Source organism: Thermobia domestica, chromosome 9 (assembly GCF_964235325.1).
Source record: "Thermobia domestica chromosome 9, izTheDome1.hap1.1, whole genome shotgun sequence".
NCBI lineage: Eukaryota > Metazoa > Arthropoda > Insecta > Zygentoma > Lepismatidae > Thermobia > Thermobia domestica.
Genome location: NC_137462.1, coordinates 20,970,744 through 21,088,167, shown reverse-complemented (window position 1 = coordinate 21,088,167; position 117,424 = coordinate 20,970,744). Strand labels below are relative to the sequence as shown.

Sequence of the window (117,424 nt, the reverse complement as noted above, 5' to 3'; positions counted from 1 at the left end):
AATTTAATTTCGCTGTAGTGAAGACTTTTAAGGCTTCTATATTGATCTTCAAAGAGTTAAAAGATAGCGACCAAAGTTTTCTGGAATAGATTTGGTGTTCTAAGAATAGGCTTATCCCATCCTTCAACTCTTTATCCAAACCGGAAGTGGTAGAAATTAACAAACAGCGGTATCAACACTGATCTCATAGAACAAAGTAAAAAAGTAATACATATAGCAACAAGTGGTTGCTTGAAATTGACACAATGTTTGAAGAACAGATATATATTGAACGACACAGGTAAACATTTATTAGTACTTCCGGTTAAAAAATTAACCACTTCCGCTCTCAACGTTGATCGCGTTAAATCTAAAACGGTAGTAGATAGTAGGAAGAAGTAATTTTTTTGAATCTCTTCAGTGTCTCATGAATAGTTTTGCCGACAAGAAATATAATATTTTATATATAATATTCGAGAGAATGCAACAAATAGGGTCTATGACAACTTTCGTCTTGTTTTCGAGACTAAAATCAAGAGAAGCGAGACATTTCTCGAGTCTCGTGAACATCATTAGCTCACTTAAGTTTCAGCTCTCAAAAACTGTTTTATTCCTACACGATTTAGTATAAAAACTAAATTGACAAAGAATTGTATAAACGTAACCAAGTAAGTTCTGTCACTTTATCACCCATCCCCTTCGAACATCGACATACCACCTAAGACGTACTTGGAAGATCAAAATAGTCCCCCCAGCATCGACAACCTTCTGCCAACATTCTAGAATACAATGGATTCCATCACGGTAGAACAGCGTTTCCCAACCGGTGTGCCGCGGCACACTGGTGTGCCGTGAATGGGCCGCTGGTGTGCCGCGAGGAATCGGAACAAAATTATTAATTTTATAGCAATCAAATTGCAAAACGTAGGGAAAAATGTATATTTGTATTTCACATTACTATGAACCTCTACTATGAATCTACAAATTTAAGGTTCATACCGGATACTGTTCTGTACATTCCTAATGCTGAAAAAAGTATGTGTTATCATTGTTATAACCATTATTGCTTCTTTATCGTTGCAGACTATTTCGTAACTTGAAAATTTATAATATCATTCAATCCTTCCGACAAATTACCTACATTTGTGTTTTAAAAGTAAAAGAGATTTGTTTGTTCGTTCGCTATTTAGTGATCTTCTTTCTTTTGTAAAAGGTTGGACACAGTTTTCAAAAAGAAAGCGTATTAAAAAAAAACTGAATCCAGTATTTTATTGTAATTGTTTTCTATTTTTGAATTAGAATGAAAGATAAGCATAATGATTTACCACGGGAAAAACCCAGTGATATAGCTTTCTTCTCTGTTACAAGGAGATCAATAATCACAGAAAAAATACCACTGTGTTTTATATTTACAAATAATAATATCTATAAGTGTGCCGCGAGATCCAAGTAACAACCGTAGTGTGCCGCAAGTTGAAAAAGGTTGGGAAACGCTGCGGTAGAACATGGGGGCCGTGAAGCGAAGAACGTATCAAGTGCATTTTGCAATTCTACTAGGAATTTGAACTGGTGTCCTCTAAACTGACTACGGTGCAATGTCCGGGGACTATGGCGGATGCAATAGTGTTTTTCATCCAAGGCGTATAATGGTGTCCCGGACTATCCTAGCGTGTGGCTTAGCGTTGTCCTGTAACAGGAGGACCCCTTTGCGATTCAAAATTGCTGGCTCCAGATTTTGAGTTTTTCTTGAACACGGCTCAACTACCCACAGTACACAGTTGCATTGATGCTACGACCAACTGGTAGCAGTTTTCGATGCACGATGCATCGAGCAGTCCACCAAACACACAGGAGGACCTTCTTCTGGTGCAATGCTAGTTTCGGATGTTTTGGAACCGGTTCATAGGATGCTAACCAATGATGACGGCGCCGTGGAGCTTCGTAAAGGACCCACTTCTCATCACATGTCAACACCCTGTCTAGAAATAGCTCCTTTCTCAGACGAGACAACAAAGGAACACTGGTGTCAACTCGCGTTGCTTTCTGGCCTTAAGTCAAATCATGTGTCATCCATCGACCCAACTTGTAGTCTTTCTCCAGTTGATGGAGGTGCTACCGAATGGTTTCTCCACCAACACTGAATTTTAGTCCCAGTTCCTCACACATATGGCAACTGTTCGCCTACGGCACGTGGTTCGTCTTCGAGTGTTTCGTCACCGTTATTAAACTTGTTGAACCACCGCCGTACTGTCCGAGTAGTCACGATATCCTCGCCAAAGGCCTCGCATATCTTCCGCCCCGCTGCACCGTGGTTTGACTCCAGTTTGAACTCGTACAACATATACGCCCTTTTGACGTTCTGTTGAGGTCCCGTGTTCACTGTGTTCTTATGCAAGTTCACGGTGTAACTGAACTGCCACAACCAGGTAGTATGTTGAATATACCGACAACAACAACTGACCTTCTCCTTATCTCTATTTCATTAAACTAAGGGTGTGAAGGTCAATTGAAGACAGATCTCCTCAAAAAGCGAAAGAACTTTCTTGGTTACTTTTATACGGAGTGCGGCACCTACCAGTCAAGAACGAAGATAGAAAATAAAAATAATCGAGACGAGACCCGAGAGTGTATATGGTGTGTGTCTCGCCTCGATACCTCCCTAAACATAGTATTCTTGGAACGTGTGGTCCAGAGTTCGATTCCCGGTGGGGAGTCTGATTGTCCGTTATTGACCTACCTGCTCAGTTAATGAATTTTAATTTTCTAGCTATTGCATTATGTCTCTAATATATCTACTGTTGAATTGTTTTTGTTCAATTTTTAGTCGCGAGAATGACTTCCTATCTTAGGTTAGTTATATTAAATGTCTTCAGTAAGTACATTATCTAAAACAATATTGGATATACTGTAAGCAGAATTGTTACGCTTTTACATCAAAATTCAAAATTGTATATGAACTCTCTTACGTTTTTGCGAAAGCCTTACTCAATGACAACATGGCCACTCATAAACAAAGGCAAATCGGGAAGTAAGCTTCAGCAAAGCACATATGCATAACACAGATAGGCTGAGTGAGGGATTCATTATTTCTATTCAGGTTTTCTCAGCTTGATTTCTTCCCCCTGATTAGCGCATGAGCAGAAGACCGAACAAATTACCCGAGCAATACACTCAATTATTGTCATTGCGCTCGATTATCAAGATCGTTCGATTATGCTCATTTGTAGACTGAGCGTCCAAGCGAGGTGGCGCACATACTTGTTAGAAAGTGGGAAAACAACGACTACAACAGTGTTGCCAACAGTCGCACAAACAGTCTCCAAGCTTCCCCAGAGCTTTGGAGACTACTTTTGAGATGGACCTCATAAACGAGAGTCAATCATTTATTACATTAAGAACTGAATAATCGTCTGACCTAAATCAAGTTGGATTAATGTCACGCCACTACAAAATATTGTTTCTTGTATATTATTTTTCTTAGTCTTGTACTTTTATTTAATATAGAACTTTTATTTAATGTAGAAATCATCAACTCCAAAACACAATAGCAAGTAATAGAGTTCCAAAATAAAATCATGGTCTTACTCCAACGATTACTTCTATTTCATTTTCTCTCAAAAGTTCTTTTGAAAGTATAGAATTACTTAAAAGTTTAGGGAATTAGGAATTAGATTTCTGGGCTGTCGGCATCTAAGGCCGTTTAGCCCGCCACGTATAATAAGGGTGACGTCCCTCGGGGAGCACACTTTCTGATGAAAGTGAATGAGAAAGAATCGGGAAGAAAAGAAGTGGCCTGGGACCTATAAGTTAGGTACATACCATCCCATCATTTGCCTGGTGTGAATGAGGGAAACCCAGGAAAAATCTCACTAAGATGGGTAGCCTGAAAAAGCTGTTACACTTTTTCGGCCGAGTGTCCCCACCTGGAATCGAACCCGGGACCGCTCGCACTTAGAGAGTTTGTTATATTATACTTTAACTTTTGTTTGTATACACAATTCCTTTTCAATATATTTCATGATATCCTTTCTAGTTTCTCTATATTCTTACAAAGAATTCAGAAATCAGTTACAAAAATAATTTCATATCAGGTTTTTGCAACTTATTTTCAGTAAATTAGAAATACTTTTAATTATTCAATTGTATCAACCTGAATAAAAGTGTCTCTTTCTTGTAGGATATTTTGGATGCTGTGTTTATGCCTCAGTTTTATTGCATCTGTTTTACTTGCTTTGAATTTGTGGGAGAAACTTGATACATCAAGGGTAATACTAGTGGATACAAACATGTCTACCGAAAATATTCCATTCCCTGCACTTACGTATTGCAGTGATTACAAACTCGACAGATGGAAAAGAAATATTACATTTAAGCATGGCAAATACTATATCATGGACAGAAATGGTACAGAAGGTGCTAACACTGATGAAGAGTAAGTACATGCGCTTTTATTTTATGTATATATATTGATATTGTTAATTGTTTAAAAATAATGTAACTTTTGGCAAAATATGTTTTATGTTGTATTATGCAAATTACGTAGGCTGATCAATATATACTGATAATTAGTGTTTATGAGGTGAATGCAAAAGAAGGCACAGAAAACGAAACGCGCCTGCATAGTGAAAGCAGTGACGAATATATAGATTAAGTTTGAAGGCCATGACGTCAGGAATGGCAACCGTTCAAGCACACGTAGTTTCAGTTTTGCATACGGCAACACGGAAGTGACACGCGAAGAAGAATACAGAAATTCTGTTGACTATCTTGCAAAGATCAACGTTCCGTGTGTACCCCGTCCTCCATACAGCCCTGATTTAGAACCTTGTGATTTTTTTCCAACTTTGAAGAAACTCCTCTGGGGACGGCGTTTCACATCTTCAGGGGCAATGGTGAAAGCTGCGGAAGCGATTTTGAAGGATCTGTCGAAAAATGGCTTCCAGCATGTTCTTTATGACTGGTAAATACATTGGGACAAGCGCATTGCATGTAATGGGGACTATTTTGAAAAAAGACCATCAACATTTGGGGGATTAGTACAGGTAATTATGTTTTATTTATTTGTGATCGTTCTTTTTTGATCAACCCTAGTATGTTCTATAATAAATTTATTTTTTAACAAATAACAGAACGAAATATTAATCTAAATACCTTATTTTCTCTATAGTTATCTTTCATGCTAATAAACTGAAATTAAAAAAAAGTAGTTAACATAAATTGAACTTTCTTTGACAATAGGTTAATACTACAAAAGTGTAATGTTTCACAATCACACACTGTAACAGTGTTGCCAATTTAGGGGAAAAGTCGCCAAATCTAGGGGATTCAACTTCCAGAATAGCGACCAAAAATAATATTTCCGATTAGCGACTTTTTTTTGTGATTTTTAAATCACAGTTTGGCGACTTATTTACAAATCTAGCGAATTTTGTGTTGTGAACAAATCAAGCACCTCTAGTTGCAAGCAGTCTTTATATGTTTTTCCCCCCTACTTAATTGAATCAGCCCAAGGATCAGTGAGTTCAGCAAATATACAGCCTATATAGCATATGAAATCTCCAAAATCCCGCTTTAATTTCTGATAAGCTGTATCTTGCCTTCTCCCGGAGAACAATTTTAACCCTCATTCAGTTTGTAGAGCTTCCCTTCAGATGCACAAAAAGTACAGATTTATCAATTATCTCTAAAATCTTGCTTAAATGGTGAAGTGGGTGTAAGATTTTTCTTTGTAAACTTTTAACTTTCATGCGATTTTTCTAAACATTATTGATTTCATTGAAGTAAAATACATATATAAAAGGAAATTACTGTCAAGGTAATTGATCTACATCATAGAAGATATACAGTTGTGTATTTACGATTTTGTTTCGGGAGGGGCTTTGCTAACTTTCGGGGGAGGTTTGCCTGAAAATGTGAAAATTCTACAAGATATTTCATATACTTTACTATAGTAAGATTTCGGGGGGATTAAGCCCGGAAGCCCCCCTAAATACGCAACTGAACATACATATATACATATATATGACAGAGAGAAATACGGAACATTATGAATAACTTTTAACCCCGAATTGGAGTCATTTCACCACACATTTAGCGACTTTTTGTGTGCATTTTTGGCAACACTGCACTGTAATAATAATAAAGAAACTTAAGAATAACAATCTAATCATCTGTGCTACTCTCAGTCTCTTCATCTGCACTGCCCTGAATATGTAGTTAATTGTATGTTTTAGCTGAGCCTCAAGGTTTTATTCTGTCACACACAAACTTTTAGAATTCAAAGTGTATTTAAAAGCACAAATCTCTTAACTGAAGGCATTATATATTAATCAGGCTTGACCTTAGCCATAAGTGCTAAATACACAGTTCTGATTGATTGGAGTTATCCGTTTCTCGCCACGTAGCATACATATAGCACAAATCAAACACCAGTGAGTGTCGGTCCTCGTAGCCAAGCGTACGAGCGAGTGGGCTGTAAATGAAAATCGATGTTTGCGTAGCTTCAAACCTGGCCGAAGGAAAGTTCTTTATTTAAAAAAAAAAAAAAATCATAACACTTTTAACATTAAAACAAGATGACATTAAAACTAAGTTGCCTTTGTACGTAATATTGCATAAATTGATAATGCATAGCAATAATGCATAAATTGTGCTTTTCCCACCATTTACCTAGAGATTTCTGATAACCCTTATTAACAATGATGTTATAAACCAACAGAAGAGTAAGAAATGGGGCTCTCGCGAAGCCAGGGTTTGTAGGGGGAATGGGGAGTTATAGATGTGGGATGTGCTGCAGGCACCAGGTGCGGGAAAGGTAGGCATACGCCTACTTGCCTTTCCTTGGGGGTATAGTTAAATTCACATTGAAGTTGCACCTTCCGGTCATGACGTAACGTCACGTGGTAATTAGTCGTCCACTTTGCACACATAACTTTATTGATAAAAGACCTGATTTACGTACGTCACGAAACATAGTTGTGCGAGCGTTAGCGAGCGAAGGGGGTTACAAGCCTTGCAAGGGTCGGTTTATTCCACTGGACATTTATATAGAGTGTTTAATAAGTAATGGTCATAAATTAAACCGTAGATAGTACACGCCAAAACTAACAAAAAAGTCTTAGTAAACATGGGTCCGCAAACGCTTCGTAACGGAGATAGGGGCTGTTGAAAGTGTGGGAAAATGAAGTTTAGAGATGAATATCTCAAAAAGTATGAATCGGACAGGGGGGGGGGGTCTAATGAATGACTATCGAAGTCAGACATGCGCTATGCAGAAATGCATGGTTGATAACTTGTCTTAGCAATGTACTCTGAAGTAGTTCACAACATGCACCACCACCTTTCTTCGATTGCCTGTCTCATTTCCTGCTGGTTATGCAACCACACAAGGCACGTAACCGTTGTCCGCCATTTTGTATCTTTTCAAGCTTTCGACCTGGTACCACGACTTATGAATTACTGGTGGATAGACTCGCCCTCGATGTTCATCTCGAGCCCCCTTTCCTTGAACAATTTTCCGGGAATCCCTCCGTTTCTTTGAGGAATCCCTTGCGCGCGGATTGCAGAGTTATCAACCATGCATTTCTGCATAGCACAGGAGGTCTGACTGAGATAATCATTCATTCGACCGCCCTCTGTCCGATTCATACTTTTTGAGATATTCGTCTCTAAACTTCATTTTCCCACACTTTCGACAGCCCCTATCTCCGTTACGAAGCGTCTGCGGACACATGTTTACTAAGACTTTTTCGTTAGTTTTGGCGTGTACTATCTACGGTTTAATTTATGACCATTACTTATTAAACACTCTGTATATAAAATAAATAAAACTTTTGAACCACCCAATCAATCTCGACCGACGTTTGGGCCTGTGATAATTTTTGTCATTTAACCTTGACGGTAAACGTAGGGGAGAGGGAAGTATATGTAAAAAAAAAAGTGAAAGTGTCTGTCCTTGTGACTTCATTGCTCTTGAGCCACCCGACCGATCTCAATCATCAAATTTTCAACATAGATGAGATTCGGGCCTGGGATGGTATTTTATCTATTCAATTTGACGATATAACTTAGGGGAGGGGGATAGGATGGGGAGATATATAAAAATAAATAAAAGTTGATAACTCCTGAACCACCGGACGAAACTCGATCAAATTTACAACCTAGATTATGTTTAAACCTGAGATTTTCTCATATCACTGTGACAGTGTATCGTAAAAGTGGGGGAAGGGTGAGACATTCGAAAATGATCGAAAGTAACCGATATTAGTGTCGAATCCATTGTTTTCCGGGTCGCTGATATGAACCGTGATACTTCTGATGCTGTTTAAATCCAAATTCAGCCCCGCAACTAGGGGGTGGGGAGGAGGGAGACATATAAAAATGATTGAAATGACCAATATCAGTGTTGAATTCATAGTTTTCAGGATCGCTGAGATGAACAATGACACTTCCGATTCCGTGCTCCGCAACATAGGGATGGAAGGAAGATATATATAAAATTAATCGAAAATTACCGATATCAAAAAGCGCTTTAGTATACTAATAGCGACTGACTAACGAAACATACTACTATTTTCTTTTATTTAACCCAGCAAAGCGGGTAGCTCTAATTTATGCTAGTTATAGTTAAATTAGGAGGTAATTTCACAAGAATTATGGTTAATTTTCCATATTGTGATTTATTGTAATTATACAAATGAAATACGCATAACGGTAAGACATTATCTCTCATCTGATTTTTTATTTCTGTCCAAGATTGACCTTTCATTGCTATTTAAACAGAAATTATTACATTTTATTTGATTGTGTATAACGTAGGCACAAACAGCATACACACCATAATGTTTTACACTTATATAATAGATAAAGGTGTAAAACCGATCCCGATCAAATGAGTTCCATTGGAATTAATTTTCGAAAATACAGGGTGTCCCATTTAAAACGCAAGTTGGGATCAGGTATAGCCTAACTTTTAAACGAAATGAGGTACACGTATAAACGATACACCATTTTTTAGCTTGATCCATGTAGATATTTTTAAACATAAAAGTAGCTAATGAAGGCCACGTGTGTACATGCAGTGTTGCCAAATGTAAGTGAAAGTGTAGAAAAATATTTACAAAACATGGTAAATCGCATGCCACTCGCGTGTCTGGACATGCAGCCCACAAATTTCAGCGCGAATTTGTGGGTTGGATTGGTAGTTATCGTAGTCGAAGAAGAACGGTTCATTTTCACATGAGTTTGTCCAGAATTCTGCCATTAATGGCGTAATCGCGAAAACGTGATTTTTGAAGTTAACGCTACGCACTGGCAACACAGCCTGTGTTTAAGTGCAACAGCATATCTGTTGAGGTACTGTTTATCACATAGAATCAATGAAAACATTAAATAATGTTTGCATGCTTAGAAATATCTACATGGATCAAGCTAAAAATTGGTCTATCATTCATACGTGTACCTCATTCCGTTCAAACGTTAGCCTATACCTGATTCCAACTTGCGTTTTAAATGGGACACCCTGTATATCTCATTTGATCACCCAAAAGTCGCAAGTCAAAACCTGCACAATATAATATTTCACGCCCTTAAGAGTATATAAGATCTTAAGGTCTACCACACAACATTATGCAGTACATATTATCTCACACACATATTGATGGGGTCAATGTTTACCATCAAGCCATATTTAATCGCTATCAGATTTCCGAAAATGTGACTCAAAATTTCACCCTTCATCCATAACTCAAAACCTAACGTTCGCTCTGAATATTATTTCACACCTATTTAACGGATCAAGATCTATCATCATGTCGAGTTTGATCTAGATCTTTTGAATTGTTCTTTTTGAAAATTTGACACAAAATTTGATCACACATAACTCAGGGGCAGAAAACCTGTACAACATAATATTTGTAATAAGTCAACTTTTACCATCATGACAAAGTTTGATACCGATCGGTTAACTTGGGTTGAACTCGTATGCTATATCGATACTTGTACGATTCTTCAAGAAAACAAAATTGATTGAATTTGATTTTGAGTTTAGCGTCCCTTTCTGCAACGAGGCTTATGAGACGTCGACCTACAGCTGACGTGGAATCCAAACCACATGAGATCCAACTGAGAATCGAACTGAGGTCTCTTCAGTTCCTACGCTTCTTATGTTTTTTCGATTGCTTTATCAATAATTATTATACAGAGTGATTCTTTATAAGGTTTACAACTTCAATCAGTTATAATTCTTTATTGGAACTACATACAGACTTGGTTTATATATCATTATATTGTAAAACAGTTCAAGTATTTTTTTTTGTAACAAATCCATTATGGCTCAATGTGTGTACCTGTAGTCATCAGGGACACATCCCAACGAACGTCGATTTCCTGCCAAACAGTAGCCAGCATTTACGACCAAGAAGGCCTCTTACGTCTATCAGGTAGTTTGGCGGGGCACCATCTTGTTGCCACCCTAAAGCAGCCATCGTTGTCATCTTGATCTAACTGTGGAACAAGAAAGTTCTGAAGCATATTAGAATAGGCGATGCCGGTGATGGTGCTCTCAGCAAAGAAGAATGGTTCATTCACTTTTGCTCTGGAAACAGCGCAAAACGTTTTCTTTGTTGCTGTCACGAACCAGCTCCACGTGCGCATGTGGATTTTCTGTGCCCCATATACGACAATTGTGTGTGTTGACTCGGCCGGAAATGTGAAAAGTTAATTTGTGACTGAATACTACATTGTTCAAGAATGACTCATCAGCATGGTAACACAGAATTTATGTCGGGTATGTTCAGGGTGCGAATTACCGGGGGGATAAGAGAGATTTTAACTCTCAATCACATTTTGTTCCCTCCCCCAAAGAAATCAACTGAAGTATCCCTATCGGGGATGCTCGCTTTCCCTCCAAACTATGCTTAGTATAATGCCAAATTTCACACATTTTTGTCATTCCTTGTAAGTTGAATCTCCTAGCTGTATTTCGAAATGAGTGATTTAAACTATTCAGTTTTGGTCATTTCTAATTGCCCCACTCTTTTCATTGTTGTTCAATTAAACGAATTCCTTGACGAATTATCCGACGTTAGTTTTCTTTGGATCTTCTTGTGGATGTCATTTGTCAAAGTGTTTTTCCATGAGTTCTGTTATTCGTAACAGATCATTATCGAATGAACAGTGATTGTCCCTCAACATTGTTTCACTAATCTGTTAGAGTAAGATTTGGACTCGAAGACAACCATGATAAATCTCTCTGAATAACGTCTCAGTTTTATCCATGTTCCAGCCAGTTCAATTTAGACCCTGCTGGAGAAAAGGATACACAAATAAGGAACATACAAACTCACTGTACCTCACGTTTGAATTTGCGGTAGTAAATCAAACATATTCGCATGTTTCGAGAAATATTTTTTAAAATTTATTCGTTGATTAGATTGCGATTTTTGTTTCAGACTTTCTGAGTTTGCAGAATTTTCTTGATATGAAATACTACTTGTTGTTTTTTTTTATTTCCAGTTTTGCATTCTTAGCTACTATGCGCTTAGTTTGTCAGGAATACAGTCTTTCATATGATTTGCCAGAAGACATTAATATTCGAGAAGGCTTAGAAAAGGTAGGTTAATATTTTTAAATCCTTAATATTTTTAGAAAGATATAATGGTTAAGGAATATCCGTTGATTATTCTGTTCAATAATTTTATGCTTTACATATTTATTTCTTGTGGTCATATTTACTGTGTGAGTTACAGATGGTGATCAGAAAAATGGAAACACCTGAACGAAATTGCAACTTACCAGATTAATATGGTGTCGGACCACCTTTCGCCTTCAGAACAGCCTTGATGCGACGTGAGATGGAGGCATAGAGGTCGTGAATGGTAGCAAGTGGAATTTTACACCATTCCTCGTGCAGGGCATCGGCCAGTTCTGTGAGAGAGGATGGAGGTGGAAATCATCGCCGGAGTCGTGTTTCCAAGACGGACCACACATGTTCAATTATGTTGAGATCTGGGAATTGGCCGGGCCAGGGGAGGTGTTGAACTTAATCCCGATGTTCCTCAAACCACGCTGCAACAACGCCAGCTGTGTGAATGGGTGCATCATCATCCTGGAAGATGGCGTCGTTGTCCGGGAACGACATCCGGACCATAGGATGCAATTGGTCTCCTAAAATTGCGACATAATCGTTGGCAGTGATTCGTCCGCTAAGTGTGACCACAGGACCCAATGAAAACCATGATATGGCGGCCCACAGCATCAACGAGCCGCCGCCATGTTTCACAGTTGGGCGGAGACACTGCAGATCATGAGCTTCTTTGGGTGTTCTCCACACATAAACACGGCCCGTGGTTGGGAATAGGGTGAAGGATGACTCATTCGACCATATCACATGTTTCCAGTCCTCAACGGTCCAAGTTGCATGGTCGCGGCACCATTTGCGGCGTGCGAAAGCGTTATGGTCCCTGATGAGCGGTTTGGCCCGTGCAACACGACCCCGTAAGTTCATGTCATGTAATTGTCGAAACGGATGGGCGGATTGTGATTGTCGAAACAGGGTGGGGGAGGTGCTGATTGAGTTCCTCCGTCACTTGCTCCGCAGTGGCACGACGGTTCTGCGTGACAATGCGCTTTAATACCCAGCGTGACCTGTCATTCATGATTTTCTTCCGCCCACTGTTCCGCTTCCGCGATGTGGTTTTCCCGTGTGTTGTGTAGGCCGTCATCACCTTCGACACTGTCCCACGTGACACATCTAACACAGTAGCCACTGCCGTCACACTCACTCCACATAACCGCGCATCAACAATTTGCCCTCTTTGAAAATCTGAAAGGTCTCCCATTTTACACTACCTCCGTCTGCTGCAGCCACTGGACACTGCTGTTCCACTGCGCTCCGGCGCTGCGGGCGCCACGACACCACTGCCAACCCATACATCTGACGTGTTGCCAACTACAGGTGTTTCCATTTTTCTGATCACCATCTGTACTTATCTTTATCTTTTTGGTGTTATTGGCTAATCAGTTTTGTATAATTAATCCAGTTTAAAATAGTGACATCTGAGATGTTACAAGTAAGTTTATAGCAAGACATATTCCTAATATCACACTTTGTTGTTAGAACAGAATTAACTCTGCTACAAACAGTAAAGATGATCTTGCTATCCTTTTAACATCTGATTGATCACAAGACTAGCTAGTCATCGAACCTGTTAGTTCAATAGTTTGCTCAAAGAGAGCACCACTAGAGCAGTGTGCCATTATGTAAGAGGAAAATGAGCTTTGAGCATAGATTAACTCTTGAATAAATATTATGCGTAAGAAAGTCCTTGAATAATTGCGTTAAAGGCATGGTATGAAATTTCAGGATCCTTGGTCGACAAAATGAATGAATAAATCTGTTTGTTTACAAATGTATTTATTTATTTACAGTCAGGGGTACAAGTGCGGGGGAATGCAGGGGCATGTCGTCCCCTCACCTCCAAAACAGTATGTACAGCATCCCCGCAGTTTATACAAAATTACAATGGGCAACTGTAGGCAGGGGACGGGGTGACGGCATGCCGCTACGCTTCCTACCGTCCCCCTACCTTTTCAGATCCACTTTTACCCCTGTTTACAGTAGGTTATAGGGCACAGTAGGCCGAAAAAGCTTCGACATAACAATCAGCATCTACAAGCTGCGTTTCTCGTTTCACTCTATACATTTTGTTTATTTATTGATTACGTCAATGATGATAATTCCAGCTTTGGAAATACGCAAAACTTAATGAGTTATAAAATCTCACCAATCATTATCATCATCATAGATATTCTGCCTTTATTGGCAGGTCACTTGCCGCAGCTGAGAAGCTTCCATGCTCCACGGTCCTCCGCTATCTTCTTCGTCTTCGCGTATGATCTTTCTGTTTTTATATCATTCATTAATTGTAGTCTCCTTCGCCCCCTCCCTCTCTTTCCCGCCACCATACCCTCTAGCACGTCTCTCATGATACAATCTCTTCTTAGGCAATGTCCCAACCAGTTTCTTTTCCTCTTCCTAATAATATCTAAAAGTGTTCTTTTCTCACCCACCATTTCTAACACTCCCTCATTCGTTTTCCGCTCGACCCAACTGATTCTTTCCATTCTTCTCCACACCCACATTTCGAAGGCTTCTAATCGATTTTCGTCACCTTTACGTAATGTCCACGTTTCCGCCCCATACAGTACAACACTCCACACGAAGCATTTTATAAGTCTTTTTCTCAACTTTTTATTCAAGGTCCCACACAAAACACACACACACACACACACACACACACACACACACACACACACACACACACACACACACACACACACACAAATCTCACCAAAGCAAACACTTATTTTGTCTGTGCGAAGGCAATGATATATTTAGCCGATGTGTGTGTGTCTCATAAAAGCAAGGACATATTTTGTCCATGTCTCTGTGTCTGATAAAGGCAATGATATACAGTGGCGTAGGGAAGGGGAGCCCAGGGCCGCCCCCCGAAAGAGGTCCGACAATGTACTTTGGTACTTTGATATTTGCAGTTTTTTAAATATATTTTTATGTTTATATATTTTTTGTTTGTAATTTTTCTATATGTACCTATAACAGCACTTGGCTCCCCAAACACACATCCTGGCTACGATACATATTAGCCGATGTGTCTGTGTTTAATAAAGGCAATGACATATTTTGCCCACGTCTCTGTGTTTGATAAAGGCAATGATATATTTTGCCGATGTTTTTGTGTCTGATAAAGGCAATGACATATTTTGCCCACGTCTCTGTGTTTGATAAAGGCAATGATATATTTTGCCGATGCTTTTATGTCTGATAAAGGCAATGACATATTTTACCCACGTCTCTGTGTCTGATAAAGGCAATGATATATTTTGCCGATGTTTTTGTGTCTGATAAAGGCAATGACATATGTTGCCCATGTCTCTGTGTTTGATAACGGCAATGATATGTTTAGCCGAGTGTCTGTGTCTAATAAAGGCAATGACATATTTTGCCAATGTCTCTGTGTCTGATAAAAAATGAAATGAAATCTTTTAGTTCTACGTCCCACGTTTATGGCAGTTAGGCTAAAGGAGACGATGATTATGAGAAATGAATGAAATTGTGGAATGAAGAAAGTGGGAGGAAACGGGAGAACCCCGAGAAAACCCACGCACACGGTGTTTGTCCATCACAAAGTTTACTTGGTGGGAGCAGGGTTTAAACCCGGGACCCCATGTACTAGAGGTGAACGCTCTACCACTGAGCCACCGCGGCCCTCTGTGTCTGATAAAGGCAATGATATATTTAGCCGATGTGTCTGTGTCTAATAAAAGCAATGATATATTTTGCCAATGTATTTATGTCTTATAAAGGCAATGATATATTTTGATCAAATTGTAAACACAGACTATCAACAATAAATGTTTGACTTTGTCCGATTTTATTTCTATTTAAGCTGGTTATTTCACATGATTTATTTGTATTACTTATTCTTATTACTTATAACTAAATTGGGAGGTAGCTAAATACTCTATCCGCTAGCGAATTATGTTTTGATATATGTATGTGATTGAGATGAGTCTTGATACTTACATTTGCAATCTCTGCAAACAGCAAAACTTATCCCATAGAAGAATACTGTTATTTCTTCTCTAGCTTTTATGCCATTCCCTTATTGTTTAATACGAATGCGGAATTATGTACTTTAAGCAATAACCTGAAACGTAGGAAGAAGCTAGTTCAGCCGTTGGTCATCTCGTATCATGAGTTCTCGTACATGTGAGTCACTAAAGGTTGTATCCACTGCTGTAACCTTTATATTGCAATACTTTGTTCGGTTGAATCAAATAAGCTTTAGAGGCGTCTACAACAATAGCACCGTTGAGATGAATAGATCAATGTAGTTCAAAGTATCTTGTTAGTATTAACTGTAGTATTATGATCGAGATGTGACAGATTTGCCATAAAAGAAAAGAAAATTGCAAAGAATTAAAATTGAAGACCTGAATTCCATAATATCCCAAGTCCACTCTTTTTTTTTCGTATTTCGCGTTTTTTTTTTTTTGTTTGTTTTTCATGTTACCATCTATGTTTTAAGGCATATTCACTTGCATAATACGCACATCAAAATCACAAACCTTTTAATGGAAAATACAAAATAATTTCAGCTAAACAGAATAGGATACCAAATATAATCTTCTTGTCTTTCTTCTAAAATCACAAAAGTACTCCGGCGGAATTGGGATGTTCTGCAATTCAGGTCTTCAATTTTAACTTTTTAGTAATGTCTTTCCTTTGAAAAACTGCTCAGATAAATATGACATCCATTCATATTGATACTTTTAATTACGCATAAAGATCATAATGTCGTTTACTGCAATTTGATATCTCATGCTCTCCAGAGATACACAAAAGTAGTACACAGATTGCTACACTACTTAAAATGAAGTAGACTACTTTTGAGAAATTATTAAAATGATTGCTACCATCATCTCTTTCTATAACATTACATCAATTATTTTCTGTAGTTGTAATTACAATAAGTTTTCACAATTACTTTTTATAGTTATATTACATGCAATAAGTTCTTGTATGTAAGTTCTTCTATAAGTTTATATTATAGTAAGTTCTTGTAATTATATAAGTTTAAGCACTGTTGCAGACTCTGCCAGTGTTTATCACATCTGCAGAGTGGTTTGGTATATCAAAAATAGTGTAAATGATATAATGATTTTTTTCTATTCCTATTTATGAGAAATTTGTCGTTACCTTTGTCCTAGGGGAGGACAATAAGGTATTTTCGAGGGACATATTAACGTTAGTGTCACTTGCGATATTACAGCTGTAGAGGTCTTTATAATTTGGCTGTTGGTGATGTTTGTGATACTGTAATAGTGTAAAACATGGTTAAATACATCATAGTTTTCCAAATTACTGATTATTTAGAGGTAAGATGGATGACGACATCTATCTAAGTCATATATTAACTATGTAATAAACTAATTAAATTGAATATTAGATAAAATACACTTAGTTTTCATGTCAGATGATTTATATAATAAAGGCATCAATATTTTGGCGAATAATTAATACAAACCTAAATAGCAACGCATGGATACATGGCCCCCTTCCAGTTGATTTTGGAGGTCTTGGTATTAGTCGGGCTGTCGATTTGGCGTATCCTTCACTTTTAGCGTCGTTCTATGGCTCCCGGCATACCATTGAGATACTCCTCAACCAACTGAATGAGCCTCACATAGAATCTGATGTCCAAGACTGCGTATCTGACTGGTCTACCCTAGTTGGTTTAAGCCCTCCTGAAATAACGGGCAGAAGTTCTAAATCAATTTGGGACAAGCCAATCATCAAATTATATCAATCAGTGTTATTACAAGAAGCAGACAGTCAAGAGGATAAGGATAGACTTCTCGCCTCCTCATCACCAATTTCAGGTGCTTGGCTACAGGCATTTCCTTCACACACCATAGGACTGCACCTTCCAAACGAAAGTTTTCGTATTGCAGTTGCACTTCGCCTAGGAGTAGACATCTGTGAATCAAACAACTGCTCTAAATGTGGTGCATCAGTCAAGCAGAATGGTCTACACAGTCTGTCTTGTATAAGTAGCTCCGGAAGACATGTGAGGCATTCGAACGTGAATGACATTATCTGGAGAGCACTCACATCGGCGGAAGTTCCATCTGTTGGTGAACCTGCAGGATGTAACAGATCTGATGGCAAAAGACCAGATGGCATGACGCTGGTACCATGGAAAAGGGGAAGGATTCTTCTCTGGGATTTCATCTGCTCTGACACTTTCGCGTCATCTAATCTCACTCTTTCTTCATCTCGAGAAGGAGCTATTGCAGCTCGCAGAGAATGCGAGAAAAGAAGAAAATATAAAGATCTGCTCGATAGATACATGTTCGTGCCCGTAGCCATTGAATCGAGCGGCATTTGGGGCCTCGGAGGACTCAATTTCATCAAAGAAGTAGGCCAACGTATTGCACACCTTACTGGTGACAAGCGGGCTACTACTTTTCTGATACAACGTATCAGCATAGCAATTCAGCGAGGAAATATGGCTTCCATTTTAGGTACATTACCTCCTGGAAAATTATTAGAAGTTTTTCTTTTATAACTAACTGTTAAGAATTTGCTGTTTATCTTTCTGTAAAAAAAATGTCAAATATAAAAAAAGTGAAATATAAGACATATTGGAAGTGTGAAAAAAGCCAAAACAAAACATTAATTACATAAAACAAATCAAAGCTTTATAAAAGACATTCAGCAGGGAAAAAAGTAAGTTATCAAAGAGAATGTTAGGTGAGAAGGTATTTACAGAGGAATGTAGCTCCATCAATTCTGCAAGCTTAACAGGCTGAGCTTGTGACACTGAATAATAAATCTGAGTGTTTTGATATTTATTAGTTTAAATGTTACAGGTCGTTTCAAGATAAATGGTCCATTTTGTAAGCACCGATTGACTGATTGATTAACGAGTAGAGCAAGATACTTAAGCTAGAAACTTGTGCGGTACAAAGCTTTCCATACATAATATATCACCAAGGAATGAAGTTACAAGATTTTGAGTGCAATAGGAAGGGGACTCTAATAAGGTGTCCACATCTTGGAATCCCTTACAATTATGGATATAAAATTTCACATTTTGACTTTTCATTTAAAATGGTTATACAATATGTTTTTTTTTTTCACATTTGTCGTAGAAGGAAGGATAAATAAATCTTTACGAATGAAATCTTTAAGTATTACGTCCCACGTTTGTGCCGGCGAGGCTAAAGAAAACGGTGGTGATGAGAAATAATTGAAATGGTAGAATGATGAAAGTGTGAGGAAACGGGAGAACTCCTAGAAAACCCACGCACGCTGTGTTTGTCCACCACAAAGCGTACTCGGCGCGAGATCAGAAGATAAAGAAGTAGTGTTTGAAATTATAATAAAACCTCAATATCTCTCAATTCCTGCAGTTTAGAGACATAACATTTTATGTTTATACTTCGTTATTTAAAATAGTTAGACATATGTGTCTATGTTTCTTTGTATGTGGCCAAGAAAAGGAAAGAAAGAAGCGGATAAAGATTAGGATTTAGATTTCTGGGCTTTCGGCATCTAAGGCCATTTAGCCTTTCACGTTTTGAGGGATGATGTCTCTCGGCGAGCACACAATCCGGGGAAAGGGAAGGAAGGAAGCGGCCTGGGATCTTATATGTTAGGTACTATCCGGCATTTGTCTGGTGTGAATGAGGAAAACCCAGGAAAAACCTTACTCAAGATGGCTGTTACACTTTTTCGACCGTGTCCCCACCGGGAATTAAACTCTGAACCGCTAGCACCAAAGGCGAGAGTGTTAGCGACTACACCACATAAGTGGATAAAGAGTCAGGTTATTACCCCTACGCCATCTGCAATCATTTGGCCCGGCTGAATTTGGCCAATAATGGAGAATGTGTGCCACGACCAATCACATATGTAATTGTACCTGAACAGCACAATTACATAGCAGGCATATGCCTATAACGTTCCCTCAGGCCTTATGTACCTCTGAGAGAGAAATCACATGGATGGCTAGTGATATTCACAGTCTATGTCCCCCCTTCCCCCCAGGCACATGCTGATACATACCTAGTATGTTGTAGGTGTGTTTTCCCCATAACGTAAGCAAAAATTACTCCTCCAAAATATGTTAAATCGCCTTTATGCGTAATTTGTTTACATTAAGGTGAGTCTAAAAACACTCAAAAAAGTAATTAATAAATATATTAAAAAAACAGTGTTGTGGGGTGAGCGGAAACCACTAACCCTTTGATTACTAGGCACGTGCTCTTCCGACTTGGCCACAGAAACGATGAAGAAAACGTGGCTTGTAGAGGGATAAATCCTTGGGGTCTTTTTAATTTGGCTAATCAGAATGCTCTTGTAACCCTGTATATTCGACGATAACATTTTGGGATCAGATAAAATCCACTCGCCATGTCATTTTATAACAAAATGACTCGCGTCTCTTTATTTTATTTCATGGTTCTTCCATATTTACTTTCAAATGATTGACGACAGTTGGCATCTAAAAATACAATTCTTTATCCCTAACTACGTAAATAATTAACTATTCAAATATGTATGAAAGAGTCATCTTAGTTTTTATTCATCAGTTATGTCATTTCTTTCTTCTAAATTCATCTCCCAAATTTGATGCATTTGTTGCTTCTTTTTTCTAAGCGATTGTGTACAAGAATTACAGAAAGTGGAGCAGAAAGAGCGAGAAACCGTTGAATGTAACTGCGCATGAGCAAACGCAAACAGCTAACTGTCGTTCGTGCGTCGCTGCAAATATGAATTATGTGTCTTAAGTATCTGAAAAGGTATGCACCTGAAGGAAGTACCTCGAACATGAAAGATATATGTCCCAAGTGACGACATAAAAACAAATGATTATCACAGTGCGAAACTGAGACAGTATATAAACGCTACATTTGTGGTACATAGTCGCAAATATTAATTGGGTATAACAAGCACCTGAATACCATACGTACTGAATATTTAGCACATGAATACCATACGTACCAAGTGTCGGGTACCTAAAAAGTAGCTGGGATACCTAAAAGGCACATGAGCTCCCTAGTGGCTAGGTGGTTAGCGTACGCGCCTTTGGCGTGGGAGACCCGGGTCCGATTCCCGGCGGGAGCTCATGTGGTTCGGATTCCACGTTAATCAGTAGGTCCACGTCTCATATAGCCTCGTTACTGAAAGGGACGCTAAACTAAAAAATCAATCAATCAAACCTAAAAGGCACGTGCCCAGCACATCTTGTACTAGTACCGTATTGGTGTAGTGTTCAGAAAAGTTTTTTCTTCTCACGAGGAATAGGAACTTCTGCTAGTTAATTTATAGGTAATTATTTCGTGAAATATACATTTAATTAAATGTGTTTTTTTAAGATTTTGATAAAATGAAATGAAATGAAATTGTTGAGTTTTACGTCCCACGATTATGCCGGTTAGGCTAAAGGAGACGGTGATGATGAGAGATGAATGAAATTGTGGAATGACGAAAGTGGGAGGAAACGGGAGAACCCCGAGAAAATCCACCCACACGGTGTTTGTCCACCACAAAAAGATTTTGATGACCATAAATTATAAGATAAAGATGGAATGGTAAAATGTATCTGATATATAAGTAATAAATCAATCGGTTGATTAAACTCTTTGCGTTTCATAAATGTAATTAATTATTATGTGGAATATTAAATTTATGTTTTTCAAATGCGCTATAAGTCTAGAAATATTTTGGCAAATAGCGTATACGTTTAGAATCATTTTCGTATTCTCAAAATATTATGGTTTTAATCAGAAGGCAATATAATTTGATCCTATTATTATTTTACCTACTTTTTAAAATTAAAACTGTCTTCTTCCAGCTGTTTTTGTATAAATCAGTTGATGAAACTGATTTTTTTAAAGTCGTCCTAACACCGCTTGGATATTGCACTACATTTAACATGTTAGCACCTGAGGATATGTTTACCAACAATACGTAAGTATATTATTTTTAACTATACTAGCTGAACCTGCGCTCTCTACACAACGCATCATTCACATTTGAGGATGAATCTCCTTATTATTTTTCACAGCGTCTGTACATATCCTTTTACAGATGAAAGTGAAGAACCTCTTGATTAAATTCGGCAGGGAGTGTCATAAAGGGGAGATTTTTTGATTATTTTCTTCAATATCTCGCACCGATATGAGACTACTTCCGGTTGGAGTTTCTAATGCATGCACGATCAGTGTTTTCTTTCTTCTAGCATGCAGTATGTAATAAGCAAATACACTAGATACAGAACTAATTATAATGTCAGTGATATATGGTGTTCATTGGGCAAAACACTCCAAACAATATTAATTCATCTTAAACTGGAGAAATGTTATCCTTCGTTTTTCATTAACAATGAAACAAACGCCTGAGGGATATGCGACCCTGTATACAACCACGTGGTGTTGGGATATATAACTCGTAGGATATGATGTTTTTTTTTTAAATCAGCACTTCCAGTGTACTCCTAAAAATGTAGTAAAGAAAGAACGGCCATGTTTTTAAAATATTCAATTAGAAGTCAACCATCTACAGAAAATTTGGAATCGACCAGTGAAAACGGCACGTTTGTAGCACTTGCGGGTTTTGAGATCTCATTGTCGAAAGGTTTGGAGACAAACATATAAACTTTTCTTTGGAGACAAACACATAAACCTTACCTTTTAATGTATAGATTATTGATGTGGAGTTACTTCAAAGTTAACAATATTAAGATTAATGAGACATATTGTCAAGCAAAGTAGATTTCTGGTTCATAAGTAACTTGTATTGTGACTAATATGAGATTACTGAGTGGGCTGATAGTCCACTTTGAATCACAGGAGATACGATTTAGAAGATTAAGATTAAAATAATTTCAATGAGAGCCAGCTCATTCCAAGGAATTTTACTTATACTGTCCAATATTTCATTTTCTTGAGAGTCAATTCATTTCACTTCGTTATTTTCTAATGTGTTATTTGAAGTAGCTGTATTTTGAGTATTTTTTGTAAGAGTATTATGAAAATACGATATTACATGTAAATTCGACTACTTATAGTTATTATTATTATTACTGCTACTACTGTTACTTCTACTATAACAACAACTGATAGTAATAATAATAATAGTGTATGTATTAGAAGTAAGATTTTAGGTATCTACTACAAACATAGTACATATTTGACTGTAAATTAAAGAAAACGAAAAACTGTCATATTCTAATAATTGATAATTTATATGAAATAAACTTTTAAAAAACATATTCAGATAAAAAATGTTACTTGTATTTCCGGCCTTAATAACTCATCAGTACATGTACACTTAAGAGCTTACTTCATTTTAGAACTCCAAACTATGCTATGCATAAGTGTCGTGGGACTTATAAAATGGCTTAGTTCATTAGTCCACCAATCTGTCGACAAGTATCGGAACTAAAACGCAAAGAAATATCGAGTTGCCGTTTTTTTGCGAACGATTCACTGTCCCAAGAACAGGTTGTAATTACCAAGGATGTTATAGAGGATCTGCCCATATGTATTTTCATCCTATTAAATCGATGAAGCCAAAAAGCAACCGAGCATTGGCACGTCTGATTGGCTACTCTCGTTTCTGTCATCGTCTGATTGGCTACTTTCGTTTCCGCCATGATTGTTGGCTCAAAACATTGCGATCCTATTGGGCGGACTGGGCAGAGTAGAGGTGGCGAAACTGTGACGTATGGCTTCAAGATTTTGTTGTAAGGGCAGATCCTCTATTTTATAAGATCCTTGGTAATTACAATACATTTGTTGTCATATAGGTCATTTAACAATGTGTGACAGCGGTTTTGCTATCTATTTCTAAAGAATCCTTTCTCGTCAGTTTCCATAAGCTTTTCAAATGTCGCCCAAAGTGTGTTGTGGAGGATGACAACTATTTTAAAGGTCAATAGAGGCAATTGGTCCGTATCTTCTGTTTTCAGATGATATCATTATTATTTATTCTATATTTTAATTAAATTGAGTCAAACATTAATTTTCAGGCTAACATATGCACCGAATCATCGAATGCCCAGAGTAGCTAATTGGACCTTAGAAGAAGGATATACAAATGCTGATGATTGGGTAGATGAATGCAATGGTGAAGAATGTTTTCAGCATACTTATCCAATGAGCATCTCATCTATGGATCATAAGTTTAAGGTGAAAAATGTAGAAGGAGAGTTGGCTTGTCCACGATCCAACGGAAAACATCAGGTATATAAAAAAAATGTTCTATATACAGAGCGTTTCTAAAGTCCCCATTCTCTGACTAAAATTTCATTTCTAAGCAACAATGTAATGTATTCAGAAACTTTTGCTTGTAATTATTTGTTTGTGCTGTAATAAATGGAAATCAACACTACACGACAATGAACTACGACGAATGCTCACTAGACAGCAAGAATAATGGCTAGATGTGTAGTTGAAAACGCGCCCGATGGATGCTCGAGAATTTATATCGCAAACCGTGTGGTAGCTTCACTCGCCAAACTTAACCCCTACAGACTTTTATTTGTGGGTCTATCTTAATAACGTAATGCACAAAATAATCCAGAGACAATCCATGACGTGGAGGAGAATATAGCAAGAGTAATGAATATTCCGGTCAAAACACTGGACAAAGTGGCCTTCAACATGTGCTGTAGTATTAACTTGCGTCTAGCAGTGGATGGCAAACACTTCCAACATCTTTTCTGAATGTTTCACTTTGTCATATTTTATTCTAAGAACAAGCGATAGTCACGTGTATTTTCATATTTAAGTAATTTCAATATGAAGTATTCATAGACGTAATTGTCTATATTTAAAAAAAATATAGTTCACGGACTTTACAAATGCACCCTTAAATATACATATAAATTTTAATTCAGCACCGTAAAGAGGACTATTATACACCTGACTGGGTAACAATATTGCGAACGATTTTTAATTTTAGATGTTTCAGTAAAACAACGTTTCGCTGTATGCATGCAACCCTTTAAAAGTTAGAGATTTTCGTCCAGATCAATGATATTGAACATATTGTATGCGTAGCCTTAGGGCATGCGGTGTCTTCTGAGTGGTAAGCAAAAGTTTGTACCATTGTTATATTAAATGTAGGGTATGAACTTCCTGTTTATCGTAAACCTGAGTTATTTAATTACATAGTAAGTAGTACATTCTATATTTTTTGTTATAATTTATCTTTGAATTAAGCATAGTTAAATGGAAAGGCGTCGATGGGGATACACGGAAAATAAAGATGGAATATTACTGCTCTAGATTGCTCAGAGTATTTAACTGCATATTACGATCCGCAAAACCATTTACTGCTAATGAAATTTTTCATATCTTACCAAGCGGTTGATTTTCCTATGGGATCTGAAGTAAATTGACAAAAAATCTAACACAGAGTATTACTTTTGACTAGTAATGCAATTCAGATAATTGGTTGTTCTTTAATAATTTAACTAAGCCAGTTAAGAATTTGATTCTCTCTACCACATTGTTCTCCAATTACATGTTAGTACAAAGGAGAATACATAATGTTATTAGGCTAAATATGAAACATATTTTACAAAGTCCTTTGAAATACACATTAAATAGATGGTGTATATGTAATATATATAATATATATTACATAGATATATAATATATATCTATGTAATATATATAGATGATGTAATATATATAATATCTGCCTGTAAAGCTAATACGATTAACAAAATAAAGTGTATTGAGAAAGTTTGTGAAAGGTGGTTTTAGGTGCTTTTGTGAAAGTGTCTTATAGACTACATGTGCTATATGTGAAAGGAAAGGGTCCATAGAGCTTCTTTGTAGTTATATGCAAGCATACACCCGTTCCGTGCGGGAGGCCTAGCTTTGGTTCTCGCTAGCAGTTCATGTGATTCGGATCCCATATTAAGCTAAAGATCTCTTTTCATATTGTAACATTGTAGAATCGTCAAATGTTCCCATATCACGATGTATGATTGTTATTGGGATAAAAGTGCAGTCCTTCTAGATAGTGAAACTTTCCATTCACAGCTATTCATTTCGACTACTCCAGATATAATTTCTCTCTTTCGTTTTCAAGCAGCTGAGTGCAATAACATTATTTTAAAATGTGGCTCATTGCTAATACTCCAACTCGCAAAAACAGCCAAAAATGTGACGAGAAAATTCTGTGGGAAATTTACTCTTTTATCAGCGATTCTAGAAAATAAAATAAATAATTATTAGTATATTTTAAACAGCGAAATGTCAATTCTAGCTACTCAATAAAAGTCAGTAGCACTATTTTACCTTCGTGAATCATGGAAATCGTTAATATTAACTTTTCTGGGAATATCTACAAGATTTTTTCTTTCCCTTCACCGAATATAGTTTTACACCACTTTCTTCTTACCTCCATTGTGATATATGTGTTTCAATAAGACATTTTGGGTAAATATGATCTCAGGGGGACACTGTTGTTCTTTTTCTTCATACCTGTGAAGCAAGTGTTTCTTCCAACTCGAGTCAGCTCCGCCCCCTTTCGCGAGCAGCATCTCTGATCTTATCTGATCTTGCTCCAGGTAGTAAGACTAATACGTTCGATTCTAAGGGGACACGATAATCAACACATGAAATTCAGTAAGATCATAATATGAAACTTAAAGCTGTATTAAGAAAGTATAATAACTTTTGCATGATACAGAAAAAATGATCCCGAAACAAAATGGGGCTATGATTGTACCAAGGGACACGGACCTTCATCTTGTGATGACGTACTCACTTGTACTCTTTTATTTAGTGCTGTAGATTTTGTTTCTTGGTTTAAAAATGGAACCTTATAACGCAACAATTACAATTCTAATGACAGAGAGGAAGGAGACTGTGATTTCTCTATAGTAATCGATACATATATTTTTGTCAGTATGTAAAATGATCTCTGTTCCTTGGTATGAAACAGTGTTCGAATCAACAGAGTGCGAGAGGGATTTCTCCCTCTCAACAATAACATCCGCGTGTCACCAAAGAAACACTTTCTCCTCACCAGGAAAATATATTCACCTTCCTTGTTTCGAACCCTGGTACACGTGGCTTCGCGTGGCGTAGTCGCTAACGCTCTCGCCTTCTGAGCGAGTGGTCCCGGCTTCGGTTCACGGAGGAATCACTAGGTCGGAAAGGTGTAACAGCGTTTTCAGACCAGTCATCTTATGTGAGGTTTTCCTGGGTATTCGTCATTCATACGAGGAAAATGCCGAGATGATACCTAACTTATAGATCCCAGGCCGCTTTCTTCCTCCCCATTCCTTTCTTTCTTTCAATTTTCCCGAATAGCGAGCTTGCCGAGGGACATCATCGTTCATATAAGACGGGATTAACGCCGTAGATGCCAGTAATGTCCATAAATGTGTATACAAAATCGAACACTGGTACGAAATGACCTGCTGGTTAAAACAAAATAAATGCTTTGTCTATACAATATGAATCTGAATAATATATTTTACCTTAGTCTCGTGCAAATGCAAGTATTTCGGTAAAACAAAATACACATAAAAACTATTCCTTGGTTGTGCGGCTTTCCTACCATTTTTCTGTCACTGTTCAGAGCAAGGATTCACTTTTCCAGAATCGGTATTTTTTCTTACATTCCAGTTTAGTAGAAATGCGCACGAGACAAAATTTGTCGCTGTCTGGTCTCGAAAGTGTGCTGTAAAAGTGATGTCTCGACTCGAAAAATGTATATTTCTCTATTGGAAGAACCGTGTCTCGACTCGAATTTTGTCAGGAAAATCCTCTCTCGACTCGTCTCGTGCGCATCCCTACAGTTTAGCTTAGGACTAGTGACACCATAATTAGCACATGAAATTCTGCAAGATCATAATATGAAACTTTAAAAATATACATAAGGGAATAAATGCATTAAAAATCTTTTCGCAGCTTTTCTTCACAATTTATTCAGGCGTATAGGACTGATAGTGTAGTAATTATTTCTAGATTGACATATTTAAAAGCTGTGGAGCAGTTTTGAGTCTCCTTGTCATATGACTTTATATGAACTGTATATACAAAAGTTGCGCATCAGTTGAGTCTACTTGTCAAAGACTTTTACAGAAATAAATAAAATATGTAAAATATTCTAGCTGGATAGTTTTCATTGTCATAATTTAGGCAGTCTAGCTATAGCAGCAGTCAAATTATTGAGGGTAGAAATACTCAATAGCTGGAAGAAATTCCTCAAAGGTTCTTGGTTTGTACAAAACCCGCTATGCCATACGTACATGCATAAGAACGAGGCTCATTTTCCTAATTCGCTGTCGCATGCCAAGCTTTACTCGAGCCCAATATCCTCCTATATATTGGGTGTGTATTGCCGTGTCATTAGAGTTTACAAAATATAAACTGTGATTAACAGTATCGTGCTGGAATCCTAAACGTGCCAACTTGCTATATTTTTCCAGGAACCAGTTTTTATTGTAATTCCGGGCACGACATTGTCGTCAATTACATACTCCAAAGTTGCAGCATCGCTTCTTTCAACTAATACCGTAAACGTTAGCCACATGCCTCTGTCAGTGCTTTCAACTACCCATCAGGTCTATGTTATTCGACCTCTTGTATTTCTGCTTTCCAAAAACACTCTTGTCAATTTCAACAGTGTGTCTTCTGCCTCCAAATTTGACTAGTTTTTAACAGCCATATTGAAAGAAGCTGTCTGATCTCATTCAGCAGTTTAGAGACAGAATTTTTGTCCAATTCTAACTTATAATCACTGTGGCAGGGTAACGCAAAATCCACGCAAGAATATGTGATTTTTTACCCGTCTTGTTGCGAAGAAAGTATCATGGTGAATACACTGAGAAAAAAAAATGTAGGTGGCATACTTAAAAACGTAGGTTACATTCGTAATTCCTGTAGTTTCTGGACTTAACGTACAACCGTATATAACATCCTGCAACAAACGTATAGCTGAAAAAGTATGTATTATACGTACTGTCTGCATAAGTGCAATGACGTCATTCGTGTGACGTCATCTACAGTAACAAGTATATACGGAGGTGGTATCTAGCTTTGTGACGTCAGGACCATATACAGCATATTAGTTAACAATGATGACACACACTGACTCTCAGGACGAAGCATAATTTCAAGAAGTATGTATTATACGCTGTGTACCTATGTTTCTTGCGTTCAACCCCGAGACAGCATCTATATTGTACTTATGCCCCATACGTACGACTAGATACAGTATACGTATTGTACGTATGTATTATACAGATTTTCCTTATGTCGCACACAACTTGTCCAGATACAGCATACAGAATATCCGTATGCACCATACAGAGTGCACATATGTAGCTTACAGACTGTCTGCATGCAGCATATAAATGATACGTACGTCGCGTACAGGTTGGCCATATGTAATGTATGGATTGGGTGTATGTAGCTTATAGGTTGTTTGTATGAAGTATATGGATTTTACGTATGTCGCATACGTATTGCCTTTTTGTAATATACGGATTGGACGTATGCAGTATATAGATTATACGTATGTTTCTTGCGTTCAACCCCGAGACAGCATCTATATTGTACTTATGCCCCGTACGCATGACTAGATACAGTATACGTATTGTACGTATGTATTATACAGATTTTCCTTATGTCGCACACAGCTTATCCGTATGCACCATACAGAGTGCACATATGTAGCTTACAGACTGTTTGCATGCAGCATATAGATTATACTTATGTCGCGTACAGGTTGGCCATATGTTATGTATGGATTGGATGTATGTAGCTAATTGGTTGTCTATATGAAATATACGGATTTTACCTGTATCGCATACGTATTGCCTTCTTGTAATATATGGATTGGACATTTTTAGGATCTAGATTGTGCGTATAGTGCACCATTATTAAAGAGCTGCAACATACTGCAAAATGCATGATACATTCTTACTGTAATGTTGTCAAATATTGTTTTACACTGCATGAAAACAAAAATAGCTTAAAATATGGTTGATCTCCTTTGTGCCAATAATAATAAAATTAACAATACTACACTTTTCAAATTTTAGTTTGGAGCAGTGAAACTGTCCAAGGAAATGTATTTGCCTGCAGGGTGTCCTATAAGTATGGACTTCCTGCTAATTCGTTGGAAAGCTACTGCGAAGCCAAGTGTTGAAAAGTGACGAGCGTTAATTTTAGAAATATTCGCAGAAAGGCGGTTAACCATGTTAAACTATTTTAGTTTTCATACAGAGTAAATCAATATGTGACAATATTAGACCTACTGTAAAAATTTATCATACGTTTTGCAGTAAGTTAGTTGCACCACTTCAATAATAATGCAAAATTCACAACAATGTATAATTCTATATTCAAACTCAAACAAGATTTACGTACAATCATTTATTAAGCTGCTGTTATCCATTGCTTGTACTATATAGAGACGACTTCCATATCTTCTTTTCCATAATAGTATCTTCCAAAATACAGAAGTTATTGCCACAAGAGGCCTGAATAGAATTTTTCAGAAAACTTCTCTGTACATTTTAACAGATAAGTTATTTTTTTAAATATAGATATAATTAAAAATATGAGAGCCTAAAACTTATTCGCTCACATGATTCCTACACAGTGCTCGCCATTAAAAATGCAACACCAAGAAGGATACAGGGTAGCTGCGCCAAAGTTCCCATTCCGATACCTAATAGTAAGTGTAGAATATGCTTAAATTTACCGCTGTATTCGCTGTGTGGCAACGTGGTGACAGCGGAGCAGAACTGGAGTCCAACATTGATAGCCAGAACGGCTGCAACACGGCAAGGCATCGAGAATAGTTTCTCTTGTGGTATGGTAAGCCATGCATCTTCGATCCGATGCCACAACTCCTCAACTGTAGCTCGAGAAGTTTGCAGGTATGAGAAACATTATGGAATCACCGATCTGACATGTTTAAGCGGCGAGAGGTGGGAGGATCGCGCTGAAAAGAAAGCAGAGCAAGTGTAGTATATCCAGTGAGGTAGTGTAGGGAGTTTCCTGCAGAAATGAAATATCCGGCAGGACCTGAAATAAAGGGACTACAATAGAATCCAACACCTTGTTAATGTACCGTTGACTTGTCCAATGTCCGACAATGCGTAGGAGCCATAAACAGGCACATAACGACATCCCACACCTTAACACTGTGCGCCTGTTCAACGTGGCGAAGCAAAATACAGGCGTCATCCAGCTTAGTGCCACGGGCGAGAGAAGTGAATGCGGGCATTGTGATACTGCATACAGAAGCAGGATTCTTTTGGAAAGAAAATATCCAATCTCTTTATAATCAACTCTATTCTAGTATCCCATACCTACGCTCTGTAATCACTCACGCCACACCACCTTTCGCTTACCATTTAAATATGACTGACTGGTTTTCACTTGCTGTCACTATATGACATAACTGGTACTTCTTCGTGGCACTTATACTAATGAACTGTAACCTTCCATGCTCCACGCACTGTAAATTTGGACTTCCAACGATGTCGTCTTAGTGTTGCACTTTTAATGGAGAACAGTAACTTTCTCATACATCCTTAAAGAGTGATGATTCTTAAAGTTACGTGTAAGATACAAGTGTACAGCATATATACGCAAGAATTTAAAACTTACATCAAACTGCATCTTCAAAGTACGAAATAAAGTACAGATTTCAGCAGTAAATGCAACATTGAATTCAGCCAAATGATAAATAGAAAACTCATGCACACTCAGCATTGTTCGTTGTGGATACTGCCTATGACTCAGACAATTGTATCTCATTTCGTGTCGTTTTTCTCACTTGTTTAATGCCAAGTACCATGCATAACAGAACGCACGTTAGTCATCAGGCTGCATGAGTGAAATCCTTAAACGCTCCTACTGACCTGCGATGATGGCAGCACTAGAAAAGTTACAAAGTTATGAAACGAACATGGAACACCTGATACAAAGTATAGCGATGTGCAAAGTACCCCATTCTCATGACTTGGATAAAGGATAATTCTGGATGTTGATTTGTTCAGAAAGTAAACGATAATTCTTTATTATTTATTTATATTGTATTATACATTTTGTTACAAATCTTTCAAGTTTACACAACTTTACCGTTAAGATTATTACCAATTTTACAAAGAATCTAACAAAATCTCGTTTCCTTGGGACATTTACATTACTTCAAAAATTAGATCTGAACACATTGCCCCTACCTGGAATTCGAAAATAATTCACATCTGGTGCCAACAAAACAAAAATAACTTAGACATTGACAAACTACACAAGCCAAAATACATTTTCAAATATCCTTGTCCTAAAATTCAAGTATTATACCTGCAAAAGAGTTTCCAAAAAAGATAACCAGGTAAAGAACAAATTAAAGAAATTGTTTATTTCCACAATAATCAGTACTGTGAACAAAGTTTTTTTTTAATAGGCAGCAAATACAGGGACAATGATTAAAAGGAATCAAAAAACTAAATTAAATCACTGAATAATTTCCAGCAATTGTTCTCCAAATAATGCAAAACTTAATAGATGTTAAAGTAAGAATTCGGTAACCGTAATAAAAATGGTGCTGACTACATATCTAGAGGAAGAATATATTTAACTAAAGTAATATGCAGACACAAGGTAAGCCACTTTTCTTACATATGTGCCCTATAACTTCTACAAGTAGATATGTTTCACTACCTTGTTATTTCTTTTTTCAATAGTTTACCTAATATCGTGTGTTTTGGATTCCTTCTTAAGTGCGGTCTATTCCAAGTACCATCGTTCCTATTAGTTACTTAAAAATGAACGGTAACTTTATTCGTTTTGTTCATTATGGTATGTAAACTAGTTTATAGGTGATCTAACAGTTACATAGAGACTATGATCGGACATAACTAAATGTGTTTGGTATGTACGTCATCAGATCACTATAACGAAGCCAAACAGATTCATTCTTTTTTGAAACTTTATATGCAAAGAAGTGTAGGTCAAAATCATTAGTTTCGAACAAAGAACATAATAAAAATATTCTTTCATCGTCAGTAACCCATATATCCGTTATTTGGGCAAATATAGGTAAACAGTTTTCAGTGCACAGATCAACAGTAACAACAGAAGAAACATCTAATTTAACACCTTTAATTCTTACCCAGGCTACAGAATATATCACAGGATTCGATGTCAGAAAAAACTTTTGTTTCAGCAAACTAGTGATGATAGTTTCCACTTTTCGCTTTTTTCCAGAAATGAAAGAGCACACAGGTTTATTTTTTAAAATCATGTCGTTCAATATTAGTTGGTTTTTCATTGCAATTGTTTTGCATATGTTCACACGGCTCGAAGACGCCCTGGCAGCAATTTTAGAAATTTTATGTTTGGCCTCAAACCTCATTGTCCACACTTGGGTCAAAGGTCCAAACTTAAGAAGCATACTAGGATAGTGTAAAAGAAAATGGAATTTTGGTTTTAGCGAACTTTTAGTAAGGTTGCAATATGTCTCATTAAGATCTGCTATTAAATATGTCAGTTGCTCAGACGTATCATTATAAACCCTCTTATTTAACAATCTATCCAAAATTCTACGTAACGCTGTATACAAATTCCACACTTCATTTTTTCTTGGAACATAATAGCCAAAAAGTAAACCAAAATACCTAACTAATGTAACCATTTCAGAAGCAGACGTTCTAAGTTTCAAGTTGGATCCTTCCACTGTTAATGCATTCACAGGTTTGGACGAAGAATCCGGACCGTAATCAAAATTAAACAATCGAGCTTGTACAATATTCAATGGAACTAGTTTCGTCTCTTGAACTAAATAAGTAATAACAAAATTCATTACGTAACGACAACAACCTTCTAAGCAGTCATGTAAAATATCTACTCCTACATTATCAAAAAGTTTAAATCCATTTAAATTAAGGAAAACACATTTCTCCTTGATACCTGTTCTCGACGTATCATTTAAGAGTAAATGTTGCTCATAATTTTCTATGCTCCTCAATGACGTTTTATCTTCATACAACATACTTTGCATCTGCTGTTTGCTACAAGTACAGATTCTACAGTAATAATTTGCCACAAAGTTCTCCACAAAACCCAATATGCCATTTAAGGCTAAATTATCGCCACATAAACACACAACATGAAACTTAATAGCTCCGCTGAAAACATCGGTGGCCACTGATACACCCGTATGGTTTAATTCATTGAGTATTTCAATTATTTTTTGGAAAACTATGTTGTTTCCAAATTTGTTCCTGTCAGATGAATGGAACAATGCGAGAAGGAAAATGTGATTCAAAAGGGAAGCGTAGTGAGTGGGGAGACAGGGCAACGACAAGTAAATTGCACCTAATTTATGAATAGTAGCATGACTACCAAGAGGATTCCCAATCTCAAAATCGTCGAAATACAGTATCATGGGAAGGTGAAGGTAATTTTCTTCACTTGTGTTCAGTACATCTTTCCAAATTTTCGCCTGCACAATGTTTTCTAAACAGATTGCATCATTTTCTAAATACTTTAAATATTGTAAGGTTTCAAATAAGACTTTATTAATTGAAAAAAAATTTTGAAGAACAACATTGATAGGTATAAGCTGCATTGTACAAGGTATAGATACAAAACCGACACCATCTCCTGAACGTTTGGACTCCATACGTTGCCCAATTGTAATTTCTATGGGAGCAATGTACGTTTCCAAACGTTCAAAGAATTGAAGACGTTTATATTCTGAACGAAGATCCGTTACACATGCAGCATGTGATGACAACACTTTTTCGAAGCATTCTTGAATGTATCTTGGAACATTATCTCTACCAACCATATTATAAAATTCGGTTTCAAGAATATTTTTTGAGGCATGTAAAAAATTATTCAAGTTTTCCACAATGAACTGAATTGTAGAACGAGGAATAAGTGGCATTGCATGCAGTGATGATACAAATTGTGCTATAGCGTTTTCTTTGGTTATTTCATGAACAAAATCTTGCGTGGGTGTAGAAGGGGTATCAGAAAGGTTTAGGTTTGATTGGGAATCAATGACTGATGGGGACGAAGTACATGTTGAATGGACTCTAACTAAGTGTCTTTTAAGAGTAACTCCCGATGAAAAGAGGCGAAAGCACCTTCTTTCACCGCAACGGAAATCCCTCGTACCAGTAGTTAACTTCCTGCAGTAAATTCTCATGTGCTTTATTAAGTTAGATACTACAGGGAATTTCTTCGCACATCCGTAACACGTATACATTTTATGTAATAGTTAAGAGGCAAAGATCCGCTAGTAAGTTCCTCACTGCTTGATTTATACGATCGAATTTTGTTTCTATGTTGTAAAATCCTCTCTGTATGACGAGCCAAATATCTGATGCTTCTTCTGGGTATTGAGCACCAACGGACTGAAAAATTTTGAAAGCAACATCTACAGCTTGGATTACACTGTGCATGGAATATGTGTTATCCACTACAACATACACTCCCTTCACTTCCGTAAGATTGTCACCAACAAATAACACAAGGGGCTGGAAAGACAGTCCAAGACGTTGGAGTTTGTTCCTTCGGGATTCAACGCACACCTGTACGTCATCTCCTGATGCAACTTGAGTTATGAATCCATCTCTTATTTCTGAGCGCGATGGTTTCCATGTTGTAAATCCTCTCTTCCGTCTGCAGGGCGGAATTCCAATTATGTAAGGAATTAACAAAAGGGCCACTAGACTCCTTGAGTCAGGATCTTGATCTGAAAAGAACAACAGTAGTTATAATCGGGTCGTTCAGTGTGAAAGTAAACTAGAGCTAAATTATAATCGACACTTCTGAGTATTTCAGTTACCGGTAACTGACAAACATTGGTGATAACTAAGAGGGAACTAATTGAAAGAATTAAATAAAATCACTATTGAATGATGCGAAGAATAATTTCAGAAATACGAAGATAAGCGACCAGCTGATATTTACTGATAACACCAGTCATAGTAAAGAAAAATTACACGCTATTATGGTTGGATGTCGAAACATTTTCTCATTCTATTTTTTACCTACTATGACTAATATGGTTTTATTATTCAATGATTTCAAGCCAAGAGTTCCAATGAGTTACCTTAACACTTAATTAACAACTAGCTTCAAAATATATACCAGTGTATTGTTTAGGTCGAACTAAATCCTAGTATTATTTGACAATATTCCTTAGTCTATGAACATGTATGTGAAACTAAGCTATTTTATTGTAAAAGTGAAGGTTCACTAGTTTTCTGTTTAATTTCAGTTCTCAGTCTCTTGATTGCATTACGAATTCAGCACATGCTAAATAGCTCATTATGAACATATGTCATCCCTAGTTTTAGCTTCTAAAATCCATTCAATATCCAAGTTAGTACTTTCTAAATATATATAATTGTCCTTATTTTCTACTCTGCTGATCATGATCGTAAGTTTTCATATATGTTTTATTTACATTTTTGTTCAATGTTACACGGTAATGTTCATTAGGGTAAAAGACAGAACGACGGTAAACTAAAGTGAATGTTAAACTAAACTTTTTTGTGTGCTCTCACTGGGAATTGAACTCGAGACCACGTGCATCAAAGACGCACACACTAGTCACTAGATCAACGGAGAGGCTCTCGCCAAATGGCTTTGTGGTGAACAGTGTGCGTGGGTTTTCTCGACTTAAACAATTTTACCATTTTGTTCACCACCATTAGCACAGTCTCCTTTAGCCTTGCTGCATAACGTCGAAGCCAATATCAACAGTACTGCTTCAATCAACGAAATTTCATCTGGCATCCAAAGCCTTCCTTAGAATAGAAATAATGTGACAACGAATTTAATATAAGTTCCGTAATACAACAGAACGATTAAACAAATGCCATACAAATATGGAGCAGAAACATAAGTGTACATGATAAGGAATAATAACTTTCGCATTTTGTTTTAATTTAAGATGAAACTTCATTCCTTTTCAAAGAATGATAGTTACTGGTCTAGTTGGAAAACTAGTTTATACCGCTGTGGGCCTACCAGTACCTTACCCACTCTGTCTAAGAGAGGAATAATTTTTAAACTCTTGTAAAGTACCCAGAAACAAATATATTTCGTGCTTAGGGAGCCTTTCATGGAAGCCTTTGAACAAAAATAAATAAATAAATAAATAAATAAATAAAAATAAAAAATACAAAATACTACCTACTTGTGATATGACCCACTTAAGCTGTATTAGAAATATGTAGTGTTAGGACAGAGTGGGTCCAGGTAACATGATTGTCTATGCTCGAAACGCAACTTTCAGAGATACTTCAAAATTCAAAGTAAAATTGAATTTGCATTACCTCTAATTTGTCCTATGTAATTTGAAATTTGATGCTTTAATTCTGGATCCCTGGAAGTCTTTATGCGTTCTTCAGCGATATTGATTATTCTATCTCGTACTGCCACTATAGTACTGAAGAAACAGTTGTCCTTCTCTGGATAGAGGTACGAAAAATCGTGTAACAGCTGAAAAGAAAATTGTAAACATTAAAACACCAATGGAGCAAAAAAAAAAAGTACATATGTTCAACCAACAGCGATACATACACGTACCAGTTGAACAGTCTTACGATTAATTTTTGCAGCTATTTCACAAATATTTTTGTTTATTATTGTTAATCAATATGAGATTGAAGGTAATATTTTGCAAGAAATTAATACTGTAAGAAATCCACCCACAGGTGCAATGTTGTAAACCACAAACTTACCCGGGGATCAAACTAAGAACCCATGCACGAGAGTTAAGTCCTACTGAGCCACCTAACCTAGCAACAAAACAAGTTTTAGTCTCAAGACCTGTAAAGTATTACAATCATTGAACATCTTAAAACTATTTTATTTACCTTGATTTGCAATGACTTAATGCACTGACTATGGTTTAATTCACTTATTTCATATGTAATTAGCATAATATTTTCTATCGTTTTATGGTTTTATTGTATTCTATAGGTTTATATTCATATCATTGAATTACACGACCAAGAGTTGTATTATTGATTTTAGTTCTAAGCACGTTATTAAAGATTATTATTATTAAACAAATTGAGTCACACATTTATAAATTATTTATGTCAATTAAAATGTATTAAAATATATTATGGCACAAGTACATGGATTTTAGTTCTGTGTGTATGAAGTTATACTTCAGAACACATAAAATAAATATACTTTTGTTATAATAAGTTAATAAATAATTCTAGTTATACCTCCAATGTGACATTTGTGTCTGTTTCACTGGTTCGTGGAGGAATAGTTGTTAATGCAAGTCATTTCTTCATTGAATGGTTGAAGTCTCCTTTTTTGACGCTTTAATTTCAGGCTACGTCTAAAACTACAACTCTCACAAATACAATGGAATTGGAAATGAACTCTAAGTAATTTCAGTAGAGAAGAATGTTTCAAATTTCACTAATAGCTGAGAGAGGTTATTTTCATAATATCCTTGCAGGAAGCATTAGCAACGTTACGGATATTGTAAATGGGTTCTTGGCCTCTGTGATAATTTGACTACCTTATCACTAAATTCCGGAACACTTTGCGAAAGACATAGTATTACAGTCATGCAAGTTGTTTTAATCCAACAACTTTCGAAAAAAAATTACAGGAAATTAAATACTGTACAAGTATATGAGGAAGCATCAACAAGTTCGTACAATCACCTAGAATGACGAACAACAACCCCCCTTGGACATGCATTTTATAGTTAGGTCCACGTATGTGAACCATGAACATGGACTAGTTACAACTTTTTCCAGATAAACCTCTGAATGTGCGATGATTGGCAAGCTTGAAGCATGAAGCGTCATTAAATTCCTCCATCTGCAGGGGAAATCACGAAAGTAGATTCATGAAGAGAAGTCTGAGGATGAAACCCCATCCTATGAAAGGATCCAAGTGGAAACCAATTCCAAACTTACAAATGACCACCGCGGACGTCTGTAGATCTGGAAGAATCTTTCATGAATGATGTCGCCTTGATAGAGAAAGTTGAGATAATGGAAGACAGGAGGATTACCATTGAAAATGTTCTGTGTGCATAGATATGGATATGGGTCTACCTGAAATAATACTCACAACCAGCTGCATTTTCAGGAAGTGTCAATACGATGAGTGCCACGACTGCTCATTCCAGAAGGGATCGCGACGACGCTGCAAAGAAATGTTGCATCGCTGTGAGATGAAGAGGACCTTCTAGGCAGACTAATGACAACTGACGAACGCTAGGTTTATTTTTATGATCCATAAGCAAAGGAAATGAGCAAACAATGGAAACACCCCTCCTTCCAACCCTTAAAAAGACAACACAGAAGTCGGCCGCCAAAGTGATGCTTTTAGTTTTCTGAGACTGAAGGGGTCATCACGAAGATTACCTACGACAGGAACTAACTATTACCTATTATTCCCATCTCCTGACTAAGTCACGAGAGGAATTGAAGAAACGTCGTGGAGTGGCCACACAAGGGGTTCTACTGTTGGCAGACAATGTACCAGCTCGTGTCCATGAAGGCAGTGGAATTAGGATATGAAAGATTGACCCACCAAAGTGACCTTTCTCTTCTCACAAATGAAGCATCCACTCAGAGAATGTTATTTTGACAGTAGGAAAGACGTTATTTCTGAGGAACTATGGTTTCAAAGCCAAACTGCAGACTTTTACAAAACAGGCTTACGGAAAGTGCAGAACCGCTGGCAAAAATGTGTCGCTAGGCACAGTGACTATGTAGAAAGGTACTAATACCATCCTTGTTGCAGTTCTCCTAAGTGGATTTCTTTTAGGTGATTAGGTGATTGCAGTTCTCCTGAGAACTTTGACACCCCCTGGGCACGCAGAAACAGGGATAAAGAGTTCAATAATGTCTTACAATAGGTAAACGTTTACGTGACAGTTTTCACCTTGACAAGGCACATTGGTGTGCCGCGACACACTAGTTGCTGAACACTGCTCTAGAAGAATTTAGAATCGTATAATCATCGTATTTTGATAAACATCTTAAATGCTGAGAGTTGGGGACACCCAATATTGATTAATTTCTCATATATAAACGTACAACACTTACTAATTGAAATCCTTGAGGTTGTTTTAGAGCAGGATATTTGTTAAAATAGTCCACGACAGTTCCTGCACCATCTTCGACTTCCCGCATGCGATTGAGGACTGTGTCGTTCCAATTTATTTCAACTAGTGCCCATGGATCGATACTGTTCTGAAGCCACTGAACTTTTTCATCCACAATTGGCTCATCTAGAAAAGAAAATACACAGTATAAATGACTAAAATATAAAGATAAGGAACTGTACGGTCTACTGGAGTTGACTTTGGTATTTCAAATATTTCCAGTATTCTGACCGAAAAATGTTTAGAAAACTATGGTGAACCAAAACAACGTGAGTGCCACATACGACTGTATGCTATGGTATTGAATGGCCTGTAAAATGTTACACAAGCAGTCTTCTGTATGCTAATAGAAAAATCAAACTAGTGGACTAAAACAACAACCAGAAGAGTTTTCTGGACCTTTTTTTCCACTCAGAATGCCTTTCAATCCACTTTTTTGGTGTGTTGGTCCTCCACTCCTCACAGCAAACTTTTCTCAGCTAGTTCACCGTATTACATATTTTTACAGTCTCATTACATTTGTACAGAAACAGTCAAGACCAACTAATTACAAATATCAGAGTAACGTGTTTAATGTTCACATTTAGGTGTGCTACTGTCTTGATACTGCAAAAATATTACATGAACGTAACTATATATAAAATATATATTTGCTTTCTCGAACTAGCTAGGTTTCTGATTAGGTTACCAGTTATCTCTATCACTACCTACACCCAGATGAAGGGGCTGCCATCTTGAAGCGTCTCAAAAGGAATTTTCAAATATTACACAATTTTCAATTTATTTTCAGTATTTTCGTTATCGATATAAATTTCCAGTTGCTTTCCAGTATTGCAAGTATCAGTTAACACCCTGTATACTGTAGCTCGAAAACTGAAGAGGCCGCAGTGGCTCAGGGGTAGAGCATTCATCTTCTGTGCGTGAGTCCCAAGTTCAACCAAGCTCGCGCCTAGTGGGCTTTGTGTTGAACAAACACTGACGAGTTCTCCAGCTTCCTGCCACTTTCTTCACTTCATTTCATTCATTCTTATTAGTGCAGTCTCTCTTAGCCTATGACAACTGTGGAACGTAAAAAAAAGATTTCTGTTTTGAAGATTGCAGCCAAAAACTGAGCTGAACAACGAATTCTCTCAACCATCCGAAAAGCCTCATTAAACATCTTAGTACTACTAATTAAGCAGACGTTTATATCAGTTATGTCAAGTTTACAGAAAAGTACTGAAGTTAACATGTTTTCTATCAGGTATGCCGCAAAGCCCAGCGGCATATTATGTTGTACCTCTAAACAATGAACAGGGAAAAACCTATAGCACAAGTGAAGAACTAATCGATACTACTAACTACGTTCTAAATCCTGCCATTTAAATTATAAAAATGATTTTAGTCATTAACACAATGTTTATTTTGTGTGCTGTTATGCTAAAAAACACCATTTCTTACTTTCGAAAAATATTGTTTTTCCTGTAATTGATTAGTAGTGATTAGTTAAAAGTGTAAAGCGAAATCCAGTAACTATTTATTGATCGAGTGATCCATATCTAGTCATATTTTCAGGTAGAATGACATGCAAAGTTAGATGCCAAATCCGCCTGACATTGCTATTACAAGTTTATCAATCACTGATTAGAGCTGAATTTTAATAAAGCATATTTCCCTACACCTGTAGATAATACGAAGTTTTAAAACTAATTTTATCGCACATCATTAGTTTAGATACGCCAGTAAAAGTAGTTTATGCAATAATTCACCTGAGTAGGCTTCACGGTATAAAAACCAGTAATACTGTACAGTACCCGTGGGTAAGAAGTTTGCGTACGTGCCTCTGGCGTGGGAAATCCGGGTTCGATTTCTGGCGGAAGTTCGGATCCTACTTTAAACTGTAGGTCCAAGTCTCATATAGCCCCGCTGCTGAACGGTACGCTAAACTAAAATAAAACCAAAAAGCTCCAACTATACCTGGTTTGCACGTTCTATGATTTATCATAGAAGTCATTTATTCTTTAATATTTTAATGATTGGTGTAATATCATTAAGTACTCACTGCATGCAATTTAATAACATTTAGAATAAGTTCGCGTTTCTAATATCTTGTTACCATGGGAAGATAATAGCTTAGTCATTTCGTTCAGTATGTATTCGTTGACAGAAAATAAGAGTATGTAAATCTAGTACCCAAAACCCATGCCCTTTTAAACTACAAGCTCTGTATGAGCCCTTTCCAGGACTAATTATTATTTGTCATTATATACTTGCTTTCATGTAACAAATTACTTTACATACTATCTAAACTACATACTAGCATGAAACGAAAGCTAGTAAATGTAAGATCTATATACCTTCATTTTCTTCCTCTACTGTTAGTACTGAAGATAAATTCGAAGACGTAGAACGCCTTGATGAACAACTCTGAGGTGAGGTGGGATCTTTTAACTCCCGAAGTTTCCTTCTCCGTGTAATGTAAGCTTCGTATAATATTCCGCTAGCATTTCTCTTCGTCTGATATCGTGTTGCAGGTAGCGACGCTGTATAATAAAGAGATGCAGCTTCCTTAGGAAATAGGTCTACAATTTGCTTTGCCAAGGTTGTGAAGTCAAACATCTGGATTTTTCTGTATGGGTTTTCAAAAAGGATGTGCTTAATCAAAAGCCGTCCTACTTCTTTTCGTTGACTTCCGCGCAACAATCCATTGTTTTGTGTTGATGAATTTATTATTGCCTTTCCATCAAGTGTTTCGTTCAGAACATTAAAGACCTGAAACAAAAGATCCGAAAACATTTTCAGTGTGCACTCAGTGGATGTGCTTAAGGAAACAAAGTATTTGAGATTAAATAGACAATATGTTCATTTCTTCATATATAGTATGAGAACAGGAAGGTCGTCCTGTTCTTTCCTAATCTCAAGACCACAGACCTTTCTAGCACTTATTATTATTATTATTATTATTATTATTATTATTATTATTATTTTGTTTTTAGCAATGTATCGTCTTTTTCCCTTCAAATGGTGAAGCAACATTTGCACAGAAGGAATGTCTTGACATCCTTCCTCTTTTTTCTGTATTTTAAGACGACAGAACATGGCAAGATGGTGCACTGCTAAGTTACATGGTTGCTACTCTAAATTTTTCTACTGATCGTGGTCATATGTGGCACCAATTGAGTGATGCCATTGGGGAGAAGTATGAATGAAATGAACTATGAGTCGTAACATTCACTTGTAAACTCATTACGTTACCTGAAACAAACCCCAGATATCAAGAATATGTATATGAAGGGAGGAAGCAAGTCTCAGAAAATGTCCTAGATATGAAAGCTGTACATTTAAAAAATAAATAAAAGAAGTTAAATGCTCGGCATTGGTAAGTGTAATTTATAAGTGTAGAGTGAGGGTAAATAATAGTATACAAAGACAAACCTTTGATAGGATAATGTAACTAAAGTGAACATAATATGAGTGAAGAATGTGGAGGGACACACCATAAACTTACATAATATAAATGAAAAGCATAAAGAATTTAATTACCATTAGTAAAAGTATGAATTAAAATGTGTATCCCAATATCCATTTACTTTTGAAACTTGTAACAGATTTTTTGTTTATCCAATCCTATTTACTATGATAAATATAGCAACAATAAGCAAAATAGTAAGGGAAATATCGATGGTATTGATACTTACATATAAAGGGTCAAAAGGCTTCCAACAATTTCCATATATCTGGGATTGACTTCCATCTAAATTGGAGGGGGCTTTATTTACACCCTCGTTATGTCCTTCTGCTTCGTAAGTATCTTCAATTTGTCGTCTTTCTACAAGGTCGTTGTCTGTTGCACTTTTAGCTCCTGTAGCTCTTAGAACAGCATCAGATATATCCACTAAGCAGTCTCCATCATTATAGGAATGAACAGAAACCTTAAGGAAATTAAACATTTCCATGTTCAATAACAGATCTACGTTAATGAAAAGATTTCATTTATTATTGATTATACTTCAGGTACACACAACTTCAACTCTGATCTTAACATCATACAAGCAACCTAACATTACCTATACAAAACCCTTAGATGTGGGCCTCAGTTCACAATACGCTGCCTGAAGCTGCTGTGACCAGTAACCAGACGAGAAACCTCGGTGTCGTCTGGAATTCAAGTTTCCCTTTATTTCCGAAAATGAACTGAAATCTAAGTTTTACGTCCCACGATTATGCCGGCTAGACTAAAGGAGACTGTGATGAGAGATGAGTGAAATGGTGGAATGAAGAAGTTGGGAGGAAACTATAGAACCCCGAGAAAACACACGAGCACGATGTTTGTCCACGACAAAGTCCACACGGCGCGAGCTGGGATCGAACCAGGGTCCTCAAGCACCGGAGGTGAACGCTCTACCACTGAGCCACCGCGCCCCCTTTATTTCTGAGATCCGGGAAGCTGCTGTGACTGCCCCAGTTACCTATCGCCTCTGATTACTTATCCATTAATTTGTATGGTTTAGTTTAATTTGATTTTGTTTCCAGTTTAGCGTCTCTTTCAGCAGCGAGGTTATATGAGATGTGGACCTACATCTTAACATGGAATCTGAACCACATGCGCTCCTGTCGTTACATCGTCAGTGTGCACAGAAAAACAGAACAAAACTATTTCCTACGGCTTTCATTGATGAAAATAGCAGTCAAATGACTATCTTTATTTTTCTTTTATTGTCTTGTATGGCGGTGTGGACAATCTTACTGATGGTGGATAATAGGAATATTAATAACTGTCCACCCAGAGCGAAGTGTAAATGACGTATATGAAAAATCTAGATTCCGTTTAAGGAAATTATACAAATGTAAGGCATGTTGCAAAATTATGCAGAAGATGCAAACATGTTATGTAACTTTAGAAAACTTATGTCATAGATGGAATACATGATATGTAGAGATGGACAAGGAGAATATATATACAGATAGTTCACTCATTTCACGGCTAGGCAAACTTAAAAAAACAGCCAAAATACGATAATGACTATAGCAAAATGAAACGAACGCAATACAAATGCCAGTTCTATGAGCAATTGCGTAACACCATCTTGAACACCCGATCAAACATGCTGTCTAGCAGCGTTTACTGCAGCGTTACATCAATTTGATTTCATGCAGCGATGATGGCATCCTGCAATTCGCAAACACTGTTGTACTGGGTACCGTTGGCGTATACTGAGCGACACATTTCCCATAGGTTATCCATCGCTTTTATGTCTGTGGAATTGGAAGGCCAAGCAAGGACAATCACGTCTTTCTCACGAAACCAATCCCTGGTGGTTCCAGCAACGTGGGCAGTAGCATTGTCCTGTTGGAAGATCCACTCGGGACCAGCAATTCGCGCGACAAATGGCAACAAATTGTCTGCAAGTACTGTTTGGTACGTGGTTGATGTCAGAATTTTAGAATATGCGAAGTTTGTAGTACCATAATAACCAAAGTCCTCCCATATTACAGACTCATCCGTACTGTCGCTTAGAGAACATTTGTTCCCCCTTCCGCAGTAGTACAGTCAGCCATCGGAACAACCCAAATTACATTTATTTTTGTCACTGAAGATGACACGACGCCAATTCTGCTTCCAGGTCACATGTGTTTTGGTCCAGACCAGCAGTCGCTCCTTGTGATGCACCGTGGGTCGTGGCTGACGCTTGTGTTTCTTATATCAGAGATGATTGCAGCATTTCACAGCTCTTGATAGGGCAGATTTATGTACATGAATGTTAGGGTCTCTTGCCAACTGTGTAAGAGATATTCCACCACAACTTAGCTTTCAAACAACTTGTCTTTCCTGTTGTGGAGTTAGTGTATGCGGCCTTCCTGATGAGTTCCTTACTCCATACCGCATCCCAAGTTTAAGAAAATTGTTCACGACACAAGCAGTCCGTCCACTTCGACATGCAATTCCATTAACATACCTTCTTTATATGCCACTATTTGCCCCTTTTCGCACTCAGACAATACTTTGTTACGGACCATTACGCTTCTTACTCGCCACCTCAGACAAGCGTCCTCGTCGTAGCACTCACTACCTTAACTTCTATCACTCGTTTGCTAAACATCTCGCATTCTCGTGCAACGCCCTCTATGTTCCGTAGCAGCGACCAAACTACGTGATATGCTAAACATGTCTGCGTTCATATCATTTTACAACATTTCTCTTGGGCTATTATTCATTTTCGTTTCGCCCTGTCGTCTATACGTATCTATTCCTGCAATACCTGTTTTCGTGTAACAAATACAACAGTGTCACTTATTATACCTCTCATTTTCAGTTTCCTTTATGATCATATAATATGACTATATCTTGTACGGATCGTGTCATTTTGCAACGCACCTTACAATATACAAAATATAAATCTAAAGATGGTATAAGATTTAATCCTAATTACTATTGTTAGTATCATTGAAATTATAATTATATAGTACTAATATTACGTCAACTTAGTATACTGACCATAGATCCGGTTGTTAAACTATTTGAATGGCTCCACTGTGCAAAAGTTTGAGAAAGCTTAAACTAAGTCTAAATGGCTGTTAAGAAATTATGTTATTTAAAGTGTTAGGTCCTCTTTTCAAGTAAAATTGCTAACGTTTTTCAATCACTTATTCAAAATACATACACTTCCAACCGAAGAGTTATCAGTAGCATTCGATGGGTTAACCCACGCCTTCCACTTCTCCCGAAACTTAGCTCTCAATCCAACAAGGGGTATCAACTGATTCAAATCACTTTCTGTTAACAGCCGCAAAGCGGGTACATCGACGAGATTTTCTATTTAAAAAAATGAAATTAAATTTACATTTAGTCATACATACAATCAAAACAAACTAAAGTACACACACACACACATCTATTTATATTTTATATTATATATATATATATATATATATATATATATATATATATATATATATATATATATATATATATATATCGGGTGTTCTAAAAATAGAACCCACGGAACACAGAGCATTACTCTACAAGTCAAAATAAAGCACAAAATATATATATTTGTATACTTTTGGAGTTATCGTCTGGAGTCACACATTGCACTATGTGCCAACGTCGCAAATAAAAAAAAACTAATTAGATCTATCCAGGGGCGGATCCAGGGGGCGATCGCCCCCCCCCAAAAAAAGGAAAATTTCTTATTTTATATATATAAATAAAAATCATCCCAAAGTTTGGAGCCCTTAAAAGTAGCAGTATGACAATCCACCGCCCTCCTCAGAAGTCGGTCCTGGATCCGCCCCTGGATCTATCAATCTATCAAATAGTTATATCGATTCTTTCCAGATGGCAGCTAAAGTCGATATTGACACTAGTATCACTTATTAGTGTAGTAATCGATTCAACTGCTTGTATTCATAGTGTAATGCTAATGGCTCCAAGTTAATCTGCGACGTTGCCACATTGTGAAATTTTGATCCCCATAGCGGCTGAAGGAGGCCCCGCAGGGCATTTCATCATACAACATTTTCGCTTTATTTTGATCTGTAGGAGAGTGATCATTACTGTACTACTGCGGAAGGGGGAACAAATGTTCTCTAAGCGACAGTACGGATGAGTCTGTAATATGGGAGGACTTTGGTTATTATGGTACTACAAACTTCGCATATTCTAAAATTCTGACATCAACCACGTACCAAACAGTACTTGCAGACAATTTGTTGCCATTTGTCGCGCGAATTGCTGGTCCCGAGTGGATCTTCCAACAGGACAATGCTACTGCCCACGTTGCTGGAACCACCAGGGATTGGTTTCGTGAGAAAGACGTGATTGTCCTTGCTTGGCCTTCCAATTCCACAGACATAAAAGCGATGGATAACCTATGGGAAATGTGTCGCTCAGTATACGCCAACGGTACCCAGTACAACAGTGTTTGCGAATTGCAGGATGCCATCATCGCTGCATGAAATCAAATTGATGTAACGCTGCAGTAAACGCTGCTAGACAGCATGTTTGATCGGGTGTTCAAGATGGTGTTACGCAATTGCTCATAGAACTGGCATTTGTATTGCGTTCGTTTCATTTTGCTATAGTCATTATCGTATTTTGGCTGTTTTTTTAAGTTTGCCTAGCCGTGAAATGAGTGAACTATCTGTATATATATTCTCCTTGTCCATCTCTACATATCATGTATTCCATCTATGACATAAGTTTTCTAAAGTTACATAACATGTTTGCATCTTCTGCATAATTTTGCAACATGCCTTACATTTGTATAATTTCCTTAAACGGAATCTAGATTTTTCATATACGTCATTTACACTTCGCTCTGGGTGGACAGTTATTAATATCCCTATTATCCACCATCAGTAAGATTGTCCACACCGCCATACAAGACAATAAAAGAAAAATAAAGATAGTCATTTGACTGCTATTTTCATCAATGAAAGCCGTAGGAAATAGTTTTGTTCTGTTTTTCTGTGCACACTGACGATGTAACGACAGGAGCGCATGTGGTTCAGATTCCATGTTAAGATGTAGGTCCACATCTCATATAACCTCGCTGCTGAAAGAGACGCTAAACTGGAAACAAAATCAAATTAAACTAAACCATACAAATTAATGGATAAGTAATCAGAGGCGATAGGTAACTGGGGCAGTCACAGCAGCTTCCCGGATCTCAGAAATAAAGGGGGCGCGGTGGCTCAGTGGTAGAGCGTTCACCTCCGGTGCTTGAGGACCCTGGTTCGATCCCAGCTCGCGCCGTGTGGACTTTGTCGTGGACAAACATCGTGCTCGTGTGTTTTCTCGGGGTTCTATAGTTTCCTCCCAACTTCTTCATTCCACCATTTCACTCATCTCTCATCACAGTCTCCTTTAGTCTAGCCGGCATAATCGTGGGACGTAAAACTTAGATTTCAGTTCATTTTCGGAAATAAAGGGAAACTTGAATTCCAGACGACACCGAGGTTTCTCGTCTGGTTACTGGTCACAGCAGCTTCAGGCAGCGTATTGTGAACTGAGGCCCACATCTAAGGGTTTTGTATAGGTAATGTTAGGTTGCTTGTATGATGTTAAGATCAGAGTTGAAGTTGTGTGTACCTGAAGTATAATCAATAATAAATGAAATCTTTTCATTAACGTAGATCTGTTATTGAACATGGAAATGTTTAATTTCCTTAAGGTTTCTGTTCATTCCTATAATGATGGAGACTGCTTAGTGGATATATCTGATGCTGTTCTAAGAGCTACAGGAGCTAAAAGTGCAACAGACAACGACCTTGTAGAAAGACGACAAATTGAAGATACTTACGAAGCAGAAGGACATAACGAGGGTGTAAATAAAGCCCCCTCCAATTTAGATGGAAGTCAATCCCAGATATATGGAAATTGTTGGAAGCCTTTTGACCCTTTATATGTAAGTATCAATACCATCGATATTTCCCTTACTATTTTGCTTATTGTTGCTATATTTATCATAGTAAATAGGATTGGATAAACAAAAAATCTGTTACAAGTTTCAAAAGTAAATGGATATTGGGATACACATTTTAATTCATACTTTTACTAATGGTTATTAAATTCTTTATGCTTTTCATTTATATTATGTAAGTATACTAGAGTGACCCAGATTGACACCAAGACAGCAAAGAGATTGGTGGGGAAATGGCTATGGTGTGATGTGGAATCTGGGGGACGCATTATTGGACCGTACTTCATCCACGACACCCTGACTAGTGAGAAATATCGTGATCTGCTCGAGAATGAGGTTTTCCCTGCTCTCTTGAAGGAGGATTGATTTCCCCTTCTTTTCCCAGCAAGACGGGGCTACACCTCGCTATGCGTTATGTTCACGCCAATTGTTCGATAGACATTTTTCGGGACATTGGATAGGGCGACGGGAACCGATAGAGCGGCCACCACGATCTCCAGATCTTGCGCCGCTAGACTTCTTCCTTTGGGACCATCTGAAGAACCTGGTTTACCAAGAACCCATCCGTGATATCCACTATGTGATGCAGCGCCTTCTGTAATGTTGTGAAACCGTCGATCCGGACATGCTGTTGCGAGTCAATTAGGATTGGCAGATGCGTCTTGCAGTACCTTGCTCAAGAAGGACAGCACATAGAGCACATGTTGTAATGCCAAATTTTCCCCCTTTGTGACGCAATAACTTCAAGACCGATAGGTGAAAATAAACTACACCACTGTTTTCCTGAGATCGAGCTCGTATCAAATGATACCCCACATGCCCCCTTCCCATTTAAAAATCCAAAATTGGATCCAAGATGGCCGCCAGGGCAACAATGTCATGCAATATGATCAATTACCCACCCGAACAACGTATACCATGAACCAAGTGTGAACGCCAACCGTTCGTGTGCTACAGCGGTGTTACCGCCTTATGTCTCGCCCTGTATATCATGCAGACGATCGCCATCTTGGATTCGCTACTTGAATTCCCTAGAACATGAATTGATCAACGTAGGCCAGTTGAATGGCCTGCCCAATTATCAGACCTAACGCCACTTCATTTCTACCTTTGGGGATATGTTAAGTCTTTGGTTTGTGCTGTAGACATTTGCAATCTTTGTCATCTGGAACAACGTATCGCACATTTTACTCGATATTCTGCTTCGTGTCCCAGCAATTGCTCAGCGTGGACATGTGGAACAGGTAAACATATCTTTCAGTTGTCAATAACTTTTCACCAAATTAAGTTATATGAAATTTGATTGCATACTTGACAATCCATACACAATTCTAACTCATGGTCATTTACAGTATCACATTATCCACCTATTGTTAATAATAACACTTTTGAAATCTGGATAGCGGAACAAGATAGCGGCCGCGGCCGTCCGCATGACATACTTCTAAAAGTGTTCCCCTGGACTTAATGTGTATCGCCCATTCCACATTCAATGAAATTATATCCTTATAGATTTTAAAAAGGATGGTAAACTTTTAATACATCCTGTATATTATACAAAATAGTTCTATCAATAGTAAAGTCAAAAACACGTCATATGGTTCGATGTTTCGAAGTAAACCTAATTAGTCCTTCTGAGAAGGACACTTCACTTTTTAAAGTTTAGTATCTTCTTCAGTAGCAAGGGTATATGAGACATGAACCTAGGAATGATAGAACCCGAATCACAATTTTATGTATACTCTACCAGCGAGAATCAAAGCTGTCACCAAGTGTACATACGCGGGCGCAATAGCCGTTAAACCAGTAGATAGTGCTATGTGAGGTACCAAAGCCTCAGATGCATATCCGCAGTGATTTACAGTTCATTTTGAATAACGGAAATGGTCTATTAAACGCCATCTTTACACGAGGCTGGATCGAGCCATAGATGGAGTGGGTCAGTGAGTCGTCGGTCAAGTGGGTGAAGATTTGTGAGTAGATTAGTAGGTCGTGGGTCATCAGGACGTGACCCACTGTGACCCACCACCCACCGTGACCCACCATTATCTTCCTTTTTCATTAGTTTCTATTTATTACCTGAGGTAAGTATATCTAAGTGAAAATGAACTTCAGCCACGTTTGGATATTGATATTTGTAATTGTAATAATAGCAATAGGACTTACTACTTGACATTCGAGACTAGCTGTGCGATTTTAGAAGAGCTGACTATTGGAATAAATATATTTTTAATCACCTGTAATATATGAATTATATACAAATTGAACATCTCAGGAGCCGTTGAACTTACTGAGAGCTGAAATTCAGTATATTAACTATTAAACAGAGCGTGTCCTAGCATCTATTGAAATTCTCTTTTAATGGGGATCGGCTACTATAGGTAGGAAATTCGTAGTGGGTTGATATGTAAAAATAATCGAAAACGATCGATATTAGTTGAGAAATAAATTGAGAAACTATTGAAAAACAAAAACTGCAGCGCTCCGCAATCGATATCCATTGCTTTCTATTATACTAATTGCTGAAGCTTATGTTTATTATATTGAGCGTTCAGAGCACTAGGCAATCGAACCATAAAATTGAGAAAACTAGACAATTTTTTTACTTTAAGCTTAATTACATGGAAATTTTAAATTTGTACGGCATGCTTAATTATATGGAAAATTTTACTCTGTTTCGTATTTTCCTTTACGTTGGTTTACTTTACCTTGATTTAAGATAACTTTCATTCTATTTTTCACTGAAAAGTATCTAATTCAACAAAGAAATAATTGTATATGATAAATTGAAATTCACCGTATGACTAACACTTCACAATTTTATATCATAAAGGTCTGGTCCATCGGTATTGTAACAGAGCGATACTTCAACGATTGACCAAACAAACTCGTAGAAATTCAAACTTCGATTAGTGAATTTCAAAGGCTTATTTTATTACAAGTGTAATCTTAGTAAAGTCTATGGAAACGAGACTGTGGATTATGAGGCAGAGTTGATGACAATGGGTTTTGGTGAGTGGTTGATCAGAGTGGGTCACGATGGGTGGTGGGTCAACTTTTCATTGACGCACACAATCTCTGGATCGAGCCACTCTTACCACGCACCAACGAGTTCTGTCAGTTTTCGAACGCCTTAATACTCGTATAAGAAAATTTCTATTTTCAAACAGGGTATTGGTAAACTTGACAGGCGAATAGCCTGGCTAACTATAAATTAGATAGCTATGTTGGAATGAATTTGAGCGTGAATTAAAACATGTGTATTTTCACTTTAGGGCGCAACAATGGGCAAGTTAAGCAAGAAGCATGGTATTGTATTTTCTTCCTTTTTACATACATTTAGCACTGTATTCTAATGCATCTGAAGTGGACAGATCTTTATATATAGGCTAAACATAAAAGTAAAAGAAATAGCAATAATGTAAATTACACACACAAGGTTAAATTTAGTTACATTTTGCATATTATATCTTAAATTTTGTATGATACCGTCATTAAAATAGTTAAGAGTAATTTTTTATTACTTTGCAGTGTACGTAGAAACCATTTTATTTTATATATATATATATACACACAGATGGTGATCAGAAAAATGGAAACACCTGTAGTTGGCAACACGTCAGGCGCAGTGGAACAGCAGTGTCCAGTGGCTGCAGCAGACGGAGGTAGTGTAAAATGGGAGACCTCTCAGATTTTCAAAGAAGGCAAATTGTTGGTGCGCGGTTATGTGGAGTGAGAGTGACGGCAGTGGCTACTGTGTTAGGTGTGTCGCGTGGGACAGTGTCGAAGGTGATAACGGCCTACACAACACGGAAAAATCACATCGGGGAAGCGGAACAGTGGGCGGAAGAAAATCATGAGTGACAGGTCACGCCGGGTATTAAAGCGCATTGTCACGCAGAACTGTCTTGTGACTGCGGAGCAAGTGACGGAGGAACTCAATCAGCACCTCCCCCACCCTGTTTCGACAATCCCAGTCCGCGGCGAATTACATGACATGAACTTACGGGGTCGTGTTGCACGGGCCAAACCGCTCATCAGGGACCATAACGCTTTCGCACGCCGCAAATGGTGCAGTGACCATGCAACTTGGACCGTTGAGGACTGCAAACGTGTGATATAGTCGGATGAGTCATCCTTCACCCTATTCCCAACCATGGGCCGTGTTTGTGTGTGGAGAACGCCCAAAGAAGCTTATGATCTGCAGTGTCTCCACCCAACTGTGAAACATGGCGGCGGCTCGGTGATACTGTGGGCCGCCATATCATGGTTTTCATTGGGCCACTGGTCACACTTAGCGGACGAATCACTGCCAACTATCATGTCGCAATTTTAGGAGACCACTTGCATCCTATGGTCCGGATGTTGTTCCCGGACAATGACGCCATCTTCCAGGATGATAATGCACCCATTCACACAGCTGGCGTTGTTGCAGCGTGGTTTGAGGAACATCGGGATGAAGTTCAACGCCTCCCCTGGCCCGCCCAATCCCCAGATCTCAACATAATTGAACATCTGTGGTCCGTCTTGGAAACACGACTCCGGCGACGATTTCCACCTCCATCTCCTCTCACAGAACTGGCCGACGCCCTGCACGAGGAATGGTGTAAAATTCCACTTGCTATCATTCACGACCTCTGCCTCCATCCCACGTCGCATCAAGGCTGTTCTGAAGGTGAAAGGTGGCCCGACACCATATTAATCTGGTAAGTTGCAATTTCGTTCAGGTGTTTCCATTTTTCTGATCACCATCTGTATATTGTAGTGCTAAAAAAAAGTAATGGCACTGATTTACTGTAGATCATGTACAATCTTAATGTAATTAGCAATTCATATTCCCTTACCGACCCACCAATATTCGCTGTTCATTTGTTTTCCCTGGTTTTCGAAGTCGTGAGCTGATATAGGACTTACAAATAGGTGTATTTCATTTGATTTATAAATATTATAATCAGAAAGGATCGGAATATATGATTAAGTTGTTGAAAAGGGAAACTCAAAGAGCAAATAAAGGTAAGTGAGAATCTTAGTTACATGAAAAGTGAAACATACACCGACCTATGCTTTATCTAGCGTAGGTATTGTTCGGAACCAAAAATGTGGATTTCATATCCATGCAATTAGGTTGAGAGTGGAAGCGATGAAATTACTTGACGCATTCATTAAGATTTCGGAAAGTGCACACTCCTGCGCCGTAGGCGCAAACTCCACGAGCTAATTTTCTGCCTTCGCTCTCTACAATGACCGAAGAGTAACTAAGCTAATCCTCATCCCAACATACCTACTATTTAGTGAGAGGTTACTAATTAGTAAGATTTAAGACATTAAGTGGTGATTTATGCTGAGAAAATTTTATAGTCATATCTTGCATGCCTCCCCTCAGCTTCATCTACACACATATTGCAAACGGAATACAGTAGACTCAAGAATATCCGGGCTAATGTGGCGGAAGGGCAGGCCGGATAACAAAAAAAGCCGGATAGGCCGGAGTACAGTCTACATGAAGCATACCCCAAGAACAATTGACGTATACAGTACCGTACAGTTATAAGCAGGTATAACTGAAGCGTACTGTATTGAGGTCCGTTACATATTGACGAAACAATGAACAAGGAGCAGAACGCTGCTCTTTTCCTGTCACAACTTGTATTTTGCACATGACACGTAGGAGGATCGTAGCAAACGCCTGCTTCCAATGCCTTGGCAATGTTGCCAATGCAACGCCTTGCCTTCCTCAATTACGATACAAGAAAACTAGGCTGGATAGTACGGAAGTCGAATAGTCGTGAGCCGGATACTTATGAGTCTACTGCACATGTGAACTTTCTTAATTGGCATAGTTCGTTAAGTCAGTGGTTTTAACCAGTGTATCCCGAAACTTTAGACATCACGAAGCATTTAGTTAAAATCTATTTGGAGACATTACCAGTTAACGCCTCCAGAAGCATCAACACTTAAGATTTTAGTACTACATAGTCGGTACTTTATAGAAACTTATAGGCTTACACTAATATAGTCTATATTATTAATACAAAATATGCATTTATTCCGTTAACTCCGTGCCGTGTTTCTGACAATGAATTACGGATAGGTTAGGTTAGTTCAAGTTTGGTTTGGTTTAGTTTACTTAGTATGCCTACCTTGGTTTGATGAGACTGGGCTTATCGGAAATTAACCTAAAAACAAATATATCGTGATGTCGTTGGAGTTTAGTCAAGAAGGTTGCGAACCATTACCTTAAGTAAGCAAAACTTGTAATCGGTTGTGGGAATAGGACACGGTGACGAATTAATTAGATTTCGGAACGAAAATAATCAAAATTAAAAACTGAAAGAAAAAAAATCTCAAAGTCGCGAAGTAAATACACAAGATTGTTGCATCTTGATGATGTAATCCCTCACATTCAGGGACGTAATGAATCTCACACTCAGGGTGGAGTGTATATACCTACTAAAAATTTTTTAGCATTGCGTCACTGATTACTATTTCATTTCAACGATTTCCTACAAAACATACTTTATACTCTATTATCTCAATATTCAAAAAAAAAAAAAAAAATAATAATAATAATCTGCCTTTTAAAACTAAAATACGTAAATATTAAAAACTCAATTCTGTAAATATATAAGGTAAGTTGGCGAGGGAGATCGGGGTTCGCTTTCTGGTGGGAACAAATTTGATTCAGATTTCATGTTAAAACTGTAGGTCCATATTTCGTATAGCCTCGCTGCTAGAACGGACGCTAAACTAAATAAATTCAGAAAATTCTTCTACTTTGTGGCATAAAAAAGAGAAAACTATGCTCGTAACATAACCTTAAATGAAATATAAGGGAATGATTTATACTAGCGTCATCACAGAGAAAACGCAACCTTCCCAGATGACCTAATGGGTAGCACATGTGACGTTGCACGTGATCCCTGCTTCGATCACTTTCACAATCACTCACTTTCATTAATCATCCGTCACCTTTCGTCTAAAGTGCATAATCCTGGGACATTAAGATAAAAATGATTTAATACATACATATAGTGTACATTATAATTACATTACATTACCAATCTTTCGCAATTAATAAACCACAAGTCATTACACAAGCGTTGTTAGTAGTAAGTTTAGCGTCCAATTCAGGTCCGAGGCTATCTGAGACTTGGTTCTAGAGCTTTAACGTGGAATACGCATCACATGAGCTTCCACAAGATCCGAATGAACGGAGAGGGATGAGGAAGATTTCCCCTCTCCAAGTAATTTAATATTGTTCACTCTAAAGATAAACCGTATATAACTCTCAATCTTTGCCGTTACAGGGTACTAGTTTGAAGTGAGGTGATCCTGAACAAAAATTGACCTGATAGAGCATTTTCGTATTATGATTTATTACGATATTCGGCAAGGGTAAACACAGCAACAATGTGTTCGTCAGATAACTGCTACTTTTCCTGATGAAACCCCATCTCAGACAATTTACAGGTGGTTTCAGGAATTCACGTGTGGCCAGCTCAGCCTGACTGATCGGGATTGTGCAGGTCATTGTGCCAAAAAACGTTGCTGCTGTTCGTGAAATTATGAACACTGATCGGCATGTGACTTATCGCGAAATTCAGGAAATCTTAGGCATTGTTATGAGCCAAATACAAATAATATTGCACTATTATTTACGTGTGAAAAAACTTTGCACTCGTTGGATTCCACACAATTTAAGTCGCGCACAAAAGACGCCCGTGTGAAGTGGTGCAAAGTTATAACGAAACGGTTCAAGTCTGGATCATCTCGGTGTTTAACATTGGAGCAGGTGATGAAACTTGGATTTATACGTAAGAACCGGAAACAAAGCTGTGTGGGTGTTCCGCGAGAACCTAAACCAATCAAACTTGTTCAAGCACACTGTGCCTCCAAACAAACGATTGCATAAATTTCTGATAAATCAGGGCATATCGCAACTGTCCCACTGGAGAATCGCAGAACAGTCAATGCAGAATGGTACACAACCATATGCCTATCAGAAGTACTGAATGTGAGCAAACAGTTCAACCGCCGTATCATTCTGCATCACAACTATACCAGCTCGCACACAGCAGCTACCACAAGTGATTTTCTGGACCAGGAAAGCGAAGTCATGACATCCGGCTTATTTCCCTGATTTAGTTCCCAGTGATTTCTTTTTGTTCCCAACAATAAAGAACATGTTGCGTGAGAAGCGCTTTTGCACCTCCAGAAGAAGCCATCGAGGCATACAAACTGCAGGTTTCACAGATACCAACCTCGGAGTGGCATACCTGTTTCAAGATTTGGTTTTATTGCATAAAAATGCACTGCTACTCAGGGGGAATACTTTCATAAACAAAAAAAAAAAAAAAAAAAAAATTGCACTTTGATGTTCTTGCGTTCTATCATTTTCCCGAAACTTTCAGTGCAACCCTCGTATTGCATCACAGATATAAATAGCTTTGATTGTATATCTAGAAAAGTCACTCTCTCGTAAGAAGCTTCATTTGAACCCTTCGAGTTACTGCACCTCCCACCTGGATACAGCAGGGTAAATGTACAGTCTCAAGCAGGCCCGAAACCAGCCAAATATGTTTGGAGGGACCATGAATATATGGGGGGGGGGTAAGTCATCAAAACTTACCTTACAAATATCTAAATTGTGTTTTCCGTATTGAGGTCTGGAGGGGCCACGAAAAGTTTAGGGGGCCAGTTGCCCGCTAGCCCCCCTCTAGTTGCGGGCCTGCTCTAAAAACAAAACACTAGAATGTGCGCAACTGGGGATCAAAACACATTAAACGGAATAGGAGAAATAATTCAAGTGAATCAACGCTTAGCATAGCGAGTTTTTGCATATTAGTTGCTTTGTTAATACCTAATTCCTTCTAGAAATAGTGAAACAAAACTATGAAGAAAAAATAACCGAATGAATCTCAAGGAACCGGAATAATTTTCGACTGATTAAACTAGTTATAAATTCTATAACTTACTGTTCCGATGAAGTTCTCAACTCCAGCAAGTAGCCCTACACAAAAGCCAAACTAGGGAATTAAAAATTAGTTTTCTTTTTTCATGTCGCACAGCTACGACTTTAGGCCAAAAGAGACTGATGATTGATAGAAGTAAACGCGTTTGTGGAAGTAACTTAATTTGTTTCCACCCTCCCACCGAGAATTGAACGAGGGGCCACGTTCCCCAAGGCCACACGGAAATCACTAGACCAGCGGGGAAGACTACTAAAATACAATGTAACAATATATTTAATGTAAAGTAGAAATCAAATTAGTGTAAAGAATTGAGAAGGAATATTATTCTAAATGCCAACAGGGTATATAATTAGTATGCTATTTAACGCAGTTCATCTGAAATGGTGAGCTGTACACACCAATATCACGGAACGATTTTTATGACAGTGCCCTTAAACTATACCAACTAGAGAATTAGACCCAATTATCTTCGTGACATTAGGGAATGCAGGCAGGCGCATTAGCCCAGGTTGGGCACAGCTATAAAGAAAACACATGGAAACAAAGTAAAACATCTTTCAGTTTTACGTCCCGCTTGTAACCAGAGTGTTCTAGAAGGTAAAAACTGGGGGGATGCCCCGGGCTAGATCCGCCACTGCTTGTAACGTAATAAAATGTAATAATACAAGTAGTTGATTGATCAGATCTGGTTATACCGTGAACCACCACTCGTAAAACAACGAAAATACAGTTACCAACTGCAACTATGTGGTCTTCACGTTGCTGTTAGTAACCACATTATATCTTTACTATTACTTATCGATAATAACTGAATGTAACATGCTCTGTCTCATAACATCTATAGCATCTGTCCAAGTTAAAATTCAGTTGTTTTAAGTTTTTACCAGCCACAGAATATGAACCCAGTCCAATCCTACAAATGAAATCTTTAAGTTTTACGTCCCACGGTTATGCCGGTTAGGCTAAAGGAGACGGTGATAATGAGAGATGAGTGAAATGGTGGAATGAAGAAAGTGGGAGGAAACGGGAGAACCCCGAGAAAATCCACGAGCACGGTGTTTGTCCACCACAAGGTTCACTTGGCGGGGGGTGGGATCGAACCCGGGACCCCAAGCACCAGAGGTGAACGCTCTACCACTGAGCCACCGCGCCCCCTCCAATCCTACGAGTCTCACTGAAAGGTGAAATTAAAACTGCCTGGCATTCGAACCCACGTCAGGCATTTGTTTTAATGTCCGTTGCAGACTCTCGTGGCGGCTTGCGTGCATACCCATGGCTTTCAACTATGGTTTAATAATCAAATCAAGTGCGAAGACAAATACAAATCGCAAACACGCCAACTCTCCATATCAAGTTAACGCAGATGGGAAGGGAGGAATGTATACCTAAATTCCAAATTTCTGTATCCAAAATGATGAAAACATGTTTTAATTTTGAAAATTACGTTTTCTAGACCAAATATGAACTAACCAGAGATTTCAAGGAACCAGTTCGTCATAAGCTAGAACCATCGCACATCACTAACTATTCAAAATTATATTACTAATTTCTAGTATTTCAAACTACTAAGGCAAGGGAATGAGTTAATTTTTGTGGAAGCTAATTTGAGCTCACTTTACTTTTATATATACATACCAATAAGCTAAAAGTTTCAAGAAGGCCTGAAGATGGTCGAAAAGGGTTCTCAAGCCCTCCCCCCTGGCCTACATCTTAGCTACGGACATGACCGTGTTATACTACTCTATGTGAAGATACGTTCCTCTAACATAGGACATTTTTTTCGATTACTTACGTAAAGAAAAAATATTTTATGCAACCTATATACACCTTTGAGTAATTTCAAAATGCTCCAAGATTTCAAATGACTTAATCCAAGAGGTTATGAAATGAGAGCTCGGACCACGGTGACTCAGTGGTAGAGTGGTCACTTCTGACGTCAGGGATTCCTCCCTGTTCAATCCTTGTTCCAAGGTTAAGTTCCATAAACTCCGTCGGTCCAGACCTACTATGTAAGTGAACGGGCAAAAATGCACTTTAAACAGAACATACATTGGAACCAATACTAAACAAAGCCCTGCGGGGTGTGTAACCCCGTTCGCTTGCTGTCACTCGCTTAGTTATATTTTGCTTAGTAACACTGGAGATCTTATATTTGCAGGATTGGGGTAGAAACTAAAAGATACCCAAAATCACTTGTTCTGCTCAAAGTGCACTCTTACCAGTGAACGAAAATTAAGCAAACCTAACCAAAATATATTTATACGTAATTATGCCAGTTTTTTTTTTTTTTCATTTTTAATAGAACCACTGAATCGTAATAAAATAATCACCCTGGCTACTACTAACTAATCTTGACTCGCTATCGCTCACTTGGCATTACTATGTGAATTCGAATATTGAGCTTTGATAAAGAAAGTAACCATCCTGGGTACCAACTCTCGTTACTTATATGTGCGGACCAGCATTCTAGAACCTTCCCCGTAATTACTGTCAAAGTTGAAAAGCTGTTGGGGCTTAACGGAATAAATACACTATTCCCAAGTGCTTTGTGATGAACAAACACCATGCCCCTTTTTTCCTCAGAGTTCTCTCGTTTCCTCCCACTTTCGTTATTCCATCATAATCATTCATTTCATAATCAGTCTCCCTCAGCCCCAGTGCATAATCGTGGGACATTAAACGGATATAGTATACATGAAGCTGCATCAGTTCCCGAAGGAGCAGGACGCTCATACTTTTAGGGATTATTCATTATGTACGAACTCACAAAGGGGGTAACAAAGCGACTTTTATTTACTTATCGACTGATACGAAAATAAAAATGAACGTACCTGTACTTTATATCTGCATGTGTAGTGCCCTTATACTTTATCTATGACTATGTGTGTGGGGGGGAGGGGGGCGTTTAACGCACATCGTATGTCTTGCGCACATGGACACTTCTCACTATTGCACTACGAAGAAAATTTATGATATTTCATGTAGAAGTGGTAATAGAACACAGAAGAAACGCAGATAAGGGGGTTCTCATGTATACTATTACCCATTAAACTTTTTTTTTTTTTTTTTTTAATGAAAGATTAACATAGTCTACACAAACTGCTACTTCTACAAACATACCTTCATACATTTACGTAAATAAAAAAACAAACGAGCTTACGGAATCTCGCAGCACTGAGGTGAAAGTAAAACAAAACTAATTGAAATGTAAAATAGTAGATCTTCTAGTGCAGGAAAACCAACCTACTTGAAATCCTAGGTGAGTGACCACGATCAAAAACGCTTCCACTCTCCTTCTTATACTAATTTTGCACATCAAATGTCAAGCCAAGACGAAGCTAAGTCACTTCTATGCTACTGAATTCTGGGTAATACAAACATAATGACAACCCGCCCGCTAATGCTACCAATGAAAAAGATCCACCAGTTAGTAACCCCTACGGGCAATTTTACTATTGGGCAATGGAAATAAAAAAAAATGCTTTTTACGTCAAGCAACTGATAGCAGACACTGATATATTATTTGTTTTTTCTGTTGTTTTTTTTAAACCTTTCAATACCCACGTATTTTTTCTGTAGTGGGACTGGGTTGTCAGTACACAAGATATACATGGAAAGATATAACACCGAGGCTACATTAGACGTAGATCCGAGGCTTTAATTCAAACCACATTAGAGAGCACGGTGGCTTAGTGGTAGATCGCTTGTCTCTGTGGCGTGAGGTCCCTTGTTCGATCCTCGACCAAGTAAGTTTGTGGTGGGCAACATCGTGTGCGTGGGTTTTCTCGGGGTACTCCTTTTCCTCCAACATTCTCATTCCATCAATTCTTCCCATCCATCATTCACTTGCTTTGTTCATCGTCTCCCTTACCTTAGCGGACATAAGTACGGGACGTTAAACTGAAAGATTTCATTTCAATTCATTTCATTTCATTTTTCAAACCACAGTACCTACCATCGAGAATCAAACCTGGTCCTCTGCATAGGCAGCGAAGTTCTAACTACTTGGCCACGAGGAATCCCATCGATGTATGTTTGGTTTGGTCAACAACATATTTTCCTCTTTTACTTCTTTCTTTAGTGGTTGAATAATAATAATAATAATAATAATAATAATAATAATAATAATAATAATAATAATAATAATAATAATAATAATAATGAGTTCCTTCGTGGTTAAGCGGTTAGCGTACGCGCCTTTGGCGTGAGAAACCCGGATTCGATTCCTGCCGGGAGCTCATGTGGTTCGGATTCCACGATAATCAGTAGGTCCCGTCTCATATAGTCTCGCTGCTGAAAGGGACGTTAAACTCAAAATCAACTCAACTCAATAATAGTAATAACATACATCCAGAAATGCTTTAACGGTGGCTGCAAATCGGATGATTAATATGTATGCTTCATGTGCATAAAACAAAACCTAATAGATGACTAGTTAGCTTCCATGGGCACGTTGTGCGTTACAGAAGGATCAATATTATAAACGTAATTTGGAAGATGGTATAAATATAAAGAAGAAGGCAACAATGTAAGCCTGGTATCTTATGCGTTCATCACAGGGATGATACTGCATTGTAATATACATGGAATATAGGAATAGTCTATAGTTGTTTTGAGACATCGGAGAACACCAGTATGTGACGTAAAATAAAGTGATAAACAATTCCGCTTTTTTCGCCTGTGATCAGTACTCCAACTAAGATTTTTTTAAAGAAAAAAAGATACATTGGTACGATGGCGTCAACTGCCGTGTCCCCGTACGAATCCTTCCATTTAACACAATGCTTCTTCACGAGTGCCGGGTACTAAGAGTTGTTCGAGACAGTTGTTCCAAAGCTAACGGTGGCGGCGACTGTTTTAGAGGAAGCAACTACAGTTGCCCCGTACAAAAGCTCCAATTTAAGCAATACTTCACAAGCAGTGACATAGCTCGGTGGTTGCGTGTTAAAAGGACATTAGAAGAACTAAAACGCTAAAATGACGTAATCGAATTTTCCGAAGAAATAAAATAAATTTCGATGATTTTTTCCAAACCAAACTTTGACTTTCCGCTGAATAAAATGAAATCTTTAAGTTTAACGCCCCACGGATATGCCGGTTAGGCTAAAGGAGACGGTAATAATGAGAAATGAGTGAAATGGTGAAATGAAGAAAGTGGGAGGAAACGGGAGAACAACGAGAAAACCCAAGAGCACGGTGTTTGTCCACCACAAAGTCCACACGGCGCGAGCTGAGATCGAACCAGGGTCCCCAAGCACCGGAGGTGAACACTCTACCACTGATCCCTCCTCCCCGCTGAATAAAGTCGAAGTCACTACTCCAAAAATGAAATTAAATGAAATCTCTAAGTTTTACATCCCACGGTTATGCTGGCTAGGCTAAAGGAGACAGTGATGATGAGAGATGAGTGAAATGGTGGAATGAAGAAAGTGGGTGGAAACGGGAGAACCCCGAGAAAAAACATGAACACATTTGTCCACCACAAAGCTCACTTGGCGCGAGTTGGGATCGAACCAAAGACCCCATGCACCAGAGGTAAACGCCCTACCACTAACCCATCATGGCCTCTATTAATAAAATTGCAAACCTTTATTCATGTTATAAGTGTACAGCATACAGTACATATATACATTGTATTATTTATACCTTTTATAAACCATGAGTTGTGAATAATGCCACGGACCTTCTAACGTCGTAAATATATTTCACGTGAATTACTTTTCTATATTGAAAGTATTTATGACGAAAACCTATCAACATAATATTTTCAGATTTGAAACGTCCAAAACTGGAATGTTACGCGCTTAAAAGTAGGTCAGATAAGCTAGCAAATTTGCATGCATAGTAAAACTAAGTAAAGTTGACTGATAATAATTTCCGCTTCATCACATTTGGTGCTTTAACTCTCTGTGCTACTTGCCTGTTTTCACAAATTGATTCCCTTTCTTCACAGTGTTTCACGAAACAAATCTTGGACTCGGTAGAATTCTCACCTCTGACGCGTTGGGTCCATGGGTCGATTCCAGCTACTGTCAAGTGAGCTTATGGTGGGCAAACACTGTGTGCGTGATTACTCTTTAAGATTCTCCCGTTCCATCCCACTTTCTTTTTGCAACCAATATCACCTATCTCATCATCACCTTGGTGGATAATCGCAGGATGTTAAAAAAAAGCTTTTGTGAAAATATTCTAGCAAAAATGGCTAACAGTCTTTTAGACTACACGAAGTCGCTATTCGCGCTGAAAGCGGTTTCTAAGCAAACATGTTATGAAGTTATGAGATTTACTGTGTTATGTTATAGCAAATCTCCTCCGAGGAAGGGACCGTCTAAAAAGAAATAAATAAACACAACATTTACTTTGTGCACCTTGAAATGTAGAAAAAGTTTATACGCGCCAATGTTCAAAGAATTCTCAAAATTCAGATTCGCCCATTCCTTTCTTCTTAACTAACGGGTTACAATAGGAAGATTTGCAACCAGAAGTCACGTTAACATGTTAGTAATTTATTAAGCTTAAAGCGAGTTATACTAAAGTAATCGGTAATTAAAGTAATATTTAAGTAATGTTATACTTAACTATTGTACTTACTCAGGCTCTTGTTTCCTTCCTTTGTTCTTTTTACCTGTAAACAAATCTCGTTCAGTAAATGACTCTTCTTCTTCTTGTTGTTCTTCTTCACCAATTTAATGCCCGAGGCAACAAATATCGTTGGATAGTTAGTAAATATATGAAGCGTATAATAAATTAATAAGATCGTGTTACGTAGTAAAGTATTAAAAGTATAAGGTAGAAGATATAAAATGAGGGGTGTTACAACCTCCACACCGTGACACGATATGCATAAACCGACTCGCAAGAAAACGACAGTTGTTCTTTGTTCAATGACGTCACTCATGATGAAAGAAAGAACTGTCCATGGGCGGTCAGAATCTCACATACAGATGGATGGATGAAATATATAGCTGACGTATATAATATACGTATACACATGTAATATACGGAAGTTTGTTCGATGTCAGACATCCTGCAGCGACATGTTGTAATATCTAAGTGAGAAAAAGGCAGTAGTTATGTAGTATATGGATAACGTATGCTCCACACAGATTTCCGTACTAAACGTAAGGATTCCATATATTTGTACAACATACCGCTGTCCGGATAACGGATTTTTCTCAGTGTAGATGCTTTTTTCTGTAAGTTTTCGTTCCGCATTTGTACATTGGCTCCCAACTTACAAAGTAAAGAAACTTTTGATCATCATTGTAACCAAATACGTATTCCTTTCTTTTTTTTAAAAAAAAAAATCCACTTTAAACATTGAAATAATGATAAAGTTTCAAACTACGGATCTCAGACGTCCCGGTTTTTCCGGGGCAATCCTGGATTTAATAAGATCCCCTCAAAATTTTTCAATATTCGAATTGTTCCGATTTTCTTCCAAAACAGAAGTTAATACCTTTTGTGAGAATTTTAAATATCTCGCTTTTATTAGTCATCAATATTTAACTATTAAGAATGGTCTATTTTCTGTTACTTTGGTGACTGCTGATCTTTTATTCAATTATATTTGAACAATAAAAAAGTGCATAACTGTGAATATACAGTAAATATTCAAAAATGTCCTGTTATTTTAGTCTTGAAACTTGTGGGGCCTATTAAAAGTAATACCAAAATAGTTCTATATTTTTTATGTTCTGAAACTCTGCTATTTGCATCTTGAAAAATTCTAATGACTACTTTTCCGTTGTGAATATTTAGTTTCCAAAGAGCACTAGAGGCTAACTCGCTAGCTCCATAGACCCATTATCACGAATGTCATAGCATAAAACACACACATGGTTTTTGCTACAAAAGTTATGTTCGTTTAGGTTCAATAAAATCATACTATTGCTGTATTTACGAATTCTTTGAACTTTATGTGTAACAGAAGTCGAGCGCAATTGATACATTCCTAAACATCACAACAGATATAAGTTTCATGTTCTTCTGTTTCCTGTTCTGGAACACTTTGCTATTTTAAAGACCTAATCTTCATTTTAACAAAATTACTAGCTCTATAATGAATGTGATATGCAGGCTACGAACGTAAACGATACTGTATTTAAGCACATTTCACAAAAATTTAAAGTTCTATATTACTAATTATTTGTAAGTTTTTCGAATTGGCTTGAACGTTGACGCAATCAAACAATCACAGAGTTTAGGACAACTCAGGAAAACCAAATCTGAAGTTTGTTATGTATTAGATCGGTAATTAGATTACCTAACGATGATGTAGACTTTTAATTGTATTTTTACCAACAGATGGATAATGTCACGGCATTCTTTCGCCGGTACTATCAAAATGTACTTATACAAATGCCGATTTTGCAAAATTAAGATTGAAAAACTTTATAGGTAATTATTACAATTCCATGGACCCCTAAATTTGTTCCACCAGCCCCTAGATATCCGTGAACCACCTAATAGAAAACACTGTGCTGAAACATTCAATAAAATAAGAAAAATAATTTCAGGTTCTCAATCTTACAACAGTTCATACCAATGTTCTAAATATAATGTTCTTTTCCAGGTAATGATTCATAGTCCATGGGAGTTTCCTACAATGGAAAATGCAATATCTCTGGACAATGACGATAAATTAACATTTATAGCTGTCAATCCATTAGTGACTTTTAGTGATGAAAAGGTCAGTAAGTACTCGCAAGACAGGCGTAACTGTTTCAAACAAAGTGAACGAAAGTTAAGATTCTTTCAAATATATAGCAAGAAAAATTGTGAATACGAATGTATGGTGAATGCAACCAAGGACGAATGTGGATGTGTAATGTTCTATATGCCACGTAAGTTCAATATATTAAACATATTTGTACAACAAAACATGTATAATCTTAAATAAGCGCAATTAATAGCCATATTACATGTGTAAGCTGAAAGGGAAATTTGCCTGATTGTATTAAACTGTAGTCATTTTATTCGATAAGAAACGTGAAGTGTGGAAAAAAGTTTTTTTTTTTTTTTTTTTTTTTTTTACTAGAATTAATAATGTTACCCGACACAAATATAGGAATAGACAGCGTGATATTGATGTCAGAAGAAGAATATTGCATAAGCAGTGATATGATGATTGAAAATGCTATCATCTTCCTCTGAGCTCTTTTCAGTATCAACGTGTATACAACAATCATAATATAATACAATTGGTCCAGCTTTGATAGAGACATACAGGTCATCATCCGGGAGAATTGGTTGGTTAATTGACTCGAGTCTATCATGAACAAAATATCATACCACTTTATAATTCTAAATCTTGATAAAAAGGCCCTATGTCATATAGTAATGGACTAAATTGCAAGAATAACATGTTAACTTGATTGATTGATACAATTTTAAGATCACTTTTTAATACTAAGCTTACATGATAATGGATTGAAACTCATGATCTAGGAGGTCGCTATGAAACGTGTATGTTTCCCAGAGGGCCACCAGATAGGCATTCACCAAAGTAGGACAAAGTTAAGGGGTTTACTGAGGAGGTTGAAATTTACACGTACGATCGTCAGAAACATATTGTATGGTCACCAATCTGTTAACAGTTTCGAAAAGAATAACGTTGATTGCTTTGAAGAATAAACTAGACTTGATTGTAAGTCGGAACACCATGAACAGTTGCATTGTACTGCTCGTTGCAAAGATCCAATTCATATTAGGGAACATCTTTGAGGATAAGTTAAGTCACTTCCTTTCCCATGATGGAATAGGCGATCGCCTGCCGTAAGGGCCGGTGCCTAACTCTTTAACCCGAATTATAGCTGCATGCGTTACGCTCATTCAAACAAATATCCATACAACATAACGAATCTTTCCGAAGATAGGAATGGAATACTCCCAATAGCGCAATTAACCGCAGTCCATCTCCCTATTACTCATTCTCTCTTAACGAATAGTAATCTACCGAGATCTCCACTATAGGCGCCGGAGTGTTTAGGTGCCTTAAAGGCCTGAACCTAACTCTTTAACCTGAACGTAAACTCAGAATATCTTAATTTTACATGCTGAGGTTCCAACTTGTACATTACCAGATAGAAAGGCACGTCATGGTCGCTCATATAGAACATGTGATAAGCCTCTCTTATCCAGACTATGGAACAACACAAAATTCAAGTTTTAGTAGAGTATTCATTATCACTCCATAACCAATTATTTACTTATAGCCCGCCGATGTGACTCTAGATTCTCCAATTACATTTATACCAGCTCTAAGATACATAAGGCAGAGCATTCAGCGTAATGAAAACTCGAATGTATACTATAATTATGATTCAACAGCCTTTGATAAGCACTGATACATTAAATAATCCTTGATAGTCACAGTCATCAGAACCATGGATCAGATACTGTCAGAATTCATCTGTAATATTACTCTACAAACTAAGCATCCATCGTTTGCATAGATTATTTGTTTATTTAATTCTCGGTATGATGTTGTGAAAACATAAAGACGATTTATCGTATATCCATGCTTATTTATATATGAGTATTAATTCGAATCATTGATTTGCGCATTCCAAGTAACATTTGAGTGATCAACAAACTTTAATTGTCCTTTAAGATTATTCGTTTCCTAAATGTTTAAAAATGTTACGTAAATATATGAATGAGGAGTTATTCCGAATTGTAAAGTTCGGTAGGTCTCTTATTTCTCTTTCATATTAATTTTAGTGCGAGGGTCGCAAACAAACAGTAATTCGAAATTGTACTATGGATTTTTTTTGTCTTTAACTATTTTTTTTGTGCATATGCGAGAAGCGGAACAAATCTAAATCACTCTGCTCCGGTTCAGTGGGTCAGCGCAGCCACAGAGCTCCGGCTCCGCCGTATTTCCTCTTCTTCCGTGGTCCCGTCTGCCGATTGATATGGACTTTTTCTCGTCATCAAAACGTGTGATTACATTGTACGTAAGAGCATACGTTTAAAGAGTTGCTCTGTGAGGAAGGCGATTGCTTGAAAGATTCAAGCCAGAACACATGAACAGAGGGTAAGCTTAAGTATCGTGACTTATATTATGTTGCCAAATCTTTCATAGACATCAACCAGGGCTGCCAACTTCGTATTAAAATAACTAATAGTTTTGGTCGTTCCTCATTCGTGTACGGGAATAAATGTCGATTTTATAAATATTATTTTTCTTCGTATTAATTGCAAAGGCAAAGGAGTTGACTTTTTAACTCCGTTAAAAGCTACCCCTAGAGCAACACCTTGTTTTTACATTATGTCCTTATGACAAACAGGGTGTTAACTGAAAGAACTATATATATTTATTTGCGCAGAATATCGTTGCCAAGATGGTCCGGTTGCTCAGTCCGAATAACTGCAGTGAAGCTCTCTAAAGTACATAATTTGCACAGTTCATTGTTCAATTACATCACTCAGGATAAGCTGCAGAGTAAAATTGAAAATATACAGACACCTTTGGTTTGAACATTTGTTCAAGAAAGACCGAAAACCTCAAATTGAAGCAAATTTCGTTTCACACGCAATAGCTGAAAATCAGAAAGAATTTGAAAATACCAAATCGAAATTCTTACTTTGTGTCCGAGGATTAACATTTTACGGAATGTAGTACCTACTTTATGAATTATTTTTGATAGCATTTAATCATTGAAAGGAACTATTTGTGGTTTTTCTATTGATATCAGTACAAAAGCAATTAGATTTTAAGTAATACTACTTCACAACTATAAGTATACTTGTATCAACATACACTCAAAAAGTTTTAAAAAGTAAATGAAAAATGTTTTCGAAAAGGTGGTCTTTAAAACATGCTGATCTGCACTAGAATAAAAGTTAGAGAAACGTTGTACTAATTTATTCTGTATTCTGCGTAACAGAACAAATTGATCCATTTAATGTTCCTTATAAATAGAGTGATAGAGACTAAGAAGAGAAATCGGATTATCTCAAGACATATATTGGTACTGCTACTTTTAACGCACAATTCTAATTATTATATAAACATGATAGGGACTGACACTTTAGTAATATTAGTTTAAAATGTTCTTTTTCCTTATAGTTTAATAATACTACAATAGATGGTAAGATTTTGATATTAAAGATTGAACATAAACGCATTTTGTTTCAGATGAGGAGAATACTTCGTACTGTATGGATGTGCAGTGCTATGCTTTTAAAGTTAAAGGTAAGTATAAAATATATGTGTGGTTAGGACATTATTTGAATAGATGAAAACCGTAACTAGGTATAAGTAATATCTTATTCAATAATAAGAAAGATTGCAAAATAAGAACTGCACACGAGAACAATCACGTAGTAAAGTCATTTAAGCGGAATTATACAACGTATCCACAAAAATGTCCATCATAATTTAAAGTGGTCTTATGTCGCTTTGGATAATCGTATTTAAATGAAATTTGTCACATTTGACGAAAAGCTCAAATATTTTTGTGCATGTCAACAATGGACGGAACCAAACAGAAAAAGTAAATTCATTTATTTTAGTTTGTGATTAGTTGATATGGGCTCATTGTTGGATATTTAGCAGGGAGTTGCTGTTTATGGTAGAGGTCACTTGGGAAGCTTTTATGTTTCTGTTCTGTTATGCCGTAATGTGCTAACGTAAATTTCTTTTCGTTCTGTTGTATTGTTATTAAAGAATAAGTTTTAATGAGTAATGGTGACACCACAAGAACGAAGTTGATATGTATTGGAATATCATAGCTTGACTTGACGGTCTGTGACTTCTTTTTATGGGGTCACTAAAAGGATTGTGTCTATGTACCTCCATTGCCTGAAAACCTGCAAGAAATGCAAGTTCGTATCAGTGCTGTCATCCAGTCCATTTTACCAGCTATATTGGAGCGTGTGTGGCGTGTCGGCATCGCCACTCATGGGACCCGCATTCAATGTCTATGAAGTATAGTTAAAAATATTTGAGTTTTCATTCAAATGTGACCAATTTGATTTAAACACGATTATCCAAAGCGAGGTAATACCAATTTAAAATATGAAAGTATTTTTGTGGAAACGCTATATTATTTGCCAGAAATATAGTTGTATATAATCGCTGTTTTCTTATATATTATATAGTACAACGTGTAATATTAATTTGAGTAGTAATGTTTATTATATTTTACTAAATGTTTATTCAATGCAAGTTAGTTAATTAAAACTCAATAATCTTAGAATCCGAAAATGTACGTACTATCATTTATTTCGCATAGTGGATTAATGTTCCATGAAACACAAAGTATGATCAAGATGTTTAATGGATTTGAAAGGGAGTAAATGTTAAGTAAATAATATATAACGTTTCCTATATCAAAACAATATCCTTTATATTTATTAACATACCATAAACATAGCAAAGTTATAGAAACCTAAAATAAATAATGTTATTGAAATAATCTCTGAACGTGCATAGTTGTCAATAATGTTGAGAATAAACCCAACAAGCTATGGTCTGAGCATTTTACAAGTCACAAAGAGGTAATTTGATTGATTGGAGAATTTGGTAAACAAGATTCTAACACTTGTGCGTTTAACAAACTTCGAAGCAGAATCATTCTCGCAACTACTAAAGCAACCTTTTCGAACAAAAAGCGATTACCAATCTGAATCTGCTACTTCTGATATAAAGAATAGTGAGAACAAAAATGACTGATGCCGTTACGTGAATCTCTGTTTATATACTATTGTAACTGACTCTTAATAGTGGTTCATACCCAACTATAAGCTCGTTTCTGTCGGAAATATGATTTACGTACTTCCACTGTTATGGCTTCCACTTATTTCTTTTAAACTTTCAGTGTCAAAGTTATTCTTTACATTTAGATTATCTAATGCGTTCTAACAGCAGTGATGGAGTAGTAGAATCATCTACAATGTATTTATCTACCAACCGTGGAGCCCTGAATATACTTTGATACAAGCTGGATTTTTTCTCGTTTCAATGTGATTCAAATACCTCTCTAAAATACGTATCTGGGGCAACATAAGGGGTAAAGGCGACCAATGGGTGGTCAAGATAGGTTAAACGTTTTAGACGTACAACTTACCTTCTCAACACAGGTTCTTGAGCCTTTCTGTTTGGTCCCAAATCTGCAATGTTCTTTGTTTCTTTTCTGAATATATTTATGATGATTAAACGAACATTTTCTACCAATAATTCATTGAATAAAAATTTCACGACAATTATATCTAAGTATTTGTACATAGCTACGCGTAGCAAACTATAGTAATGGTTTCACTTTTGTTGATGTTCTTTAAAAATATACAATATTTGGAGAAGTAATCGAATTTAGGTTCCTCATGGCACTTTAATCTTGTCCCAGTTTCGTGAAACTCTATACTGATGAATTTTGTCTAAGAATTAAAGGTAACTGCTACATTCTTAAAAGGAAAATTTTACATTAGGGATATGATAGTGTGGAATACGTTTGAAATTTGGTGAAAGCACACACGAATTAAATATTTTGTACATATTCAATTTATATGTTTATGAAGCAGTAAGAATTCTAATGTTGTATATATTTAATTTTGATTTGTAGTCAAACCAGGTTGATATTATTTTAAACGTTTCATGAAATTTTGTAAATACATAGATTTGAAGGCGTATATTTAAGTGTATCTCTGTTAATTCAAATCTAAAGTAATCATAGAATTAAGAAAACATTCGGGTAGCGAGAAACAAAGAACTAAAACGTTCAGAAACAGTGGAATATCTCCCCCACTCAAAGCTTCTATACAAAAATGAAGTAACACACATGTAAGTATTATTTGGTAAATTGATAAGCTTCTCGTTGCTGTACTTACGCTGCACACCGCAATACATTTTAGATATCTTGTTTATCATTCCTTCTTTTAACACTATTTCAGAGCAAGTTGGTGTTCTGCGGAAATTTCACCTTCCCATAATTAATTTCAATGAGAATTTTGAGTGTAAGAGATTTATTCCATGTTTAGCTGTACCTCTAAGTCTCATATAGTCTCGTTGCTGAAAAGTACATTTAATTATACATGTTGCCAACATTCAGCACAAATTAGGGACTAATAAAATGCCTCAAAATATTTGTAATACCTCGTCAATATTGTAAGCAAAGCGTGTTGTGAATATTTTAATTACGAGTTAAAGATGGAAATATTTGTTTTGAGAGACAATATTAAAACAACGGAAGAGCAAAACTGTGATATATTTTTCTTGCTTTATTGTTGAATTTTGTTAGCTACAAATTTACGTCTTCAGATGAGTTTAGCTAGACTTTTTACGCCATTGGCTATATTTTAGTCACCTCTTGGCAACACTGATCGAAATAAACAGATGCTGGAAGTGTTCCGAAAGAGTATGTTGCATGTTACTTTATGCAAGTCCATAAAGCATTTAAGCTGTCTGTCTGGAGGATCGTGACGAACAAAGTGTCAAATAACCAAATCTTGCACATGATAGATTGGTACATGTCAGGCGACAATGCACCAAGGAAAGTTTCGTCCTTTGTAGAAGAAGGCACGTACACATAGAAGTGCATGATGTTGATCATCATTCTGCTCACATCTGACGACGTATGGAGTTGTCCAAACGTAGGATATGATTTCGACTTCTAGAAGTTTTCTAATGTAACCATCACTGGTAAAATTGCCATTGCAGCAGATATCTTCCGTTATATCTAATTACAGACGATGATGCTTCCAGAAAAAGTTGCAAAACATTCGTGGTTAACAAAATTTTTAAGTACACTCACTAGGAATTTTGGAAGTGATTATATTAAATCATGTGAACTATTATTTGAAATACATATTTGCATTTATTTTTTTCATTATAGTGTGGCTGAGTTTTCAATCTTGGATTGCTAGATAAAGCTAGGAGAGTTACCTACAATACGTTTCAGTTCTAGAAATAATTTTTAATACTTTGTAACCAAGGGTAAAAGTAAGGTGACGCGGGGGAACGTCGTTACCCCACTTCCAAAAATATATATGGCGTCTCCCCACTTCCTAAAAATGAAATGGGCAAAGGTGGGCATGGGATACGGCGTGACATCATGCGTCCCAGTACCTTTTCAGATCCACTTTTACTCCTGTTTGTAACATTACTTTCAATGGTCTTACGGCTTTATTAAAAATTTTAATCTATACGATAAGATTCCATGGAATCGTGGGATTTGGAAATTAAATATAATCTTCAGTTATTGTATCATTAGAAACTGCTCTAAATATCTCTAAATAAAACATTTTTATCTCTAAATATATGGCTATGTAAGAACCATAAAGCTATAGATGGGTGCAATTGAAATACTCGATTCACTTCTGAATTTTTCACAATCGTTCGTGTATTGCAATAATATCTGCTCAGCGAATATATTATTTCCTCGTATGATATGTAGTGTATACCCTCTGTACAAACATTCTCACAATTACAGTCTACATGTTGGACGGGAATGATCAATAATTTCCTATTAGAAACTGATTGTAACTCTTTCAATTTTTGAACGAAATTCAACGAGAAAAATCGTTTTAAACTTTATAATAGTAAATCTTATTATTTATTAATATTACCCCAGTTATCGGTAACGGAGTGTAGTGTAACTTTTTCCCTTAATACTTACACCAGACTAAACTTATACTAGACATCCCTGTAGAAGTGATAAAATTTCCGACCCTGAATCTACTCTTAGTAATTCTTTTAGTTTCTTGTAGTAATTTCCTGAATGTTTATGTTTCATTAAAAATTACTTTAGAGCTACGCTACGGTGTGTAAGGTTCTAACGTACAGCAATATTTACCCTCAATATAATTTTCTTTTAAACTTTAACGCCAAAGGATTATATTTGTAGGCTCTAGCAGACGGTAATGATAATAATGAACAAAAGCGTGTAATTTAAGGAGTGACAGGAAACGGGAGAACACCAAGAAAACCCATGTACACTGCGTTTGTCTACTATAAAACACAATTGGTGGTAGCTGAGATCACATAAATTCAATTAAAACATTTTCAATTTGATTTCAAAACAATTGGTATGTAAATTTCTGATATAGACAGTCAATACCATTACTGATAATTTTGAAACATCTGATGATGATCAACGCTTCAGACGAGAAATATGTATACAATTTACTTTTCCATTCATTGAACTTTTTATCCTTTCCACTCCATTTTTACATTTCTGAGATTGTATCAAGTTATTTATCTCTTAGTACAGCCATTTGTACGTACCTGATACTGCTCTCCCGGGCTTATTGAAATAAAAAAAGCCGAGTTGTGTTATAGACGTTCGTACGAGAAAGTTCCATTATAAAATCTGCCGGAATTGCTCACTAAATACTCCCCAAGACGACACTTCATTTGTGAAAAGTACAAGCACATCATAACGACGATAATTTGGCTATTCAGTAGTGAATTGGTAGATAATTTTTCCATGCGTTAATTATTAAATTTAGAGAATTTCTTCTCCTTTGTTTTGTCTTAAGAGTGACGAGTTTAGTGAGTAAATTTGAGGAGCCTTGGCTATGTATTTAGGTTAAGCCACCCCTTGCCAGTTTGCACCATAGGGAGCAAAAGTGGATTTACAAGGAGGACTAGCGGAATATCAAGATACTATACTAAATTTTCCTTTCCCTGAGTTATATCCCATCAAGTGTCTATCAAATTACCTTCCTCTTTTAGCCAATCTACCATCACGTCTCTATTCTCTTTATAAGTGCTGATTTTCCATAAGAGAAACATACGTTTAATTCTAGTACTTCTAGGACGGATGTGTTAGTTAAAATATCCAAGCATCTTAATTTTGTCGCGTAAACTAAGCTTAATCCGGGGTAACGTCAGGCACCTGCCCATATGTAGAATTCAGTTTTAGATAAGTTTAAGTAAAAGTTATATGTTGTCCGTATATTTTTGTTCGGCTATCCTGTCCATAGAATCGGTGTTTCTAATTGTACGGATATATTAGCTTCACTGACTTTAATATTATATAAAATATTTACATATTTACTACTTACATTCACTATTACATCTATATTATAGCGGAACAATCCAACATATTGAAAGAATGTAACTGTAGGTATGCCTGCACTGAAATCCAATACGAAGCGTCAATACAACATACGTATACGGAAGCCTCACTTTTTCCTCTACATATGAGGTAAGTATTGAGGGGTTTGAGGGCTAAAATTGAAGGGTTTATTGTGAACTGTTTTGCCTAGAATCACTTTTTTTGTTTATGTTTAGTTTATGTTTAAAAGAATAAAAATCGAATATTCAGACTCTAAAAAATATTTTATGCATTCAAGTATTCTCAACATAATAGCTTGTTATAGTTAAATGTTGTGCTTGAATACAAGAAATGTAAGGCTTGAACAATCTGCAAATCGGCATGCAAAGATTCGTACATTACATTTAGGTACTTTACTGGCAGTTAGATTGTCCATTTCGTAAGGTGGAGTTTGTATTTCTCTAGAAAAATGATGAGAATGCCTTAGGAAAGTCCCTGATGTTGAGTAAACATATAAAAAATGATGCTATGGTCAATTTAGACCTTTTGTTACATTAAATCTTGAAATATGTTGCAATTTCCTCTTTTTTCTTTCTAACAGACAGTTTCATGAATCTGCTGAAACAAAACAAGTTTCGAGCTTGTGTAAATAATGTGAATCAGTTTTCTTCCATCTTAGTGTCTTGACTAATTCTCTATGCAGTCATTACCAGCGCATTCTGTATGCAGTCACTGTCACTATCAGTGCCTAAGCCATTGGTATCCTAATTAGGAAAACGTTTTTTAAAAATTAAGCACGCATCTACAATTTGCCACTTTTGCAATGCAAAGAGCTCTTCCTTTTTCACAGCTAACCTCTGGGCTAATTCGCGTACTCCTTCCTATCTCCCAACTATGAGAACTAGACCTACTGTTCAAATTAAGATTCTATTAGCCGGATTCATATTTGACACACATTGGTCTATCAGGAATCGAACCAGCAACCACGAATAAAAAGCACCCTCAATTGTTAAAAAAAATTAACACAGTCGCACATACACTATATCGCGTATTTTTTTTATAACACTACCTTGTATTATTGTGTTTGGAAGATTGTGAAAGTGTACGCAAGATTGTACATACAATTTACATGTGTAATAGGATGATTGTTGGTTGTCTTCAGCAGGAAATCTATCCGAATTTCAAAGAGAAAAGAATCCAGTAATACTGTTAGTTCAACTCATATTTCATTACTGTCAGTATGTTAATTGTCTAGAGGCATTACTACCCTGGCTGATGATAACATATAAAAGTCATAACAAGTCATTATAAGAGAAAAGAAATAGGGGTTACTGTTATCAGAGAAAAAGAAAGAGTTATTAATAGAGAAGGAAAGTCGAACATTGAAGATTGTGTTACAAAGACGAGGCACAACTGAGTGCAGAACAGAATCATACCGTTTCCGCTGCGCTCAGTCCGAATAAATTTCAATATCCGTAATCTGGTGGCGATTTCGAAAGGTTTGATGAATACTGCCACTGAGTAGACAAGAAAACGATGGTGCCGCGAATATAAAAGCATGGATCTTCATCAGAAGAGATCCGATGCCCCAATGAATCATATTTGTCCTGTTTCATCAACAGGCTCGAAGTATGTATGGAGAACCCTCAAAATTAACTATTTGCTGCTGTGAGACATAACTTCATGGTACTCCGATGATGCTATTACACTATTCAACAAATTTTGATCGAAAGTATGTAAATTTTTTGAAATTGCGATTTTTACATTCATTTAAGCACAATATGAAAGGAAATGATAATAGAAGAATTTTCTTAGCTCAGGTTGTGAAAAAAACGCCCTTGTACAACAGTAGCTGTATATATACAAATGTATTAATATTTATAGAACATTTAAGCAAAATCCTTGTAAAAACCTACATTTCACTTTTTTAAAATCTATTTCACTGTGATGTGATAAGCTGGGGAGTTAAGAAGTACCCTAACCTATAGCTTTCTATACCCTTGTACTTCCTTTTTCAAAATTGCGCAAATACCAGTTTCATAGCGATACAGAAAATAATGTAACCGTCGTCAAGTTAAACATTAACAATTCCGTAATAAAAATCAGTATTAACATCAAAACATGAAAAATATGTACACATACCTTTTTGTGCAAGAACTACACTGCAATGTAAACAAAAGTTTCAAGTGATCCTTTGTACAGAATTATGTTTATTTTATGTTGAGCGTCTTCACTTGGCTTGCCTTTTGTAGGTTACATCCTGAGCATCCCTTGCAATAGTCCAACAGTAGTCGGCCAATATGTTAGAACTCCACTTTTCCTCATATCTCTTCTCCATGGCTGCAATATCTTGATGGAAACGCTCACCATGTTCATCACTTACTGCTCCACAATCTTCGGGAAAGAAGTCTAGATGTGAATGAAGAAAGTGGAGTTTCAGAGACATATTGCAACCAAGATTTTCGTAGTACAATAACAACTTTGCTACCAGTTGTTTGTAATTTGTTGCTCGGTGTCTTCCCAAGAACTGTGAACAAACACTCTTCAAGCTTTCCCCGCAGCTTTCTCCTGACCTTGGAGAATTTCGTCGAACTTGTGATCTTTGAATAGTTGCCTAATCTGTGGCCCTATGAAAACACCCTCTTTAACTTTGGCATCACTTAATCGAGGGAATTGTCCTCTTAGGTACTTATAGGCCTCATCCTCTTGGTTCACGCTCTTAACAAAACTTTTCATAAGACCTAATTTAATATGTACAGGGGGAAGCAAAATTCAGTTACGATCTACCAGTGGTTCATGCTGCACATTTTTCACTCCCGGCTGAAGAGTTTCTCTGGTACTCCAATCACTTTTGCGGTAATGAGATCCACGATCTCTACTGTCCCATTCACATATAAAGCAACAATACTTTGTATACCCTAACTGCATACCTAGCAACAGTGCTATTACTTTAAGGTCACCACAAATGAGCCACTAAAAATCGTAATATTTAATGGCTTGAAGTAAACGTTTCAAGTTTTCATAAGATTCCTTCATATGAAGTGCGTAACCTACAGGAATTGAAGGAAGTTCATTTCCAATATGTAAAAGCACTGCCGTTAAACTCACCTTGGACGAATCTATAAAGAGCCTCCACTCCGTAGGTTCGTAATTAATTTTAAGTGCCCTCATGAGACCATTTACATGTGTACATGCCACAAGTGTGTCTCCCATAGTAAAAAATGAAGTGAACATCTTCTCCCTATTCCGATACACTGAAATATTTACTTTTTTCTGCAATAAATTCCATTGCTTTAAGCGTGACGCTAAAATTTCGGCTTTGCTTTTCGAGAGGTCCAAGTCTCTGATTAGATCACTTAATTCCTCTTGAGTAAGTCTATGTGGTTCACATGGAGGTTCTTCTACAACAAACGTAGGGTCCTTCGAAGTACTTGATTCAGGAGCTTCAACTTCTTGATCATCATCAGAAAAAAGATCGTATTCTTTAGGTGGGTCAGGAACAGGTAGTCCTTCTCCATGTGGAACAGGGCGCATTGCAGAAGGAATGTTAGGATAGATCAAGGCCCGCTTCTTGTTCGTGGAAATTCCCTTCTTGACGGAAGGAACCATACAAAAATAACAGTCTCTGATGTGGTCGCTTGGCTCCCTCCAAATCATGGGCACTGCAAAAGGCATTAAAGCACCCCTTCCCATTAATCCAATTTCTTAGATTGCTGGCACAAGTGTTACACACAATGTGGGGTACCCAAGATTTATCTTGGTCTCCAATTTTACAACCAAAGTAATATTGATAGGCTTTTCTTCTTAGTGGTGTTATAGTCTGCTTTTGTGAGGAAAATGTCACTTCCCCACACACGTAGCAGAAGCTATCCGCACTGTTTACACAATTTCGCGGCATTTTTGTTTATTGAAATCCTCAAAATGTCACTTGAAATAGTTCCGACAACTATTTAAAAATATACATTCGAAATACCAGTATTTTTGCGTACTTGTAGTTGTATTTTTATGTCCTGCACTACACAAACGTCACACCCAAAACGATGATAACTGCACTAAACCTGTCTTTTCTAACAACAGCAGAACACTACTGAGATAAGGAACACAATGAAACCAAGCGTTCATTTAGTTTCTCCAGTGTTGCCGGATCAGTGTAACATTTTACCCCAAACGAAGCGAATATATTTATTTTTAAAGCGTTATTATTAGACATGCCTATAAAACGAAAAGTAGAGCTAATATTCGAAAATAACTTTCAAATTCGTGATCAGCACCACAAAATCAATAAGATTAGCTGATTTTGTTCAATTTACATTTTCGTTGTTGAACAGTGAATCTCAAAGGAAAAAAAAATATGTATTTTATTATGTATATAGGGTAAGAACCCCCTAATATGGGCATAGGCCCCTAAATTGAGACTCCTACCTATATAGCAAGAGCTGCAATCTAGTGGAAGCGAGCTAAAACAAAAGGAAATAGCCCACCACAGCACCGGAAGTCACGTGAGCTCGTTATGTGGAGAGTTGTTAGTATAGTGGAGGCTGGAAGAAATTGCGCCCCTCCAAATTTTTCTTAACGTGCATACATTAGGCGCAGAAAATGGAGAAGGTAAAATGATGTTAATTCTATCTTCACTTTCTTTTATACCAGTGAATATGCGTATTGGAACATGTAATGAGTTGCCGATTTTCTTCCACTTATATTTGAGATGGTGTTAGTCATTTGTTTATCGGTCGAATGTCTTATTATGAAACCCTTAACGGGTATATGAGACCGGTCTCATAATGTGACACTGGATCTTATATTAGGAGCTCATTTGTATCGACATTTCTGTATTCACAAAGCAGTCTCTTAGACTTAGTCCTATACATAGAGCCAGTGACTTCGTTGGCATTGTACGGTCAACTTTTGTTACATATTTGAACATTAAAAGAAGTGATCAAAAATCGTTGCAGTTTATACGCACAAAAAGTGTAAAAAAATTTAGTGCGCGTATATTCTAAAATTGAAGAAAGTGAGTTAGATTGAAAGTGTAACGTTTTATATATTTGTGCTATCACAGGATTGGGCTTTAAGAGTACACAAAAAGCCAGGGTCTCTTATTAGGTACCCCTCATAAAAATCGCAGTGTAGTAACTTTGGTCACATTTTTCAATATAATTTTTATTGTTATATTTTTATGCATTCCAATAGATTTTATCATAAATTAGACACTCTACAGAATATCTAATAAAGTAACAACAGAGTTTGTTTATGCTATAATTAACCAGTACATAGCATCCTAAGTTTTAGGGTCTCATATATCGGTTCTTACCCTAATAATGGCGACTAGGTGCATTTTATGACATATGTATTCTGACAGCCTTTTTAAAAAAACAAGCCTGTTTATGCGTGCTAACCTCCTATTTTCACATTTCCTATATACACCACATTGTTTTCTATACCACATTGTTTTCAGAAATGAATACAGGGTGTATCCAGAAAGTTATGAGTCTGTTCGTCGCGCGGCGCTCCAGTCGCCAGTAGGACTCTCCCCAGCAAGGGAATTAGTAGTGGGGGTCCAAGCTGAGCAACGTACTGGATATCAGTCGCGTCCGAGCTTTGATGCAGTAAGTATGCAGTAAGCGTAGCGCAAAAACTGTTTTTGCGTTTTGGTCAGGGCAGAAAACGTAACAAATGGAGGATTCGCATTAAAGTTTGCTTTCACCTGAGCACAAATGCTTCCGAAACACTTGCCTTGGTCAAGTAGGCTTAGAAAGGAACACTCTGTTAAGGAGCCAGGTTTTCCGGTGCTTCAATAAGTTCGAAAACACGCTAGAGACCATTGAAGACATGGAGCGATTTGGACGCTCTTCAAGGAGTGGTTTCGACAAAAAAATATAGCCAAAGTGAAAAATATCTTGGACTCCGATCGTTGTTTGAGTGTAAGGTTAGATGCTGAAGATCTCTACATGTGCAAACCAACGTTCACAAAATTATTTCTGAAAATCTGCCATGATAAAACCTAAATTAAAAAAAAATGCGCCAGGCGTGATCCCTACTGCATCAGAGCTCGGACGCGACTGATGTTCAGTGCGTTGCCTAGTTTAGAACCCCCACTACAAATTCCGTTGCCGGGGAGCGCGCTGCTGGCGACTGCAGCGCTGCGCGACGGCCAGTCTCATTATTTTCTTGACAGACCCTGTATTCATTTCTGAAAATTATATCAACTTGTATGCTGGTACAGAGAACAAGAGATTTTAACATTTATAAGGTTTACAACTATTTTGTGGTGAGGAGTCATGAATAAATGTACATCTTTGATGGCGAACTACAGATTCGTGTTAAGTAAACTGCAAACATATGTTAGAAGCAGTTTTGCATTAATACTTCTTCTTTATACGCTAATAAACAGATATGTTCTTTCTTACACGCATAATGTCTGGACATGAATCTCTTAAGCGTTGAAAAGAGTTTCAGATAGAAATCTTAATGATGATGTAAGCTCAAAATTACCTAAGGTGGACTTGTATTCGTCGTGCATTGAACGTGCCATATGTATATACTCAGTGCCTAATATTTCCTTGTTGAGTACAATCAAGCGGAATATGTTGTTTTTAAGTTATCCAGAGAATTCAGTGCTTACCTCAGTTCTCACACTGACATTCAACTCGAAAGCAAAAAACTCATTCGAGGGTGTCGAAGAAAAATACACGATATCTAAAAATTCAATGTACTTTTAAGCAGTCACCATAAACATTACAATTACATTACATTTAGCAATAAACATTAAACATGGCAATAACTTCAACCCTTTCTACTTATCAAATTTCAGCTTCAAGTAAAGTGCACTGAGAAAAGTCCGTTCTCCGGACAGCGGTATTGTACAAATATAGGGTATCTTCTTGCTTACCACAGAAACCAGTACGGAGCATACATTATCCGTATGCTACATAAGCACTGCCCTTAGATGTTACATTTTGCTGTTGCAGGATGTCTGACATCTAACCGTTTTCCGTATATCATATGCACAAGGACGGATCCAGGATTTTGTGAGAGGGGATGCACCATAACTACCAGAATAACCATTCTTATTGAAACTCTTCAAAGTGACATGTGACAGAGGGGGTTAATTTAAAGAGGGTCGCAAGTGATGTACAGGAAAAATTGTTCTTCTCTCTTTCCGGCTTTTGTTTTATTCTCTAATGGACAAATGTTATTTTGCTTTGCTTGTTGAATAATTTTCCTTCAACCTTCAGAAAATCGACTTAAACTAATGATTTTGCAAAACTCCTCTTTCTTTTAAGCCCCAAATGGAAGCATGTCGGCAGAAAATTTAGGAAAATGTTGCTATTTTCACTGCTAGCTTCTCATTTTAGATAGTGAAAATGAAATGAAATGAACTATTTAAGTTTTACGTCCCACGGTTAAGCCGGTTAGGCTAAAGGAGACGGTGATGATGAGTAATGAATGAAATGGTGGAATGAAGAAAGTGGGAGGAAACGGGAGAACCCCGAGAAAACCCACGCACACGGTGTTTGTCCACCACAAAGTTCACTTGGCGGGGGCTACATCATTGTAGATAGTGTATATGTACAATGAAGGGGGGTATGCACGTGCACCCCCCTAAATCCGGCCCTGCACATGCATATACTTAAGTTACCTTCGTCAGCTATATGTTATATACGTCCATTTATATGTGAGATACTGACCGCCTATATTGTTTCATACGGAAAGTACGTGCAGATGGAACACTTACACAGAAAGTAGTAAAAAAACAAGCGTTTTCAGTTATACATTTGCTATACGTTAAGTCCAAAAACTACAGAAATTACGCATGTAACCTACCTTTTTAAGGACGCCACCTACAACGTTTTTCTTAGTGTGATTAATTCTTAAGCCACAAAGAATACAAATACTATATTTCGTGTATTTTTAAGTAATTTGTCATGAAACATTTTCTGCTTGACACCATTTCAATTAGCAACGGTCAATACGATTGGAAAATTTTGAAGCAAATATACATCTTTATGTAATTAAATCAAAGGACATTTACTAATTATTTTTGAAATATTTTCGTTATAACAGTAAGAATAGGGCCAATTTCCTATCAGCGGTAAGTTTAACCCTTGTAGCTCTTCGCTGACAAATGTTCTCAAGAATGCTCAAGGAGAGTCAGTAACAGAGCGCTCATCTCTGGTGCACGGGCTCTGTGATAAGATGTCATCTTGCACCACGTTTTCTGTGTGTGTGAGTTTTCTCTATTTTCTCCCGTTTCCTGCCATTTTCTCTGTTCCAACATTTTGTTCGTTATCAGCATCATCATTTCCCTTGGCTTAGGAGCGTAATTGTGATACGTTAAATAATAATAAATAAAAAAAATTCTCAAGACGAGAAATATGCGAATTTCCTAACCTTCAATTATGGCCAATACATAATTTTATTAAAATCGAGTACTCTTAAGAAAAACTATCATGTAACCGCCACACTGTCAAATACATATCAAATTCAATAAGATAAACTTTCTTTACTATATAATAAACAAACGAATAAATAGCATTTATCGATAAATAAAGAGATTAAAGAAAGGCTAGATTAACTATAGAGACAAAAATATATTAGCGCAGTTAAAACGATACGATAACGGTAAATGAACATTCATTTTCTGTTTTTATCTATTTGCTTATTCTCTATCAGCACTATCAGCCTTTATTAAGTTTAGTTCATTTTAATAGAACGTTTTCTCCTTTGTTTCTCCTAATATATCGTCTATATTGTAAACTACTGTTTTGTGTTTGATTGAAAACCCTAGATAAACTTTGTAACGATGTTCGAATTAAAACGTATATATTATCACTGTTTTACACTGGTTTCAAATTTAACATTAGTTAACTAACAACGTATATAATAAAATATAAAAACTATAATCGTGCTCTCTCTAATGAATTATTATTGATCTGCTGACTGGAAATCACCAATTCAATATTCCAATTAGCAATTAAAAGTAACTGTATATAAATGAATAATTTCTATATATTAAAATGCTAGGTGTATATGTATGTCTTCAAACAAAAGTTTATATGTTTATCTCCAATCCTTTTGACAATGAAATCTCGAAAACCACAAGACTTAGAAATGTGCTGTTTCCGCTGATCGATTCCAAATTTTATGTAAATTGTCCAGTTCTAACTGTATATATTTTAAAAAGCGTCCGTTATTTCTTTATCACATTTTTAGGGGTACACTCGAAGTGTTGAAATTTTAAAAAAGTGAGGTATCATATCCTATGAATTATACATTTCAACACAACATAGTTGTATACAGGGTTGTATATCTCTAAGACGTTTCTTTCATGGCCAAATAATAATAAAAAAGGAAGGATAAACATTTCTCCAGTCTAAGATGAATCGTTATTGTTTGGAGTGTTTTGCCCAATGAGCAATATACATCACTGGCATTATAATTAATTGGGTGTGTAATGTATTTGCTTTTTACATACTGCATATAGGAAGAAAGAAGATCATACATTAATTAGGAACTCCAACAGGAAGTAGGCTCAAATCTTGCAAAGGGTGCGAGATATTAAATCGAAAAAATCTTCCCTTTATGTGGTACCCCTTCCCAATTTTTATCAAGACTTCTTTCACTTGTGTCTGTAGAGGGACATGTACAGATATTGTGAGGAATGACAAGAAGATTTATGCTCATGTGTAAATGACGCGCTGTGTAGAGAGCGAAGGTTCAGTTAGTATAACCTTATTGTTCTTGCTTTGATTGTCAAAAATAGCATAATTTTGTTGATTTACTATTGACATTTTATTTTACAGATATTCACGTACATACATTTATTTTCAAAATGATGACTTTCTAGGGAAAGTTCGCACTGAGACCTACAGCATGACAGACTTTTTAGGTAAGTGTGTAGGTTACAATAAAGAAGATTATATACCTTTTTCGCTGCATTTGTTTTGTACAAGTCGTAAGTAGTTCTAACCAGTATTTCTTTCGGAGCTCTGAGGATAACCCCTGGAGCAAGACCAAAATAATAACTGTATAATATAGAATAAAATATAACAGTACCAACAGTATCCCTTCGAGTGCTAAGTGTCCTCTGGGAACATATTTTCTGAAAGATAAACTCGTTCTAACACATTTTGTAAGAACACTTTAATTGACAAGATTTCGATCAAAATGCTAGTTACACACAATTCAACTAATTAAGTTCGTTTACATTTTTTAGACAGTATTTTCTGATTACATTTTTTTTATGCAGTATTTAAGAGACACTGGTCAAAATGACCAAAGTCAGTGAAGATACTGAAAATAAAAACATAAAATATATTTCAGAGTACTGGTTGATAAACATTAATATTAGGATATATATTTTTCGGAATTAGCATTTTAAAACCAAACAACTATATTTTGTAATGCCGAAACTAAATAGAAACGACGTAAAGGTATATTTGAATCATGAAAATATGAATATAGTAGTCTTGAATGTACAAAAGAAACTAATTACATTTAACATTCCACAATATATGTCAAAAAATAGACAAGTGTAACTAACCAGTTAATTACCTGTTGGTCCACTATAATTCCTGTATGGCTCAATTACTAATGAAATGAACTTTCAAATTTTGTAACTGGAAATTCCATAATCTATATACAGATGATTCCGAGTTATGATAAATAAACACATTTAGTTGAATAGACCGATAACATCATCATTAAAGATTGGCTTTAAAATAAAATTATATCTAACTTCTTTGCATTATTTACACAGTTAGAAGTAAGACTAATATATCAAACAAACGTCAAATAACAGTCCTAACACAGGAACGCTCTTGGATTTAGACCTCACATTGGCCATAGACGATGTTTGAATGCAGGACAACCTCAAAATCGCAAGTGACCACCTCAGGTACCATGATGTAACTTGTCACCTTAAGTAGTACATCTTCAATTGCAATGTGGCATGCGACATACGTTGTACAGGCTATACAGTTTACTCACCGTGCAATGGCGCTATGACGATGACAAGTGCCTGTGGGTGCTGGATAACAAAATCATGCTTTTAGTTTTATGGGAGGGCAGATCATACCGAACTTTCTTCGAGCAAGATGGAGTCTCTCCCAATTATGGAGATGATGTGTGGAACTATTGTCATCAATTTCTTGAGAGCTGGATGGGGAGCCGGGGACCAGTGGAATGACTACAATGCTTATCGGTTCTAAAGCCTCTCAACTTCTACCTATGCCACTTAAAGTCATGATTTAGTTCAAGATCCGAAATTTACATTTGATACAGTCAAATGACGATGCTTAAGCTGTTGTGCATCCAGAGACATTGCTAACTGAGTATGAGGAGTGAGAGAGCAAAATGTAGAATACATAATTGTTACACAGGATGAACGTTTTGAGCATGTGTTGTGATTGATCCACAAGGCTAAAGGCTAGCTATAACTAGTGAACAATTAGTAATAGAACGAAACGGTTAGCGGCATTGCATTCCTACGTAAACCTAGATATATATATACACACATGTGCGGCATACCGACTTTCCTATTGAAATAACTAACGTGCTATTCAAGATAGCGGACTACAACGTGACCGATGTAGTCACTTGTATTTCCGAGGTTTGCCAACCATGATACATCATCTTTTTGCAATCTGGACTCTGAACTAAACAGCCTTTCCGTGTTGGAACTGTTACTTGATTTTTGTTTAGCCCTATACTTAACTTCAAAGTGTAAGCATATGTTTTCTTTCAGCTAATATAGGAGGAGTTCTAGGACTATTTCTTGGATTCAGTGTTGTCAGTCTTGTAGAATTATTCTACTTTCTGATTGTAAAAGCAGTATGTAAGATAAGAAGGAATTGAAGATGGTGAGGTGGGAAAACATGCAGGAGTTGTAGGATGTCTTGGATTCAGTGTTGTCAGCTTTGTGGATATGGTATACTATGTGGATAATAAGAGTACTTAAAGGAAACCCGGAAGAAAGAAACAAGTCGGAGCTGATGGACATATATAATATAATCGTTTGTGTCATTAGTTGTTAAATGACAATAAAGCGAAATAGCATTGTAGTGCACATTTAGTTTAATGTTTATAAATTTGATTTGAATGTTAGGTAATAATTAAACTTGTCGATTATTTGAATCATATTTATTGACATATTGATATATGTACATTTAAATAATAACAATAATAATAGCATTAAATTTGAGATAACTGTCTTCAGGAATTAAATTTAATATTTAACAATTTCAGGATTACTCTACGATCAGCGATAGGCTTCTCACTTGTCGCACTTTTATTTTGTCTCGCAAAATCCGTTGAAAAGTTAAACTACTACATTATTACAACTTAATATAATGCCTCTAGAATAGAAACGACCATTGTTTTTTAATCTTTGTGCACAACCATATTCTATGAAAATACCAGTACAATCACTGAGAATAAAAGGAAAATAAAAATGTTGTTTGTAGGGCCGAGCCATTTCATATCAAGAAAAATTCACGGCCCCCTAAGTGAATTTATCTCGAAACAAATAGTTGTCGCATGCGTCGCTGCAAATCCGGGTGCCTTATACGTGCATAATAGATATGTCATTACCAGGAAAAGATAATAACACTAAAGAAGTGTGCAAGAAGGTAATTGACAATTGGAAGCATTAGGAATTGATATGACCTGATGACAATTGAGGCAGTATGTGCTTTTACTGAATGATACTATGTTTAGTTGCTACTATTGATTTTTTATATGCTGCGTTATCAGCGATCATATAATGAAATATAAGGTGTTTCGTTCTGGCATGCTCGAAGTGAAAGTTAGACGTCTACATTGAAATTATTTTGTTGCTGTCCAGGTAGAAAATGAAGAAACAGAGACTATAGGTACTTGCGCTTTAGCACTGAGCTTTCGTGTCTTCTCAGAAGCAAAATAAAAATAAATATAAAATATAGAAACAAGAAGTAAGGAACTTTGAACCTAGCTATCAGTAAACTTTTTAGAATTCGTACTAGCCTACTTATTTTGCGTTAACTTCAAGCAAAATAATTATAGTATTTTATCAGTAATTATTTACATTCTGGTGTGGCAGAATTTATTAGATGACGCAGGTAGAAAATACGTATTGCATATTTATGAAAGCTAGTACAGTTATGCTTATCAACAATTTGTAATCTTTAATAAAATATCTCAACAATATAATTGTAATATCAATATCAACTGTTTTAAATAGTGGATGCAACAAAACATATCTATACACCGAAATAAGAAATATCTTACTGTATTACAAAGGAGGAACATTTCATATAGTTTACATAAACAGAACATTTTATATATATCGGGTCTATAAGAAGTCTTGGGTCATAGCCTAACATACTTATAATTCAACATATGAAATAAAATGGAAAGCGAGGAAAGTAATAGGAAATAAGACGATTTCCAATTTAAATTGAATGGATTTTTTAATTGTACTATCCGTTTAGGCAATACACTGGTAAAGCGACTAATGTTAAATGAAAGATCAATGTCGCCAGTTCAGCGAGTTGTTTCTTTTGACCCTGACAATATCAACAGTACATCATCATTGGGAAAGTAATTCGAAATGTTTCAGGTTCGTTACACAATATGTACGCATCCTCGTGTCATTCTTGACGATTCCTATGTTCCATGAGAACAACCTGGTGTACTGAAAACTTTACTTTTCCGTTTAAAACAGGACACATTACCATTGTGCCCTCCAAACGGCTGGTGTGATTGAAAAATTTTGATCATTTTAGGTTGAAAAGCAACTATTTACAACAACGTTTTTAACTTCCCATTTTTGGTGTTTTTACTGATGATAGAATTGACCTATGGGCCAGAGTTTTTGATACAGCCAGTGCCTATTGTGAAATATGCCAATTACAAACATGGTTTTGGTGAAGGCACATTGATTCACGTATAACGTTTACTTCAAGTGCGATGGTCCAATTCCAGAGCATGCGATAGACATTCTCCGTGAGTTCTGTGTTCCCCGTTTACTCCCGAATTCTCATCCGCTAATTTTCGATCATCTTTTAGTTTCATTAATGATTCATCACCTTTAGCTTTATGCGCATAAAATATAGTTAAATTAAATATATTTATTAAGATCATATTATTGACATTGGTATTCGTCCGTTCTTACATAGGTTCGTTACTTCACACGATAATTCATGAACAAAGGCGACTTTTTAAAATTCTGTTTTCGCTTTAGATAGCTAGAATTATTATCGTAACCGAGTTTGCAAACGGAGCCAATCCGTAAGCATCATCCGTATACACCTTTTCCGCAATTTGTAAAGATATTGTGGAAAAGATGCTAGAATTCTTTATTATGGTAGTCATTAAATAAACCTGCTAAACGCTGTGTATTTGTTCTTCAACTATTTATATTACTACAGAAAAAAATAAAATGATCCTAGCAGAAAACATGCATCTATGCTTGTCAGCGAAGTACTGAAAAGCAACAAAACTCACAACTGTATTTAGCACATAAAACCTTCAGAATTTCATCGCTACGTTGGAAGCATATAACCTTTCCTCGTAGGTGCGAATGTAAAAAAGTTTTCTACAAACAAGAAATCAATCACCTCGTGCTGAAAGTATCTGAGTAAAAACCAATGATAGACTCAAGCTTCGATCGTTTGTATTTAGGAAAATAACCCGACTCCTATTTGGGGTTCAGATGAGGGTTAAAGGTATATATTTCACGTATCGCATGAAAATATATTCATGCATAAAATATGTAGTTAGAAACATAAGCTTGGTAGCATGTATTTGTGTTAATAATGTATGCCAATTTTTAATTCACTTATTAACATTGAATTGTCAATGTATGCAAATGTAAAAAGAAAATATTATCTTGAGCAGTGTATCTTACAAATATATATTTACTTATATATAATACATTGATTCAGTGCTGTCCCGTGTGAAAATTGGAGCCTGAGGCAAGAGTATAGGACTGCGTCCCCGTACATATGAGTAAGATCGATAGATCAGCCGCGAAGCGCCACCATAGTTGGTGTAAAGCGTAAGAAAAATGTACTAAAATAAATCCTGCTTTTCCTTGATTTTGAACGCTTTTTATTGCTTTTCCTTTCATTTTATATATTTGTACACGCATTTTCCTCCCGAATTTGCGCCCCCCGTACTTTTGCGTCTGGGGCAGTCGTTCCGCTTGCACTCCTCAGGGTACTGCACTGTATAGATTTACATAGAAACCAAGTGATTTATGCTTGGTAAATTTCTATGTATGTAAATTAGAATAGTGCATATAAAATAACACTTTTACACAATGTAGATCAAAGATAATAGCACATTTTATGTACATTTAAATTGTTATGTAAATTTAGCTGCTGTAAGAACTTTTAGAACTAGATATGCTGTAATATTCTGTAAGAACTAAATATACTGTATCAGTTCTTCAAGTGGATATAGTAAAACGTTTACTCTTGCATAAAGTATGAGTTGTAACACGAATATGGCAGTACATATTTGTTAATAGTTAATCCTTTACGTGTTTATTTATAAACAGATACATGATTATTTCTAATAATGTTGCTAATAATCACTTCAGAACAGATCATTAACATTGTAATCCAGATTTATTCAGACCTAATGTGTGAATGTATTTAAATCTCAATAATAATATTTATCAAATTTACACGTTTACTATAATATGGATATTTTGTTCAGATAAGGACCATGCAAGTTCATGTCTAATGTTAACGCATGAAATTGTGAAGGAAAATTATTTATGAAATGCATGTGATATTTTTCTTCGTATTGTATGTACCTTCGAAAAATATATTAACACATTTATTTGTTCTTAAATTTATAATGTGTGCAAGTACAGATATTAATAATTCTATAGGGTATCACTGATTATGTTTACTCTCGCCCGTTAGTATTTTTAAAAATAATATGTACCATAACATATTTTTATTTTAAAGTATTTGACTGGAAATTTCAAAGGATTTAATTACAAATATAAGCAACGCATTTTGATTAATGTACATGCTAAACATATCTATTCCTGTATGGGATATGAGAGTGTGACAATGAACAAAATATAAAATAAAAAATAATGTATGCAGAAAAATAACATTATGTGTAGTGTATGCAGGGGTGTGTCATAGCGGCCAGGCCCCTCAAATGATTTCCTGGACCACTTTTTAAAACGTCATCGTAAGATTAACTCGCTTAAGTCATTTAAAAATAACGAAGTTTACACATAGTTAATAATTTATAGTATTCTTTTTTGTGAGGCATTTTACACAATTTACTGTGATTTAATTGGACAGTTGGACAAAGGGCGCCGATTTCTCTGTAAATTTTGGGTGGGCTCATTAAAATGCAGAAGATATATATATATATATATATATATATATATATATATATATATATATGAAGATTTTAAGACAAATTGCACTCAAATTATGCTAAATATTGTATATTCACAAAAAAAGTAGGAGGCCCACATGAGCTTTAGGGGGGTGGGCCCAATCGGCGCCCTTGCAGTTGGAAGATAAACCTTTTAACAAGGTACTATAAATACTGTCATATAACAATGCTACTAAACTGATTTGTAAGTATATTTTTCATATGCTGTAACTAGTGTAATACATATTTTTTATCAGATGAAAAATTTAGTAAAAACTAAGTTTTCAGTTTGGATTTCATTCGGTTTTTTGCTACTTGGTGTAAAACAGGAAGTGAGATATAGCTGTTAGTAAAATAACTGGTGTTTCTTAGTCACGAATAATAAATAAATATTTTTTTCAGGAAATCTTAAAGAAATTAAGTGAAATTTCGAAGAAAATCAGACTTACGTAGATAGGTTCTGTGTACAAGGGCTTAAATTGAAATAGCTGTGCATAGAGGTATAACATTAGGTCCGGGGCAGTATTTCACGACCCCCTCGGGAGAGTAGATAATGCTCCCGGCAGTGCGTTTTTTCACGCGCAACTCTAGCCAGGTGCTTTACGTGCTATCCTAGCCAGTTGTTTTAAGTTGGTTACAAAATTTACTATATATGGAGTACAAGGGGAACAAAACTAGCCCTATATCATGGAGTACATGGGGAACAAAAGAGCCCTGCGGGGCTTCTAACCCGTTCCTACTACTATTACTTATCTGCACAAAAGTAAGTAAAACACTTTTTTGAGTATTATTTTCATATTATTTTATTTTAAAAAGTGTTATAAAAATGTAAAAAAAATGTAAAAAAGACTTGGTTAAGCATAACAACAACTACTTGGTAGATAATTTATGAAGAAAAAGCAGAAAGAAAGAAAAAGAAAAGAAAAGCTAAAAAGACAAGAGTTTTTAGTTTTCCGGAGGGAAACCAAAATTTTGCGTTTTTTTAGGCCTTAAAATCACTAGTAGTAAAGCCTGTCTCAGACGGGACTGAAGTAAGGCTGCGATTCACGATGTAAAACTCACGACCTTACTTAACGTTTGTGTGAGAAGTAAGTTGCCCTTAGTTCAGGTTGAAATTTTCTGCTGTCTTTATTTGGATCCTGACTTGGAAGAAATAGAAGCGGTTTCTATTTTCTTCTGGACTTCCATACAACTACTAATCAGAAAAGAGTAGCGCCTGACGACATTCAACTTTATTTCTCGCTGTAATTTCAAAACAATGCTGCCTGGACAAGAGAAACATTAATTATATTAATAGAGTCATATGAAAAATATGATTTTTTGTATAATGTGAAGTACGATTTATATTATTTTAAAAAACTGCAAGAATAAAGACCTTAGAGAAGGTATGCAGTGAAGTAGGTAGTGTCCGCCCGAACATTACAGGTGTGAATAAATGTAATTATATCTTTTAAAAGAATAAAAATAGGTGATTTAAATATATTGTACAATTTGTATAAAAAAATGTAACATATTTAAAAAAAGCGTGCAAGTTTACTTTTGGCGCACGCGAAATAATTGTTCAAAAATCAGAATTCCTTCACTAATTTCCTTCTTATTGTTTTCTAAATGATTTGTGCTGAGCGACATGAAAGTATCCACATGACATAGTTAAAATTCAAGGGGGTGTCATAAGCACATGTTGAAAAATTATAATTCTTTTACTATTTGCATATAAATACAGCGCCCGGATCCATGCATAAAAACTACAGCCCAAAAATACAAAACAACCTGCGCTAGGTCCCCACTAAAAAGCATGAATACTATCTAACCGAAGCTGGATGGCCAGAGTGTTAGCGAGGGGGAGGGTGTCAGCGAAGGTGGATATCCGCATAAGCGAGGGTAGTGAAAACAAATGGGTTTTAGCAACAATACGAAATTCAATAGCATTTGTCATGATTTCATATTAGTAGCGTTCCACTTGTAAACGAAATACAAGTTCTGTACACTTGTGCAGAAATTCACCGCCGGTGGAAGTACCTATACAGGCATCTTTCATATGCACTCACTTATTTTATCCGTCGTAAAGCACTTGTAATAATTTTACACTAGTAATCCTAAACATAAAATTCTGATGTGGTGCGCCAAAAATAAACCAGAAACAGTGAGAGTTAATTGTCATCAGTAGGTGTGGTAAGAGTGCAATGCTAGGGACAGTTCTACAATGCTGGCACAATACCAAAAGACCGGATGTAGTGAATGTGAGGAGCTCCCTGCGCGGTGTAAGTTTACTTTATGGGCTATGTGGGATTTTTTTGTGGGTAGTGAGCCGAGCGGATACACACAGTACCTATACTAGTAAATTGCTCTTTCCTCTTTATTTTAGCTTTCCGCGCCTGATAACTGCCCTCAATTACAGATTTGTACAAGTCATTTGATTTTCAGTTCTATCTGGTGGATACAAGGATCTACAGATCTTTTTTCAGCTGATACAGACTCCCTCATGTTCGTATCTCGCTGCCAAATTTTCGGAGTCACTAATTTCAATAGCGTATGGAATTTTGAATAGTCCATTCTGTACATTTTTTTTGTAGGACCGAGGATCTTCTGCAAGTAGTTCATTATTCACCACTGAAAATATGGTGCTTTCCTGTGCATTATAAACCTGCTAGCTACACCACTGAGTGTATGTAACAAGTTTATTACCTTATATGTTCTAAATATTCTTTACGTTTAACGAAATAATGTCCAAATACAGCACGTATACTAATCCAGTAGAGCTGAACTAAATTACATAGGTGAATGTAGATCCTCATGCGTACATTTTGGAAAGGACTAAGATTTTTGCATACTTCAAAGCTGTTGCTATACGACAACTTCAATGTATAAAGATCAACCTGATAAGGGCACCTTAATGAAATTTTTCATTTTCTTGCCTTGAACATGGCAATGCACTTCAATAATGGGATATAGCACAAAATAATGATTTTTGATCTTGAACTATTGTTTAACTTTATAGTTGACACCCATCAGCCGATCGTCCACCTCAGATTGAACAAAATGAAATGAGAAAACTGAGAAAGTATAACATTAGGTCCGGGGCAATATTTGACGACCCGCTCGGGAGAGTAATGCTCCCGGCAGTGCGTTTTTTCACGCGCAACTCTAGCCAGGTGCTTTACGTGCTATCCTAGCCAGTTGTTTTAAGTTGGTTACAAAATTTACTATATTATGGAGTACAAGGGGAACAAAACTAGCCCTATATCATGGAGTACATGGGGAACAAAAGAGCCCTGCGGGGCTTCTAACCCGTTCCTACTACTATTACTTATCTGCACAAAAGTAAGTAAAACACTTTTTTGAGTATTATTTTCATATTATTTTATTTTAAAAAGTGTTATAAAAATGTAAAAAAAATGTAAAAAAGACTTGGTTAAGCATAACAACAACTACTTGGTAGATAATTTATGAAGAAAAAGCAGAAAGAAAGAAAAAGAAAAGAAAAGCTAAAAAGACAAGAGTTTTTAGTTTTCCGGAGGGAAACCAAAATTTTGCGTTTTTTTAGGCCTTAAAATCACTAGTAGTAAAGCCTGTCTCAGACGGGACTGAAGTAAGGCTGCGATTCACGATGTAAAACTCACGACCTTACTTAACGTTTGTGTGAGAAGTAAGTTGCCCTTAGTTCAGGTTGAAATTTTCTGCTGTCTTTATTTGGATCCTGACTTGGAAGAAATAGAAGCGGTTTCTATTTTCTTCTGGACTTCCATACAACTACTAATCAGAAAAGAGTAGCGCCTGACGACAATCAACTTTATTTCTCGCTGTAATTTCAAAACAATGCTGCCTGGACAAGAGAAACATTAATTATATTAATAGAGTCATATGAAAAATATGATTTTTTGTATAATGTGAAGTACGATTTATATTATTTTAAAAAACTGCAAGAATAAAGACCTTAGAGAAGGTATGCAGTGAAGTAGGTAGTGTCCGCCCGAACATTACAGGTGTGAATAAATGTAATTATATCTTTTAAAAGAATAAAAATAGGTGATTTAAATATATTGTACAATTTGTATAAAAAAATGTAACATATTTAAAAAAAGCGTGCAAGTTTACTTTTGGCGCACGCGAAATAATTGTTCAAAAATCAGAATTCCTTCACTAATTTCCTTCTTATTGTTTTCTAAATGATTTGTGCTGAGCGACATGAAAGTATCCACATGACATAGTTAAAATTCAAGGGGGTATCATAAGCACATGTTGAAAAATTATAATTCTTTTACTATTTGCATATAAATACAGCGCCCCGATCCATGCATAAAAACTACAGCCCAAAAATATAAAACAACCTGCGCTAGGTCGCCACTAAAAAGCATGAATACTATCTAACCGAAGCTGGATGGCCAGAGTGTTACTTGTGCAGAAATTCACCGCCGGTGGAAGTTCCTATACAGGCATCTTTCATATGCACTCACTTATTTTATCCGTCGTAAAGCACTTGTAATAATTTTACACTAGTAATCCTAAACATAAAATTCTGATGTGGTGCGCCAAAAATAAACCAGAAACAGTGAGAGTTAATTGTCATCAGTAGGTGTGGTAAGAGTGCAATGCTAGGGACAGTTCTACAATGCTGGCACAATACCAAAAGTCCGGATGTAGTGAATGTGAGGAGCTCCCTGCGCGGTGTAAGTTTACTTTATGGGCTATGTGGGAATTTTTTGTGGGTAGTGAGCCGAGCGGATACACACAGTACCTATACTAGTAAATTGCTCTTTCCTCTTTATTTTAGCTTTCCGCGCCTGATAACTGCCCTCAATTACAGATTTGTACAAGTCATTTGATTTTCAGTTCTATCTGGTAGATACAAGGATCTACAGACCTTTTTTCAGCTGATACAGACTCCCTCATGTTCGTATCTCGCTGCCAAATTTTCGGAGTCACTAATTTAAATAGCGTATGGAATTTTGAATAGTCCATTCTGTACATTTTTTTTTGTAGGACCGAGGATCTTCTGCAAGTAGTTCATTATTCACCACTGAAAATATGGTGCTTTCCTGTGCATTATAAACCTGCTAGCTACACCACTGAGTGTATGTAACAAGTTTATTACCTTATATGTTCTAAATATTCTTTACGTTTAACGAAATAATGTCCAAATACAGCACGTATACTAATCCAGTAGAGCTGAACTAAATTACATAGGTGAATGTAGATCCTCATGCGTACATTTTGGAAAGGACTAAGATTTTTGCATACTTCAAAGCTGTTGCTATACGACAACTTCAATGCATAAAGATCAACCTGATAAGGGCACCTTTAATGAAATTTTTCATTTTCTTGCCTTGAACATGGCAATGCACTTCAATAATGGGATATAGCACAAAATAATGATTTTTGATCTTGAACTATTGTTTAACTTTATAGTTGACACCCATCAGCCGATCGTCCACCTCAGATTGAACAAAATGAAATGAGAAAACTGAGAAAGAAATTATAATTCTGAAAGGTATGCCATTCGTTGACAGCTCTATACTGTATATGGAAACATAAGCACTATTGAATAGCAAATTATATATTTCCCTAACAGCAACACACAGTCCTAACAGTGACATACACACTCTTAACATATGCATACACACACTTCTTATACAGGAATTTATGTAACTAAAATGCACATGATGGTAATTATTTATCACATACCAAGTGATGTATGCATAATCATAAATGTATTGTCCAATATTTATACATAACCAAAAATTGTGCATTGAAAGCACACAGGAGTCATGTCCACATTTGGTCGTTTCGAACACCTCTTATCTTCTATACGAGGACCATTTGACTTCTAAAATATTCGTAAAATTCTGTTATAATGCAAAAAAAAGTAACTCTGCAGATACTTAGGGGAAAGTGGGTTACAGTGAGAGATATTTTTTCGTACGTATTAATTCTCATGTTATATAACATATTAAAATAAAACAAGAATTGAACAGAAGGTTGGAGTGTAGGCTATGATAGAATATTAGTTATTTTGGTTTAATTGTAATCACTTCTGGCTTAGTTACTCATAAACGAAATAGGACAACTTGTCTCACTGTACCCCACTATTGGGGTAGAGTGAGACATGTACATAGTTCAATGTTTCTATCTCTATAACCAAGTTCAACGCACACCCAAAAGATGAAAATCAACAGAAAAATATATGTATGACATTTGACGTTTTTTGTCCTTGTGATAACCGTTGTAGAAATTTCAGTTTGATGCCATATGCGTTTCCAGTAGCAAAATCGTGAAAAACTACAAATGTAAATTTTCCCTACATTTTCCCACTTTTTCGCAGAAAGCTAACTATATAATTATTGCTACCGCTATCCAGTCGCATAATTTTCTCAATATAATAACTGCTTTCCCAGTGAAATTCAACCAAAAGATAAGCTCTTTTTTTTTTCTTGTTTGAAGGAAGTATCTTACTTTAGGCCAATAACATGATATCAATGTCAATCGTATTTTTTTCGGAACCACAAAGAAGTTAAACTATAAAACAATAACGTGATAAACATCAACAAATCATAAAACATCTCACTCTGAAACTAATATCCAATTATTTAATTTACTTTCATATCTTCAGACATAAAAGAAATTCAGAAAATAACTTTGCTTTCGTGAAAATCACTGAACTCTCTCACAACGTTTATCCTTCGCGTCAACCATTTGACTATTGAGGTGACAGAGGAATGTCAACAGCCGCATATCTGTACATCCATCATTTCCAACTCCTAGCAACAAATAATCATGAAAACCCCTTGTTTCACAGTACCCCACCTTCCCCTAAATATACCGTAGATATTTTCTCTCTTTCTCTCATATTTTCGACAATTGCAATTAATTCTATTGTGCTCCGAATGTTCCATACATTAATTGGCATTCTCATACACGAAAATGTGAACAGTACAAAATTAGTATCTTCACAGCAAATGATCTAAGCGAACATAATCCTATCCAATTCCGCTATCATGTAGGTTTATTGTATCTTCAAATACAATATTTGTGTAAAGAAAATAAATTAATTACCTTGACTAACAATGTTAACTAGTTAAAATATACGTTTAAATTGAGTTGTTTGGCTGTAATCTCATTGTTTACAAATACATTTGTGACAACGTACATATATGCTCATTAACCCTTGTACGTGTACTGTAGTTCACGATTTACATTGCAAGAGAAAAATTTATTTATGAAAAATATTTAAAAGCTATACTTGAATATCTTTTCTCCCCCTAAAAAATTCGTACTTGAAATAAATAATTACTACTTTATAAAATTCATCTGATAGAGTTCCAACCTTTCGCTGCGACAATAAGAGAGACAACTTTGATATCTTTATATATAGAGAGAAAATTATTATAGAACTTGACCTCTCCTCCTTAGAAATGAAGTTCTAGTAAACTCTGAACACTTTCACTTAGTTTTAAGTTAATATTTCAATTTCTAACATGAGTGTTCATAAGATAATCTAGTTTGGCATAATTTAAACCCTCTCCTACCTCCTTAGGATTCAGATTATAATTAAAGCGACACGATATAAATATGCAATTACTTGTATACGAATAGTGGTATAAGATTTCTCAACATGGTTCTCATCATTCTACTCGTAACCATTGAACCGTCTAAGACATAAGCCTCAGAACTCTTCGACGCATTTTATAAGCAGGGTCAAAAGCATTTTCGCTATACTAATCCTTTCGAAATATTCACTTTCAATAATCATCCACCTCCTTCCGCATACAGGACATATTTGCATTAGTACTAGTAAAATCAAATTTTAGGCTTCATTTCCACAAAGGTCATATATTGTTACTTGAGTTTTACAAAACCCTTGCAGCGAATTAAATTATTTAATATCTTATAGCTTTGGCATAGAAATGCTTTGCGAAAGAACAAATTAGTTTCAATTTTACGGATTGTGTTTTACATGTGTCACTAATCTGTTCTTTGAATATTTGTCTTACTTCATGTATATATTCACGCACGCTGATGTTTAGTTAGTAAAAGTACCTTCTTTCGCTGACTGTTATAACTCTATTTGGTTCGGTTCAGTACTTTTGTTCGTAACACAACGTTCGGACAAATGTAATCCAACTTACATGCAACTTTCCAAGGGGTTGGTAAGCCTATGGAGCTCTGAAACAGGCTTTTGCTGTGAAATTGTGGCTCAATAAAATTCTTTAAGAGTAAGATAACCTTTATTGTATGGAGCAAGTTGTTAATAAGTACCACATATCAAAGACATTATAAATCGTTGTGAGAATAATTATTATTTCACTAGTTACTGCATAAGAGGAGAAAGAAATAACATTGATCACAAATGAGTTAGAAAATGTTATCAACTATAAGTATCAATTCTGGAAGAATATAAGTTTGGGAATATTTGTCTCCATTCATGGTCCTACTATAATTCTCTGCTATTCTTCTCATTCTCACGTCTGTTTCATACTGCACAAGAGAAGATCTTTCTTATCACACTGAAAATGGACTGAAATTGAAGAATGTTTAAAAGCTTCTATATTCCAAGATTCGAGCCTGGATCTTTTGCTTGCAAATCTAATGCGTTAATCACTCACTTATACTAATCACTTGCTTGATTTTACACAAAAGCCCATTACCCCATGCTATAAACGTTGCCGACACCTACTAGACCAAATATCAATTATTGATATAGCGAGGCGTCGAAGGATTGCCGCTAACGTGGCACTGATGGCAGGGTTTCGTCGAGTCGAAAGCGATATCCAAGGTCGGGGTGTTGAAGTTACTACCGCGTATTAATGAAGACTTCATTTTGGTCTGCGCTCCTATTCGTCGTGGAGAATCGCGAAGGGACCAATACGAACTATCAGCAGTCATGTGCATCGACTTATTATTATATATTATTTTTTCCTGATGAATTGTCCCGAAAGTGAGCTCCAGCAATCAAGAGTAACCCCTGCCTCTACATCATGAAATGAAAAATCTTGAGACGAGTGCTTATAATTGTATGATTTTAGATGGTAACTGTCACCAATGATTTGAAAGTGAATATGGGAGAACCATAAAATAAAGTAGTTGTTATAAAATTACATGTTGAGCGCATTTTATCTGATCTCAAACGGTTATCATCGAAAACACAAGGTTAAAGAGCATTCTGCTTAGCCAAATTAAACAGGCCTCAAAGATTTATTCCCCTACAAGCGACACTTTCTTCATCGCCTCCGTGGCGAAGTTGGAAGAACGCGATCCTAAAGAAAACGCCAAAAATATAGGCGGCTTGCGCGCGCACCTTACAGCTCGCTGTTGCCAACTCTCCCTTGTCATGTGCCACCTCCTTCCCCTCCTGTTGCAGGAGTAAGCAGACGACAGCCGTTTACCTAGCCACAGCTCAAAGCCTGCGTTCTGCCGTAACCAATCTTCAACACGCGCGCGAAACATGAAACCTTGACAGTGACTGAGCAAGACAAATGTAAATGTGGCAAGTGTGTAGGTTGCTAGTTGGCTGTTGCTCTCTCCACCCACTTTTTGTTGCGCGCGCAACCCGCCTATATTTTTGGCGTTTGCTTTAGTAATCCTAAGTTTGGTGATTCGCGCCCACCCGAGGGTACTGTTTATTTACTTTTGTAGTGTTTTCTAGACTCACCTCAATGTGAACAAATTACCATATAGACGATTTTACATATTTTTGGCGAGTAATTTTGTGGTTCATGGGCGTTTCGTTGCGTCTTTGCCGCTGGTGGTATAATTTTCAAACCGGAAGTGAAGCCACCGCGGATCGTAGTTGCGGGGTCGCCAATTTTTGGCGAGATGTCGATAGTTGCCCATCGGTGGTAAACCGACGCTTACGGCATAGGGTAGCTAGTTCCAATTCTTTAATATAAGTGTACTCGAGCCACTTAGGACCTATCAAGGGATGATTATGTGTTTATTTATTTTGTTCATCAAAATGTATTGCTTAGGGAATGGTTGTTACAATTTTGTGCTGGTTTATTATTATTAACCATCATTGCACCCTCTGATATTTCATATATTCAACCTGTTTTACATAAGTTATTTTGACGTAAAAGAAAATGTAACTTAGGCTTATTGCAAGAGATATAATTTCCAATTATTTCCCGTAAACTAAGCCCTATCTAACTTGTAGCGTGAAACAGATACTAGTTTTAAAGAATACAATGTTAAGGTAGGAGCAAAATATATTCGAGTGTTTTTTGTGAATAGTTTCCTGATCATGTGTTCAAATCTTGGGCTAAATCAATTACTTTTAACCTGAAGGAGAGTGAGAACATTTCTTTGAGTAACCCCTTATAAATTATCTTATTTTCAAATTCGATTAGGAAACAACAGAATATGATCTGTAAATGCAAAGAGGCATAGGTGAAAACAAAGTACTTTGAGTATTCTACTATCCCTTTCAGCGCGAGACAGCAGTGTTCAGTTTTCGGTAGAAGCTCATGTGTTTGGGATTCCACATTGAGTTGCGAATCTAGGTCTGCAATAGGCCAGGTACGAAAAGGATGTTAAACTCTAATTAACCGGCTATTATCCTCTTAATCGTAACGTAAAATCATTTCACAGTGTTTCCTTAGTAGTTCAGTTTTGTAGTAATGAATTATGAGTTAAGAAACATTTATGTCAATTTTGTTATAATTACAGTGAATAACATCGGTTAACCGAAATTAAACTCGAGCACTGTATTGTATTGCACTATGTCCATTCTTCATAAAAATTCCTGGAGATATGCATTAAATAAGAGTAAAATAATTAATCAACTTAACATGGTAACAAATCTGGAACAGTACGTCCTAAGGAATAAGTGTAATATCGAGTACACATAAGATAGGATTTCATAATGTTAGGTTGTCAAAGAAAAGTATTGAGAATCTGGGATCAACACAGAAAGACGGTGTTGCTATTTATAAACGGCATTAGAAAATCACACATACACCGTTTAATTTGATGATCTGTCATTGTTTGTGCATATTCCCGTCGCTATGACACTTCTCTTGTTTCTCGTCGAACAATTGTGACACATTGTTTTTAGAAACTTGATTTCTATCTATATTAAAACTAATCTCAAATTTCCACTGAGATCAAATCAAATGATAATCTGACGGTACTAGGTAAGGATTATACGTGAATAAACTAAAAATTCTCAGCCAAGTTGTCGCAATTTACTACGGAATGTCGTTGGACTGGTGGTCTCAGGGCTTTCTGTTGAAAATTTCCCTTCGTCTTTTTCGTGTTCGTTGTTTCAGTAGAGATTCATAGAAATAGAAATTAGAGAATCATAGATATAGTAAAATTTTTTCAGGCAGATCACATGGCAGAGACACACGTGTATATATATATATATATATCAGGCACGTAGCCAAAGGGGGGTCCGGGGAGTCCGGACCCCCCTTCGAGACCAGAAATAAAAAAAATAGGGAAGGATGAAACAAAATGAAATGAGAAAGAGAAGGATCGCGTTAAAAAATCTTTAAAAATCTGGAAGCTTTTGGTTACTTTTTCTTACGAGGAAATTTGTATTACTTGCAATACATGGTTACGAGGTGAGCGATATATCCTGGAAGAGTCAAGGAATTTGAAATTTCTAGAAAAGTTGCGAAATTCTCAGAATTTCTGCTACTAGTCAAGGAGATTTCAAGCTTCCGAAAGCATAGTGCCGTTGTGTAACAGTAGACTTTTTTTTATCATAATTTTTCGTCATCGCATCCTTGCAATATCAAACATGTTATTTCAGAAAAAAATTTCTACTTCTCCTTTAACCTGTCATTTGAAAAAGACAGTAGTTGAGGGAATAATAAAAACAAAAATATATGTGGAAAGAAAGTTCTGTTAACCTTTCATTCAACAGAAAAAGGAACGGAGATATTGCAAAATATTTTACAAGACATTATTGAATGTGTACTTTTTCCAATAGTGAATATGTACTTTTTATAATAGTTGAGGTCATAATGAAAGGAAAATTGTTATATGTGAATAAACAGAGAAAGAATATAAATATTGTATAATTTTTTTCAATACGTTTGTTTTTATTTTACTCGAGATTTCTTCATAGTTTATTAAAATACTTACCAACATATCCTCACAAACCAATATATGTTGATAGTAAAGTAGTTTAGATTGGTCGAGCTTCTGGGCCTTCAGAATTTCATGTCACGCTTCCCCCCCCTCCCCGTTACGAAATCCTAGCTACGTGCCTGTATATATATACAGGGTGCGGCACGTAAAACCGGACCATCATAATATTCTGGTATATTGTGTTTTTGGCAACACTTAAATAATCTACCTTCCTACCAAGAGATGGCGTGTCGAGGTCGGGTCGACTTACATGACCTGCAGCAGTCACGTGCAGCCGCAGCCAGTGAAACTTGTCGAAACCAGTTGAGAAAAAGGCCTCGTTGTGTTAAGCCGGGTGAGTGTCAGTGTGTAATAATGCCGTATTCGATACCCGAGCGTGTTGCCATTGTTGAAGGGTTCATTCTCACTGGATCTTTTGTGAAAACAAAGAATTTGTTTCGGGAGAAATTTCCAGGACGTTCTGTGCCAGCAGAAAGCACCATTCAAGAATTGATTGAAAAATGGCGGCGTACAGGATCGGTTCAAAATGCTCCCAGGAACACAACCATCTGTCTGCACACCTGAATTAAAGATGCAGGTGGAGGAGATAATGACAAGAAGTCCTCGAAAGTCAAACAGGAGATTGAGTCAACAGGTTCATGCGAGTGAGAGAAGTTGCAGACGTGTTTTAAGGGGACTGAAGTTAAAACCGTACCGGATAAGTGTTGTGCAAGAACTGAAGGAGCCTGACCTGCAGAAGAGGGTGCATTTCTGTTCATGGCTGTTGAGCAATGTTGCCAGTGGTTTCTTGGATCCACTAATGCTCATCATGAGTGACGAGGCGTGGTTCCACCTGTCTGGGTACGTAAATTCCCAAAACAACCGGTATTGGTTGACAGAAAATCCACACGCAATCCACCAGGTACCCTTGCATTATGAGAAGATTGGTGTTTGGTGTGCCATTTCCTCCACACGCGTTATTGGGCCCATATTCTTTGAGACGACAGTGAACAGTGACGTGTATATGGGAATCCTGGAGGAGTTTTACACCAGAGAGGACAATCAGCAAAGGCTTGTGGCCTCCTCGGTCACCAGACTTGTCCACGTGTGACTTTCACTTATGGGGACTGTTAAAGGGAAGAGTATACGAAACAAATCCACACACAATTGAAGAACTCAAGACCAGGATCCAGGATGTCACCAATAGCATTACATAGCATTACCGGTATATATACGCCGTGAGCTAAAATAGTGGTCTAATAGTGGTCTAGTGATCACAAATGGAAAAGAATCGTTGCAAGCAAAATCCTCTCTTAATTTCACTGCACTAGCAAGGAGACAATGACTGCCAAAGTTAGCTTTACCTCGCTGTGCCATTGTCTTACACTATCAAACTTGTCACAATTAAGGAGAAAATTAAATAAGATTAACTTACGTATCACATTTTTTCTGTTCCTGTCAGTTTTAAAGTGTTATGCATATTGTATTTTATGAAAAATAAAATTCGAAGTACGGGATATACTATATCCGAGTTAAACATTTAGGCTTATAACAAAATCAGTACATCACAAAAACTCTATTTGATCAGTTCTTTTCTTTTTGACAAATGTTTACGTCTTGTGGCCATATCGCGTCGCTTCGAGTATTTTGAGGGCTTTTCTGTTTATACATTTTTGCTCCAAATCTTGCAGAAATAAGTATGTGCTTCATGTTCCAATGAGGGAACAATACACTATCACGGTCTCTAGGTTCGGGTGCTATCGAATTAATAAAGAGAAGTTTAGTCGTGTACTTACCATTACTGACAGGCCAATCACAATGCAAAAGAAGGGTTAGAACTTTTGTAGGTTTACATGCGTAGGATCCACACTGCGTAGAATCCAAACTGCGTAGGATCCATACTGTGTATAATCCAAACTGCGTACGATCCAAACTGAAACCGGCGTAGGATCCAAAACAGGAAAGATCATAAGATCGAACAATATAAAAACAATTATTTTATAATCACAGAATATTAAGTAATAATATTTTTTGAAGTTACATACAGATAAAACGGTTTAGGATCAAACCTCTGTACGACCGAAACTGCGTAGCGTCAAAACTGCGTAGGAACAAAACTGCATATGATCCACACTGCGTACGATCCAAACTGCATAGAAACGAAACTGATAAATAAAATAGTGACAAATATAATTAAATAATCATACAGGGGTGTACCCAGGTAGTTTTTCTTGGGGGACTATGACTTATTCAGGAGAGCCGGAAAACCTAACCGCAAGTCTTGTCTCAGCAGGGGCGTCGTTAAGGGGAGCAAAGGCGAGCCTTCCCCCGCCCAAAGTCAACAACTTCTGATCAAGTTGGCAAATGCCTTGTTCAGAAGATTGTCATTACTTTCAATTGACTGACTTAGCTTAACATTTTCTTAGTTACCTAGTTGCTGCAAATTGTCACTTCTTTTATAGACTTTGCAGGTGGCACAGTTGAAGGTTCATGTAATTAGTGTAGTTTTAAGTAGGTGGGAATTTGTCGCCAGATACAAAATTTCCTCATCCTACGGCATCGCACCTCATAAACCTACAAACATACCAAACTTCCTAGTTTTTATTAGGATTTCAATTACGGTACCTAAAATATGAGATTTTATACATCCAGGAAGTATATTTAAATTACAAATTTTTTGACTCTTTAAAGCTGTTAAAAATGGAAAATATTTACTTTTGGGAATTTTCTATATAGTTTCAGGAGGGTACAAACTTTGCCAAATTTAATCGTTGTAGTCCTACTGGAAGTGCCTAATCATTTTTGGGTGTAAAAAATGTTCCATAAATACCATGGGATGCTTTAAATTGAAATAACATGGAGTGATTTTCAGTTCCCCATAAAGCACAACTAAAGTTTTAAACTGTTATTTTATTTATTTAAATATTTATTTATTTATTGTAATGTTCATAGACTACCCTATTCAGACCCTACAATACCAAATTTTAATTATTTTCTAAATTCCAATTTGTGGCCCATATGGCGTAGTCGCTAAAACTCGCGCCCAATGCAAGAGCGGTGCCGTTTTCGATTCCCAATAAGGCCACTAGATCGAAAAGATGTATAGCCTCTTCAGGCTAGCTATCCCGAGTGAAGTTTTTCCTGGGTTTTCCTCACATCAGGCAAATGCCGGGATGTACCTCACATATAGGCCCTACGCCGCTTCCTTCCCCTCCTTATTCCTTTCTTCCCTTTCCCTCCCCGGATTCTGTGCTCGCCGAGAGACGTCATTCATATATGTGACGGGCTTAAGGCTGTCGATGCCGCTACCGCCATAAAATTGTATAAATCAATATATATAATAAAAGTAAGTGTGGTTTGTCCGTGCGTGCCACAAAGGCTCCGAAATCAAGACCCGAAGCCCCATGGAAGTTATATGGTATTGCAGCCTTGTATCTTCATCCATGAAGAAGGTTTCGGTTTGGACCAGCAGGGATCCTAGAGGAAGAAAACGCCCAAGCAACGGTGTTACTGTGCTAAAAAGCCAATATATATATAATAAAAGTACGTGTGGTTTTTGTCAGTGCGTGCCAGAAAGGCTCCGAAGCCAAGACCCGGAGCCCCATGGGAGTTATATTGTATTGTAGCCCTGTATCTCCCATCCATGAAGAAGGTTTCGGTTCGGACCAGCAAGGATTCTAGAGGGAGAAAACGCCCAAGCAACGGTATTACTGTGCTAAAAAATGGGTTAAATTTTCGAATTATAACAATTTTGGAAAATGTTACAGACTGTTATAGAAGTTTCCCTCGAGAATGTTCTAGACAGGTGTAACGTAAGTCAAAAAATTAAAATGTTAAAGAAATAAAAATCAAAATAAATTGTATCAAGTCAATGACTAAAGGAACAGTGAATTCTTAAATCAAATTAAGAGTGAAATTAAACGAATGGTTGCAATCTCTTATTGTCATAAAATGACAATATTTTATTAATGAAACAACTGACTTACAATGGTAGTATAGTGGATGTTTTTGTAACAATATAAATTATTTAACAGTGAACATCCAAGAGTGCTGAATTCATAACCAGATTAGTATGTCAGATTAATTGTATAACAGATCATTATAAATTTTACTCAATGCTTAACCAAACGGAAATAAGCTAAATATTTAAACATTCAAATCTCCTTTCACTTTCAGAGACCTCCTAATTTCATGTCACATGCAAAATAGACAGTTAAAGTTTTCTGTAGTCATACATTACCTTATTGCATATTTCGCTTGGTCTTGACTGGACAATGGTCTTTCTTGCGGTATTTGTAATTTCGTATATGCCATTCCATTGCGATGCTGGATGCAGGACCCAGAATGCAGAATGCAGAATGATTTTTTAGTTGCAAAGTTATTCATTTTATATGGACTATTGTCCTTGTTTGCCTTAATTATTTTTTCTTTTAACTTTGCCAAAAGCCAACATAAAATTTTACAAAATCTTAGGAACGTCCTAATTACATTTCCTGACAAAATCCTGTTGTTATCTAATGATGTAAAAATAAGTATTTTTGAATTTTAATTTACCCTAAGGTTTGCTTTCATCTTTTTCATGATTTTATCCGAATTGTTAATTACTACTGACAAGCAATGTTATTTGACTACAGGTGATTCTTGACTATTTTGCTTCTGCTTCCAACGATTTCTTGATTACAAGTACTGTCCTTGTGAGTTTTTAAAAATAATGTGATGCATGTATCCAAAAGTTCAATTATTAGAGAAAACTTAGTTCCATCTTCACCTACCAAATTGCCATTATAATTTTTATGAAAAAATGATTTTTTAAATTCTCAGTTAATGGTTTCATTACATTACCCCACCAACTGGAAGAAAAATTCCTGAACAGTACCTTTAGCGTATGTCATTAGTTTTTAAATTCTCAGTTCATGGTTTCATTACATTACCCCACCAACTGGAAGAAAAATTCCTGAACAGTACCTTTAGCGTATGTCATTAGTTTTTAAATTCTCAGTTAATGGTTTCATTACATTACCCCACCAACTGGAAGAAAAATTCCTGAACAGTACCTTTAGCGTATGTCATTAGTTTTTAAATTCTTAGTTCATGGTTTCGTTACACAGGGTTGGCTGGTTTAAACCAAGGTGTTTTAAAAAAACAACTGGTTTAAAGCAGAAAACGAAAAATGTTCGTAAAAGTGTAAATGTTCATAAAAATTTTGATAAACACACATTTGTGGACAATCACGTTTCACTTCCGTATGTTATCAGTATTATATTCAGACCTAAATTCCCCATTCGTAACTCAGAGATTACACTACAAAAGCAATTTCTTTTAATAAGTTCATGAATGTTTCGTTTGTGATTTTTTTTTTATAATTTGTTATTACTGTTATGCAATTGCAATCAAAGAAAAATACTAAATATTGTTTCGTTTTAATAATGTTTACTATTGACAAAATACATCGAAATGCCGTAATTTGGGGTGTCATATACACCCCACGAGAGGCATTTATTGAAATCAGAAGTATCTTTGGTATCTATCTATAAATAGGTCAAAGCTAAAGTGGACGAAAATAATTCGTATCTTTATTCACTTTTCTTATTGATATGCAAATTAAGTCGTATTTGTTTAACTTGGACTAATAAAAGTCGTAGTGAACTAACTTGGACTAAATTAGTTCTTCTGTACTCTGCAGTATTTTAAAATTGTCCATTTGTAAGTTAATTCTGTACAATGGTTTCACTTGTGCAACTGTTTATCTTTTTTTCCTTATGAAGTGACCCTTGACAATTACATTAACAAGTATGTAAAGATCAGTACAACTTATTTTTTATCAGGAGTCCTTCGTGAGTGTATCGCATTTGTGGCCAATCAGTCCCGGTTTCGAGTTCAAATGGAGGACAATTTCTCACGAATGTAAGCCGAGATGCGGTTTGGGTTCCACTTTAAGCTTATGTGACCCCTTTCAGCATAACCTGGTTGTTGTGCAATAACACAAAGGCAAAACAAACTTATTTCTGTCCATATGTGATATAAATACATTGAACAAATTATTTAAACAAAGAAAAACGGGTTTAAACAAAAAAAAACGTTTTTTTTCAATAAAAACCATGGTGTTTGACAAGCCTGGTTTTAGAGTTTTCAGGATGGTCTAGAACCCTCTAGAACGATCTAGGATGTTCTAAAATGTTCCAGAATGTTCGAAATTGTTGTAGAATGTGCCAGCATGTTATATTATTTTCCTGTAGGTTCGAAAATGTTCTAGAATGTGCACCAGTAGGAAGGTACACATTAAGAATACGGGGTCATTTTTATTAAAGTTCTGCTCATCATTATGCTCAGGTTCTTCTCAACCTATTTAATGTTCTGAAAGGAAATTGGTGAGGTTATGTCTAGATGATGAGAGCCAGACAATAGAACTTATCTTAACCTAACTTAACCGAATCCGAGCTGTTCTTCGCACATGGAAAATACGTTTATAGGAAATGAATTACTCTCTATAAATTGAAAATTAAATTTATACCAGGGAAACTTTTAAAATATAAAATCGGATCAAGGAAAAGTGAAATTGCCACACAACTAATTGCATGCTAGTGATATGTTTAAAACATAACAAGTGAAAGTAAATTGCTAAAACTTAGTCTAATATAAATAAAATGAAGAGTTTGTTTGTGTCTGTCTGTCTTTCTGTCTGTATGTCGACGAGTAGACCGAGAGTTACCAAATATGGGTCACGGGCACTTGGTAAAGGCCCCAGACCAAGAAGAAGCGCTTTTTTTTTTTTAATTTCGAACCAGAGGGTCTCAGGGGGCGTTTACCTGAACATGTAAAAGAGCTAGAAAATGACCGATATTAGTGCCAAATTCATAGGTTTCGCGGTCGCTGAGATCAATAATAAAACTCTGATCGCATTAACTTCCAAATTCACCGCTTCGGCTGCGGGCCGGGGGTCACCGAGACATGTAAAAATAATCCAAAATAACGGATATTTGTGTCAAATCCATAGTTTTCGCGGTCGCTGAGATCAATGGTGACGCTTTCATTAGCAATGACTTTCAAATTGAGCTACCATTGTATGCAGGCCGGGGCCACGTGCTTCGAGGGGAGGTTACCAAGACATGTAAAACTAATTGAAAATGATGAACGATATTAGTGTCAAATCCATAGTTTTCCGTGTCGCTGAGCTAAATAGTGAAACTCAAAAAAGTTTTTACTTTCAAATTTAGCCTCCATCAGCTAAGGAACGGGGCTCATACTAAAGAGAATGTCGAGACATGTAAAAATAATCTAAAATGACCGATATTTGTGTGAAATCCATAGTTTTGTCTACATTCATGTTTTTTTTTTCTGTTTAGTGGTAGATGATTTTATTGTGGTTAAAAGCAGGTTAGTTAATGGGTATATTAAGTATAAACCGTGCTTACTATTAAAGTCATCCCATTGGAAACATTTCTACTTTGTCGGATGTGCATCCACACAAAATAGATCCAATTTTAGTAATGTTTAATTTTTCTTTCGTTTTTCAGTTTTTTTACATAGATATTTTATCTGAATAGTGCGACGAACGGGCATAAGAGCTAGTATATAATATATAAAACTATATGAACTGACAGAAAATAACGCATACTTCTGGTTAACGTGAAAACTTCAAAGGACCCCGCACTTTTCTTATGGAAAGTGGCTTTCGGCTAATGTTGTTGAAACTTCGCTGGTTGATAGTTCTTAACATGTAGATCAAAAATCTCAATGGGCACAAAGACCGAAATCCACTCCTTCCTCCCAAAAAACCGCCTCCAATTAGCTGGGGGGATTGAACTGATTTCAGCATGTAAAACAATTTGTTGTTTTAATCAACTCAACAAGGACCCCAAACAACCACATGTTAGACTATCAAACTACCCCACTTGACACAGCCCTTTGCCCTCCACATCCCCGCCCCCCGCGAATTACCTTACGGATGTTCCATATTACTGTAGTTTATAGTTGCGCGTATGTGTTGAAATACCTACAGTTTTGGTCTCACCGACGATATAATGGGTTTCACGTATCGCTGATTACGAATCTGAGGTGAGAGTTCTAGAATTCAAGATGGAGGATCAATATGGCGGATCAAAAAAACGAAACTCCTGAATGTAGCCACAAATAGCTTTTTACTAGGGTATTTTGGGTCGTTGGTTACGAATCTGAGGTCAAAATTCTTGAATTCAAGATTGCAGATCCAATATGGTGGATAAAAACGTCGAAGCCACAAACCGTAGTAGACTAGAGTGTTTTTAGATCGCTGTTTAACTACGCAACATTCCTTGATACTTCAGCCACTATGTAGAATTATTCTGCACCCTTGCCCTTTACCAAAACCCACCACATATATCTTAATGCTGAACGGTGTTAAAATAATTCATCAATTATCTGTTCATTATTTTCATCATTTCGGTTTGCCGCATCTAATGTGGTACTTAACAATGAGTCATCGGGATATCTAATATTCTGTAAATGTAGCCAATGATGAAGATGACCAGGATTATGATCAAAATGTTATTCAAGGTTACTACTGTACATGTCAAAGCGGTGCTCGTACATTAGGTACATGTGCGCACGTTGCAAGTGTCTTGTGGTATTTAGGTCATGCACGACATTTACAGAATATTAGATATCCCGATGACTCATTGCTAAGTACCACATTAGATGCGGCAAACCGAAATGATGAAAATAATGAACAGATAATTGATGAATTATTTTAACACCGTTCAGCATTAAGATATATGTGGTGGGTTTTGGTAAAGGGCAAGGGTGCAGAATAATTCTACATACTGGCTGAAGTATCAAGGAATGTTGCGTAGTTAAACAGCGATCTAAAAACACTCTAGTCTACTACGGTTTGTGGCTTCGACGTTTTTATCCACCATATTGGATCTGCAATCTTGAATTCAAGAATTTTGACCTCAGATTCGTAACCAACGACCCAAAATACCCTAGTAAAAAGCTATTTGTGGCTACATTCAGGAGTTTCGTTTTTTTGATCCGCCATATTGATCCTCCATCTTGAATTCTAGAACTCTCACCTCAGATTCGTAATCAGCGATACGTGAAACCCATTATATCGTCGGTGAGACCAAAACTGTAGGTATTTCAACACATACGCGCAACTATAAACTACAGTAATATGGAACATCCGTAAGGTAATTCGCGGGGGGGGGGGGGATGTGGAGGGCAAAGGGCTGTGTCAAGTGGGGTAGTTTGATAGTCTAACATGTGGTTGTTTGGGGTCCTTGTTGAGTTGATTAAAACAACAAATTGTTTTACATGCTGAAATCAGTTCAATCCCCCCAGCTAATTGGAGGCGGTTTTTTGGGGGGAAGGAGTGGATTTCGGTCTTTGTGCCCATTGAGACTTTTGATCCACATGTTAAGAACTATCAACCAGCGAAGTTTCAACAACATTAGCCGAAAGCCACTTTCCATAAGAAAAGTGCGGGGTCCTTTGGCATGTTTGTTCATTTCCGGAAATGACCGACCGAAAAAAAATGCCAAAAGTGAACATTTTTAGTTTTTAGGAGGTCTAATGGGAAGGAGAAAATTTTCTACACATTATTCTTATGGATGTTTTTTTGGAAATAAAATCTTATGTTTTAGGTACCTATGGAATTAAAAGTTCTGTTTATTGGTAAATGATTTTATTGTGGTTAAAAGCAGGTTAGTTAATGGGTATATTAAGTATAAACCGCCTCCCCTAGATTGGCTCGTCAAAGTGAAACGATAAAGAATACCCAAGGCTCGGCCCTCATATATATTGAAAATTTGATCGAGATTGGGTGGGTGGTTCAAAAGTTATTAGGTTTATTAGTTTTTATTTATACGCCCCTCGCCCAAGATCTAACGCTAAAGTGAAATTACAAAAATTTTTCCAGGTCCAAACCTCATGCATCTTGAAAATTTGATTCAGATCGGTCGGATAGTTCAAGAGTTATTAAGTTACAAAAATAATCACCTTCAGTCTTATGTGAATTGACTTTTACATATCTCCTCCTTCCCTACGTTGCTCTGTCAAATTTTAAATCACAAAAACGATCCGAGGCCTGAACCTCATCTATATTGAAAATTTGATCAAGATCGGTGAAGAGGTTCAGGAGTTATTGTTTTATATATTTTTATTCCAACTACCCCGCCCCTCAATTCTCTTATCTAAGTGAATAGCCTAAAACCAGCCCTACCTCGAACGTCATCCATGTTACAAATTTGATCGAGATTGATCAGGCAGTTCAGGAGATTTAGAGTCACAAATATAGTGATTTTCATTTATATATATATATATATATATATATATATATATATATATATATATATATATATATATATATATATATATATATATATGTTGCAATTCTGAATACTTGCTTGGTTTTAGAAAAGTCTGGTAAATATGCTGTTTAAACATTTTTATTAAATTCGACTTTTTAAAGAAATTTGTTATGAGATTCTCGTATATCCATTTGAAAGAAACGAATTTCTTATTTCTTACAAACTATATAATTAATTCTTAGAATGCAATAGGTTATATAATGTAATTAATGTATTATTGCAGAAAAGATAATATTAATTTTATTAGTAGAAATATAGCTGTTACAGTTGGAATTATCTACATTCGTAATATTATTGCCAACTAGTTACTGCATCGTCGCAGTTTCGTTTGGTGGTGGCGAATTTCAGAACTAAGGCAAGTGAATGAAAAATGCACAAGACCTAAACGTAATAAGTCCTAAACGGCGTAAGATCTATACGGCACAAGACCTAAAATTTAGGTCTAGTGCCTATGTTTTTAGGACTTATGCCGTTTAGGATTTATGAATATAATATTATTCACATTATCTTAAGCTCAGCGTACCCTTGACGCAAACAATTGCTGAAATTCCCTACTTCATTGCACAATGTTCTTCGGGACCAAATAATTTACATGATACTGGCACTCTGCCTCTAGAAGACCTTCACCTAGTGTTGCCAATTAGGGGGAAAAGTCGCTAAATCTAGGGGATTCAACATTCAGGATAGTGACAAAAAATAATTTTTCCGATTAGCGACTTTTTTGGTGATTTTTGAATGACAATTTGGTGACTTTCTTTAAAATCTAGCGACTTTTGTGCTACGAACAACTTGTCCTGTAATCAAGTACTATTAGCTCGAATCGGTTCAGATATATGTTTATTTTCCTTTTGCTTATTTGAACCAGCGAAAGTGATGACGAGCTGGGAAAGTACATAGCATATATGCCCATATTCCTGCTTTGATTGATTTTATCTCTTGCCCTCTGACGAGAACAAACTCTATTTTTTTTAGAGTCGTTCAGCTTACACAGCTTCCATTTAGAGCTCAAACAATATATTCCCGATATATATATATATATATATATATATATATATATATATATATATATATATATATATATATAAAAGTGAAATTATTGTTAGTTATATATGTTTCTGTCATTACGTTTTTACGTATAGGCTACGTTTTTGTAGCGTAGATAGTATTATGGCTTGAATTGATCGCATACCTATTATGTATATGTGAGAATGAGAAAGACGGAATTCAACGAATAATTTTGGAGACTTTTCACCGAAATTGAAGTCGTTTCATATCGTGTTTAGCGACTTTTTGTATCAATTTGTTGGCAACACTGCCTTCACCCAGTAATTTGTTGGCAACCGATAACATCTACATTATAACACAACTGATAGAAATATACAGAGAAAGAAAAGAAAATTTCATAGTAGCATTTATTGATATTGAAAAGGCGTATGATACAGTCAAGAGAAAGATATTATGGAAAGTAATGGAAAACATAGGAATATCAAAGAAATTTATTATGCTTCTTAAGGAATTATATAAGAACAACAAATACAGATATGGAGATGGAAACATAAAATCAAAATGGATAGACAGTAATAAAGGTTTGAAACAAGGATGTCCTCTATCACCAGTTCTATTCCTGATATACATACATGAAGTGGAAGAAGCATTGATCAAAACAAACAGAGGGTTAGAATTAAGATTAAAAGGAAAAAAAAAGTAAGAAAAATCCCTGGCACTCTATTTGCAGACGATGTAGCTCTGATGAGTACTAATATTGAAGATATTAAGGAAATGTTAGAAACAGTAGTTAGGAAAGGAGAAGAAATTGGTCTAAAAATAAATGAAGAAAAAAGCAAGTTCATGGGTTTTAGTGGAGACATAGAGGATAAAAATATACAAGCAGGAAACATAGTAATAAGCAGGACTGAAAAAATAGAATTTTTAGGAATCACACTTGAAGAAGGAGAACAATACTTACTTGAACATGAGAAAAAATTGAAAAATAAACTACAAAAGTATACAGCAATTAAAAAAAAATAAAGCAATGTGGTCATACAACAGATATGAGGTGTCAAGAATACTATGGAAACAAGTAGCAGTACCGGCGCTAACATATGCAAATGAAGTAATAACTTTAACGGAAAAAAACAGGAGTATTTTACAACAAGCACAAAATCAAATAGGAAGGTTTGCCCTAGGAGCAAATAAATGTAACAGGAGAGATGGGATGGAGTGATTTTGAAAAAAGAGAAGGTGTCAGTAAAGTAAAATATGTTGGAAGATTAAAATTTATGGAAGAAACAAGATTAGTAAAAGTAGTGCATGAGGTCACTAAACATATGAGAAAAGGGGAGAACACGAACCGGTTTAGGAGAGTTAGGAAATTAGAAAGAAAGTATGATCAAACTATCCGCTGGCATAGAGAAGAAAATTATAAAAATTGGGAAAAAATCACAGAAAAAACATATAAAGAGAAAGCGCAGGAAAAGTGGTATGAAGAAATTGTTAAGAAGAACAG

At 36.5% G+C, this 117,424-nt stretch overlaps 3 protein-coding genes across 5 annotated transcripts; 2 read left to right on the top strand and 1 right to left on the bottom strand.

Moving 5' to 3' along the window:
* Window positions 1–4,868: 4,868 nt before the first annotated feature.
* LOC145660764 (uncharacterized) lies at window positions 4,869–25,574 on the top strand. Its single transcript, XM_081726171.1, has 5 exons — window positions 4,869–4,939; window positions 11,494–11,590; window positions 21,426–21,541; window positions 23,604–23,817; window positions 25,542–25,574. The coding sequence occupies exons 1-5, from the start codon at window positions 4,869–4,871 to the stop codon at window positions 25,572–25,574; spliced, it is 531 nt and encodes a 176-aa protein (XP_081582297.1).
* Window positions 25,575–34,766: 9,192 nt separating this feature from the next.
* Window positions 34,767–61,502, bottom strand: LOC145694452 (uncharacterized). Of its 3 annotated transcripts, none has more exons than XM_081770714.1 (7): window positions 61,353–61,502; window positions 46,375–46,526; window positions 43,411–43,644; window positions 42,070–42,484; window positions 39,675–39,859; window positions 36,918–37,083; window positions 34,767–35,326 (listed from the first exon to the last, which is right to left on the bottom strand). In XM_081770714.1, exons 1-7 carry the CDS (start codon window positions 61,423–61,425, stop codon window positions 34,839–34,841), a joined length of 1,713 nt encoding a protein of 570 aa, XP_081626840.1. In that variant the 5' UTR covers window positions 61,426–61,502; the 3' UTR covers window positions 34,767–34,838. The 3 variants fall into 3 exon arrangements, with proteins under 3 accessions (XP_081626840.1, XP_081626841.1, XP_081626842.1); XM_081770715.1 differs by lacking the exon at window positions 61,353–61,502 and adding an exon at window positions 61,230–61,341; XM_081770716.1 differs by lacking the exon at window positions 46,375–46,526 and having other exon boundaries at window positions 61,357–61,500.
* Window positions 61,503–64,758: 3,256 nt separating this feature from the next.
* LOC145660763 (pickpocket protein 28-like) lies at window positions 64,759–88,171 on the top strand. The gene is made up of 6 exons (XM_081726170.1): window positions 64,759–64,827; window positions 66,685–66,805; window positions 70,255–70,311; window positions 76,147–76,264; window positions 85,918–86,003; window positions 87,861–88,171. The coding sequence occupies exons 1-6, from the start codon at window positions 64,759–64,761 to the stop codon at window positions 87,968–87,970; spliced, it is 561 nt and encodes a 186-aa protein (XP_081582296.1). The 3' UTR covers window positions 87,971–88,171.
* The last annotated feature ends 29,253 nt before the right edge of the window (window positions 88,172–117,424 follow it).

Excerpts from the sequence above, each read along its gene's own strand:
- LOC145660763 (XM_081726170.1), top strand. The coding sequence starts at position 64,759 with ATGACTCTTCTTCTTCTTGTTGTTCTTCTTCACCAATTTAATGCCCGA. Across the intron at positions 66,806-70,254 it reads TTTTAGTGATGAAAAGGTCA|ATGAGGAGAATACTTCGTAC; the intron begins GTAAGTACTCGC and ends ATTTTGTTTCAG. Across the intron at positions 76,265-85,917 it reads CTTTTTCCTCTACATATGAG|ATATTCACGTACATACATTT; the intron begins GTAAGTATTGAG and ends TTTATTTTACAG.
- LOC145694452 (XM_081770714.1), bottom strand. The coding sequence starts at position 61,425 with ATGTGCAAAATTAGTATAAGAAGGAGAGTGGAAGCGTTTTTGATCGTG. Across the intron at positions 37,084-39,674 it reads AACCTCAAGGATTTCAATTA|CTGTTACACGATTTTTCGTA; the intron begins GTAAGTGTTGTA and ends TTTTCTTTTCAG. Across the intron at positions 35,327-36,917 it reads TTACATAGGACAAATTAGAG|ATCAAGATCCTGACTCAAGG; the intron begins GTAATGCAAATT and ends TGTTCTTTTCAG.
- LOC145660764 (XM_081726171.1), top strand. The coding sequence starts at position 4,869 with ATGGTGAAAGCTGCGGAAGCGATTTTGAAGGATCTGTCGAAAAATGGC. Across the intron at positions 4,940-11,493 it reads CAGCATGTTCTTTATGACTG|TTTTGCATTCTTAGCTACTA; the intron begins GTAAATACATTG and ends TTTTATTTCCAG. Across the intron at positions 23,818-25,541 it reads GATCCAACGGAAAACATCAG|AATCGTCAAATGTTCCCATA; the intron begins GTATATAAAAAA and ends GTAACATTGTAG.